This window comes from Gobio gobio (assembly GCF_949357685.1).
Source record: "Gobio gobio genome assembly, chromosome: 11".
Lineage (NCBI taxonomy): Eukaryota > Metazoa > Chordata > Actinopteri > Cypriniformes > Gobionidae > Gobio > Gobio gobio.
In genome coordinates this window covers 9,677,981-9,822,159 of record NC_137104.1, presented here as the reverse complement: position 1 = coordinate 9,822,159, position 144,179 = coordinate 9,677,981, and the positions used below count along the sequence as shown (strand labels likewise).

Below are 144,179 nucleotides of genomic sequence, written 5' to 3'. Positions count from 1 at the left end.
ATAAACCACAGAGACAATATCCGATAAACAAATTGGGTAAAGATGAATTGGATCAGACAATAAAAGAATTAGTGGAGCAGGGAGTTATTAGGGAAGTAACTTCAGCTATCACAAACAGTCCCGTCCAATTAGTGGTGAAACCTGGAAATCAAGGATTTCGTATGGTGACAAATTTCAGGGCCCTTAACAAACTGACCCGTCCAGACCGTCGATACCTGATTAATGCAAGAGACACAATTGAGAAAATGAAAGATGGCAAATTTCTAACGAAATTGGATCTGATTAATGGATTCTGGGCTGTCCCAATATCAGAGAATAGTCAAGAGAAAACTGCCTTCACTGTTGGAAATAAACATTATCTATACCAGCGTTTGCCACAAGGGTATGTGAACTCATCAGTTGTGTTTCAGGCAGTAATGATGGAAATATTAAAAGATCTGCCCGTGGAAGTGTACATAGATGACATTTTGATTACGAATGAAAACGAAGAAGAACACGTGAAAACCGTGAAAGAAGTGCTGAAAAGAATAGCAGAGGCAGGACTAAAAATCAACATAAAGAAAAGTGAAGTCATGACAGACCTAGTTGAATTTCTAGGATTCTGGGTGTCTGCAGGGAATCGAGGCATTACACAAACGATGAAGGAAAAAATAGCTGAGATAAAGACACCAGAGAATGTCAAAAACGTACAACAAATGATGGGGCTAATGAATTATGTCAGAGACGTAATTCCTAAATTTAGTCAAATGGCAAAACCAATCTACGCAACGATTAAAGGGGACAGATTGAGCTGGACTGAGGAGGCAGAAAATGCACTGTGTGCTTTAAAGGAAGCAATCTTATGTTCAGGACAGTTGGAAGGCAGAGAAGATGACAAAAATCTCGAGATTGATCTGGACATAGATGAGGCAGGCTACCAACTGATAATGCGAAATGAAAAGAGCTGCATACCAATACGCATTATGACAGGAAACTGGGAAAATCCTGAGAAAAAATTTCTGCCAGTTGAAAAGAAATTAGCAGCAATCAGCAAGAGATATGCAGAGATAAAAGGTCTGGCTAGAGGAAGGCAAATACTGATTAATACAGATGAAATGGTAATGGCTCATCTGAACAAAAACAAGATCAAGGATGCTAAGGCCCAAAATACCAGATGGCAGAGATGGCAAAACATAGTGTTGGATCCCAGTATAACTGTAATAAACAAAGAACGCAAGAAGTGTCAAAAGAAAAGTTTACCATTGTTTAAAGGAATAATGGTATATACTGATGGATCTAAAACTTTGGCAGACAACGAAGCCCATTGGGCGTATATAATCAAAAAGAAAAAAGGTAACGAAGTAACAGACAAGGGATCTTGTCCTGGTACAGCCCAAACAGCGGAAGTAATGGCAGTGCTTAAGGCACTAGAAAAATTGAAAGAAATGAATGCCAAACAAGTTGTTATAGTCACTGACAGTAAATATGTAGAGGCAAGTCTGAATGAAAACTTGGAAGTTTGGGAACAGAATGGTTTCTGTAAGTACAATAAAAAGCCCATTGAACATGAACAGCTGTGGAAGGACATAAATTCTTTAGTGAAAGATTTAGACTTGGTCGTAATCCACCAGAAGGGTCACTCGAAGGAGAAGACAGAATTATCACAAGGGAATGAAGCAGTTGACAAATTAGCCAGGCTAAGGAGAGTGGTTATAATCGAAGATAAGGGAACAGGTGCGCTTCAAAAGCTGCATGACTGTTTAAAACACCCCGGTGTAAATCTAATGGGGAAAATACTGTCAGACAATAACATAAATATTCCTAATTGGAGGAAGAAATATAGAGATATCAAGCTGAAATGCGAGAGCTGCATGAGAAAGGGATATCACAGAACAATCAGGAAAGATTATGGCAGGATACTCCCAGACAAGGCAAATGTAGAGTGGGACTTAGACATAGCTGGTCCACTCAACCCACGCACTAAAAAGGGTAATAAATTCTTTTTAATAGTAGTGGAGGCATATCTGAATAAGATTTGGGCTAAGCCATTAAAAGACCCTAGTGCTAAAAATATAATCAAAGCACTTAGTGAATTAATGTCCGCGTGGAATAGACCAGAATTCATCAGAGTAGATAATGGATCGTACTTTGTAGGAAATCAGCTTGAAAACTGGCTAGCGGAGAAACATATCAAATTGATTAAGTCCGTGCGTTATCGTCCAGAAAGCAATGGATTGAGTGAACGATCAATCGGCAGCTTGAAAAGCTTTTTTCGGGCAAACTATAACAATACGGAATGGGATGAACATATGGAAGAGGCTTTGTACTTCGTTAATATGAATACGGGGATTAGAGAAGCCAAAACAGACATCGAACAACCTGAGGATAGATGTCAGGTGGGAGATTCTGTGTGGATAAAATTAACAAATAAACATCCAACTAAACCATTCAAAGATTTAATTACTAAGAAAGACAGAGTAATGAAAATCATAGATAAACACACGGTCCAGCTGGAGCAGCATGGCGTGTGGAGCAAAAATAACCTCATTTTAACTAAATGATAGTGAGTAACCATGAGATTTCAGTGTGTGAGCTGTAAATTTTCTGGATGGAAGGTGAAGGTTATTAGAATCAAAGAACAAAAGGATATAGCTAAAAGACAGCTATGTAACCAAAGTGTAAAATGAAAGCTATGAAAGAGACTGTGGCTGGCAGAAAAGCCAAAATAGAGAAATACAATTGCAATAGTAATATACTGAAGAGTGGGCAGTAAGAAATGGCTCGGATCATCAAGCAATGTAAGTATGGAACTATATTTTTTATTAACCTTGCAACTGCAATGAAGGGGAATGGATATTGAAGGATTTTTAAGAAGGGGAAATAAGCCCAATTGAAGTATTAAAAATCTCTTCAATACTCCATACACAAGACTTGTAAGGAAGACTAGAGTGGATGAATTTGTGAACCACTTGAGAATTAAAACACCAAGGGAAGCTTGATGTATTACAGGAATGGAGGCAGAAAGCCAGAGTGGGCCTTCAAGGTCAAGAGATCCCAGGAGACAACGAAGGTGGAATCAGCCGTGTGTACAAAGACCTGCTGTGGCGGGATTGGTAATAACCATTGCGATAGCCCTAATTATATTATGGACTAAGACTAAACTAAATGATAAAGACACAGATGAAATAGACACAGTACACATTGATCCAGATTATGAGGTGGACACTACCTTTCTGATAAACGAAGGGCAGAGTGAGAAAGGGAGAGAGCTAGAACAGGCGAAGTCGCCTGAGACAAACGGGAAAAAGATGAAAAGAGTAAAGGACAGAAATATCATAAACGAATGTAAAGAAGAATTCACAGACAAAAAATACACGATGTATGAAACAAGAGAGAAATTAAGCAATCCAATTCCTGGGTTGAAGTGGTATAGCGAAAGTACAAGAATGGCTGAAATAGCATTAGGACGAAATAAATTCGGAGAAAACGAGGAGAAGCTTTATCAGATAAGCATTAATACAAATAAATCCTGGGAAGAGTGTAGTGATAGTGACTTAAAGAAATGCACTGAAACAAGCTATAATTGGAAATTGCACAATATATGGAGAAGAAAAGTAATAGAAAAATTGATTGAACAATTTAATGGTAAAAATTGTAAAGAACATGAGATGAGTTGGATCGGATGTGCATGCATGCAGAAATGGAAATGTGAGGCAGACGAAGACGGAGCAGAAAATAATTACGATGACAGAGAACATTGGTTGTTGTTTAGTAATGCAAATGGAATCATAAGTCAAGGTGTAAAATTAATGACTATGTTGGAGCACTCTCAAAAATGGATAGATATAATCACGGAAGATAGCACAATGACAGATCAGATGATACTTCAGTTTAGATTATTTGACATATTGGAAGATGTAGCCACAAGAGAGAATGAAAAAGTAATTCCGATCAAAATAACAGATATGGAGAAAGGAGAAGGGGTAGTTATCAGTTATGACAACAACCTATTAAGAAAATATTATCCAATTCCAATTGTAAGGGTGAGAGCGAAAAGAGATAAAGAAGTTATGTTGTGGAAAATTCCTAAAGAAATAAAGGAGTACCATGGAAAAGAGAATATCCCTGAGCCCGCATTTATGATGACATGGGGTGATAGGGGAAAACTGTCAAAAGAGGAAAAAATGGTTGACTTCAAAAGATTTTGGACAGTAGTGTGGAGTGCAAGTATCTACCGATGGATGTACACGGGATGGACGTGTAACAATGAAAAGGTAGATGGGAATTGGAGGAGAAATGAGATAAATCAAGGAATATGCAGAATGGTTTCAGAACCAGTAGCAACTGAAAAAACAATTTATGCTGACACCCTAGGAACCTTCAGTTCACAAGAGAATGGTAGATGTATGCCACCATTTCCTTTCTATTTTATGTTGGCTAAAAAACTATTCTTCAACAAACAACTACATGACATAGAGCCCAGAAGAGCAACATTGAGAGAGGGAATTCAAAATATAAATGATAAGGTGAAAAAGAAATTTTTAAAAATGTCCGGAATCGGAGAGAATACCTATGAATCAATAAAGTGGCTGATGAATAACTTTAAACTGATATTGACCATGATGACAGTAGTATTTGTACTGATTCTAATCGAGTGTACAGGATTAGGAAAGGTATTACGATTATGTATGGTAGCTGCGTGGAGATTGGGCAAATATATTAAGTGCTGTGAGCAGGACAGACCGAGATCAAACAGTTTGGCTCAAGGGCCCCGGGACTCCCCTCGGGGAATAGTCAAACCTATAAGGAGTGTGAGCAGAGTATAAGACTGGACTATTGTGAGTATATATGAGTATATATGAACTATTGTGGCCGGAGACAGAAGTTATTCTGTGCATGGGTAGCCTGTGCAACAAATGCTTTGCTAAAAACCAATAATGTAATATGGTACAATGAACGAGATGTGATGGAATACTGTGTTGATGTGTTTAAGATGTTAGAGGTGATTAATGTACAAATGATGGAGAAACTGAAATATATGTTCATGGAGCTCCACCCAGTGGAGAAAGAAGTGTATAGCGACCTATTGGCTCATAGACTGTGGAGTAAGGAAGAGCAATTATTTGTACATAAATTGTATGCAGAAGGAAGGGGCCGTGATTTGAAAGTGATTAAACATAATGGGATATTTTATCTTATAGCTAAAAGAGATGCGGGACTTCCAATTGAGAGAGAGGCCGAATGTCAATCCCCAATTGACCTATTGGAACCCCAGGAAAGTGACGACGGCCCAGAGCGAGGTAGTAATACCGGAGACTTTTATCCCGAAATTCAGCCAGTGTCAAGCTTGTCTGAGTAATGGGAGGGGCCGCACCTTTATCTGTGAAGCTCCTGATGGGCAGTTAATTGGGGCATGTCCGCATGAAATAACTAATGGTAAATGGATGCGTAAGAGATTTGGAGCATACCTGACGATTATTAAGCAGAGTACAAAAAATTGGCCTTCCACAACCAGAATTAACGGAAAAATAATAGGTGGTGAATTAATCAGACCAATGAACAGGAGACCCTGGGTGGCGAGATACATGAACATATCTCAAAGAAATGTTTATACTGAAACTGGACAGGTTTATGCTCAATTAACCAAGTATGATAAGAAAAGGAAGTGTTATGTGAATTATCTTGATTTGGAAATAAAAGACTAAAATTTGCATAAGGGGCATGTTAGAATAATGATGAAATTGATTCTTTTATTCCCAATGTATGTACAGGGAGACGGCCTAATGTATGGAGGTCTTGCCCCCAATGTGTAACCAAGGGTGATGCCAAATGTAAAGAGGCATATGTTAACCACACAGATATGTTATGCATGGTTTTATGATGTTGGAAATATATAGAAAATGTAGTGGAGGTTTTATAGAGAACCTTTATACTGGACTTTATAAGAGCCACATGTAGAACAGAAGCAGCAAAGTGAAATAAAGAAGTTGTTTATATGGCCAAGAGACTTTTATAAAAAGTTTTTATTTTACAACTTTTATGTATTAGCTGTTGATAAGGCCGAGGAGCCTAAAGGAGGTTTTTTTTATATACAACTTTCATGAATGATTTTGTAAGCATGGGAAAACATGACAACATGATATTGTAAAAATGTTTTACTTTGATTCATAGCAAGAATGCAGACACATGATTTGGTAAAAATGTTTTATTTGGTTTGATAGTAAAGACATGGAGACAAAGACTTTGTAAAAGTATTTGATTGAATAATTGAAATGAACACGCTGAGATATGTTTTAGGCAATCTGCTTTATTAAAAAGATGAAGAAAAACACTAAGTCATATGTATAAAAGTCATTTATAAATGTAACCAAGTATTGAATGAAGAAACAGGTTTTACCCAGGATGATGTCTTGCAGACGAGACGAAGGAGGAGATTAAGGAAACAAGCCAGAAGAAGAAGAATGAAAGAATACAGAGCGTTATATACTAAAATGTTGAAGGAATTGAGGGAGTGGACAATCGTTCAAAATCTAGGATTGGATGAACTGTGCCTGTGTAATTGAATATGTGATGAAGAGGTGTGATAATGAAATGGTATATAAGGTATTGATCTCTGTATGAACACCAGAAGCTGAGAGCGTTATGCTGCTTCTCCATTGCTTGATGATCCGAGCCTGACATCTGCTGGTGACACTTGTGAACTGCCGCTTTTGTTACTTAAGACTTTTTCTTTTTGTAAACTTTTATTTGATTGTATGTAAAACTTTTTGTTATTGGAAAAATAAATCTACTTATAATTGATTTATAAAAAGAAATCGTTTGCCACGTCTCTGCTTTCTAAACGAGTTGATCTGAACCAGACACGGAGGGGGTCTGTTCTTCTAGAAAGTGAGTATGAATATATATTTATGATCTAGTTAAGGATTTGACCTGCTTTACCTAGCCTGAGGTTGTAAACTAAAAATAGGTAGAAGGTGTGTGGGATCTAGGCAGATTGTACACCGAATAACACCCTTTAGTTTCCTTTGCCCTGTGTTTTGCGCTCTCATTGAGTTGCAGACAGGTCCAGATAGTTAGCATCAGTGACGCATCGGTGCATACACACTACATGATTTTCACTAACGTGAACGAGCACCGATTTGCCTCCGATTTCGGGCATTTGTTGGTGTTTTCATAAATTTGTTGGTGAGAGCGAAAATCTGGGCTAATATTGTTCAGTTGTTCAACCATGTTTTTTTTTACATTAAATAATGTAAACATATAGTAGACCATATAAATTATGTAAATTAGCTTAATTGGTCATCTTTAAGCTTCATAAGCATTTTGCTCCAATGCCATAATCATCTTTTTATGTTCAATGCTTACCGAAACAATACATATTGTGCACAGTATAGGTACTATATGCTACAACAACAGTAAGTTGTACAGTATGGAAGTAGGCTGTTCTATTCTGAATGTAGCTCAGGAGACTTTAGTAAAGAAAAATATGAGCCATTATAAGTCAGTGCGTGAAGTGAAGGAGACATTTCCCTTAAAAGATTCAATCATAACCATTTATTCATTCATGAACAAAAAATGTATGAATGGATGATTAAAAATACAAACACTTGTTCAAAGCAATCGTTTATTATATAGCAGATCAATTTGACTTTAATTCTGTCTTTTTTTTTTATTTCACATGAATTCAGTTCAGATGTGGGGTTAATCTATTCCCTCGAGAGTTCGATAAGAGGTTCACAGAGGTCATGGGAGTTGTTTACTTACAATACCAACCCTATAAAAGATAGAAATACAACTTTTAATATAAGCAAACACAACATTTTACATTGCATGAGTTTTTATTATAATTAGGTTATATTAAATCTATAATTAATCTACATTTATTTCAGTTTGATGATTAGGCATGATTAATACAGCCCCATGAAGTGTGTTTTACCGCTGCAGCACCCCCACTGGCCAGACGCTGTCTTGCAGCAGAACTTCTCAGATGGGCAGTAGACATTTCCTTCACAATGAACGGTCTCAGTCTCGGTCTGCCTTTCAAGAGCCTGTTCATTTCCATTCACAGGAATCATGTTATTAAACACATAACCAGAAGTTCAACTGCTAGAAACATCTCTAAATGGACCATTTACATTTTTACAGCTCAAATGTATATAGCATAATATAGTATAATTGAATGAACTAAAGCATATTTCTGCTTTTAAACCACCTAGAATTCATTGCCCCATTGTTTATTTTAACAAATGGATGGATAAACTCAAATGACTATTTATGATAATCGAGACAATAGAATGTGTTGGAACCCTCAAAATGTATATAATTGTTCCAAAAGTCATATCATATTCCTTTTTCATTGTTTGCAGCAAATGATGATTAGAAGTCATATGACATTGTCTGTAAAGATTGTCCAGGTCATTGTTACACGATAGGTTGGTTTACTACTAAAGTCATACACAGACTGACATACACTGTAAAAAAAAAATCAGGTCTCCAATTGAAAATTTCAATGTGATCAGTCACTAGAAAATGTTCAATTGGAGACCTGATTTTTTTTTACAGTGTACACTTCATATGACGCTCCATAAGGACTAAGACAGCACGTTGTTCCATCAGGACACACAGTAGCAGCATCACAGTAGAGCTGTCATGAGTAACATCACCACTGGAACCATCTGAACATATGACACGAAAATATGATGTGAAATAATATAATATGTCACTGCATTAAAAAAAAAAAAAATTAATGAACATTTTTTTGGAACATTTACCTTGTTCATAGGCTGGTCTCTTCTTTGTGGATCGTGTTTTGCTGCTGTCTGAGCTGTCCTGTGATGTTCTGACTGCATCTCTTATATACAGTACATACACACGGCTCTTCCCACTGTAAAAAAAAATATATAATAATTTCAATTCCTCCCTCCATTTGTTAAAATAAACAATGGGCCTGTCACGGGATCTATCAGAAATCATTCTAATATGCAGATTTTAGCCTCAAACAGCTCCTTGTATTTTTTCTCATCCGTTTTAAATAAAAATTTAAATTATAATTTAATTTTAATATTTTATTTACAAGTATAATGTTTGAGTTTTATTCAGCATGCTTCTGACCAAAACATGTTATATGATAATAGGAAATTTAGTGCTGCTAGTCCCAGACTAAAATGCATGTCTGAGCTGCATTGAAAGCAACTTGCACTGACATATCTTAAAATATATCAGCACCATTGTTTTGTCTCAAGATGAACACCAGTAGTGTTTTTTTTCTAAGGCACATTTGAAAAAAGTTACTTGAATGTCCTAATTTAACCAAGGCCTAATACTGGCTTAATCTAAGTCCTGTCTGTGAAACCAGGCCTTAAAGGGATAGTTCACCCAAAAATGAAAATTCTGTCATCACACTGTAAAAAAATATGTTTTGGAAAAATTGTGACAATTGATCATTACATATTGGCCCAATAAATGACTTCCAAATAATTATCCCCATGCAAAAAGATGCATTGTACTAATCATAGCTTAAGGTCTTAACTCAAAATTAAAATTGTATATTCACCGAACATATTTAATTGTACTCCGTCAATCTATGAAGTCGAAGTGAAAAATCTATGTTGGCTGAACAAGTCCTACATCCGAAAAACGGTATACGCATGCGCAAAATGCGCTTGAAAAAAACTTTTCGTGTGGAGATTTCAAATGCGGAGCGCGCGAACGGCAGCGGCAGCGTGAGCGGAGCCGAACCAGCCGGTGCTGAAGACCGAAACAGACATTCCCAAGAGAATAGAGAGATATTCATCTCACAAAGACGTTGGTGAGTATTTAGCACTGAAATTATTCTCCAGAGTTTTGCTTTATGACCCGGTATGAAGTTTAAAAGACATTTTGTAGAATCACGAGTTCATGCATTCATTGGTTTCATGCGTGTGTTCTCGTTTACTCTAAGGCTAGCCAATAGTTTTATTTTCCTCATGTCTTATATGTCTTAAATGATAGGTAATAAGTAAATTAAGTAATTTGTGTGATATATGCAGCATGCGACCGTTGAACACGGTGCCGGAGATTGCATTTGGCGTCGACCTCTTTCAGGGCTTAAGTTATTGCCTTTTAATATCAAACACGTCAAGCTCGATTTTCTTATTCATCCATTAATTCGTCTCATCCTCATTATATAATGAAGTAACTTCTGTTCTGTCATTTGCCAGATGTGATGCAGGGAAACTTTGCCATTAATGTTAGTTTTTATTTGCAGGTTTTTAGCTTGCAGTGCCGTGTTTCCTTCACCACTTTAAGACATCCTGTTATGCAGAAGACTTCTTGAATATTCAGAGTTTTCCTTATTGAAAATAAGGTATTTTCACCAAATATCCTGTGTTGGAATTTACTTGTTAATAAAGTAATGTGATAAAATGTCAACCCTGTTGTCTGTGTTCTGTATTTTGCCTAATATATTTATGTTTTTAGTCATTTTTGTCTTTTGGGACAGTGAGAAATAAACAATTGTTACTACAATTTAAAATATTCAATTGGACCAACCACAAAGTTTCACTGTAAAACATTTATCCAATTCAAAATTTTCTAGTGAGCGATCACATCTAAATTTTTTAGTTGGCCAAATTGAAAAATTTAGATGTGATCGGTCACTAGAAAATTTTAAATTGGAGAGGCCTGACATTTTTTACAGTGTTGGTAAATTTAATTTTTCCATTGGCTCAACATATTATTTCTAATTGAGCCCATGTTAACAGGCTGTTGCCACAATTGATCAAATTCAATTCACAGAAATTCAATTTGGCCAATTGAAAAATTTAGATGTGACCAGTCACTAGAAAATTTTGAGTTGGGAAGATTATACATTTTTTACAGTGCATGTACTCACCCTCAAGTTGTTCCAAACCTGTATGAGTTTCTTTGTTTTGCTGAACACAAAAGAAGATATTTGGAAGAATGTTTGTAACCAAGCAGATTATTAGATTACTAAGCAATTATTGACTACCATATAATTTTTTTCCCTACTATCCCACATGGAAAGAACCTATATAAACATATATGTTTTAATATAGGTTTTGATATAGGTTTTTAATATATGTGCCATATAAAAAATTGGCCGTTTTCCTATATTATATGTACATATATGCACATATATGTTCACCTATATGTGCACTTATATGTTCACCTATATGTTCACTTATATGTTCACGTATATGTTCACCTATATGTGCACTTATATGTTCACCTATATGTACACTTATATGTTCACCTATATGTGCACTTATATGTTCACCTATATGTGCACTTATATGTTCACTTATATGTGCACCTATATGTTCACTTATATGTGCACCTATATGTTCATCTATATGTTAGTAAAATTATTAAAATCTATAGCTGCTAGGCAACATAAATAAAAGCCCAAAATGTAGAAATTTACATTATTTATTTACTTAAGAACAATCAAATAGTACAAGAGCAAAAATATAGTACAGGAACAAAAATATAGTACAAGAACAAAAATAAGACAAAAAACTGAACAGAAAACAAAAACAAAAAAATGTCTCTTGTTGATCTTCTCAGCTCTGTGAGCTTCGAATTGCTAGATGTGCCTATCTGCCCTCGGCTGGCTGCCAGCCACTTCTTCAATGTAGCATCTAGAGGAGACAAAAATAATAAGACAATATAATAATAATAATAATAATAATATAGTGCCTTATCAGGAACCCTAAGTGCTTACAGTAAAGCTGCGATTGGACACATATTTTGGATAAAGGGCTGATCATAATAAAAAATGCGTCATGTAAACACGTCAATTGGACGATTCTGATTGGATTCTGCTAAATCTGAAATAAATTCTGATTGGAAACATCACCCCCTTTTCTGTTTTTTTTAGCGGCATCGTTCTTTCATATGCACATGTCCATCAGCCCTTGGAAGACTAGGTGGAGGTGTCGTAGATGTTAATGTAGTTGTTGACATAGATGGTTGTATCGCTGTAGATGTTGATGCAGATGGTAGCTCAAAGGGTGTCTCAAAGGTCCCAGTCAGCAGGTCATCCTCCTAAGACAATGCAATGCAAGTGTTAAACACTGAAACACGGTTAAACACAGCAGTCATTTTGACATGTCATCACATTATTTACTCTGACCACATCACCCTAGGCTCCTAAACTTACAACCTCACACCTACCTCAACTTGCGACAGGAGAGATTCAACTGTACAGTCCTGACTAGGGATGCGCGGTATACCGGTACTGGGAAAATACCGGTATATGTTTTATTTCAAACGGTACGATATCATGATTTTGCTCATTTCGGTATATGCTGCTGTTCCGAAGTTTACCGCTAGGTGGCAGCGCGCTACCCAAAATGACGTGAAACCGGCAAATGTGGCAACAGAACAAGTTGAATACAGCAGTTGAATCTCACTCAACACGCACAAAACTCATTAATAAAGACAGGAGTAGACGTGAAATTTGGAATTACTTTGCTTATAAAACTGCTGAAGAACCATCAAACCTTGCCAAGCATCTGCCACTTAATTCCTGACTTGTAAGAGATCGACAGGTGAGTGCATAAATCAAACGATCTAATTCAGACATTTATTTTCTTTCAACACTGATCAACACTCATAGATAAGATCGTATCGTTTAAATATAAAGAAATCTCCACCGTTCGTTTCAACCAGTGACGTTTAGACCTCATAATATTTGCACGCATACTATTGCACTATTTACATCCGCGAAATACATAACCAACTGTGTTTATGTGACTACTCACTAAAGGTTGAAATTTTTGACATAATTTTGTGTGTATTTGACTAAGGAAAAACAACTTAATTTGGAATGCGCGAGCTCTTTAGGCTTGTCTGTTTGTTGTTGGTATGAGCGCAAAGAAAACTCTCTCTTAGCTCCCATACCATGTATTACGAAATGATATAAAATCGCTCGCATGTTCAAATCAAGCCTGTAGTGCTCCAGTCAGAAATTGAAGCTTCTGCGCCTCGATCGCCCCCCGGTGGCCGGTCCCAGTATAGCTCCTAAACCCCACCCCTCCATGTATTTGAATGGGCGCGAGACACACTAAACAATTTAATTAAATTTCAAATAATTGTTTCCTAAAGATGGTTTCTGTCATTTTAGGCAGTTTTTATTACAATAATTTCATTTCAAGTGTTCGTTTTTTAAATAAGTTTAGTTTTAGTGAGTTATTTGATGCTATAAAAACGGGGGTTGTGACGTCATGATTGACAGCTGAGATTGACGGCTTCTCTGAGTGAAGTTGTCACTGAAGCACTAACGGACTTTTTCGGGATTTTTGGGAGGAGATTGGAGCTTTAGCTTTAATTTCTACACTTCCATAACTGTTTATTTCACACCAACATAATGAATTGTTCTGCATCTGCGAGAGTGTGGGCGGGCTTTTGATAATCGCGCCTCTACTTCCTGTTCTCTACTGCGCAACTCCGGTCCCGAGATCGCTACTGCGCAGACTCGGTCCCAAGATGTCAACGCCGTGAGCGGGCCTATGAAAGCTTCAACTTTGGCCAGCGGAAGTCAATGAAGTCGCGTCGTCCATATTTTTTTACGGTCTATGGTTCAAATTGGCGAGGTTTAAAAAGACGTGGGCAGTGATTTCCGTCAGCTGTCCTGAAACAAAAGCGAAAGTGTTGAATCTGAGCACGCAGATTGCTTTTATAGTAGAGGTGCGATGTCTTTTGAAGCCAGAAGCAGTTTGCTCATTTTGAGAGAATGGAGACGCGCAGTAATGCTGAAATTACTTACAAGAAAGTTTCCAAATGACTGATTTGATAATCTTTGTTGATTCATTTAATAATAAACATTTGCGTTAATTTCCCGCTTCATAAACCCAAAACCTGCGAGAGTGAGTAAATTATGCGCAATACCCGCATCAAAATTCAGACCCTGTGTGGTATCGATTTAATATCGGTACTTCGGTATTATATTGTGGTACCGTACCGTAGCCAAAATTGTGGTATCGAGCCATCCCTAGTCCTGACTGTCTATATGCCTATCAAAATTACAATTGGAAGTCGTTGGTCTCTCCTTCACGTGAGGCTCAAGAAAGGACATAACGGTCATAAACTTCCCAAACTTCCATCTCTTTTGACTGCCTCCTTCAGCACCACTCCTTTTCTCCTTCTTTGTCCTCCTCCTTTCTTTTAAATATTTGTCTCTCAGATATTTCCATTTTCGTCTGCATTCCTCCTCAACCAACACAGGGTAAAAATAACAAATGAGCTAATAACTAATACCTAATATTGATCCACATGAAAGCAATTTAGAGCCCGCAAACTATTGCTACTGCTGTTAACGTTAGTACAGTTTAAATGAATGAAGGCAACTTACCTGACAAATCCACTGCCCCACTAACGTGCCTCCATGCCTGCTGTTTTTTGTTTAAATAATGGTAGTTACGGTTGGTGAAGTCATAGAGCTCCGGGTAGCCCGCGACAGCCACAACAAGTTTCTTCTCCATCATTGCAGGCTCTGCGGCCGATCCGAGTAACTGTAAACTTCTGTCATCACAACGGAAGGCCCCGCCTCTCCATTCATTCCATTGGACAATAGAAAAAAACGCGATGACGTCAGGCGCTTTTCCATTCAGAGTTGATTTTTTTTCAACTTCAGGCGCTCAGAGCACTCCTTCTAAAACGCGAGGCGCCCGGGGCGCATAAGCAGCGCGCATAACGCTCTCTGCCAACCGAAATCATTTCAAAAGAAGCGCCTCTCGCTGAAAAAACGCGTTCTGTGTGATCGGGGCCTAAGTTGCTAAAAATGGCTAAAATGTTCAATTTAGGTGTTTTTTGTTTTTTTCATGCATGTGCATGCTCACTAGTTACTGTAAATAATCATAAGATAATTCCACAACCCAAACTTCCACCTGATGTTACTTAAAGTGGAGCACAAATTGGAAATACCATATTACTTTGTCTTTTCCATATTGCAGCGATACCCATGTTTTTATCTTGTTAGAAAAAAAACAGTTAAGTTTTGATTCAGGTGCAAATGCAGCATCTCTCTCAGCTGGCCACATACAAAATGACAGAACCTGTCTCTCACTGTGTTTGGCCAGATGAAAATGGTGGTCAGGGCCTGATGTCACTCTGAAGTCAACACAGGATAGTGTCAGAAAAATATACATGTGGACAAAAGGGGGCACAGTTATTTATTTATTTATTTTTTCATTTATGATAAAATGACAAAAAAAAATCAATGGAAAGGACTGTTAAAAAAATAAACAAATACATTTGAGCCTGACTTCAAATGCAGGTGAGCTACAAAATGACCAGATCCTGCCATGAGCTATATAGGAGACATATCTTGTATGTATAGGGCTTAAATGTGGATATAAAGAAGCAATACAGGAGACCTATATGGCCTGTATATGCACTAGAGATGCTACGATCAGCATTTTTGGGGCCGATCACCGATTACCGATCACCAAGATCATGATCTGCCGATTGCCGATCACAGAATGGCAGGGGAATGGCAATCTTTTATCTATAATCTTGCAGAGTTTGCACCATTTGTAGAAATGAAACTAACTCTAAATTAACTGAGTCAAGATCTTGAAGAACCACCAAGTGTTTATTTTAGAAAATGAGATAACTTAGGGCTACTGTAGGCCATCTTTCCCAAATAAATGTATATAATAAATGTATATAATTATCTCACCTAAATATTTGATCATGCAGTGCATTTTTGTTTTTAAAAACAATTTTTCAGGTAGATCTAACATTAGTATTGAGGTAAGAAATACTAAAGACATTTAATAAGAAATCAAATGTAAATTAATATTGGTCTTCCCTGAATAAATTAAATTAGATTAATCCTTACACTTAAGGTTGCAAAAGTTAGTCATTCAAGAGCAGTGAGGGTCATAAAGGTTCATCAAACAACACGAGACAAAGAGAAACTCAGAGACAGCAGCAGTTTATTCGACGGCTGTCACTTTAAGAGCGAACACGGATACGGTTACATGCAGTTGCACAAACGTTCACTCGCGAGTCACGACGGGGTTTACGTGAATACATTTGTGTGTATCTGACCATTTCAGCGCAATTTGTACTCGCAAGCTTTTTGTGAGACGGCCTGTGTGTGTGTGTGTGTGTGTGTGTGTGTGTGTGTGTGTGTGTGTGTGTGTGTGTGTGTGTGTGTGTGTGTGTGTGTGTGTGTGTGTGTGTGTGTGTGTGTGTGTGTGTGTGTGTGTGTGTGTGTGTGTGTGTGTGTGTGTGTCTCTCCAGACCGTGCGCGCGCGTGCTGAGCGGTTTGAACACTGGTAAGACTTAAAAATAAATGCAAATGATAAACTTTAGTGACGATGTGACACTGCCTCGATTGTGCAAAGTGGCAAATCCTGTGTCAACTGTGCAGCTCGATTTTAGTGCACATGTGATGCGCTGATGTGAAGCCATTTGATCATTTTGAAGGGAGAGAGAGAGCGCGCGCATGCGGTGATTCACACGCGCTGTTTGTGAATTTACGTCCCACCGAACGTTTTCAAATGACTGCGTAAGTTATTTAATATAGAAATATGAATTGTACATCACCTTCAGCATTATAATTATTTGACCCGCGCTGGAAAGAGAATGAGACGGTGTCGCTGCATATCATGCCCTAGCTCTCACGGCAGGTGCGAGTTTTATGTGTCGTCAGCATGCGATCGGTTCATGAGATCTGCCTTTTTGGAGACCGCCGATCAATCATCCCAAAGCGATTATCGACCGATCGAGATCGGTTGCCGACAGTGATGCGCGGGTCAATGTATAAACAACCCGCACCCGACCGACGTTTTCAACTAACCCGCCCGCAACTCGGACCGCAAAAAAAAAGAAGAAAATATTGTACCCGACCCGCTTCCTGACCCGCATTTTTTAAAAGTAGTAAATGCTCATCGTAGCTCATTGGGCCATTGAGAAAATGTTTCAGGCCCTGGCGTGGTGCGCTCAGAGGTGCAGCAGCGAGAGCAGGAAGTTCTTGAGGCGGCCCATCATTTTCCATTTCAGCTCCAGATGCATATTATTGATGAACGCGATGTTTATGTTTCGACCCGGCTTGAAGAATTCATCAGCCCACATTTGGAAAACATTTGGAAAAGTGTGAAAGCCCTTAGGAGCGCAAACTGTTATTTTTCTGAATGCTGTATGATATAGCCTAGTGTTATGTAATACAGGCTTGATTTATTCATTTATTTCGTTTAATTTTCTTAACAATTAAGATGCTGCATGTGTTTATCCAGTCTAATCGAAGTGTGCGTCTCTCCCCCGACTTTCCCAACAAAAATCCCGCCCCCTCTCAGAAAATACATAAAACTGACTTTAAATGCGTTTAAAAGTAGCCTATTAAAATGGTACAATGGCATTGCTCAGTTCAACGTTTTGGGAAATCGGGCATTTTGTCCCGCGTCAGCATTTATTCAAAAGTTAATAACGCTCAACATTCAAAAGGTAAATAAGGATTTATTGACGATCCGACCGACCGTGACCCGAATATCATTAAAAATATTTTTGGATGACTCGTAACCGCGGGTAACCGCGGGTGGCCGCGGGCACCCGCTCATTTTGGATCAACCCGCGCATCACTGGTTGCCGATCGATCGGAGCACCCCTAATATGCACCTCAATTTTGCCTATATGTGGCATAAATACGCATATATCCAGCATATATATTATCATATATGTGCATATAAACTGCATATAGATTTCATATATGCAGCATATATATTATCATATATGTGCATAAATGCTGTATATATGCAGCATAAATGTGCATATAAACTGCATATAGGTTTCATATATGTGCATATATCCTCATATAGGTTCTTTCCATGTGGGATGGTAGTCAATGGTTGCTCTATCTGCTTGGTTACAAACATTTAAGGGACATACAAACATTTAAGGGAAATGTCTCCTTCACTTCACGCACTGACTTATAATGGCTCATATTTTTCTTTACTAAAGTCTCCTGAGCTACATTCAGAATAGAACAGCCTACTTCCATACTGTACACAAGTGAGGGGACAATGGAGTGGGAGATTGGCCGGATTATCGGAGCAGCAGGGGCAGTACTTGTGAACCCCAAGGTACTTGCCAAGGTACTCCGCAGCCCTGGCTGAGGCCAACCCCCACCTGGAACGAGTCTGACTTGTTGCCGAGAACATAGACACAGCTCTCGCTTTGGGTGTACAGGGATTGGATAGCCCTGAGAAAGGACCCCCTCACCCCATACTCCCGCTGCACCTCCCACAGTATCTCCCGGGGGACCGGTCATACGCCTTTTCCACATCCACAAAGCACATGTTGATGGACATACTCCCAGGCCCCCTCCAGGATCCTTGCGAGAGTAAAAAGCTGGTCCGTTGTTCCACGACCAGGTCGGAATCCGAATTGTTCCTCTTCATTCTGAGGTTTGAATATCAGCCGAGAGGCTGAAGAGGCATGTCATCTAAGACATCCCCTCCACACCCATTGCTTTGCCACTGTGGAGTTGTTTAACACCCATTGCTTTGCCACGTGACTCCCCCCAGGGAAATTCCTGCTATTCCCCCATCAGCCTCCAGCTCTGCCTCTACCATAGAGGGCATGTTAGTCGGATTCAGGAGTTCCTCAAAGTGTTCCTTCCACTGCCCAATTACCTCCTCAATTGAGGTCAACAGCACCCATCCTTACTGTACACAGCTTGAATGGTTTCCCCCTCCTCTTTTCCAGAAGCACTTTAGGGGCGGCAGTGGCTCAGTGGTTCATGTAGGTTGTCTACAAACCGGAAGGTTGGTGGTTCAATCCCCGGTTCCACGTGATCAAGTGTCGAGGTGTCCATGAGCAAGACACCTAACCCCAGCTGCTCCTGACAAGCTGGATGGCGCCTTGCATGGCTGACATCGCCGTCGGTGTATGAATGAGTGAATGTGAGGCAATATGTACAGCGCTTTGGATGGCCATGGGTTTGTTGAAAGCGCTATATAAATGCAGTCCATTGACCATTTACTTTGGTATAGACCGAAAGTCCTTCTACATGTCTTCTCTGAACTTCTCCCACACCCGCTGCTTTGCCTCTCTCACTGTAGAAGCTGCAGCCCTTTGGGCCCATCAGTACCTTGCAACCGCCTCCGGTGGCCTCCTTCTTCAGTCGCTGACTACCGGTGTCCACCACAGTGTTCAAGGGTTACCGCCCCTTGAGGTACCTAAGACCTGAGACCACAACTCCCCGCAGGAGCTTCAGCAATTGAACCTTTGAACATTGCCAACTCGGGTTCAATGCCCCCAACCTCCAGGGATGTCAGAAAAACTGAGTCGGGAGTTGAAGATCTCACGGACAGAGGCCTCCTCCAGACGTTCCCAATTCACCTGTACTACCGGGCTTCCTCCGGGCAGGGTAACTCCTCCTCTTCTTTGTTGTTCCATGGGTTATTTGAACCATTCTTAGTCTGGTTCCTCACCTGAGACCACTTTGCCTTCGGAGGCCCTACCAGGAGCACCAGGCTCTGGACAACACAGCCCTCGGGTTCATTGGCCATAGCTGTCCTGTGCACAAAAAAAACCCAGCGTTCGCATCTCAGCCAAGCGGCAACCTCCCTCAGTTTCTCTTGAAGCCAATACAGAAGCGACTTAAACTGCAATTCATCGTCTGGCCACTAGGGCTCCAAAAGCAAGCAGAATCTCATTGAGCCCCATGTTAATAATAATGCTAATGCCCAACTTTACAGTGACGCTCTGCCAAGATGGTAACGACTGACTTTGAGGTTTCAAAAACTCTCTGCAGAATCCTATGGGTGACGTCACGGACGCTACATCCATATTTTTTCACAGTCTATGGTCTCAGCACAAGGTTCAGTCTTATTTGTTCATTAACCCTCTGGGTTACTTCATTTATGGGTCACACTCAGGACTTTCGGGTCAAAAATGACCCGGAGGGCGGGATTAAGATACATTTTTTGAGTAAAATCAATGAAATATATTTTTGTTCAATAATATTTTTTCTTTTCTTTTTTGGTGTTTTGAGATAATTTTATGATTTATAATTAATATTTATGCAATAATTATGACCCATTTTCCCATTGAATATAATAGAAAATGTATATATATATCACTCACCTGAGTATATATATATATTTTTTTTTTTATTATTAAAGCTGTATTTCATTTTAGAGTCATGGCTAGGCCTCATGAAAGCAATTTTTTAAATGAGATCGGTGCCATCCGGTGGGCACATTGAGCATTTTTATCACGCAATATTACATTTTTACCACTATAGTGGATTTACAGCTCTCTGTAGAAAGGCTTGTGAATTCTAGTGATTTTTGCACATATTTGCCAATTTTTTTCAGGTTGTTGATTTTATTATATAATAACAGATTCTCAAAGACTATTTTTGTCAAGTTTTTTGTTTGTTTGTTTGGTTTACCCAAAAATGACCCGAAGCGTTTTATAAAAATAAAAAATAAAAAACGTAGCTTCATCGGAATGGTCCGAAACTTGGTGACTTTATTGGTACTTGGTGTATGAATAAAATGCTTTCCATTTGTTCTCTTTCTAATGCAATGTTCAGGTTTGACTGTATTATAAAGCAAAACTGGCACTTACCATTAAAACAACCAAACAAACAAAAAACTTGACAAAAATAGTCTTTGAGAATCTGTATATATTAAATGGTAATTTGAAGTGCCAGTTTTACTTTGTAATACAGTCAAACCTGAACATTGCATTAGAAAGTGAACAAATGGAAAGCATTTTGTTACCCATTGTTTTATTTGATTCATTGATTTTATTTCACATATTTTCACATTTCTGTTAGTTTTACCAGTCTCATATTTCCGTGTGTGTGTGTGTGTGTGTGTGTGTGTGTGTGTGTGTGTGTGTGTGTGTGTGTGTGTGTGTGTGTGTGAGAGAGTGTCTATTTTGCAACCTTGATGGCTTACAGTCTCATGCTTTCATTGCTGTGCACTTTATTTCTTACATTGATGAATAATTGCTTTTATTTTACACATTTCCTGAAATTAGCTTTTGGAATGACACACGTTCATTTGTGTGTGCCCCTTCACTATTGAGTCCTTTTTTTCTGCATCCTGGCTGATTTGTAGATTGTATGCACAAGAAAACTCTGTATTTTCATATTTTTGCCAATTTCTCATTCATTTCCTATGGGGGTCATTTTTGACCCGAAGGTCCTGAGTGTGACAATTTCTTTTACGACCACTTAGACTTTTCAAATCCTGTCCCCAATTATTTTGGGTGTTCATATACCAAGTACCAATAAAGTCACCAAGTGTCGGACCATTCCGATGAAGATACGATTTTTAAATTTTTTTTTATAAAACGCTTCGGGTAATTTTTGACCCGAAGTACCCCAGAGTCATCAATGACACAATGTATCAGTGTACAATGACGTCATCAGTGACTAGTCAACATCGACTCGACTTTCATCACACAAATGTTGACTTTAAAAATTCTGAAGTCATTCAACCCCTAGTCTGTAGCACACCTCTTGAGGCCAGGGCAGTGAGGTTTACACGCAAAGCTCTTACTGGCCTACGTTCGTTACACTCACCCCTCTAAACCTCACTCCCATCCGGGAGTTGTACACCATTGTTGTACACCAACAATGGATATTTATTACAGATAGTTATACTATATACTGTGTTAAACGTATTCTGCATCGTGTCAAAATCAGCATTGGAGAAGATATACAATTTCATTCAGAAAGTAATAAAGTTTGTTTTATTCTAATATGGGTTCCAAACTGGGGTGTGAAATGGGGTGATTTTTAAGACAAACCTATGCAAACTATACAAATTCACAGAAGTGAGATTCAGTACATTTAAGGCACTTCTGCTTTTGTGTGAAGAGAAAACTGCATAAGTCATGAGACAATGCATTGTTTTTGTTTGCTCTTGACCTTGAAAAAATGATCATCACATAATTTTCTTGTGATTTCCACATCGTAAAAAGTTTGTTTCTTGTGATTGTGGTTACATTTTCTTGTTTACTCAACATAACGAAAGTCCTCGTGATCTTGACATAAACACCTGACCTGTTAACAAACACACTCAAAAAAATATATGACATTATATTATAAATTCTATTCACTTTACTTAAACATATCTAATTTTGTCACAACTTAATTTAATTGTGTTCAATCAACCTAATTGATTTAAAACGGAGGGATCTGTAGTTCCCGGCATGCTTTGCAAGGGACTGCATTAGGAGAGTAAATTTAGGGATTATTTTATGTTTTTCTGTAAAAGGAAATATGTTGTTAGTTAATGTTAGTGTTTAATGTTTAGTTATGTTGGACATTTAGAGGAGTTTCTGTAATGTTTTTGAATGTTATTGTGGTTATCATTATACTCAGTGATCTATGCTACACTCTAAAAAAAAAAATATGGCACCAAAAATGGTTCTTGGTTCGTAATCATAGGGGAACCTTTTTTAAGTGCTTTTCAGAGGTTCTTCACCGGTTCTTTGACTAAGGTGCTATATAGCACCGCTACCATATACAGAACATGTTAAGATATGGTGCTATATAGCACCAAAAGTGGTTGATGATTACGAAGAAGAAGCATTTTTGGTGCCATATAGAACCTTTTTTTTCTTTAGAGTGTAATGTCAAGAGTGGCACCAGTCTTTTCCTATATTTTCATTGTATACATTGTGTATGATGATGAATGAAACTGCTTATAATTGATTTTTCAATTAATTGTTTTAATTTAAGTTCGACAAGTATATAAATATCATTTAAACTGTATTTGATCAAATTGAGTTGGACCGACTCAATTAGAATTTCATTGCATGAATAAATTTTTTATGAGTTGGGGCTACACATATTTATTGGATTGAAAACCTGCCCTCAATTAAATTAAGTTTGTCCAATGAGTTATTTTTTGCCTTTGGGCTAATTTGGGTACATTTACAATCATGAATGTTGATTAATGTACACTGTCTCGTTTTGGAATAAATGTATAAATAAATAAATAAAATTGCCTATTATCATATAACATGTTTTGGTCAGAAGCTGTACATGACGAATAAAACTCAAAAACATTATACTTGTAAATATAATATTAAAATTAAATTATATTTTTTTATTTAAATGGATGAGAAAAAATACAAGGAGCTGTTTGCGGCTAAAATCTGCATATTAGAATGATTTCTGATAGATCCCGTGACAGGCCCATTGTTTATGTTAACAAATGGAGGGAGGAATTGAAATGATAGTAATTTTTGGTGGGAGGAGCCGTGTGTATGTACTGTATATAAGAGATGCAGTCAGAACATCACAGGACAGCTCAGACAGCAGCAAAACACGATCCACAAAGAAGAGACCAGCCTATGAACAAGGTAAATGTTCCAAAAAATTATTTCAATAATTTCTTTTTTTTTTAAATGCAGTGATATATATATATTTTTTTTTCCCAATAATTTCTAACAAAAAAATGCAGTAACATATTATTTCACATAATTGGCTATGTTAATGTCATATTTACAGATGGTTCCAGTGTTGATGTTACTCATGGCAGCTCTTGCAGCTGCAGACGAGCCACTGATGGATCTCTCAGACCCAGTAGAGTCTAATAGTGTCTCTGTGGTGCGCTGTGATGCTTCTGCTGCGTGTCCTGATGGAACAACATGCTGTCTGGGTCCTGGAGGGTGGGCCTGCTGTCCGTACGCCTATGTAAGTGAATGGAAATGCATAATTGTTTTATACTTTATTCATATTAAGGTGTAACATTTGTTTTTTCTGCCCACTACTTTAGGGTCATTGCTGCAGAGATGGACGTCACTGCTGTCCGGCTAGTTCTCTCTGTGATTCGACATCAACCTATTGTGTGAGTGGATGGTTGAGACTGCGATCTTCTCCTCGACTGGCCTCCAAAGCGATCCAGAAAACTCAGGTATGTCAGTACTCTGTGTATGACTTTAGTAGTAAACCATCCTATCATGTAACAATGACCTGGACAATCTTTACAGACAATGTCATAAGATTTTGAATCATCATTTGCTGCAAACAATGAAACAGGAATATGATATGACTTTTGGAACAATTAAATACATTTTGAGGGTTCAAACACATTCTATTGTCTCGATTATCATAAATATTAATTTGAGTTTATCCATCCATTTGTTAAAATAAACAATGGGGCAATGAATTCTGGGTGGTTTAAAAGCAGAAATATGCTTTAGTCAATTAAATATACTATATTATGCTATATACATTTGAGCTGTAAAAATGTAAATGGTCCATTTAGAGATGTTTCTAGCAGTTGAACTTCTGGTTATGTGTTTAATAACATGATTCCTGTGAATGGAAATGAACAGGCTCTTGAAAGGCAGACCGAGACTGAGACTGTTCATTGTGAAGGAAATGTCTACTGCCCATCTGAGAAGTTCTGCTGCAAGACAGCGTCTGGCCAGTGGGGGTGCTGCAGCGGTAAAACACACTTCATGGGGCTGTATTAATCATGCCTAATCATCAAACTGAAATAAATGTAGATGAATTATAGATTTAATATAACCTAATTATAATAAAAACTCATGCAAAGGAAAATGTTGTGTTTGCTTATATTAAAAGTTGTATTTCTATCTTTTATAGGGTTGGTGTTGTAAGTAAACAACTCCCATGACCTCTGTTAACCTCTTATCAAAGCCTGGAAAAGTGCAAGAGGCTTTTTTGAACTCTCGAGGGAATAGATTAACCCCACATCTGAACTGAATTTAATGTGAAATAAAAAAAAAGACAGAATTAAAGTCAAATTGATCTGTTATTTAATAGATGATTTCTTTGAACAAGTGTTTGTATTTTTAATCATCCATTCATAAATTTTTTGTTCATGAATGAATAAATGTTTATGATTGAATCTTTTGAGGGAAATGTCTTCTTCACTTCATGCACTGACTTATAATGGCTCATATTTTTCTTTACTAAAGTCTCCTCAGTTACATTCAGAATAGAACAGCCTACTTCCATACTGTACAACTTACTGTTGTTGTAGCATATAGTACCTACACTGTGCATAATATGTATTGTTTCGGTAAGCATTGAACATAAAAAGATGATTATGCCAAAATTACCTCATGTTACAAAATGCTTATGAAGCTTAAAGACGACCAATTATGCTAATTTGCAGTTTTGTTTGGTCTACTATAATATGTTTACATTATTTAATGTAAAAACTTGGTAACACTTTATAATAAGGTTGTATTAGTTAAAATTAGCTAATGCATTAGTTAACTTGAACTAACCAATTACTATAACAATTGTTGCGTATACCGAGCTGCAGTGGACACATTTGCAAACGGCTTTACTTGGACCCATTGTGCGAGCTGTCTCTTTAATACCGCATGGTTTATTTACATGTTGCTACTGATTGGGCTGACATTTTTGACACATCCACCACCAAACCATTGTTAATTTTGACAGCAAATTTTGATTTCATTTTAGTCATAGTCTTTTGACTAAAAGGCCATTTAGTTTTAGTCATATTTTAGTCACCTGAATTGTTTTTAGTTTTAGTCTAGTTTTAGTCGACTAAATATCATAAGATTTTAGTCGACTAAATCTACTGTAGATTTAGTCTCCTAAAATCTAATGAGTTTAGTTAAGTTGAAATAAAATTCAAGCTCCCTTTAATTTTGACATCATTTTGTTTTTGACATTAAAAATACACGTAAGAGAGCTCAATTCACTTTTTTGTTTGTTTTTTTAAAAACATCTATATAGTTTTATAACTTTATTTCTTTTAGTTATTAGGCCATATCAGGTAAAGCTAAAGCTTCAAATAAGTTTGTTTATTTATTTATTTATTTTTAATTTTAGTTAACATTTATTTGATTTCAAGTAATGATTTCTTTTTAATGGTTTTAGTGAACTATTATAACCCTGATACTTTATTGAATATGTGTCAAATACTGGTCTTTCCTCCTGACTAAGAATTAAATGGGAATTAAATGAAATACAGTTTATTGTGTAACCAAATACGAATATACTGTATAAGGAGTGACTTTTAAATTATAAACAAGCTCGAAATACACCGGGACTCTTATTTTGAAATGTCTGCTGCGCCTCTGTTGCAGTTGCAGCTGTTCATTAAAGTTCAGGAGATCAAATATGCATTGTTACAACCGTCTAAAACATATTACTATATAATCATCATAAAGTAAACATTGTCATTATTCATCAACATTAGTTAATATACAATTGCGTGGCATAAATGTGAGCTATTCATTGATTGTGAACCGCTCTGGATGCGTGAGCCTGGAGAAGCACAACAGCAGCGTGTTTTCCAGCGGTTAGATCAGTTCAGATCAAATGTGTGCATCTGTTACACAGGACATCAGTTCTGACTGGATCTCTTCCCTAATCGTCCCTCCATAACATTTTCGTCTTGTTTTTATTTGTTGACGAAAATTACAGTAAGTTTTCGTCATAGTTTTAGTCATCGAACACTACTATAGTTTTTATTTAGTTATCGTCTCGTTTTCGTTAGTGAAAAAAGATCGTTGACGAAAATTATGACGAAAATTATTCGTCAACGAAATTAACACTGCCACCAAACAAGAGAAAACGTATCTCAAACCCAGCTGTTTTCCCACATAGTCTAATGCTCTTTTCACCTAATGTTCTCTAATCCAACCTGTTACATTTGTGAATTAGGGTGATGAATTGAACATACTACTAATTTAACATAACTACTTGCAAAACACCAGCACCACTGACAGATGAAGAGGATATTAAAATAAATAAGAATAACTGTTGCTTTTGTATTTGTTGGAAATAAAGATGACCAAATAAATTGTGAATAATTTGTTTATTTAACAGCTGTGGTGGTGGTTATGGCATATATATATCGGACTACCCTTCCATCTGCCATCCTTGCATTCCATACGGTAATCCGTTTCATTTTCTGAAGGTGCAATGATGGGAATATGCGTGTCATCAATAGCCTAGAAATCTAGACGCACCCTAGCGGCAGCAAATATAATTTGCAGCCAGGGCGTCTAGCAACTCTCTGTTGGCTTGTGAGCTGGAAAAACCAAACTCTGGTCAGGACAGGTCGATCTTTCTCACTGTCCCGGTAGCTCCCGATAAATAACCGAAAATGAAATAATATGTAACAAGTAGAATTAGGTACTGCTCCTTTAAGGCAGAACGCACTCACTCACTCGCTGATGAGTGGGCAGTTCGTGGATGGAGCGCAAGCTGTGAACATCGCATGTATGCATGTATTTCTGTTGCTCTTTGCACTGTTTATTTTCTGTTCAGTAGCGCGGTTGTTAGAGTGTTTTGCAAACTGCCTCGTGTGCGTGGGATCGACGACGTTGATAATAAACCCCTGTGAATGCGGAGATGGCGCGACCGCCTTTCTCCAAAGCGTAGATGGTGTGACCGCAGTGTGAAATATTAGATACATGAGTTTTGTTTACACTTGGCTACAACCATTCAGGACAGCTATCCGGCCTCTCTGTGTAAAGCGTTACAAACACATAATCAAGGCTCGAAATCGCTCCATATGCTCCCAAAATGTATTCTCTGCAACCTCAAAATTCACACAGCACAAATCGACCGATGTTATAGTTAGGTATGACAGCACTACTGCAGCACGCATCGCCACAGACGATCAGCTGAATATCTCTTCAGCAAAACGCTGCAAAGGAAAGTAAAAGTCGCAGATGCTCAATACACAATCATCATAATTAAAAGTAAAGAAACTAAATGATCAGTGCTTATGCCACTCTCTCCTATTGCGGTCCTTGATTTTGAAATTAGCTGTTGATCAATAAAATGCAGCTCATATTTGTTGATTTCGGTGACGTGAACTCCATTAAAAATGCACATAGCGTGGGAATTGAAGATCGGTAAATGGAATCGTTCTGATAAATCAGATAGATATCTGATCTGTAAAAACACATGAAGTGGACCAGGTATAAATAGTCCCAGCAAGATCACCGTTCGGGATGCTGAAATATAGGAAGAAAAATATTAATATTGAATTGTGGAGGGGGGTTACATGAATGTATTTCTGAACGAAACTCACTGTCTTCAGTATAGTTTCAATGGCATTTTTACAGCGGAAACGCTTCTTTTCCATAAGCACCTTCTACTGTGAAAGAGTGAATTTGCATTTTTATTCAGTCCATCTGTTTTTGTTTTGTTCAGGTGTGTCTTATGTAACAATTTCACAAAGCTAAAGTTAGACCATTCTGTATTTGCTCTAAGTCTTGAAATTATGCAATCTAATTTGAATCAAAAACAACTGTTCATGCTACATGTGTGTACCTTTGTTTGGATCATGATTAAAATGCAGTGGTTGCCTCACATTTCAAATGGCCTGTTATAGAGCAAATAAACAACAAATACATTTGCTTAAACAAAGGGAAAAAATCGACAGATGGTCTTTTTAAAAACTCTGAATCGGCCATGAAAAATCTATAGGTAGATCTTGCCTTTCATCAAGGCTGAGGTCAGGGATCTTTGGCTTGAAAAGGTTGGTGACCACTGGTGTATAGAGTCGGTGGGCGGGCTTAACATAATGACGGCAGAGTTGCGGCGGTTCTGCGTGCTACTTGAAAACAAAGAAGCTGGCGAACAGCGACCTTTCGAATCGGCTTTGGCCACGACTCTGAAAGACGAAGCTTTTCTTTGAGAAAAGAACAAAGAACGGCACTGAAGTAAATCTTAAAAAAGGAAGATGTGTTCAGAGTTTTACCGACCGGATACGGTGAAAGTTTAATCTATCAACTAGCTCCGCTTGGGGCTGTACGGTTAATCGAAAAATAATCGAAACCGACATTCAGAACCTCTAACCGACCTATTTTTCCCATGTCGGTTATTTCGGTCTTCACGTTACTCCGCCCCGTCAGTCACATCAAGTGCAGTTTTTCAAGGCACACAGAGAGATGCAGGAGCAGTTATCTGTGTATATAGATGCCCAGAATCACTATAGTAGCTGCATGTTTTACACAGTTTATACAGGTCAGTTAATTGCTGTTCTTATAGCCTACGCGCTGACACACACACACACACACAGTCGGCGCGCACTTTCGTGCTCATAAAGTTTGTCAAGTACATGCGTTTAAAGGCTTGCCAGTTTCATCATTTAAAGCGATTGTGCACTATTCAAAAACAACAATACGGAAAACTTATCCGTTCAGTGCTCAGCTTTTTTCTGTGACACAGAGAGCCGAGCCGTGTCGCGTCTCTGACTGCACGCGCGCGCCCTGAAGGCAGACCTCTTTCACCTGCGTCCTCACAAAGCTTTGTCATTTGTATGCGTTTTAAGCCCTGCCAGTTTGAACATTAAAGCGAGTATAGACCATCAGATGTGTATTATGTTGAGCTAATGCCTGATATATTGTGACAAACGAACACTCAGACAGAAGCTTGCACATCACGTGAATATTGCGCGCAGAGAGGAGCGCAGAAACGCCGTCCTGTGACTAAAGGAAAGTCACTAAAGTAGCTTAGAAACTCAACCGTTATAGGCATGCATTTTAATACCTTTGAAGTACAAACCACAGCTTCATAATGAATAGAGACGTATGAGTAATTCACAAACACCATCACTCTCTCATTAATGCATTCAAATAAATGTAATGTAGGCCTACTGTGCTAATTTATTTGTATCTGATGTACAACAAGCAGAATCCCATAGACAATAACTGCTGAAAGTCAACCATTTCCTAAGTTCACAAAGAAATGCACTTTTTCATTAGAAAAAAATTTCCACCTTTAATAGTAGAAAATATTTACAGTACAAACCTTATCAGTGAACTTACTCAAAAACCTTATGAGGGCAAAAAAAAAAAGAAAGCAAAAAAAGCAAAATAATCGTTCATTAATCGTAATCGAGGTAAAATGTTCAATTAATCGAGGTTTTTATTTTTGGTCAAATCGTTACAGCCCTAGCTCCGCTTCACCTTCTTATTTTTTCTGGTTGGTTGTAGCACTATCCTATTGCGTGCAGAGGGAATTTGAAAGACAACCGTTTATCCCGCCCCTCGGATTGAGCCCTGCCAGTGGTGTGTTCCCAGACCCAACATCTTGATGTGGGTCTGGCTTGTCAGGCAAGGAAATCCTAATTATTAGGTTACTTCCAGATATTATCAAGTGAACGTCATTTATCAGATTAGCCCGATTTCTACACCATTGACCTGCAATCCTGTGAAACTCCCAGGAAACAACACAAAAACTCTCAGAAAGAGAGAGCGAGGCACACTTTACTCACCGCTCTGCATACAGCGGCCTTACTAATGTGCTCTGATGTTATATAGAAAACTACCATTTAAAAATGGTACCGCTTAAATAAATATCCATATGGATATGGGGGGAAAAATCCTCTACTGACATGAATGTAACTCCCTACAAATTAATGCATCCTCCTCATCTACAGGATCCACGGTATTATTGTCACTTTGACGGTTGTCTGCATGATGAAAAAAAACTTGTCGTAGCCAGTCAAAATATCTAAAGATTATCTATTGAATTTAAGTGCGTTTTTTATATTTTGCAAATTATCTGCCAATGAGGTAAGAAAAATACTCAGCATTTTTGCAACGTGAATGATTGAATGAAATATTTAAACACTGCTTACGCTTTAAGAGCCGGGAGGAGACCAAAAGAAACTGAAGAAACCGAAGAAAATCTGCTCCTGACCAGGTTATGCTCACAGAGTACGTTATCATGGTAACTGACTCTGAGTAAGTTACCTCTCTTTCAGAAACGAGCTTGACTTACCCTGCTTTATTGGGTTTGACATACCTCCCATCCTGAAACTGAAAGCCCAGAGTTTCCCTCATGTCAGGGTTAACATACAGGGTTTTCACTTAAGCTCCTTTCTGAAACAGGCCCCAGTATTCATACCGTTTAGCCATATATCTTTTAAACGTGTGTAACACGGTAACAGTTGTCAGTATAACACTAAGTATGTTATATTACTCTGGAGATAGGGCTAGGTTCGACTCTTGGGAGGATAAAAAAATTAACCTTGGGCCAAATGGTATGAAACGGCTAACAGCCAGCACATTTATTGCACATACAACAAAAAAAAATTAAAAGAAACAGTTGTCAGAATCCAATGGGTTAATACTTTGAAGTTTCGTCCCAACACAACACTTCCAAAATGGAAAAAATCAATATTTAGTCCAGGTTGTGCACAAGAGGTCCAAGAAAACAAAATAAACAAAATAAAGTGTCCAAAAGTCCTTCACAAATTGGTGTGTAGTGTGAAATGTATGTATATGTAAAAGGCCTTTTTTTCTACTACCCGGGTAGTGTATGTATAAAATGACAGCTTAGCTGAAGTGTAATGAATCCCGCGATGCAAACAGGTCTGTGTTGAACGTCAGCTGTGGGTCCTTCAACGATCACAGGGTCTGGCTCGCCATAGCTTGCATAAGCTCACAGTGGATCATGTCACAACGGTGGAATCAGGCAATAAAAAAAAAAACAGTCAGAGTTCGCAGAAACAAGGTCTCTCAATCAACATCAATGGAATTCCTTTTGAAACCCATGAACATACTGCAACAGTTATATGAAAAGTTCAAAATCTCATATTAGAAAGTACTTTTATACAATTACAACGTTTCAAAAACACCGCTTGATTACCTCGTGCGTACCAGCTAAGAACGATCTTCTTCTCTTAATTTCTACGTCTCAGTTTACCAGTTCATATAGCGGCCCCTTCAGGGAAACTATGGTACTGCATAGAACTTAGTGTAAAACTTTAGAGGGTTACATCCTCCCCTCCTAAATCTGCATGCGTCTCTGCATGTAGTGTATTTATAAGAGTTCAGATGTATCAGGCGCTAGTACTCTAACTTGAGGGAAAGCATCAGCTTCAAGGGCTCGTGTGAAAGCTTGGTTTAGACCTTCTAATAGGGAGTGCATAACTAATGCCAAAGGATTTCCTAAAGACTTATAGTTTAGTCTATCAGGTTGTTCCCTATGTCGTGCAGAACGTCTGAGCTCTGGAATCTCTTGAACAGGTATGTCTTTATTCTCTAGTTCATCCACACTCACAGTTTCACCATTGTTGTGGTTGTCTTCTCTTGCTTCACTCTCTTTTTGCTCAGCAGGTTCAGCATCATTAACGATCAACTCCTGATTGGACTCATCATTTCCATCAATTGACTTTTCCAGTTCCTTGTCAGATTTCATAATCTTTTCCAGGGTTTCCCCAGGTAAGTTATCCTCTGTCAGGGTTTCTCCAGGTAAATGCACATCTTCCTTACTTCCTGGAGGTTCGAATGGCCTTGCATTAGGATTCAACGTAGTCACACTTTTATCCTCATTCATGACTTTGTTGTAAGGCACTTCTCGAATAACAGTTATGGTAGGATATGATGCGTCTTGTGTGGTTTTAGGGAAATAATAATCTACCTCAGCATCAGGGTCCTGGACTGGTTCTTGGACAACTTCATCTGGGCAATGAAATTCATTCACTAACAATGTTTCCCTAGGACAAGGAATCTTTTCCTCTTTGTCACTTTCATCAGTGGGATTGGTGGAAGCCAAGAATCCGCAGGGCAAAAGCAAATCTCTATGAAGTGTTTTCTCTGGACCATTCGTCGTAAGAGGCTTCACTACATAAACAGGAGACTCATTTATCTGTTTGACCACTTGATAAATTGTGTTGCTCCATCGATCAGCGATCTTATGTTTACCTCTTAGTCCCACATTTTTGACAAGAACACGGTCCCCAACATGCAAGGTAGACTCCCTCACTCTCAGATCGTACCTTTGTTTGTTACGAAGAGCTGTCTTCTCACTGTGTTCAACAGCAATTTGGTAACTCTCTCGCAAACTCTCCTGCAGCTTTTTGACGTACTCTGTGTGAGTGACTTTCTTCCCTCCTTCTGGTGTGATGCCAAAAGCCACATCTATGGGAAGGCTTGGCTGTCTCCCAAACATTAACTGATAAGGAGAGAAACCAGTTGTATCATTCTTGGTACAGTTATAGGCATGTACCAGCGGTTGAACATGATCACGCCATCTCACTTTGTCTTCTTCTTGGAGGGTACCAAGCATTTGAAGAAGTGTGCGGTTAAATCGTTCTACGGGATTCCCACGCGGGTGGTAAGGAGTTGTTCGAGTCTTCTTTATCCCCAACAAGAGGCAAAGATCCTTAATCACCACAGACTCAAAATCACGACCTTGGTCGCTGTGCAAACGTTCTGGAATCCCGTAATGCACAAAGAAGTTATTCCACAGAGTTTTGGCAACTGTTTTTGCTCTCTGATCAGCCGTAGGGACTGCCACTGCATATTTAGTAAAATGGTCCGTGATAACTAGGATGTTCTTCGTACCACGACCATCTGGTTCGAGAGAGAGATAGTCCATACAGACTAGTTCTAGAGGCCTGCTGGTTTCTATGTTGACTAATGGGAATGATCTTTCGGCCTTGGCCTTCCTCCTGATGCACCTCTCGCAAGTATTGACTTTGCGTTCAACGTCTAAGAACATCCTTGGCCAGTAAAAGCGTGTGCGGACCAGATCTAAAGTTCGCTCTCCTCCCATATGACCTACTGAGTCATGCAGGGCTTCCAGTGCAATCTCCCGGAACTTCTGAGGAAGAACAAGTTGATAGGACAAATTCCCTCGGTTCATACGCTTTCGGTATAGTACTCCGTCTATGAATATGAGCTGATCCATCACTCGGAGCATCAGCTGAACTTCTCGGGTTTCATGACGTCTGACACGGTATGAGAGTCGTTTACCAGTATTCAAGAGCTCAATCACTCTACTTGTTGTGGGGTCCCTGGACTGTTCTGCAATCCACTCTTGCGGTGACATTCTGGGGAGAGTGCTTGACCCAGGGAGTAAATCTGCCTGCAAGAACTCTGCTGGAATGGCATCAACATTCATGGCCAAACATTCCAAAGCAGCAGGTAAAGAATTTTCCTCTTCTGCCTCAAGCTCACACAACTGATGTTTCTGGCAAATGGCTTTCACTGCCTCATTAGTGAATGAGGTTCCATTTCCTTCTTTCATGAACTGAGAGATGAATTGATGGATACGGTCATCCTCAGCCTTAGAACTGAAATCCATGTCTGGTTGAGCGTGCGGTCGCCGGGACAGACCATCTGCATCTTGATTTTTCTTTCCAGCCCTGTACTGAAGGCTGAAATTGAAATTTGATAAGGATGCAAGCCAACGGTGTCCAGCAGCGTCAAGCTTGGCCGATGTTAATATATATGTCAGTGGGTTATTGTCTGTCATGACGACGAACTCTGCTCCATACAGATAGTCATAGAATTTATCTGTTATGGCCCACTTCAAGGCCAAAAATTCCAGCTTGTGGGTGGGGTAACGTCTTTCACAATTGGATAACCCTCTGCTGGCGAATGCAATTACCCGGAGATGGCCATCTTGCTCTTGGTATAATGCAGCACCCAGGCCATGCAGGCTGGCATCTGTGTGGAGGATATACTGCAACTTCGGGTTTGCAAACCCCAACACTGGGGCAGTGGTGAGTTTTTCAATTAATGTCCGAAAGGAAACATCACACTCGGGCGTCCATCTACTGCCAAAAGGCTTCCTAAAGTCAGCATTGGATAGAGGTTTAGACTCCTTTTTCTTTCGGGGTGGACAGTAACCAGCTGTTAGTGCATTTAAGGGCTTTGCGATCTTTGAGTAGTCCCTGACAAACCTCCGATAATACCCAGTGAATCCTAAGAAGGATTTTAGCTCACTAATGTTAGTGGGTTTTGGCCAGGTGGTAAGTGCTGAGATCTTATCGGGGTCAGTCTCTACACCATTCTCTGAAACAATGTGTCCAAGGTACTTTACGGACTTCATGAAGAAACGACATTTGTCTGGGGACAGCTTAAGACCAAACTCCTTCAATTTGTTTAAGACCTTCATGAGGCGTTCCTCGTGTTCCTCTAGAGTACTTGAAAAAACAATTAAATCATCAAGAAAAACGAGGACTTCTTTCAGATGCAGGCTGCCCACACATTTCTCCATAACACGTTGGAAGGTGCTGGGTGCATTTGTCACCCCCTGTGGCATCCTGTTAAACTCCCAGAATCCCATGGGTGTCACAAACGCGGTCTTATATTTGTCCTCTTCTTCAACCTCAACTTGATAATACCCTGATTTCAAGTCCATAACAGAAAACCATTTAGATCCGGTTAAGGCAGAGAATGTCTCTTCAATGTTTGGCAGTGCATAGGCGTCCTTTATTGTTTGATTGTTCAACTTCCTGTAGTCTATGCAAAGTCGAATAGAACCATTTTTCTTCTTCACGACAACTATGGGCGAAGCGAATGGACTTTCAGACTCCCGAATGATGTTTGCGTCCTTGAGTTCCTGAAGGTGAAGTCTGACAGCCTCATAATCAGCAGGATGGATGGGCCTTACCCTTTGTTTAAAAGGGGTTGGGTCAGAGAGGCGAATCCTGTGCTTAACTGCCCTGGTGTGTCCGTAATCAAGATCGTTCATAGCAAAAACCTCAGGAATGGAATTGAGCTTTTCTGCAAATCTTTTTCTCCATTCTTCGGAGAGAGGTGAGTCAGTGAAATCAAAAGTGATCTTATCACAGCTGGTAGAACACATGGCGTTGCAGCGAACTACAGTGGAGGGAGGGAGAATGTTTTGCTCCTTCTCCTCAACCAAGGTATCCTTCAGCAAAGACAGGGCAGATGGAACATAAAGCTCAGCTAAGCAACATTTTCTTGGAAGGGTGATTTCGTGAGCAGTCCCATTTTGAAGAAGGATAGGAACTTTGAATGATGTTCTTCTGGGACTTGTGAGGACATAACTGCAAAGAAGCAAACCACCAGGAAGACTGGAGTGAGTGCAGGGCTCTACCACAAGGGGAGAATTTCCGACTGTAGACACACCTCTAACATATCCATCTAGGACGATCTTTTGACCAGCGGGTATTTTGACTTTCTGTTTCCCTTTCAATTTGACTAGGCCCACTTTACCATTTTGTTGCTCAATGGTGTATCTGCGCAACAGGTTCTGGACTAGAGGGGAGTGTGGACATCGATCGTCGAGAACAGCATGGCCCTTACTGTTTGTGACACAAGACTTGAACAAAGTATCTAAGGTGTTAGTGCCAATAAGTACTGGAATTTCAAGATTGAACTTGTAGTCAGGAACAACAAGTGCTAGAGTGGTGATCGTTTCAGCTTTTCCAGTGATATATTCAGGGAAATGCATGCTCACTTCGATGTAGCCCAAATAGGGCACAGACTGTCCTCCAGCTCCTTCGACTTCAATGAGATTGTCCAGGGAGAGAATTGGATGGGTTGACAAGTGAGTATCATAGAATGACTTGGACACAGTTGTCACCTGTGACCCTGAATCAAGAAGAGAGACACAGGGATTCCCTTCGATGACAATTTCAGCAGTGATTCTTGGACCTATAATGCTAGGTTTTAACTCAATGTCATTGGCTGAAACAATGGAATGGGCTTGATTCTCTACTCTTTTTTCTTTCAATCCATTGGGACACTTCTTTCTGCAAAGGGCCCCAGTATGTCCCATTACTGAAACCCGACCCGGTTTAACGGCATTCCGTTTCTCTTCGTCCAATCATCCTGTTTGGCTTTTAGCTCTTTGTACTTCTGGTCTACTAGGGCTTTGTTAATGGAGCCTTCGCATAGTCTGGCAACATGGCCATCTTCTCCGCATCTAAAGCAGAACCATGGCTTTGGAGGTTTACTTGTAACTTGCTGCACATTTATCTCTGCTTTAGCTGGCATGACTTTTGGGCTTTCTGTTAACTCGGGCTCACGTCCTTCTTTCTTTTTAGACTTGGAGGACTTTAACTGCATTTGCAAATCGGCCACTTGCTTTCTCAATGCCTCGGTCTCAGACAGGCAAGCTTGCAACACGCCAGGGTCGCCATAAGCAGAGACATCAGTAACAAACTGTGTGTGACTCGTAACCTTATGCTTTGAACCGCCTATGTGTCTCTGCATCCTGTCAAGTTTTGCAGCTCTTCTGTCCTCTTCAGTTCTGAGCAATAACAGCAGATCAGCAAAGTCAGGTGGTGTGTTTTTCTTTGACTCAAGCTGAAGGGTAAGTATCAGGGAATGATCCCAGCACCCACGCTGAAACTGTTTCAGTAAGTGGCGATTTGCAGAGGACTGTTTTACTCCATCACGCCTGACAGCAGTGCTAAGGATGGTCTGCAGTCTCTGTAAGTAGTCAGAAGCTTTTTCACCTGTGTCCTGATGAGTGTTTAGGAACCTGGCAAAGATCTCATCGCCGTCCTCGACCAGCCCATAAGCAGAATCAAGAAGTTTTACATAATCTTGTGGAGGTGCAGTGGAACCAAGTTGCTTGACCACATCCGAGGCTGGTGGTAAGAGACTTTCAAGGATCCTCCTCCGCTGAACATCTGGAGGGAGAGAATCTTGTAGCAAAAGGTCAACATGTAGGCACCATGTATCAAAATCAGCTTCACCCGGGGGTTTGGGAACTCGGCCAGAGAAAGAACGCAGCCATTTTGAATGTGACTGTACTGCGGAAGCGTCATTTTTAATGACATGTTCGACAACTATGCGCTGTACCTCAGGTGGGTTCAATTCATCAGGAGCAAGTGCATTCAATGCAGACGTTGGAGTGATAGACTTCTGTTTTGATCTTTTAGACTGTGATTTCTTTTTGTGTCTTTGCAGGATGGAAGTGCTCTGGTCATCACTACTGGTCTCACTTGAATCCAGTGAAGAATGTTCAGCTTGGGCATGTGACTGTTTAGTGAGTGGGGCTAACACTTTGACACTATCTACATGCCAGATAACTGTGGGGTTTCGCACATTTTTAATCTCTAGGGGGAAATCAGGCTCCATGAGTGCAACAGGAGCATGTGTATCGAACTCTACTAATACAGTAGACTGCCCTGACTGTACAGTACTTGGGGCTACTCTCACTACTTTCACCACAACTCCATATTTTTCAAGAGTCTCAGCAATTTCATCATCAGCATCTGTATCGGTAATGCCTAAGACACACACGGCACATTTTGCTTTGACATTGTAGCTTCTCTCAATATCCGAAAAACTCATTTTGCTTGAATCACTTTGCAAAAATTTTTTTTTTTTTACAGAAAATAAATTGAAAATGTAACTGTTCAATCAAATAACTTGTGCTCAGGCTGTAATTATCCTCCTGGCTGGCTCGCCACAAAAAGTGATGTAACACGGTAACAGTTGTCAGTATAACACTAAGTATGTTATATTACTCTGGAGATAGGGCTAGGTTCGACTCTTGGGAGGATAAAAAAATTAACCTTGGGCCAAATGGTATGAAACGGCTAACAGCCAGCACATTTATTGCACATACAACAAAAAAAAATTAAAAGAAACAGTTGTCAGAATCCAATGGGTTAATACTTTGAAGTTTCGTCCCAACACAACACTTCCAAAATGGAAAAAATCAATATTTAGTCCAGGTTGTGCACAAGAGGTCCAAGAAAACAAAATAAACAAAATAAAGTGTCCAAAAGTCCTTCACAAATTGGTGTGTAGTGTGAAATGTATGTATATGTAAAAGGCCTTTTTTTCTACTACCCGGGTAGTGTATGTATAAAATGACAGCTTAGCTGAAGTGTAATGAATCCCGCGATGCAAACAGGTCTGTGTTGAACGTCAGCTGTGGGTCCTTCAACGATCACAGGGTCTGGCTCGCCATAGCTTGCATAAGCTCACAGTGGATCATGTCACAACGGTGGAATCAGGCAATAAAAAAAAAAACAGTCAGAGTTCGCAGAAACAAGGTCTCTCAATCAACATCAATGGAATTCCTTTTGAAACCCATGAACATACTGCAACAGTTATATGAAAAGTTCAAAATCTCATATTAGAAAGTACTTTTATACAATTACAACGTTTCAAAAACACCGCTTGATTACCTCGTGCGTACCAGCTAAGAACGATCTTCTTCTCTTAATTTCTACGTCTCAGTTTACCAGTTCATATAGCGGCCCCTTCAGGGAAACTATGGTACTGCATAGAACTTAGTGTAAAACTTTAGAGGGTTACATCTGCATCTGATGTTTCAGCGTCTCTGTGCAGCGCACAACCTCACGTGTCAATATAAACAACACGAGGCGTCCGTGATAGTTATTATTTCGCCTCTAGAGGCCGCTCTCATGCTATATAATATCAGCAGACCCTTCTTAGCGCTCTCGTACTGTATAATGCCAGCATACCCTTCTCAGCCGCTCCAGTAATGGACGCAACCCGGAAAAACCATCGGTATGGGATTTTTTTTTTCAGATAACCAATTGTTCCACCAATCAGCTATCGGTGCCGATGAATCGGTCGACCTCTAGTTGCAGCAATGTTTCACCCTCTGTCTGAATGCTGTTTTAAGCAGGGTACACACTGAATGATATCAGCCCTGGTTTTCACTCACCAACAGATTTGTGAAAATCACCAACAAATGCCTGAAATCGGAGGCAAAATGGTGCTCGTTCACGTTAGTGACAATCATGTAGTGTGTATGCACCGATGCGTCACTGATGCTAACTATCTGGACCTGTCTGCAGCTCAATGAGAGCGCAAAACACAGGGCAAAGGAAACTAAAGGGGAAAGACTCAATGACCTGCAACAGAATATCATCAAGCAACCGTTCTCTCCTTCATCTTTTCCCTGCAAATCGCGCACAGACAACTTGGATCACAAGCTTCTAATGTGCATAATTTCAACAAGAAGAAATACAATCTTGTGCAATAACTCAATTGTTTCATGCGTGATCTTGTTATTTCCTACATCAATTCTATATATCAATTCTATATAATTATCAGAGCCTGCCGAGCTCCCAGCTGTGCTCACTCAAGCAGTTAATAGTATCTATTTAACGAGCATTCCATAGCTGGCGCGGAAGCTAATGCCCCTCCATCTTTTTCTGTGGGCCTATGGAATTGTCAGTCAGCGGTCAATAAAGCTGACTTCATTCCAGCCTTTGCCACTCAATCCGCTCTCAAAATCTTGGCCTTGACTGAGACTTGGGTCCAACTATTGAACGAGTTGTTTTCAACCAGGTTTCATCCTTCCTATCACAGAATAATCAAATGGACGTCTACCATTCAGGTTTCAAAAGGGGGCACTCCACAGAGACTGCACTATTGTCGGTCACTAAAGCCCTGCGGATAGCTAAAGCTGATTCCAAATCATCAGTCCTCGTCCTGCTCGTTCTATCTGTGGCCTTTGACACGGTCAATCATCAGATTCTTCTGTCCACCCTCTCATCACTGGGCATCACAGGGACTCCACTCCTTTGGTTTGAGTCTTATCTCACAGGTAGGTCTTTCAAGGTTGCCTGGAGAGGAGAGGAATCCCAAGCACATCAACTGACCACGGGGGTTCCTCAGGGCTCAGTGCTTGGTCCTCTCCTCTTCTCCATCTACACTACTTCATTGGGACCCATCATTCAGGCATATGGCTTCTCATACCACTGCTATGCTGATGACTCTCAGCTCTACCTTTCATTTCAACAAGACGACCCCACAGTAGCTGCACGAATCTCCAGCTGTCTGGCTGACATCTCTGCATGGATGAGAAAACATCACCTGCAGCTCAACCTGGCAAAGACTGAGTTTCTCATCTTCCCCGCCAGTCCCACTATACAACATGACTTCACCATCCAGTTAGGTACATCCTTGATTTCCCCATCAAAGTCAGTCAGTCAGTCTTAGAGTAACATTTGATGATCAGTTGTCCTTCAGAGAACACATTTCTAAGACAGCTCGCTCATGCAGGTTTGCGCTCCACAGCATCAGGAAGATTAGACCGTTCCTAACATGGCACGCAACACAGCTTGTTGTCCAGGCCCTGGTTATTTCTAGACTTGACTACTGCAATGCGCTTCTGGCTGGACTCCCCTCTTGTGCGATCCAAACACTTAGAATGATCCAGAATGCAGCAGCACGTCTGGTCTTCAACGAGCCCAAAAGGATCCACGTCACACCACTCTTCATCTCCCTGCACTGGCTACCACTCGCTGCTCGCATCAAGTTTAAGGCGCTGACGCTTGCCTACAGAGCCACCACGCGCTCAGCTCCTGCATACTTTGACTCCATTCTGCAAATCCACACCCCCACCAGAAGCCTTCGCTCAGCTAAGGAGCGACGGCTTGTGGTACCATCACAGAGAGGCAAAAAATCCCTTTCCAGAATATTTTAATTCAACGTTCCCAGCTGGTGGAACGATCTTCCCAACGCCATCCGAAACGCAAAATCATTGACAACATTCAAAAGTCAACTAAAAACTCAGCTCTTCCGTGACTACTTAACCTCATAAATAAAATAAAAACTTTCCTTTCCTCTTTCTCCTCCTTTTTCCCTCCCTACTCTAGCCTGTGCTACACTGAGCAATGTACACGGTCTCAGTATTTCAGGCACTTGTTGCGCTCACTCGACTCTTCATGACCAATTGCTTCGTGTACCCCCAAGTTGTAAGTCGCTTTGGATAAAAGTGTCTGCTAAATGCATAAATGTAAATGTAATTCTCCCATGTGTGTGGTTGTAAAACGTAGTTTGTTTGCAATTCATCCTAATGAAATGCAGTGTTATAATTAATGCCTTACAATATTGCCTTACTCCTTAAATAAGTAACTGCATTACTTTGTTATGGACAGTAATGTGTTGCGTTACTTTTTCTCATCTGGGCTGGGCTTGCTTGTTTGTTTTTTTAATAACAAAAAAACCCCAAAAGTTCTATTTCTGGCAAATGTAAAGGCCCGTTCACAACAAAAGTGCAAAAGGAATTGCTAATTCACACTTGTACAGTAGAGGACGCAGCTCAAACAAACCTTTCAAACAAATGCAGTGAAAGAAAGTTTCTAGAACTACAATAACCATCATGTTTACAAAAGCTCACACAACGACTCTGCACTTATTCCCGATTTCTCTCAACATGGGGACAGGAGGGGTGTCAGTCAATAAATGGGAAAAATCCAAGTTTACCATGCATCTCAGAGCAACAGTTTACATGCTTGGAAATAAAGCTTCATGTATTTAAATCCATGTGCAGTCAGGATCCTGTCATGAAACCCTAAATAGAGGACCAGGTGACAGGACCTTGCAAGTCCGTGCATGGTTTTCCCACAGAATTGGGCTACTTTTAAGTTGTTGCAGAGGGTAATTTTTTCTTCTTCTGCGGGTTGATTTCCACCCCTGTTACGATTCCGGCGCTCCAACACCCACAAAACACCCCCCAGAAGTAGGCAAATTCTGTGGAGAATTTGACCGTCCTGAAGAGAAAATTGCACTGGGCAATTTTTTGTTCTACTTTTGACTGGCCATTGGGCTGCTTTTGTTGCACAGACCTGTCGACCCTGCCTGACACTTTTGACTTTCTATTCATCAAAGAATCCTGAAAAAAAAGTATAATGGTTTCCATAAAAAATATTAAGCAACACAACTTTTTTCAACATTGATATTTAAATGTTTCTTGAGCAACAAATCAGCATATTACAATGATTTCTGAAGGATCATGTGACAATGAAGACTGGAGTAATGATGCTGAAAATGTTTGTATTATAGGAATACATTTTAAATATATTCAAAAAGAAAACAGTTCTTTGAAATTGTAATAATATTACACAATATCATCGTTTTTACTGTTTTTTCAAGCAAGAAAATGCATCCTTGTTGAGCACAAGAGACATATTTTAAAAACATTTAAAAACGTATCGACCCCAAATTTTTAAATGGTAGTGTACCATATATATATATATGTGTGTGTGTGTGTGTGTGTTTATATACCTAATTCGAATACCCTTACTCATGGTTTAAAGTCCTGTGTAGGAGAATCTTCTAAAACCTCTCCTCCTGTGCCCTGCCATTTATCAGTCTGTGTGTACCACAATCAACCTCAAGATGGCGCCATTGAATCACTGTGTGTGTCTACTGATCACTGAGCTGCAGGGCATTGAGCCTCACAGGAAAACAGTCAGGAAGGTCATCTCCTGTACAGTGACAAAGGCAGATGTTAAGATATGTGAGTGTTTGTATCTAAATGAGTACGTCTGCACACGTTTCTTTTTGCAATGGCTTTCACACTTTGACACTTGCTTGGATAGATGTGTTGAGCATTGATCCTCTGCACTGACACTGTGCAGGATGGAAAGACACGGCCTGAGCCAAGAGAGACTGGAGGGAGGCCACTGCGTCACGCTCTGAGCCCACCTCAATGAAGGTGAGCTATTGCTTACTCGTATTTTTTGAGAAGGGTTACACTTTATTTCGATGGTCCACTTTAGACATTCTATAAACTACCTAAAGTAACTTTGCAACTACATGTCAGCTAACTCTCATTAGATTATTAGTTGACTGTAGCAGACTCTTAGGTTAGGGTTCGGGTTGGTAGAAAAAGTTAACATGTAGTTGGAAAGACACTTTTTATACTTATATATAAGATACTTATAGTTATTTCTGTTGGGGACCATGTTAGCAGATATTAAACAGACAGCCTAATACTCTAATGAGAGTTAGGCCGCATTTACATTACATTGTTCAAGTGACACTATTCTGATTTTGTCCTCCCATATGACACAGATCGGACATAACCCGCCAACGTGTAAGCAGGAAAAAAGCATATGGATTCTGATATTATCATATCGGTTTCAGACCTCATTCAAATGTGGATATAAATCGGATACATGCATTTGCATCTGCCATATAAACAGACAGATCAGATATTCCCCTGTCCATGCGTATACGCCATTGAAAAAGCGACGTGGCGAATGATGTCGGACACCAACCGTGATCACATGACTCTTTTCAATGGTGCAATGGAGGGTGACGGCTCAATAAATATGGTGTGTAAAGCAAAAGCTTGTATTATCATTTCATTTGTCTTCATTGCAAATCGAGCAGATTTTACTTCCTTTTCGGCCTAAGGCCCCGTCCACACGAAGCCAGAGCTTTCCCTATCCAATCTTTTTTTTTCCTAGTTTCAAGAAATATCTGCGTACACACGAGAGCACTGAAACCGACTCAAAACGATGTAGTATCCATGCCAGGCCAGTATGTGGTGCTGTAATTCTGCCACAGAAATACACAAAAAATTGAGAAGAAGAGTTGTGACTAGAAGGGGTACAAGCAATGGTAGGAAGTGAGGCAAAATCTCACAATAAAATGACAATAAATAAATGTGCTACTTACCAGATTGTGTATTATTAACGCCTACACCTACCCCAACCCTACCCTTACAATAATGCAAATACAGTAATTAAATGACTCAATATTGATGTGCGCATGCCCAGTGCCCGTAGTTGCATTGCTTTCTAGTCTTTCCCGTGCAGGACGTGGTGTGATGACATCACCGTTTCACAAAATATACGGATTGTCTGTACACATGAAAAACGCAAGGGTGCCGTTTTCAGATTTATCCACTTCAGACTCCCAAAACGCCAGATCCGTGTGGACGAAACGCTGATACGGTACAAAATGTTTACGTATACAGCGTCTCCGTGTGGACGGGGCCTAAGTTTTTATGGGTCAGTACGTCTACCTTGAGTTTTTTTCGCCAAGTGTAGATATCGGATATGGGTCACTTTTAAAAGATGAACTGGTCATCAAAAATGTTTTTATATAATCAAAAAATCGGAATTAGCCATCAAGACCTGCAGTCAGTGTAAATGCGGCCTTAGGTGACATATAGTCGTAGTTCAGTGGTGGCCAGTAACTTTGTTTTATGAATATTTTTATTTTTTAGAAACTTTTACTTTCACTTCACTATATTCCAAACGCATAATATCATAGTCAAATTTGTCAATGAGTAGATTCTTTCCAAAGAACCTGCTTAATTGGTTAACAGATCACATCTGAATGATTCATTTGTGAATCGATCTGTTCCGATTACAGCTGTTTTTGAGTCAACGACTCACTGATTCAATGATCCAGTCAAAATGAGCCAAGAACAAGGATATTGTCACAGCTTGAAGGTGCATATGTGACTTATGGCACAAAAAGTACATTACTAATGTTTAATGTTAGCGCTCCTTTTAAAATGTTAATGCATTTTGCCCCATGTGCATTTGTGTATTGTGTTTGTAGACACATAGCCTGACATCGTCATAATCAGTTCTAGTCAGAATATGAGTCTGATGCTGCTCCATTGGGCTGTGATTATGGGGCGTGTTCCAACCGAACCAGGAAAGAAAATGCCTCTGCACTCAATTGGATAGATCTACAACCAATCAGAGCAATGGGGCGAAGCATAGATGTCAACAGAACTCAACTGCACACACACTGGAAGAAGTAGTAGAAGAAGATGAGTGTAAACGATCTTTGCCGGTGTTGTAAAAAAGAACTTAAGGATACACAGAGTACTTACCAACACGATCATCATTTTTGAGAGAAATAGTAATGAGGTGAATGCATATATGAACAAGTTCTCCGTTTAGGATTAGAACGAATTCAACCCAAGCGCTCTTTGGTGACCGTACAAATCACCGTATAAAGCCCACCCTGAAAATTTGATTGGTCCGAAAAGCTCTGGTTCGAGCATAGTCGCTCCACAACGGATCAAGTCCAGACCGAACTTCCTGACCTCAAATGTTGTGGGTGGGGCTAAGTTTGGCTGGCATCCAGGCTAAGAGACAAATATTTAGTTAAACAAATGTAGTTTCTCAGAATCCTCATTTTTAAAATAGGCATATATGGTGTATTATTACACTTGTTTTTGCACTCAACCATTCTTAAATACTTTAGGTAATAAAAAAAAAATACTTACCACAAAGAACACACATACAGATAATGCAGGTCATATGTCGGGTCAGTTTTGCAGGTGAGGTGTTGTATATCACTGACCTACACTAGCAATAAGACCCTGTTCTTCCAACAGAAACACATCGAAGTCCTCCCTGTCAGACGCCCTCCGCTCTGAGGCCAAAAGCTCCAGCTGCAGACTCTCAGCACTAACTCACACTAGGAGCCAACATCAAGACTTGAGCCCCTACAGTGCCTCACACTTGCGGCTGGGAAAAGGCTCCGCTTCTCTTGATTATCATTGCAGTCAGGCAATCTGGTTGGCACTTTCACTGGTCAGTTATTCTCCCCACAACGGCAGGATTTTATCCCACAACATGTGAGACCCTGAGATAATCATCCGGCACGTCCAATCTTAATGACATGACTGTACATGCGGCCCTGCACCGATGCACTCTAGAGGTTTTAGCCATACAGACGTCATATTCTGCTGTAGTTTTCCTCCCACGTTTCTTTAGTAATGCCGTGTTTGACTGATGGTCTTTGGCGTAAGAATGCTTGAATGTACTTAGTCATGCCTGAAGCTGCATGTTTTTACATTGTCACACTGTGTTGTTGAACTCAAGGCATGATCCTAACCGAGATCCAATCTCATAAGTGATAGCATATTTTGGAACGCTTTATATAGAAATAGCAAATACAAATACAGCCACTCCCCATGCAAAGCACACAGGAGACTAGACTATCCGCTTGTTAAGGCTTGACCACGTCCAAGTTTCTACTCGTTTCACTTGAGAATACTCAATAATGATCTATCTTATTATTTATTCATATTACACATTTAAGGTAAACTTTTAAAAACTTAAGGTGAACAGTACAGTCTCCGTGCTCTCAGCAGTGGCAGCTGGTCAATAGAGGGCACTGGGGCGCCGCCCCCATCAACATTCCAGAAATATACATGTGTACAAAAATTATATAAAAATTAAATAAAAATAAAATAGTTTACTCATACGATGTGCCAGCTGTTAGTAAGAGCCTCAGCATTTAATAAAAACTGGCTTTGATCGGTTAACTATTTTATATGTTCTTCAATATGTTTCATGCGCTGGACAAATGGATGTCCAAAAATATACGGGCAGCATGTGACCTGAAGCTGGTCTCTAATTGGTTTCTTAAAGATCCTCCTCCGCGTCCCTGGCGAATCAGAATTGGATGCGTGTTATTTTATCCAATCTGATTGGTTCTCGTCACCTGTCATTCAACTTTACGCTCTTGGCCACTAAAACGAAAGTGCGCGGGCGACACAGTCACTCCGACTCCGCCAAAACCTTGTTATGATGATCACTTTCGTAGAGATGGCAGCAGTTAAACCAAATTATTTCACAAGGCGTCCGCTGGAAGAAAAAAAGGATAAAGGATCCCGAACTGGACCAACGCGATTTACAAATCCAGCAGCAGCAGGCCAGTGACAGAGGACGAAGCTGCACTCGGAGTTTCACACGCTTGTTATGAGAAACGTAGGTGGCTGGCTGGATGTGTTGTTAGCAATGCCCTTTATTGCTTTCCCTGTCTTTTATTTCAAAGTGTCGGTACTGAAGTTTTGTGGACAACAACGGGGGTAAGAGACCTCAAATATCTGACTGAACAATGCAAACGTCATGACACTACTGAGATGACTGACTTTAATCAGAGAGTCATTGAGAAATTTGCTGGCCAGAAAGAAAGGAGAGCAAAATTTATGTTCAAGTAGTCAACATGCTAGTCTGTTGTTGCTGTTTTCTTTTGTTTTTCCTTTCCTCATTAACGTGTATGTGGGAAATGAATGTGTAAAAAGATAAAAGTGAAGACACTGTTTTCTCTTTAATGCTTGAATTTAGTCAACATGCATCTTGATACTGCCCCTCCGACCCCCCCACCGAAGAAAAAAAAAAAGCCAGCCGTTAATTATCACCAACCGCCACTGGCTCTCAGAGATAAAGTTAGGATCATGATTTTATGGTAGTTTTACAGCACACAATGAATGTATATTAGCACCGTTTGTTGATTGCTTTTGGTGTAACGGAGGCCAGCTAGTAGTTTCTGTGCGAGTAAACCTCACTCCTCTGATCTCAAGAGACGCTCTAGCAACTGACACTAGGGGTTGCAGCCTTTAGCCTCCTTGTTAGAGTGTCTGACTCTCATGCCGGCGGACCCGGGTTCGAGTCTCACTTGGAAAGGGTGGTTCGAACAGGAGGGGTTACATTGGCATCTAATATAGCGTTTGGACCCGTAAAGCATTGGCATGTGACGTCATACCTAACAATCGGATTGATGTTAACCCCTTAACTGTCACCCCCCTTTTTGAGAATACACATGAAAAGGCACTATCCAAACTTAAAGGGCTGTAATTCAAGAATGCTTTGGAATATTCACCTAAGTTTGGTCTTGTTTTAAAGCAGACACTCGACAGATTATTGCTAAAGTGAAGGCAATTCAAAATATGAAAGTATGAAAAAGTTATGGAAGTTTAGATTTACTGTAAATAAAAAATACTGTACTAAATAATTTTTATTTCATATAAAATATATATTTTACAAAAATGTTTTAATCTAAAATTACTATAAAATCAAAGCCATATGTCTAACCAAGTTGTGTTCCAAATTTGAAGTTGATATCACAAAAAGGTTTTGTTTAGGCGCTATACCAAAAATAGCCACCGGGTGTCATTGAAATTCTATTGATTGTTTTTTTGATGCATTTTCCTGTAAATTTCTGTCCAAATGTCACTTCCATCACTAAACGGTCACCAAATATGGAACCTTGAGACTCAGACCTTTCCGACGATATGGGTTTTGTCAAGATTAGAAAAGATTTTGATTATAAAGTAGCTAAATTAAATGTTGTAATATGAAACATGACACCGCCCAGTAGGGGTGGAGCCTGCTAGAAGAATTTAAAGTACCATTTCTATGGTAACGCAACGTCCAATTTCAAAACGGTTTTCACAGGATGAATTTTGAGTTATTAAGCTTTTGAATGATACCTAATTTATGATAATTACTCAAATATATGATACGAAAAAAGGCAATCCAAAAAAGAGTGCCAGGTGTCCCGCCAGCGGCACTGTGACAGACCTTTAATAGGACAGGATACTAATAAGCATAAATATACATAACAATCACACATAATTATGGGGCAAATATTAAGCTTTCAATTATTATTTTTTTATTGTTTTACTTTTCACTATTGTTATATTATTGTTATATTATATTATCACTATTGTTATATTATAATGATATTATTTAATTAAATTGTGTGCGCCATCTTGGGTTCATTTTCTTTTCACTGAGCTTTTTGCAGTGCATTCTCTGCTAAGGATACCTTTCAGAATAGCCATTGTTTAGTGAGTCTATTATGCCTTCAAATGTTGTCTAATGAGGAAAAATACAAGGTTTTGGTACAGTGCTTGTGCATTATCTCTTTTTTCAGGTTGAGATAAATATGTGCAATCAAACCTACTCGACCCGCTCCGAGCGGGATTCGAACTGGCATCTCCGGCATACAAGGATGCTAATGCAGTTGCATTTTCTGGCGTGCCTCTTGAGGCCAGGGGAGTGAGGTTTACACACCCAGCTCTTACGAGCTTGCTTCTATTACACTTAGCCCCTTAAACCTCACTCCCATCCGGGTTACCGCACCAATGTAACCGGTCCTACTCGGCCCGCTCTGAGCAGGATTTAAGCGTCTCCGGCATGGGAGACAAGCGTGCTAACAAGGACACTAAAGACCGCAGTCTTGAAGCGAATTGAGTGAGGTTCACCACTGTTTATTCCTTGGACCACTTTTGATAGATACTGACCACTGCAGACCGGGAACACCCCACAAGAGCTGCAGTTTTGGAGATGCTCTGACCCAGTCGTCTAGCCATCACAATTTGGCCCTTGTCAAACTCACTCAAATCCTTAAGCTTCCCCATTTTTCCTGCTTCAGGAACACATCAACTTTGAGGACAAAATGTTCACTTGCTGCCTAATATATCCCACACACTAACAGGTGCCGTGTTGAAGAGATAATCAGTGTTATTCACTTCACTTGTCATAATGTTATGTCTGATCGGTGTGTATAGGTGTTAAAGGTTCTCATTGTCAGAAACCTCTTGAAAAACATTTTGGGAGGTTTTGGTCTTTCCCAATTCAAGTAGACATCGAATGCCTATAAATGCAGCTTGGAGACTCCATTCATAAATACAGATAAAAAACTAAATATACAGAAAGGAGGAAGGTGTATTGTAACTACAGTCTCTAGATGGGATGTCAGGGGGCGGAGCCATCCTAGCAAATCAATCTTGGGATTTTTAGCTTTATCTCACTAATAACATACACACACACACACACACACACACACACACACACACACACACACACACATATATATATATATATATATATATATATATATATATATATATATATATATATATATATATATATAATTTGTGTTCTGTATTTATTTATTTGCGCATTTTGGGCAACAGTATACACAGTACAGATGAATTATTCAAGTATGAATGTGTGTGCATAAGTGATTTTTTTTTTCACATCAAGCACATTTCCCTCATTCTCCAAGTACTTGGCCTCAGCCTGCCCGCCCTGATGACTTGTTGCACAGCTCTGCCTGAAAATGTCTTCACATTCTTTACTTCGTAGCGGCTCACACAGTCAGAACAGTAGTGTCTATGTGTGTGAAAGTGAGAGAGACGGCGACGTCTGCACTTCTGCCTCGCCTCTTTAACGCATTCCACTTTCACTCAGCTATCTCGCCCACACAGTCGGCATGTGACTGCCAGTGACAGGAAATCAAGGATGTCAAATCCAGCACTCAGCTATGCAGCGCACCATGCTCTCCAAGAAGGCCTTCTTCAAAGCTCGCCGAGCATCACCATGTTGTCCAATTCCAGCTGTTTTGCCTTTATAGATCTAGAATTCCTAAATTAAAAGTTGGGATAAATGCAGGATTTTTCCATAGCTTTCAGTTTTGCGCCGATCCCCCACATGCATAGCTTTGTAACCTTAAAGGTGCAGTAAGCGATTTCTGTGAAACGCTGTTGAAAGTGGATCGGACTGAGCACCACAACACACTTGTAGCCAATCAGCAGTAAGGGGCGTGTCCACTCGTGATGGGGGAGGAGAGAGTGAGCAAGAGGGAGATTCGAAGAAAGACTGTAGAAAGAGAGATGAGTGAGAGACATTACAAAACAGAAAAGCTCAGAGGAATATCACTGGAAAAAGAAGAGTTATGATCAGCTTTACGGCTGATTAATATTAGAAGAGCTTTCTTGCACAGGAGAGACCTAAGTGTAACTCCTCCTGTTTGAACCGCCCCACTCCAAGCGGGACTCGAACTAGGGTCCGCCGGCATGTGAGTCAGACACTCTAACAAGGAGGCTAAAGGCTGCAACCTCTAGTGTCAGTCGCTAGAGCGTCTCTTGAGATCAGAGGAGTGAGGTTTACTCGCACAACGACTACTAGCTGGCTTGAGTTACACTCACCCCCCTAAACCTCACTCCCACCCGGGTTACGGCACCAATGTAACCCCTCCTGTTCGAACTGCCCCACTCCAAGCAGGACTCGAACCCGGGTCCACCGGCATGAGAGTCGGACGCTCTAACAAGGAGGCTCAAGGCTGCAACCTCTAGCATCATTCGTCAAATGTCAACAGTGTTCAAAAATGATTCTCAGAAATTGCTTACTGCACAATTAAAGTCACCATGAAATCAAATTTTTTGGAATATTGTAGTATTTATTATAAATGAGTTATCTGTTCACAGCATTATTTTTTTAAAGGGTAACTAAACCCCTGCTCAGAGCTTAACTCCACCCATTGGCAATTTTTGAAAAATGCTGGAAAAGTGGGCAGAGACCAGTGGAGACAGGGGACGAACCGAGGGCGGCGCTGAGCGGAGGGCGTGCACTTGAGACCCGCAGTGACGAATTGATTGACAGCTGTCTGACTCGCGAATCGCAAAGATGGAGAATGACTGGAGTGACGCCAGCTTTGCAACAGAGCGGTCATTCTCCTACCTTCACATGAAGTGGACAAGGGTGAATTGTCTGTAGACACAGACCCAGAGCCTTATCAAACTGCGTTAACTCCCGATGCCGACGATGCTAGCGAAGCAGTAGCGCAAGAGAACTGACCTAATCTATGAACAGTCAAATCCTTACACTGAATGCCACTAAAAATAGATCAGATATCTGATATACATAAGATGTATTTTCATTCAAATGAACTGAATCAATAAGGAGCGCAGGACCAATAAGTTCAGACCTAAAAGCCTATTATAAACGGATTTCCTCAAATAAGTTAGGCTATATACGCCAGCACGTTACGGTATTGTTGTCCGTTACCGCGGCAACCACTTGCGTGTCAGGGTTTGAAAGCGCTTCTCATGTATGAAAATGATCTGTACACATGACGGGCGGCAATAATATCGCAAGAAAAGCCTGACGTGTACTGACAACTGCATTATTTAACCGTATTTTATTCATTATAATGTTAAAGCAAGTGTCAAGTCAGTTTCATTCATAATGTTTCTACTTCATGTAACATGACAGTTCATACTGGAGTGAAGCCGTTCTCATCGTGTGATTGGGGGAAACATTTCTGAGGGCGTGGGGAGCTCGTGCCAGGGGCGCGGATAGTGAGCCGTTGGAAGTACCATCCTACGTCATGATGTACCACAACGTCCAATAGGAAAATTCAACTGGAGTAGCCACCGTTCAACCTTAAGAGGGCAGCACTTTGGCGGTTTTACACCATATTTTATAGAATTAAAACACTTTATACTCAAATGTCAAAACATTTACTCGAATCAATGAACAGCATCAATAAAGCCCCAGTATTACAGATCATTAACTAAAAAAAGTTGGTTTAAGGTTTAGTTACCCTTTAATTCACGTGCCCTCATAAACATTAATCAAAATAACTTCCCTTCCCTCTTGCAGCGACATCTCTTCTGGCCTCTGATGACATTGTTTACTGGCACGAGGGTGGGACAACCTGTCTCTCACATGACATCACAGCAATAGCAAACCACAACCATCCAATCAATTCCCAGTAGACAAAATCAAGTCCTGTCCTACATTTTTTTCTTGTTTGAAAAGCTGTTTTACTCGGATATCACAATAGGGGAGAAAAATCTATCCCAATGTCCATTTAATGAAAAATGCTATCGCTATATATATATAAAAGTGTTTAGTGCTGACATTTCTGGGCTGTATTTCTGTAGAGCTGAGTTTTAAAGTGCCACATTATGATCTCAAATGATGTCATTGTTGTTTGGTCTGCTCCGCTTTCCCTTCAGAGACACAGACGGGAGAAGACTGGTGTGAACACTGGTCAGCTTGACAGCATGAAGACTGGCCAGCTTTCCACACCACCTTTCTATAGCTAGATCACAGAGCCCATAGATTTTTACATCAAAAAGTGTCATAATTTAGAAATAAATGGCATTTTTCCTACCCCCATTTTAGCCCTCTGATCTGAACGCTCCGTTTAAAGGGGCGTGTCTGCCGTGAGATTTCTGTGTAAACGCCCACTGCTGTGATTGGCTGACATCTTTGTAAATAACAGATGTGTTGATTATTACGGGAGTTTTGGCGAGAGTCCAGAGCTCAGTCACTGATAAACTTGCGCTGTGTGATTGACAGCTCCAGCGATTGTAAGGGGAGCGCTCTTTGGGCCTCATTCATGAAACACGAGAAGAACGAATTTGTGAGTAAATCCTTCGTAAAGCCGCTCTGGCGTCAATTTTCGGATTCACGAAAATGTTCGTATTTTCAAAATGTTAGTTGGTACGAAAGAAATTTACATCTGCTCCCTACCACGTGTAAATGGTGCGTAAAACATTACAATTTTCTCATTTAGGCAAACTGATGACATTGCATTTTGACAGCTCGTCACTGTCACTTTTTACCTGGCAGTCCAATCACAGTGGAGGAGGGGCGGGACAAAAACTACACCGACCAATCATCCCACTTGTACACTGACTGAACAACAATGGAGAAGTTAATAGGTACTGCTTTTTATATTCAGTAATATTCTTCAAAATGAGACACTAGTAACACATTACTGCCATGGATATTCTGTATCATAGCAACCAAAGTATCTCAGCTGGAAAAACGCTACCCTTGCAAAGGGCTTTCAAGTGCCACCAGCTGGCCGTTTTCAGAAGCACACCCAGACATTTTTTAGCTGGCTAAAATGCTTTGGTGGACAGACACACGATAATTGAATATTTATTGCTAGGCATATGGCCAGTTAGTCTCTTTAGCATTTATGCAAAAAACTGGATCCAAACCTGAGAAAGAATTCCAGAAGATTCCACAGGCGTTCCTGGCCACGTCATTTGCAGTTGTGGGCGGGGATTATGCTAATTATGAAGGAGAGTTTTCGTAAAGGTCCATTTTACATGCAAATTACATTTTACAAATTAAATTAATTAATTTGCTCATATTTACGAAAGTTTCATGAATTAGGCCCATTGATCGCTTTCGGTATCACAGTTTAAATAACCGATTATTTTTGTCCTACTAAGAGAAACAGAACCGTTTAGTCACTGGTTTGATTTATAGAATAGACAAAGAACATCTGACTGTACATGAATCATTACATATCCGAAATCACTGGTCACAGATCAGGCATTAGAATGAACACGGACACGGTTACTTACATGTTGTCACATTACTGTCGAGTCCATATCGTAAAAGTCTGTTTGCAAAGCCTGAGCTGAAATTGCGACTGATTTACCAAAGAATCCACACTGAAATGTACCAAACAAACAAATAATGCTCAACTGAGACATTAACATAGTTGAAAATAATCACATTCCTAGCATTAGGATCCTTTGGAAGGTGATGTTATTTTTAGTCTGTTCGTCTCTCCTTGTCATCTCACTAACACACCAGCAGGCAGGGCCAAAGTTGCAATGATAAAGTAGGCATTGATCTTCTTCTGCAGAGGCGGTCTTTCACTTATAAACGAGTCGTTCGCTGGGCTTTGGTTACAATAAAAGCGGTTTTTGGACCAATGAGGAAGTTTTCAGTTCTGAAACTTACAGGATATTCTTATAGTATGATGACCTCTTATATCAAAAGCTCAAGTAAAATCTGATTTCTCAATTCATGATCCCTTTAACATTTATAAAAATGGGGTGAACCCGACTTTATTACAATTTACCAGAGGTGCAAGACAAGGCCGTTGTTTATTTGAAAGAGTGGGACATGTGGGAGTCCCTCCAAACACCCACAATATGATGTCATATTCAAGAGATTGGAGGTAAAACAGCTCATGTCTTTATGAGGTAGCTGAGATTTGAGAACTGCGGCTGCTATAAATCATTCTGTCAGGTCAAGTAATTTTGCTCAGCTGTGGCAAATGCAACGCAACTACCCACCTGACCTCCCACATGCCCTCACACAACTCACGTGTTGTTCTCCTCCCTCACAGACTGAGTGGATCAAGATATGATGAAAACACTCAGAGGGAAGCCAGGGCAAGTTTGCACTCATGTGATGTAATCAAAAGACATGGTTTTCCAAATATGCAGCATGCATGCGTTAGCTGCCAGACAGAAAGAGCCAGAGGTATTTTGGCTCATGCGTTTACTCTGTCACCAAATTATTTAAAAAGACATGCCAGATGGGATTTATTCACCGGCGCACACACACAAATTACTTCACCAAAAGGTTCAATGTTACACTGTGGTTAACACAACCGTTATTCATGTAAATGTGATAGATCTCTAAACATGTGGTTTTATTATTTTGAAAAAAAAAAAGAGCTCTTTAATCTTACTCAGGTAAATCATTCAAGTCTCATAGGACGATTGGAGAAAAACTTACACGGCATAATGCTTTGTATGATTATGCAAATTTAAATCAAAGTACTGGTAGCGGCACATTCAAAGGCCCAATCAAAGTCTTTAAGATAAAACCATCCTTTATTTCCCTTTATGACATATATAAAAGACCGAACTATAAAGAACTATATGAATTTATGACTACAATATTTATACAGTGTGGTTACTTAGCATATTGCACAATACGGGTAGTGACAAAGCAATAACGCAAAGTAAGAGAGAACATGTGAACCGCAGTTTCCACTGGAATGTCATTGTTGACAAAGCAAGCAAAAGCTAAAGCTGTTGCTAAGCGACAACATTGGATATCTTGCACTCATCTTACACAAAGAAAATGACACTAACACACTTCCTTCACTATGTTGGTTGCTTCTAAGTAAATATTTGCTGTTGCACTCTGCAAAACTGATGTAACAAGTGGCATACAAATGCCTACAGTAGATATTCACCTTAAAATAAACAAAACACTGAACTGAATAAAGATATGAAAGCATACAAGCAAATTGTTCAAACTAAGGAAGAGCTGTGTATTCAGTCACGCTGTTTCGATTTCTGTTTCATCTGTGGAAATTCTCTCAGCTTATAACAATTTATATAAGGAAAATTCTAACGATGCATTATAAAATATTAATAAAAGAATTAAAACAGACTATGCCGTTCAATTGCTATTTAGCAGGTGAATTCACGAGTCTTTTTGAACGATTCATTAAAATGTATTTGTGAATCGATTCAAACTATTCACTCCGTGTATTGTCGCGTCTAGCCGCGATGTAAACTCAACAGAAGAACGTGTATTCTTGCCATTATTTCGTGACACGTGTCTTTTTACCTCAGATAAATAAAGCTGCTTTTAGCGCTGTAGATTCGCACCCCAATGTAAAGAGGACGCTGAGGAAAAAAGGTCCCCAGCTAACAATTTTTGTTTCCCAGAATGTTCTTTTCTAAGATTTGTTTTTGTTTAGCCAGGAAAGTTTTCTTGTCGGAAATGGAACGGTAGTTTTTGGTTTGTTGAACGATATTCTAAAGGCCTGTGCACACCGGGACGATTATCGCGTGTGCTTATTGCCAGCGTTTTTCGGCGTGTCTTTGTGTTCACATCCAAGCAATTTTCACTGGCAATGCGCAGAGAATTAAGTAAATGCTGCTCCCGGTACACAAGGTGGGGCTGCGCCACTTTATGGTTCTCCAGATGAGATGGTGGTCCAGTGGGTTAAACCATGGAACTGACACACAGAAGGTTGAAGCGGTCACCACCAGTGTGTCCTTGAGCAAGGCACTTTACTCCATGTTGCTCCAGGGGGATTGTCCCTGTAATAAGGGCACTGTAAGTCGCTTTGGATAAAAGCGTCTGCCAAATGCATAAATGTAAATGTAAATGTAAATGGTTCTGACACTCGCTTGTCACACAGAAGAAGAAGAGAGACTGTCCCAAATGGCACACTTCATGTGCACTTTCGATCTTGTGGACTTACAATGGCCGCTGCGTGCGCATGTCCGTTAAGTCCACGAGACCGCAGGGTGTCCCATTTGTCATTTTAGGGCTCAGAAGGGTGCTCGCGGGCGCCCCCCCTTGAGGTCGATATGCGCTCTCGATGCGCACTTCTGCCGAGCCCGCACTAACCCTTACGCAGCGGACTTCTTCCCGGCAGTCAAATCGGTGTTACGCCGTTGGGACAAATGGGACCCTAAACCCTCACGGTCTTCCTCTGAGTCCGCACTTTCACGACATAATGCCGCTTTGACTGCCGGGAAGAAGTCGGCTGCGTAACCAACACAAATGCGGGCTCGGCAGAAGTGTGCATTGAGGGCGCATATCAGCCTCAAAGGGGGGGCTCGCGAGCACCCTTCTGAGACCTTAAAATGACAAATGGGACACACTGCGGTCTCTTGGACTTAACGGACACGCGCACATGACCGAAAGTGCACATGAAGTGTGCCCTTCTTTGTCATATCAATTTGTGGTCAGCAAGACCGTTTTGTGCTAGAGCGCCACCAAGTCGTGTTTTACTGTAACTTCAGCAGCTCCAGGCACGTGAACAAAAGCGGCAATCTCATTGGTCGGCCAATTTTTAAGGCGCCACATCAAAACAAAAAACTAACCCAAGGCGATTTTTTTAAATGACACTTTTACGCCTTCTGTTTTGCGCGTCGGTATGCACACTCACATTGGAGCCCTTTGTTTAGTAACGAGGCGTTAAACATCAGCGATAAACGCGCGCAAATATCGTCCTGGTGTGAACAGGCCTTAACGTTACTGTAACATTCCCCTAATGTTAATTTAACATTGCTCTATCATTATTCTAGCCCCTAAACTCTTTACTCCGATATCATTACCCCGCTGTACATCAGTAATCATCCAGCGTTATTTTTGCATTTTTAGGTTATTTAAAAATAACCACCCTGCAACGTTCTGTGAACGTTATTGTTGCAAAATAATAACCTAAAAAGAACCATTAGGGAACGTTCAGTATAAGTTATTTTTAGGTTATTTATAAATAACCTCCCGGCTACATTCTGAGAACGTTATTTAATGGTTGCAAAAAATAAATCCTAAAAAGAACGTTATTTGGTTCTCACAAAAATTACCAAACGGGAACCAAATACAAACGTTAGGGGAACATTCTGTGTGTGCTGGGTCAGTCTTAGGATTTTAACAATTACTTTCAAGGGCGTTCATTACCGATATATAATGATATAGCATATTACCCAACTCTACTTATTATTCAGTTCAAATAAAGCAAATTAATATTCACTTCTCTCAGCTGAAGAGTTTGAGTCACCCTAACTGACCCCAAATGAACTCTCTCGCAGTAATTCACAGCCTATGAAATGATGTACAGTATACGTCTGAATTTCTCCAAATGTACCCTGGTTTTGGAACGGTGCTTCATTTTCACATGAATGTGAGGAGCAGCTGTCAGTTTAGAAAGTTAAAGGGGCAGCTCTTTGTGAGCTTTGCTAACCCACGAATAAACAGTAGACAGCTGGCCTGGGACAATGGCACCTCAGTTAATGATTAATGCTGTTAATGAACAAATCAAGAAAGCTCTTGATACTTTCCAGAACTCTTCACTCACAGCCAGCGATGTGTTGACCCCTTAAGGCCCCTCGTCACGGGTCTGTGGTAGAAGTGCTTTGGGAAGGAGAGGCAGAAAATTTCAGTCACTATTTGTATCATTACAGCCCCCCCTGAAAAACACCAGATACGCATGAGTCAGCACGGTATGGACTGGCTGTCTTTTTCATGTTTAAACAGCACTAATGCAACATTGTTACTGTGTTTAGCCCCAAATGCTGATGTAATCATCACAATATACGCAATTTCCTGTGCTGAGAAAGCTTCTGCTTAGAACATAAATTCAGATCTGCTGCAAAACACAGCGTTAGCATTGATTCTCCGCTGCGACAGTGAAAGCTTTGAGATCTATGGGATATCCTTACCATGTTTATTCCGCTAGCGCACAGTCCCCTCACAAATCACTGATAAATGGCTATTCATGTAAGTGATAACAGATGTGAGGGTCTCATTGAGAGCCAGTGAAAGTGCGTTCTGTATGATGTGTAAAAGCGCTGTGTGTTCGGCCCGCCATTTGCAGAGGTGGCAGGTGTTCCTCCGTTCTCCAAAAAAGCAAGTTTTTATGTTCCTCCTCAAGTTAGTTACTTGGTTTCCATGGAAATGCTCAACAGAAAGAGTCTTGTCTTAAGGGGCCTGTGCCGGGGAAGGCTTTACTAGCCGCCTGGACCGGACTTTAGTGAAGAGGGGGAGAAAAAAAAGGGGGAAAAAAAGATGAAAAATCAATCCAACATGGAAAAACAACTGAGCATTGTCTCTGTGCCTGATGCTGAGATTGAATGGAGATGTTCAGAGCAGATGTTTCATATGAGAGAGTACTGGGCTTTCACATGATTGAATCGCCTTAAAATGCCCTATTTCTAAGTACATTTAAAGGGGTCCTACGCTTTTTTACATTTTCAACTTTCTTTAGTGTGTAATGTTGCAAAGCACAAAGTCGCTCCAAAAGGAATTATTCTCTATATCAGTGCGCACTGTTTCTGAACTCCTTGAAACGCCTCAAGTTTTCTTCCGGGAACGAACACATCACAATATTCCTCATTTAAATAATTCCAGCCCAAGGCATCCGCAAAAAAAAAGGGGCGGGACCTGGTTGAGTCACGTTAGTAGTGTGTTAAAACCAAGCGGCAACCTCCCGCAGTTTCTCTTGAAGCCAATACGGAAGTGACATATGCTGCAATTCATCGACTGGCCGCTAGGTCACGCATAATCTCATTGAGCCCCTTGTTAAAATGCCCAACTTTACAGCAGATTAAAACATGTTTACAGCCTGGTACAAATTGCGGTTTTGGTCTATACGGCTAATTTTGCCCTTCATGACAACTGTGAGGGGGTTGAATTTTTTTATAACTCATTCGTTTACATTATATAAAGTATTAAAGTTCTGCATAATTAAGGGCGTGGCCACTTCGAGTGACAGGTGGATAGCCATTTATCTGCAGTTTATCTGCTGCCTGTCGGTCTACGCGTCACTTCAGCTCCGCCCACGTCCCGCCTTTTTGCCCATTTTCTGTTATCCGGGAGTGACGCGCTGCCAAGATGGCAACGGCCATCTCGTCCCTACTTTGCGCTTCAGAACGGCTCATCAGAATCCTATGGGTGACGTCACAGACACTATGTCCATATTTTTTTACAGTCTATGGTTAAAACTCACAGTTATGGTAAGGGGAGTGACATTTCTGAAACACGCTTGAAGCGATTGACCAATCACAGCACACTGGTCCAGCTGACCAATCAGAGTACATTGTGCTTTTCAGAAGGAGGGGCTTCATAGAGACAGGAACTAAATAGAGCGTGACTGACAGACTAGAAAGAGAGGAGCTGCAAGCATTTCAAATATGTAAAAAAAGTGTTTTTGAACATACAAGCGTGAAAACCTATTCTAGACCTCAAAACATAACTTTCAAAAAGGGCATAATAGGTCCCCTTTAATAATAATAGAACAGCCTTAAAGTTGATCTATACTGACAAAGACAAAACCTCCCGCGGACACATCATGTAGAGTAGCTCCTAACTTGCTGATTTAGGAGAAACTCTTAAAAATAATGGCCGTGTCAGTCTTAATTTTAGGAGTTTTAAGAGTATTTCACAAAGCATTTTAGCAGTAAAACTAGCTCCTAAATCGGTGAAACGTTAGGAGTAGTCAAGAGGATTCCTAAGTCACAAAGACCTTGTCTTTGTTGAGGAACTTTTTCCCTTTTTTCTTAGTAAGCGGTGCTATATAGAACCTCTGAAGAACCACTGTAGCACCAAAATTGGTCCTATATAGCACTTAAAAAGGTTCCCCTATGATTATGAGCCAAGAACCATTTTTGGTGCCATATAGAACCTTTTTGTTTTAGAGTGTAATAAAAACACAAAAATGCCCAAAATAATAAATATTAATTATTTTATAAAGAAATTATAAAATAATGTCTGATTACCTGTGCCAGTTATTTCACGAGTTCACACTTACAAATGATCGGATAGAGTAAAAGAGTAAAATAAGCCTATTTGCCATATTGTCCGAGAGGATCGAGGTCTCCGAGCCCAAACCCAGAGTAGGCCTACTCCCCTGAATCCCCGACTGGGCAGAGAGTGAGGAGTCGAGGTGGTGGAGGGATGCAGAAAAACGTTGAGGTAACTAGGTGATGTGGCTGTGTATACTGTATAAATAGGCTGATAATTAGCTGAACATATACTTGTTTAATTAGAGACACGTAGCCTACTTTTTAAAATCTTTATTTGAATATGGCAACATTTTTATTTTAACAATTTTATTCGAATATGGCAACATGACACGTTCTACAATATTTCTATTACTGACTGAGACGCCTCCCCCATCAGCCAATCACTGTGGGCATAGTTAGTAAGAGTGATGACATAATCCATAGCAACAAGGTCAACGCCGCCCTTACTCTTAGCTTAAGACTTCTTTCTGTTCCTTAGTAAAAGTTGCTCTCAGCAGCTTTGTGATAAGAGAAAACTCTTAGCTAAGAACTTTTACTGCTATTTAGGAGAACTTTTAGTGCTAAGATAAAATGTTTTGTGAATACGGCCCCTGTTCTCATATCTTTTCCATTATTATGGGTCTCTAATAAGAAGAAATGTTTCTTGAGCAGCAAATCAGCATATTCAAATGATTTATGAAGGATCATGTGACACTTAAGAATGGAGTAATGATGCTGAAAATTCAGCTTTGCATCACAGGGAGTATATTAAAATAGAAAACAGTTATTTTTGAATGGTATGAATATTTCTTATAATTTTATTTTTGATCAAATAAATGTAGCCTTGATGAGCACCTGTATGGCTCTGTTTACACCTGAGTTTTGGCGATCCGATCACAAGTAGACAAGGGAGACACATACCCGTTTACACCAGGGCCCGTATTCATAAAGATTCTAAGAGTCCTCTCAGAAAACTCCTAATTTAGCTTAAAAACTTTTACGTAGGAGTCTTAGCTTAAGAGCTATTCGGGACCGATCTGAGAGCAACTCTGAGCAAGGAAAATGCAAAAACTTTTATCTTAGCGAAGAGGCGGGGCTGACCCTGTTGCTACGTATGACACAGTCTTTTGAAGACTGTGATTGGTTGGTTGTCCGAAAAGGGGAAAAAAGGAGCGCTTTTAAGTATAGGGTCTATTCTAAGCCTTCACTTTGAAATTACAAGCGCAAATTGTCCTATTTTACCGTTCTCTCTCACTCACACATACACACACACACACATTATACAGTATATATGTATATAAATCCTTTTATAATTTACCATGCTGTTAATTTCCTATAAGGTATTTGATTGGCTTAGAATTATACACATTGTTCCACTCTTTCCTCTTTCCACTGATTGCTGGCATGTCCATTTAATTGGTGGTTTGAAAGTTGGATTTAATGTAACAAACATGATCCCTGCACGATCTAATCTATAGCGTCTTATTAAGTCACTGTCATCCATTGTCTGCAACACATTTCTTCTCCCTCTTCGTCTTTCTGCCATTTTCTCTGCTGCTAAAGCAACTCTTAAGCCTCTTAAAAGTCCTTGTCCGTGCACCTAACAAATTTGATCTTAAGACCTCTTTTAAGGGCTAAGATGCTTTCTGAATTACTTTTTTTCTTTACTAGGATTTTCCTAGTTAATTTTAAAGGGTTACCCAAAAATGAATATTCTGTCATTAATTACTCACCCTCATGTCGTTCGACACCCGTAAGACCTCCATTCATCTTCGGAACACAAATGAAGATATTTTAGTTGAAAGCTGATGGCTGAGAAAGGCTTCAGATAGGCCTCCATTGGCATTCAGTACATTTACACTCCCAAGACCCATAAAAGGCACTTAAAACGTTGTTACAAAGTCCATCTCACCACAGTGACTCTACAATAATTTTACGATGCGACAACAATAGTTTTTGTGCGCAAAAAAAAAATCAAAATAACACCTTTATCCAACTTGTTCTTGTCTTGCGCACAAAAACTATTGTCGTCGCATCGTAAAATTATTGTAGAGTCACTGTGGTGAGATGGACTTTGTAACGATGTTTTAAGTGCCTTTTATGGGTCTTGGGAGTGTAAATGTACTGAATGCCAATGGAGGCCTATCTGAAGCCTTTCTCAGCCATCAGCTTTCAACAAAAATATCTTCATTTGTGTTCCGAAGATGAACGGAGGTCTTACGGGTGTCGAACGACATGAAGGTGAGTAATTAATGACAGAATTTTCATTTTTGGGTGAACTAACCCTTTAAGGGCTAAGATGCTTTCTTGAATTACTTTTTTCTTTACTAGGATTTTTTTTTGTTAATTTTAAGAGTAAACACCTACATTTTTAAGAATTTTCTTAGAATTTTGTCACTAGGAGCTACTCTTTGGATTAAGATTCTTTATGAACACAGGCCCAGGTGTTTAAGTGATGTTTTATTAACAAATTTCGGGAGGAGCACGTTCAGATAATTAAGCCTAATTAAACACGAGTGGAGCACATTAAGATAATCAATTTAATCAACGATAAGAGGTGTATATATACTGCAGATTTACCTTCTTTCGTTGACCGTTTTTATTTTAGCATCTCTCCACCACCCCATCTCCTCACTTTGATTTTAATAAACTCTTATTAGACGTCAACACAATCCATAATACAATACAGTCTAGTTCTATCTCTATCATGGGTGGGATACTCTGGGTTCGGGCCAAAATTCAGAGCCCGGAGCCCTCCCCCGGACAGCACGCCAAATACGCATAATCTATAATTTAATTTGATGCAAGTGTGAACTTGTGAAATCTGCGTCTTTTGTCCACTTTCGACCACTTCTGTCCAAGATTTCTTTGAAGGGAGAGTCTATGGGCGGGTAAACGTATGGACTTCTTAGATCTCTATATACCCTATTCATTAACAACATGTATTCTTATTTCTGTGCCTTAGTTATTATATTGATTAATAATAGATAGTTAGCTAATCTGTGTGCTTTGTAAATGTGCATTTCTGAAATGCATAACATGTACAAATCAATTTAAATTGTAATATAGATGCATTTTCTGTGAAGCTGCTTTGAAACTATATGTATCGTGAAAAGCGCTATACAAATAAATTTGAATTGAATTGAATCTTTAGATCTAGTGGACGAAATAAGCTAACGCAGTTTACATATGAACGTGCACAAAGACGACGGAAAAACATACGGAGAGTATCTGCTCTGACAGCCGCAAGACAACCAAACTTGGGTCTCCAGCCAAAGTTTAAATCCCATAATGTTTCCGCATTAGGTCAGTAGATTCTTTGAGTAGATGTAGGGATGTTTCACCAGGTCCGCCTGCTGGATAGAGACAAGCCCTTGTTGAGGTTCCTTTGGAGAGATCTAAAGACGGACGAACAACCATCAGTTTACCAGTGGGAGGTCCTGCCATTCGGGACGTCAATGAGATGAGTCAACCAGGGGAAAATGTCCACCACAGTGTAGAACAGTGTTTCTATGTCGATAATTGCCTGCAGAGTCTACCCACCGTAGTAGAAGCCAGGAACCTTGTGACGAGACTTAGAACCCTTCTAGCTGCAGGTGGCTTCGATATTCGTCAGTGGGCCAGTAACCAGCCAGAGGTGATTCGCAACCTTCCTAAGGAGGCCAAGTCTGACAGCAGCGAAAGATGGGTTTCTCAGACGCATGGTGAAGCTCAAGAGATGACTCTAGGACTCAGTTGGCACTTTATGCAGGACACACTCCATTATAGGCATCGCCCGGTTGCCCCAAGCAAGACGACCATGCGAAATATCTATAAGATATTAGCGAGCCAGTATGATCCCCTAGGTCATATCCTGCCCTTCACCACAAGGGCCAAAGTTTTGGTCCAGAGACTGTGGACCAAAGACCGCGACTGGGATGACCCAAACTTACCGGTCGACCTCCTGCAAGCTTGGACTACATGGGAAGAAGAGCTCCCTCAGCTCCCGATGGTCAGTCTCTCCCGGAGTTACTTCCCACTGGCCGTGGATGTAAGTGCCATCACCCTCGAGCTTCACGTCTTTTGTGATGCATCAGAGTCTGCTTATGGGTCAGTTGCTTACCTACGAGGTGAGGATCCTCATGGCCAAGTCCAAGTAGCCTTTGTGCTGGCACGCTCAAGAGTGGCACCGAAGAAACAGCAGTCAATACCACGCCTTGAGCTCTGTGCTGCCCTTACCGGAGCTCAGCTTGCCCAGATGATCCAGAGAGAGCTCACCCTTCAGTTGAGAGACACAGTGTTGTGGTCTGACTCCACCACAGTACTTACCTGGATACAGTCAGAGTCCTGCAGATACAAGGTGTTTGTAGGGACTCGGGTATCTGAGATTCAGGAGCTGACGGATCACCGATCATGGAGGTATGTGGACACACAGAATAACCCTGCCGACGCTATCACCAGAGGGATGACACTCTCCAACCTAGCCAAGCCGAACCAATTCAGCCAAGGTCCTGCCTTCCTTCGGTTACCATGTGAGAGTTGGCCAGCCACAACTTCTTTCGTGGAGGTTCAAGATGAGACAGAAGTTAAGAGGTCTGCGTTCTGTGGCATTATGTCAGTCATTACTGCTTCAGAGATCCCAGCCGCTGAAGACCACTCTACCTTTGAAGATCTCCTTGAAGCAACGAGTAGGTCACTGCATGGGGCGGCCTCCCAGTCAAGCGCCCTCAGTGCAGATGACTATGCAGAAGCAGAACTCCGAATCCTTCAGAGAGCACAGTATGATAGCTTTCCAGACGAAGTCAAGTGCTTAAAAACAGGGAAAGCACTTCCATCCAGCAGTCGGCTCTTGTCACTTGCTCCAGAGTACGACATCTCTAGGGGCCTTATACGAGTAGGTGGTAGATTGCGCCGTTCTACCAGTCTGGAAGAAGATGTTGTACACCCAATTGTGCTAGAACCTAAGCACCATATTACCAAACTTATCATACGACAGTATGACAACAAGTTACTCCATTCTGGATCTGAGAGGGTCTTTGCAGAGCTCAGACGCAAGTTTTGGATCCTCCAAGGCCGCGAAGCTGTGCGTCGTCATCAGAGATCCTGCCCGGAGTGCCAGAAATGGAGAGCAAAGCCTGTTATTCCCAAGATGGCAGATCTGCCCCCTTGTCGCCTCCGCCTCCTGAAGCCTCCATTTTATTCAACAGGAGTAGATTGCTTTGGCCCGTTCCAGGTCAAGCGAGGTCGGAGTACCGAAAAGAGATGGGGAATAGTTTTTAAGTGTATGACCACCAGGTGCATTCACTTGGATGTGCTGCCCAACATGGATACCGACTCGTTCCTTATGTCACTCAGAAGGTTCATAGCTAGACGGGGAACTCCCTTCGAGCTTCTCTCTGACTGTGGGACCAACTTCCGTGGAGGGGAGCGTGAGCTCAAAGCAAGTTTTGAGGTCATGTGCAAAGAGCTGCAGACCAAGTTGTCTAAGCACCAGATCCGTTTCCAGTTCAACCCACCAAATGCATCTCACTTTGGTGGAGCCTGGGAGCGGGAAGTCAGATCCATTAAGGCTGCACTCTACGTTACTCTTGGAGCACAGACAGTGACCGAAGAAGTCTTGCAGACAGTTCTGATTGAGGTAGAGGGAATCCTCAACTCCAAGCCACTGGGCTATGTGTCAACAGATGTAGCCGATGCGGATCCCGTAACCCCTAACTACCTCCTCATGGGGCGGCCCGACTCTTCACTTCCTCAAGTGGTGTACCCTGAGTCTGAGATTCTCAGTCGGAGAAGATGGCGGCACAGTCAGGTGTTAGCTGACCAGTTTTGGACCCATTTCATACGGAACTACTTACCTTTCTTGCAGTCAAGGCAGAAATGGGTAAAGGATACAGAGAACCTCACTGTTGGTACAGTGGTGATGGTAATTGACCAAAGGTTACCTCGTGCGTTGTGGCCCGTGGGACGGGTCACCAAGACCATTAGGAGTGTTGATGGTAAAGTTAGGACTGCTGAGGTGCAGGTGGACAAGAGGACCTACACCAGACCAGTGGCCAAGCTCATTGAGCTGCCGGCCATCCCGGATGATGCCTCGACAACAGTTCCGGTGGATAGTTGAGCCTTTCTAGAAGATAATTCACATCGTGAATTATGGGGCGGCTGTGCAAAAGGCTCAAGTGATGTGAATCGGTACGGAGCATGTACAGCGAGTGTTCGCCCAGACCACGCCCCCTTTCCGACATGTTGCGACATGTCCTGGCTTGCAGAGAACGGCCGTCAGTTTAGTTTCACTTTATAAGTTAAGCTTCAGGTTGTGTTCGTGTGCGTCAGTGACCACAAGTAAGTTATAATTATATCACATATATAGATAAGTTAATATAAGTAATTTATGGTTGAGTTTACAGTCAGTGACAGCCTTTATCTCTGTTGTACTGTATGTGTAGCTTGTATGCTATTCTTATTGTAGTTTACATTTCAGGACATGTTTAGCACTGTTTATTTAAGTAGCTAAGGAGAGTTATTAGCCTCAATTGTGCTTGTGATAGTTAATATCTATGTTTATTCCTTTCCTTTAGAACCATACTTACACTGTAAAGCACCAAAGAGAATAGTGCCTGTGCATCTGTATTTCAAATGATATATATTAAACCCTTCAATGAATATCCCTGCCTTCCGTGTCCTGACTAGACACCCCATATTGGTGACTAATTTTCATAACCAGTAGATCCCCATTACAATGGTCTTCTTGAGCGTTTACACTATGAAAGCAATCCGGTCGAATGCGTTTTCGACTACCTCTGGAAGAGGTCGAAAGTGGACAAACTCAAAATGTTTTAGACCCCGTTTACACCTGTATTTAGTATTGTCCACTTATCCGATCGACCAAAACGCATCTTAATACCAGGTGTAAACAGGGCCTATGGTTTTCATTCTTCTGACACAAAAGATATTTTGAAGAACATTGTAACGAAAGTCAATGTGGTCCAAAACAACATCATTGGACCCTTTTACTTTAATTGTATCAGACAAAAACAAACCAAAACAAAACACAGCGACGTTTTCAAAATGTCTTCGCATCTATGTATGAAGAAGATTAGCCTGGTCTTACCAGACTCTCGTACATTTCATTTGTACAGAGAGTCTGGCCATCTCTCCATTGACAAGCGTTTACTTCCTTGAAGGCGGGTAACTCTGTTGAAGTTTAAAACTATTGGATCTGCCCAGAGCCACTCTGGATCTGCCATAACCAATCGCTAACGTTTGGTGACGTATGTCTTTTGCCGTTCGCCTCTGTTTCTCACATGGAAGTCCATAAAAATAACTGTGCAGATTGGGCGCGCCACCTCAGTGATAAAACCTAAAGCTTGAGCATCCGGATTGTGATTTATTCACAGTGGAGGGGAGAGTTTTGTGATCGGGAACGCGCTGCTAATGTGGTCCATAACATGATTGTATGTAAAATAAAAAGTAATATGCTTGGTTTGATAAGAATAAATGCTGCCGTAAATAACAGCCCAATTCAAATGTTAACGTGCTTTTCTTCTTTTATAAATCGCTCTTGTAAATACTTGCCAGCATTTAAAGAAATACAAGTCTAGAAATGCATCCAAATTACAGCAAAGCGCAACCGTACGAAGGATATAAACAGTGAATTTTGAAGTGATACATTCTTGAAAACTCAGAGATGTGGATTCGGACAGCAATTAAATTACCACACGACCTTTGGTGTTTGTCTAAAACAGTAGGTAATTCGGCCGGGAATTTTTATGCGGGTGGTGGGAGACGGACGGCAATAAAATCACTGACTAGCCCCTGTAAATGATGACAATACCTTCAGACCCCTCGAGAAACAATTACCGTCCGAATAGGGCTTCAGCCAACTCCTTCACCACTAACGGAGCGAGCTGGAAAATCTAACTTTTCCCGAACCCTGTGGGGAGGAGGGCCTCAACATTCTGACCACCAACAAAACTCAGCAAAGATTGTCCTTGCTCCGGGTTATAACTTCTGGATATTTGGCAGCGGTGCCACAACGGACCGAATGGCTTCCCTCGCATTTTTCTCCGCCGCCATTACTGAACTACAACTCAAACTAGTGCACAACATCAATGTCATCGTTATCACCCACTCCCTCTGTTCGCTGATTGGACCGGTAAAAATTTGTTCGGAGAAAACCTAAGAATATACCGCAGTCCCAGACGGAGAACTAATGGAAAATGAAAATTGAGCGTAAGTACATAGGAGGGCGAAGCCAGGCTCGAAGAAGATAGCATATCAAAAAGCATTACTCTCTGACCAATGACAGTATATGCTTTATCCTGTCATTGGTCAGAGAGTGATGCTTTTTGATATGCAAATCAAACATACGGTTGTTTTATCATTAACAAAGCACACAGACGCTGCGTTTCGGGTGTGGTCAGCATTTATTCTGTGCACAGAGGGGATAGTCAATCGACTAAGAGTAACATGAGGACAATCGGGATCACTTTCACAAATGCTGCCTCCATGTGTGGCTGAATCTGATTTGAGAAAGACGATCTGCAAGGCTGCTGTCGGGCCGACTGGTGTCTGGTCAGAAGTGTATGGGGTGGAAAGGTAATCTGGTAGAATGTCACCTGTTTTCCAATGGAGAGAGTCTCTCTTACATAGACAGACTGATCCCCATCTGCCACTCAAGCTTCTCAAATAACCGCAGAGATTGTCATTTAAAAAGCACTGATAGTGTATGATTGGACCCTTTCAGCCAGTCATTGTAACAATAAGCAAAGCATATGCAAAAAGACACATAAGACGATTGAACTGCTGCAACAAATGGCTAATCCAACAGTTTTATATATACTTCCTCTATTTAAAACCTCAAAAGCCTGAAAGCTTTAACATATCTCCCGATGCTTTTATGCAATACTGTGCGACCTTTATACCTGGTTCATAATACACATAAACATGAATTATTGTGAAAACTTGTCAAAAAAGTAAAAAACAAAACAGGAAATTCTCACCGCATTTACATATTCTGACTAAATGATTCACTTGTGATTTGAAGCATGTGTTTGTTTTCATAAACCATTAAAGCTTTTACTGGGAGACAATTAAAATGCCTTGGTAAGAGATAATTATCTCAACCACAAAATTCCTTTTCATCCTTCATCCACAAAAAGACAAATGTTAAAACAGCACACACACCACCATGCTGTATAAATCTCAGACATTCATCTCTGCGTTCTTGTCCCCAAGAATGATTTAGTGTTACATATTTTGAAACATTCTTGTTTTACGTGTCCATTCAGTGACTGATTTGAGTCTTGTTTTGTGACATCCGTCTCACACAGAATGTGCGACTGTTTCTCCTTTTTCAAAATGACTACTCAAAGGACAGTGAGCATGCCACACACAAACCAATATAATTGTTTTGTTTTTCACTGCCTAATAAGCATGTGTATGCATGGTAATGTATTCAATCTGGGAAATGGCTCTCGGAGCTCATTTAAAATGAACAATCCTGATGCATAAATGTACAGGGAAGCCTTTGCAGTTGTTGGTTTAGAGGCCATTGTGTGTAAAGTGTGCTTTGTGATGCAAAAAAGTTGAATTTTAAGTTGACAAGAGGGGGCACACATGGGGAAACTGTATTGGCAGACAAACCTACTTCAAACTCATCATCTGCCCCCATGCCGAAGCGCTCTCTCTCAAATCAATGAGCGTTCAGTTTCTCTGAATACCGAAGACGAGCAGATTCACTCACCTCACCGAACTACAAAGCCCCCCTGCCATACAATTCATTTAGGAAGATTCACCCATATTCTTCGCCTGATTATCAACTATTAACGTTTTTTTTTTTTTTTTTTTTTTTACAGTTTTTTAAAGTGCAATAGAGGAACAGGCTTACCCATGCTTTCATAAGGCTTTTAAATAAAATATAAAAAAGTGTTTAAAAACATTAATATTTAAATATTCATATTTACATGCACACTACCATTAAGCTTAATTCAACTTCATGGCAAAATATAACATTTAATTCATACATGAACAAGACGTATATATTGTCCGGCTAACAAAAAAAAAAGTTGTTTTTATTTTTTTATGTGATTATTACGTTTCTAGCATGTTATATGTTTGCAACAGTTCTTCTAACCTGAATTGATGGAGTGTGTAGCTTTTCATTTCTTAAACATCCATGTAGGAAAACACATCATGGCCATATTCCAGGAGGACAATGTCAAGATTCATCAGCTCAAAAAGAATGGTTGGGAGGGAGCATGAAGAATCATTTCCACACATGAATTGGACATAAATTCATTGAAAGTCTTTGGGATGTGCTGGAGGAGACTTTACAGAGTGCTGGACTCTTGCATTGTCAATACAAGATCTTGACCAAAAATGTATGCACTTCTTGATGGAAATAAATGTCGGGATGTTAATATCCGCGTTTGCCTTCAGAACTGCCTTCATTTTCCAAGGCATAGATTCAAAAAGGTGCTGGAAACATTCCTCAGAGATTTTGGTCCATATTGACATGATAGCGTCACACAGTTGCTGCACATCCATGATGATTTGGAGATGGTCAGCATCAATACTCAGGTAGGCTGTGGAGTTTAAACAATGTCCAATTGGTCCTAAGGTGTCCAAAGTATGTAAAGAAATAGGTGCCATACCATTACACCACCAGCCTGAACCATGCTTTCATGATGTTTTGCCAAATTATGTTAAAATCCCTACCATCTGAATGTCACAGAAGAAGTTTTTCCTAATCTCCTATTGTCCTTTTGGTGAGCTCTTGTGAATTGTATCCTCAGTTTGCTGTTCTTAGCTGATAGGAGTGTCACCGGTGTGTCTTCTGCTGCTGTAGCTCATCTGCTTCAAGGTTTGACGTGGTGTGTGTTCAGAGATGCTCTTCTGCAGACCTCGGTTGTAACGACTGGTTATTTGAGTTAGTGTTGCCTTTCTATCAGCTCAAACCAGTCTGGCCATTCTCCTCTGACCTCTGGCAAGGCATCAACAAGGCATTTTTCATCCACTATTTTCCCTTTTTTGGACCATTCTCTGTAAACCCTAGAGATGGTTGTGCTTGAAAATCCCAGTAGATCAGCAGTTTCTGAAATACTCAGACCAGCCCGTCTGGCATCAACAACCATTCATGTTAAAAGTCACTTAAATCACTTTTCTTCCCCATTCTGATGCTCAGTTTGAACTTCAGGGGATCATCTTGACCATGTCTAAATGCTTTGAGTTGATGCCTGTGATTGGCTGATCAGATATTTGCGTTAACAAGCAGTTGAACAGGTACCTAATAAAGTGGCCAGGGAGTGTATGAATAAGCCAGACATCACTTTTGGCAACGTTTGCATATATATAGACAGTAGTGGCCAAAAATTATGTCCGGCTGAGGGAAATTAACCTCTTCAACCAAATTTGCATATTATGTTGCTCTTGGAGTCAATTGTTTTATTAGTGAAAATGCAATGAAACATGCCAAATTGTGCAACATAATTTTTGGCCAGGCTGTCATACAAAGAATACATGAACACACGCAAAAACAAGAGAACCAACGAAATATGAATAACTTTTTCCTGTGAGCTTTTTGTTTTGCATTTTAAGTCAAATAAAACCTAGTTGTAGTTTGCCTTTATTTTGTCAGATAAATACCTGTCAAATTTAGTGTTTTGTTCTTCACTCAAATTTAGATTTTTAAAAATATAAAATATCTCTATAACCATTTTGATGGTTTAATCGAACTTGCAGGGTCATTAAATACAGGTGACAAAATGGGTCATGACACTAAAATAATGCATTAGACAACATAAACATGTAACACAAAACACAGCAAATGTACATATCTGCAAAAATAAATATTATTTACCTTAATTTGTCATTCCCTAAAGAAACAATGCTATTTATAACCCATAGTAAAATTGCATGCAATGTCCTGTTAAATTGCTGTACATTTTCACTGTATTTATATAGTGAAAGTATTAATAAACAATTTTACTGTAGCATTTTTGCATATAAACCGCACATTTTGCACAGCAAGAGTGAGATCTCACCTTACCAATCCGCAATGCAAAAGTTTTCTTTTCAACAACCTGTTGAAGAAAACCAAAGATTCAAGAAGTGCAAATGTACAGTATGCATTATTTAGAAGAGATAATCTGTTGCCCCACTAATGTGGATTTTTGCAGATCCACAAAGTTTCTATTAGATGCATCCAATAACCTTTCCGCGTCTCGGCTCTTTCCCCCGCGGTGATCCCGTTTTGACACCGAGACAAAAACAAAAAAGCAGTATGAATGGTGAAGGAGAGAGCAGGCAGGGAGAAAGCAAGAGGAGGCGGTTAGTCTTTGTAGTCGGTGAGGAATGCGGAAACGCTCCTGCTCTGTGTCAAACTGCTCTGAAGGGGGTCAAGGCACATTCAGCCAGCGTGGGAAAGCGAGGAGGAGACCGAGCACACACACACGCTGCATATTCCTGCATAGATGGGAAAAACATAAAGGGGGAAGGACGGCCGCGGCAGATCGATGAAAATCAGTCTCTTTTTGATCCGTTGTGCTTTCTCAAAGGAACTGATCAGACGTTCTTTCTCTTGATCTGCAGTTGCAGTGGTGTATGTGGTACTGCTGGGATGGGGCTTAGCGCGTGCACCATCCGACTACCTGTGTGGCCCTTTGCGCGGACACTGCACGAGCTGTGATGCGTGTGGAGACGCTGGGAAAGTTACTGAAGTTTATGAATGACGCGACTCTCCGGGCGGAATACAGGCTAACAAACGGGGTAACTATACTGGGCAAACTCTCATTCACTTGTGTTACTCGTATTTTTGTGGGTTCGTTGCGCGTTGGTACGTCTGGGGATCTGCATGCAAGCTAGATGCTTTATTAGGAAGCAAAAGTATGCGCTTTCAAGCGTTTATTGATATGCACAGCTAAACAATGCAATCAGTAGACAACCACGTGCTCGAGGCTGTGGCACAAAGAAGAGCAGGACTTGTCATTAGAAAACTTAAGTCGTTTATGTTTTATTGGCAATATGCGCACGTGCTAGATTCAAATCTTGAGTCAATCACTACTGTACAGAAACGGCAGTACAGTTGACTCAAAGGTTAACGAGTAATTCTGTTAGTGACGTGAAGTTATTAAAAAAAAAATTAAAAATGCAAATCGGGAATTGGATAGATTTTTCACCGTTTTCAACTTTTGAATTAAACGGTGTGGTGATTATTTAAAAATGTTTATTTATATACATGTGATTTGTATATTTTAAATGTTTTATATATAAATATATATATATATATTTGTATATATATATTTGTATTTATTTATTTTACAAATATGTATATTTGTGGGGCCTGAAATAAAAAGTCTGTCAGGGTGGTGTAACTGCTGGGACAAAATCTTATTAAAAGACAACAATTTAACTTTTTTTTTTTTTTTTTTTTTTTTTTCAACTATTTATTTATGTTATTTATATATTTGAAATTGTGATTTAAAGTAGATTTATTCATCAAAATTAAAATAAAAACTATGTCAATGTGGTCTAACCAGCATGCAGGAAGCCATTTTGTTGTCATGTGACATCAGAAACTATTAAACAGGAAATGATGTTACAGTGAGGTCTTCTGTAGACCCGCATAACTGTGTCAAGGTAATATCATATAAATATCAAATTGACTTTTTAATAAAAAAAGCAGGTTTTGTTCAAGTCATTGAGTAACCGTTACACATTCTTGACTCGAAAAACATTTGTGGGAAAAAAATAACACTTGAAAAATAGAACACTTTGAAAACAATGATTAAGTTGTATATAATCACATATATTCAAGCTGCAAATTGCCTTTATGTTTTTGCTTGATGGTTACACCACTTGACACGTGTGATTATCTTAAGATTCTTAGTAGCCTTTGGTATAAAATGTGTGAAACCAGTTCAAATTCCTTTTTTGTATTCACGTTAGACCCTTTTCTCTTTTATATCACTGGGCACATCAATATTCACCCATATTCTTTATTAGCCTACTGTGGACTCCAGATGTTGAGATATTAACTGGACTTTCCTTCACATTTGGCTATAAAAGCGGCTACGCTAGCTTTGTGTGTGTTGTATTTATGGTTTAAGATCCATATCTGTTATCTTCAGTGCGTAGATAAGATTTGATTTAACTCTGATCACATTGGTGTTTACCTCTGCCTCCTTTTGTGCTCGCGCTCTACAGGCAGTGCACGTGCCAGCGCCGCTCTCCCAATAATGCCTTTGTGAAATATCCGCGCGCTCGTCACATTTCGGGATTCCCCGCAGTACCTCGCCGTGTGAAAAAATGGACAAAGAGAGCTTAACCCAACAATATGAGCCGGTGGCTGAGATCGGCGAAGGTGCATACGGAAAGGTGTACAAAGCACGGGATTTGAAGAACGGGGGCCGCTTTGTAGCCCTGAAAAGAGTTCGGGTGCAGACCGAGGAAGAGGGAATGCCGCTGTCAACTATCCGCGAGGTGGCGGTGCTGAGGCAGCTGGAGTCCTTTGAGCATCCCAATGTGGTCAGGTAAGAAAAAAGGGGAGCAGGGGGGTCCAGCTTTGTTTTGTTTGTAGATGAAAACTTCACATACTTCCTCTTGTAATATGTGTTTCCTGCTAGGGTGTAGGTTTGTTTGAAAGTTGGACATATTGTTGCAAGGAGACAAACCCTGATATTATATACAGTATATGTTTTAAACAAACCGGGGATTAAAGAACTGAGGCAGAGGGCATCGAGCGCATCCATAATGTTGCTAAGCGTGGTGTTATAATGAAAAAACATCATTCCTCATATCAGAGGTTTCATTTCCTCCACCTTTTTCTGCCCCACAATATTAAATATGATTGCTGACTTATCCTTTTCATGATATCGGAGGTTATTTCACTCAATATCCTATTCCTGCCAGTTGCAGGTTTGTTTTATGAAATATTACAGTATTCATTATAAATTATTCATCTGTACACACACATCATTATTTCTTTAAAATTCCTGTGTCCTCATAATCTTTCATCAAAATAACGTCCCCTCCCACCTGGAATTACATCTCTGATGACGTGTTCATCGGCGTGAGGGCGGGACAACCTGTCACTCACATGACATCAGCAATAGAATTTAATCTGGCTAGCGCCATATTTAAGTTCTGACAGGAGTGAAAATAACACTACATTTAGTAGTGTTGTTTAGCAACATACATTTTTCAGCTGATGAAATGTCAAAACTCCAGTTTTGGAAGTTGTGAAAATTGTGATCTAGGACCTTTACCATTGTAAAGACGGCAAGTTCATCCCTCTCAGCCTCGTTTTCATCAAAATGGCATCTAACCAAACTACAACGATCCAATCAATCCCCAATGGACAAAATCAAATCCCGTCCTACATCTTTTCTTGTTCGTTTCCCTCAGATATACGTCACAGTAGGGAAGAAACGACTATTGCAACTTCCGTATTTTATGCCGACTTTAAATACTGTCACTCATGTCAACGGGAGATAGGGGAGATAGGGTGGCAGCTGTCACACGTTCCTATCCATAAAGCGCTTTGGCGGACTGATCTCTAGTGCGTGTATGCATTTCACACACACTATTTCCTGTCGCGTCATTTTGCCCTCATCGACCCATGTTCAAGGGAGATCCCCTAAGAACTTCAAGGTTTTTTCCAATTAAACTGCATAAATTTGGTGGATTCAACTATTTTGTTGTGGAGCAATACACCCACTGGGTTTTTTCAGGTACTGAAATAGCTCAAGTGTGGTTAACTTGTAATTAAATTAGTAATATATCGAATTATCAGCCCATTTGAGATTACTGGCATTGGATTATAGTCATGTTAACTCAGCCAATTAAGACCAATGAGTAGTTTTCAGAATTTTATATTGAATTTTGAGAAAATATGGCGCATGTTTCGTGTTACTTTAATTTGAGCGTTTCTGCAAGTATTTTGCAATAGTATCAGCATTGGCCCCTGATGTAACCATATCTTTCAATCACTAGCCATGATGATAAAATGAGTCAATGAGTAAACATCTCTGCAAATAAAGCAATAAGCCACAAGAAGTTTACAGTGAATTTATTTTATTGTTCACACCACCTTAGCTGTTATAAATTCACTGTAAACCACGGCTTCACAGGGCCTATTGCTTATATAAAACTGTTTCCACACAATACAAATATTAAAGCCCAAAATATGTATCAATGCAACTTTTATGAAGTAAAATCACTAGAAGCCTTCCTTCTGCTGGAAAAAAATAGTCCCTGACCATGCACGGCAACAAAAGTTACATTATTAGCCCATTAGATAATGGCAAAGATGGTCTTTGAGTTGATCGGTCAGTAGCGAAGACTTTTATATTAGACTGAAACTGGAGCAAATCACAACTGACAAAGTGTCAGTGTCAGGACACAGGAAAACCCCTTAACTGTTAAAAGGACAAGATATCGCAGTGCACATTCAAACTGATTTTTCTTTATGAACATAGGACTGACCTGAAGGAAAGTGCTATATATAAATGCAGGTAATACACCCGCTCACTCGATCTCTCTCTCTCACAATACTCTACATAATACAGTAAGTTTCAATGAACAATATCAATGAGAACAAACATTTGTTTACATTGCTAAGGGTGTTGTGTAGTGATACACGGAACCGTTGGGTGAAGCGGTCATAGCCGTGTTTTATCGGGAATAAAACACAGCTATTGACCAATCAGAATCAAGGACTGGAAGTAACCGTTTTATAAAAGATCATCTAGTCAACCAAAACATTTAGGTTGAGGATGTCTTCAAGGAACAGCTATGCGGGTCCCATTGTTTTGATAATTAGGTTGTCAAATGCAAATGGTACCATTGACGCATACACCTCTCTGACAATTCACCTTTCCTGGTCAACTGAAACGATATCCATTGTTGACCTTTATGTGCAGATGTGAAACCATTGATGCGCAAATATCTGTGAGCAGTCGGCCGTCTTTCTCAAAAGTGAATAGATGCATTTTAATTCCTCATTGTCTGTGTCTGGCATCAAGGTCGTTTTGTATTGTTTTGGTAATGTGTGTTGATTTTGTTTAGCCTGGTAGCTTATGAATGTCAAAATGTGTAGGTGGAAAATCACAGCCGTCTCTATCAGGGGAGCTCTTGCAGCTAATGGATTGATGGCTCGGTTTGAAGGGCTTATCTGCTTCATTCAATTGATGACAGAACTCACGTCATTGGCTGGCCTAACTCAAGGCCTTAACCTTGCCATGGAGCATTGCGCACTAAAAGCTGCTGAACATGTGCACTTCATTCTTTTGACTAGACCAGACAAGGTCTGGATCGCAAATGTACATTTTGGTGGTTTGTAATTTGTCCATAGATGCAGATGGATCTTTTTAATATTGTTTGTCAGTTTGTTTTCCCCCTTTGTACACTGTAAACCCTAATGCTCAAAATAATTAAAGGGGTGATCTAATGCTTTTTCATGCATTCTGACTTATTTACACTGTCTCATGGTAAACATGGCCTCAGTTTCAGTTGGTTGATGACGGCGTATTTCTGTGCCAAATACAGTCCTTCAGGATTCGAACAAGTTTCGGAAAGTTTTTATCGAGTATGATGTATGACATCATAAAGGGCAGAATTCCTTGAATGGGCACTTTTCCCGGATGAGCACATGTGCACGTCAACCAGAGCGAGAGCAAGAGCGCGTCCATCAACAAGCTTTGTTCTGGTTACAGAAGCCGTCGTCAGCGCAGTCATTTTGTGTTTAGACCACGAAATCAACAATGTGTCTTAAAGGTCCTGTTCTTCGTGATCCCATTTTTCAAACTTTAGTTAGTGTGTAATGTTGCTGTTAGAGCATAAATAATACCTGTAAAATTATAAAGCTCAAAGTTCAATGCCAAGCGAGATATTATATTTAACAGAAGTTCCCTTTCAAAGCCTACAGTGAACAGCCGGTTTGGACTACATCCTGGTACATCCCGCTTTAATTACGTCAGTAGAACAGTTTGTTGACTAACCTCCGCCCACAATAATACGCGAAAAAGGGGGCGTGGTCTTGTTGCTCCCTCGTGGAGAAGAGGAAGTGTTCGGTTCGGTTCGGTTGCGTTTGTCGCCATGTCGTTCAGATGCTGTTATTTTAATCCCGGAGTCAAATCACCTTTGTTTGGCCTTCAGGGGCTGTAGTTTGAGCGCGTTCATCTCCCCGTTATGGTAAGAGGCGTGACCTTTCCGGCAACGTGCCCTAAGCTGCTGTCGAATCACAACACGGGAACCGCTGGCACAATCAAAACTCGTTACGTATTTCTGAAGGAGGGACTTCATAGAACAGGGAAATCATCAAGCCGTTTTGAGGACAGTGAAAACAGCAGTATACAGATAAGTAAATTGTGTGAAAAATACTGTGTTTTTTTTACACATGAAACATGAACACATGTTATATTGCACACTGTAAACACAATCAAAGCTTAAAAAAAACAAGAAGTGTGTTTTTGGTTGTGAGGGAAAGATGACCTTTTTCAGCTTCCCAGCTAACCCAGTGTTAAGGGAACAGTGGATGCAGTTTGATTTTTCCGGAGCAGCAACAGAGTTCTGCAAGTGTGTTTGTTTGTTCCCGGTCACGAGTCGAAACCGCAAGCGGTGAGTGAAACCGCATCAAATGTCTGTGTTTTGTTGGCAATCGGTGTGAAAGTGCATAGAAATGTAAACAACACAAACGTATAGTGAAACGAAATTTATCCAGGGAGAATGCGATGATGTATTGTGTGTGTGTGTGTGTGCATATGCTTGTGACTCTTTAGCTCCGCCCACTGTACGCCTGCACAAGCGTGGCTGTTTTCAGAAAGAATTGGTACTGCACATCTGTCTTTTAGAAATATGATAAAATTAAAGACTCTTCTGAGATTTGAAGGATTCAATACTACTCTACAGGTACTCGAGATTAACATGAGATTGATTGAAACTGTGAGTACCTTTTAATTGGTTTGAGTAGAGCCAATTCAAATTAGTTAAAACTAATTCAATTTCATGAGTATTTAAAACTTTCTTTTTTGAGTTCACAAAACTGACACATTTTAAGTAATCTGTTTTGAGTTTTATGGAGTTGTTTCTTTTCATTTAGACAAACTTAAATTTGCTGAAACTGTGCTTGGATTTCTATTTCCCAGCATGCTTTGTCATGACACACAAAAGGGAGAATAAATGTTAAAATTGTGTTGTATTATGTTAACTGGGAGATTTAGTAGTGGCTCCACCTATTTTTATGCTCATTTTGGAATATCACATAAAAAACATTGGATGGAAACGCAAAGATGCATACGTTCTAAAAATGTGCATAAAATCGTATGCGTATTTTCTAATTCAATAAGACATGGGCATAAACTACGATGCCAATACCAACTTGTTCTTTTTAATTTAGACTAACTTAAATTTAACTGAAACTGGGCTGGGATTTCTATTTCCCAGCATGCTTTGTCATGACACTCAAAAGGGAGAGTAAATGCAAAAAGGATGTGTTATATAATGTTAACTGGGAGATTTAGTAGTGTTTAGTAAGTGTTATGCTAGTTTAGAAGCGTTTCTGTTATGTTGGGGTGTTTTGGGGGGAGGGGTGATGAGTGGAGCATAAACTTAGTTTGACAACTGATTAAGTGTTCTATATTGCTGTACTCATTCAACAAGTGCTAATGCTATCAAAAATTTGTATTGCCAATTAGCAAGGTAGCATTTATTCAATTCGCCACTTAAAGCTAACCAGGCTTCCACTACAAAAAATATTTAAGTTGATTATTTTAAGTTAAACGGGGTGATGAATTGAGAAATCAACTGTCCTTTGAGCCTTTGGTATATAAAAGTTCATCGTGATATAAGAATAACCTCTGAGTTTCAGAGCTGAAAACTTCCTTGTTAGTCAAAGAAAAGCTTTTATTGACACCAGGCCCAGAAAACAAGAGATATCAGAATATGTCGACCACTGACGTCATAGAATGCAGAAGCGCCGCCTCAAGCCCGCCCACCGACTCGTCGAGCTAAACGGGTCGCGCTACTGAGCAATAAACATACTGGTTCCAGCTCACGTGCGCAAAACATTGCATGTTTGTTCGCTTCATTTCACTGCAGAATCGATTGTAAACAAGATACAGGTCGACACTGGATTTGCAGACATATTGAGATTAAAACACAATGCTGTGCCTTCTATATTGGATCCGACAGGAATGGTGCAACACACACTTATGTGAGTAAAACATGTTTTTTTATATGTGTTAGTATTGCATTGTTACAGATCGTTTAATATCTATTGATTACATACCTTAGCACGCGGTCACAGGCTGGAGTTGTTGTTATTGGTTCATTCGTGATCAGATTCGAATTTGTAACGCCTGGGCTCGCAACAGCCCAACGTCCCGGGGCTATGTGTTTTTCAGACGGGCTTCCAAAACGTATCACCGGCCTGGCGACGGGCTATCCTAAATAGTGAAATAACATTCTGCGTGTGTGTTGTGTACACGGTTTGCGATTATATTCACTGATCGGGTCGGCCAAGTAATACAAAAATAACATTCCAATCAATCGCGGGTGGATGATAAATCATTGTGTTTGTTTGAAAAATACATTTTGCAAGCCCTGTGAGCGTTTCCCCAGACGTACTGAGGGGAGCTGAAGCTCATTAAATATGCAAATATTATCCAATCCTAGCCGTGGGCGTTTACTTCCAAGTCTTCAGTGCGGCACGACCATCAAATCCGAGCGTTTCTTTAGAGAAAGTAGCCTATTACTTATTCATTATGATGTTTTGAATGTAAAAACCACGCAAACGTCATAAGTTGACCTCAGACAACAGACAATATACATTTTTTTTAAAGCCAGTTCATGACCCCTTTAAATGTAGGAAGTTAAGAGCAATTAAAATGTATGAGTACAAAATAAAAATATGCAAGTTCTGCTTACTTAAACTTTAAACGTCTTAAAAAAAATTAACTGGTGACCTCTTTTTTTAATTTTATTTTCGTTTTGCCAACTTTTCGAGTTTACAGTGTATCAACAAGTGCATGAACTCCACAATTTTGTCAAAAACTTGATGAACATGTTCTCCAGGAGGATTCGAAATGATCCAAAGAGCATCTTGAGGTTCAGTGGAAGATTGATTATTGTCATAAATTAGTATATCTGATTAGTGGCCTCGAAAAAGTGCAGAATCTGAAGTGTTTCTCATCCACTTAAAACCGTTCTTTCAGTGGGGTTCCAGACTTTTGGACCCCAATGCATTTTTGAGTAGCGGAGAAGAGAATGCAAGAAACCTGTTTCAAATGAAATGCTAAACAGTATTAACGGATGTAGGGACTCCTATAGGGCCGTGTGTTTGGAACGCTGTGAAAGTGCAGGCAACCTCTCGATGCTTATAATGAGAATATTATTCATGCCATATGTTTTGTTGGTTAAGAGGCTTCATTGTGGAGGCACAATCTGGATTCCAGCAGAAGCTTTTCCTGGAGAACTTCAGTTTATGATGTCATGGGATCGGGTAACTTGCCATGAAAGAATCTTTTCGTGGATTATGGATATTTGACTTTGTCTTTCACTAAAAGTCAGGGATAATTCATTATCTTTGCGAATGATGTCAGGCAATTAGAGAACTCCTCCCCTTGTGTCAAATATCTTATCTTGTGATAAAGCATACATCCATGTCCTTGTTGTCATTTTTGGGTTTTGGCCCTGTTGCAATGAAATGAGGTCTTGCCAATGTCAGCTTGAGGACAGTGTCAGCTTGTCATTTTTAGAGGGTTTCGGCTCTGTTAAACTCTTCATTGCTGTAAAATGTACACACTTGTCACATCATTGACACAAGGAGTGAAAATCGTTTGTGCAAAGATCCTAGCAGCACTGCAGAACAAGGAATGTGACATTTAATTAACTACAATAATAGAAAAAAGAAATGCACTATACTTACAATAATTCATTCATATTTATCATATGACCTTGTCCAAATGTATACTTTAAACAGCTTTTAATGGAAGTGTTCTTGATTATGCCTTTCCTAGGTTGTTTGACGTATGCACAGTTTCCAGGACTGACCGGGAAACCAAACTAACTTTGGTCTTTGAACACGTGGACCAAGATTTAACCACATATTTGGAGAAAGCACCTGATCCAGGAGTGCCACCTGAAACCATAAAGGTACCTTCACACCAGCAGGCTCATCTCCGCACTTAGGATCAGGCAGAAAAACTGCTGTAACCTGATGCTTTTAGCCCAGAACTGTAATCAAAATCAACCATTTTCTTTTTAATGCACATATTTAAAATAAATCCTGGTTTTGTTGCACACGATTCATAATTATTTGAATCCCTCTTTTTAACTCCTCTCAACCACATTCTATATGTCAACTGTGATGGATTAAATCATGTCCTCTTACATTTTACTATTCCGTATTAAATAAGTCTGATTACGGAACTAAACACATTAGCTATTTTTCCATCCACCTATTTGTATGCACATTTTGGGATATCGCATAAAAAAAAATATTGGATGGAAACGCAAAGATATGCGTACATTCTTAAAATGTGCATAAAAACGTGTGCATTTTCTTTTCTTTTTTCGATAAGACATGGATGAAAATACATTTACGATCACTGAATGTGATTTGGATAATTGGACTAACCAGCGGACCAGTTTCATTGCACAGCATCTTAAATGTTGGTTTGATCATTCTGAAGTGCCTGAGCCAAAGTCTGTCATGAGAATGATTTGGTGTAGTGATCTCCCTGAAGTGTCTCTCATGATTGCATTCCCAAACACCAGGCATCCGAACGGAAGATAACATGACTGCGCTTATTGCATTTCGTCTGCTCGTTCTGAGGGGCATGTCATTTATGATAGAGGAAAAAAGAGCCACAGCGGCTTCCCCGATTACAGCAACTTCTATTTTTATTGCAGATATTTTACATCAATTTCCAAGGAAATGCTGGTTTTGTTCTCTTGAACACATGGGTGGAGACGCTGCTTTATTCGCAAACGTTTTATGCGATTTTCCAATTTTGCACAAAAGTTAAATTCACAACTTTAACATAGCTATTGACCTTAAAGTGATAGTTCACCCAAAAATGAAAATTCTGTCATTAATTACTCGCCCTCATGTCGTTCCAAACACGTAAGACTTTTCGTTCATCTCCAGGAACACAAATTAAGATATTTTTGGTGAAATTTCAGAGCTTTCTGTCCCTACATTGACAGCTACCTAACTACCAAGCAAACATGCTTGAGCTTCTGTACCCCGTAACTGATGTGTGGGCTGATGAATGTTTATATGTGAATAAAAGCCTAAACTAAATGTTCATAAAAATAGATATCGTGTCTCTTCAGAAAATTTAGACTAAACCGCTCAATTCGTATGGATTAGTTTTACGATCTATTTATGAACTTTTTGAAGCGTTAAAGTGGTAGTTGTGTAGCTGTCAATGGAGGGACCGAAAACTCTGATTTCATCAAAAAGAGCTTCATTTGTAGACTGTTTAAACCCAGCCCGATCTGCTGGCGATTTGATTTCGCCCTGCAGTTCAGGCTGGAATCCTGTAAATTTTTCTATCCTGCTTCTGTTACAAATCCGCTGGGATTAATCGCAAACTTCAAAATTGCAAAAGCTAATCCACCTGGCCCGCTATTGGCGGGTTTAACACAATGACGGATAGAGAAGTGTCGGCAAGCACATGTTTTTTTTTTTTGCACAACCTGCAGAAATCGCTCTAATCCATTGCTGCTTCTACAAACCGCTGATCAATTCTACAAACCAACACGTTTGACGCGTTTCCTGCCTGGAGTTTTCGTGTCGCGCTGCAAAGTTCGTCACCCGGATCGTTGGTCATTTGAACTATGCCCATTGATCACGCCTCTTGTTCAGTAAAAATACAGAGCAGACTCCCCAGACTAATGTTCAATCTTAACAGATTGAGCTTGGTCTGGTGATACCAGACAACTTCATTTGTGTTCCAAAGATGAACGAAAAGTCTTACGGGTTTGGAATAACATGATGAAAGTAATTAATGAAAGAATTATCATTTTTGGGCGAACGATCCCTTTAAGCTGTGAATAAAAAGAATGAGCTACAAAGTGAGGGCAACTTGAATTTAAAAGCTGCATTAATGAACTAGTGTTCCATTCTCTGTATCCTCTTCAAACAGTGGTTTTATAAAAAAATAATAATGAGGACATTTTTTTTTATTTGTACTTTTGAGGCCTGTGAGCAAAAAATTAGTGTTTTGGTCTTCTAAGTCAGCAGATGAAGGTTGGAGCTCCCTCAGATCACAGAGTCTTGTCCTTTTGATGGGCAGTGCATGTGGTGGATGGGCTTCTAATTAAAGGGCTGGGTGCCTGTGTGCCTCTATTTTCATTCAGCTCTGGCTTTCACCAAAGATTGGCCAGAGGAATGTTCCTTCAGTGCATGTGTGCATGCAAAGGTTTTGTGTAAGTATGTATGTCTTTCACTGGAATAAACCTGTGGACTGCAAGGGGCTTCCTTAAGTCATTCAGGCCAGATATCGTTTTCCTTGGTCTCGAAATAATCCTGCTGCGTGTCAGTGTCCTCTTACATTCATCCGGAAAGGTTTGAGCGGAAACGTTGGATTTTTTTTGTCCTGATCATCTACGCTCCTGCAATCTATTTAGACTTTTTCCCACATGGTAGTTTTACAAATCCATTCATCATATTTCGCTCCCTCTCCCCCTAGGACATCTTACATTGAGTGCTGGAACGAACCGTATCTCTCTCTTTGTCATTTGTGCCAAATTGAAATAGAAACAGAAGCTATGAAACATTTGAAAAGTTAAAAAGTGACACCTAAGGGGTTTCCTTTGCAAGTTTTGTGTATCGGTTAGGAAGGATCGTGTATCGAGAGGGACTTTTGAACATTTGAGTCTTGGTTTGAGTCTCTGGTTTGCATGCTAGAGATAAATGTGTGGTTTTTTTTTGTATTTTCCCCAGTGACTATCTGTTATATATGAATTTTTTATAGCGAAAAACGTTTGACTTTTTAAAAAAAATTATAACTTTATTTACATAAGTTTGGGGGCAGTACATTTTTTCTATTAATCAAAGAATCCAAAATAGTATAATCTCTGCAAAAATATTAGGCTTCACAACATTCATAAAAATAATAATAATAAAATATTTCTAGAGCAGCAAATCATCACATTAAAATAATTTCTGAAGGATCATGTGACACTGAAGACTGGAGTAATGATGCTGAAAATTCAGCTTTGACATCACTGGAATAAATTACTTTTATAATATATTAAAATAGAAAAGTTATTTTAAAATTGTAATAATACTTCACAATTTTACAGCTTTTACTGTTTTTATAAAATAAAATAAATGCAGCCTCTGTGAGACTTCTTTCAATTATATAAAACGTTTATTAAAAAGATGTTTTTCCTCTCTCATGAATTTAAAATGAAATGGAAATATGGATGTTTTTTTTCTTTTTTTTATAATTAAGTAACCATTTATAGTTAATTTATGCTATACACGGGCTTCCAGAGCCTGAATATTTTAACCTAAGAGCTTGTGAATATGCATTAGTGAGATTTCATTTTGTCGGGCCACACAGACATCAGATAACTGACATCAGTTGCAGACTGTGCGGCCCTCCCAAAGATGCCCGGCAACCTTATTCACCACCCTCCTCGGGACACCAGATTGCAGAGGTCCCAGCCTCCACCCCATTCCAGCCCCCGAACTGCCCACTCCTGCCCCATTTCAGACCCACCGCATGCTAATTGATGAGAGAGGCCCCGGGAATCAAATGAGCTGGAAGGAGATCAAGCGGCTGGCCCTGCGTTGGGGAGTGCGGCTAGGCTCTCCGGCCCCGCGCCTTCCCGAAGCCTGTCTCTGGCCAATAAAGGAGAGCCTAATGAAGCATGGGGAAGGAATTACACTAACGCTAACTGGCAGATGTCCTGCATTGTGCCGGGGTACAATAAACAATATGGCTGCCTCTCATGAATTAGCATGAGAAAGGGGAGTGCCTTCTGGAAGCTCTGTTTTGACTGCTGGTTTTGGGGAGGTTTTTTTCCCCAATCGTTCCTCCTCTGCTTTATTTCCTCCCTTTTTCCGAGAAGAGGTACTTTAGGACAGGTGCTATCAAATCTTTCCTTTGTTTTCGATTCTGAATGCCTCTCAGCAAAGCCTGGTTATTTCAGGTTGGTAGCGTTGCTTTTTTAATTTAAGGCAATAATGTTTTGATTGTAAATCATGTAGCATGTTACAACAAAGAACCGTCTCCTGAAGAATCATCCACGTTCCACCTGTTAGGTTACTCCTTATGAGATTATAACGAGAGATTGGGTGACAGGTAAATCAAGCTTGCTTTTCCACTTAACTAAAGTGCTTTTCAAAGCAGATCACTCTAATAATAATAACCCTTAAATGAGGAATGTGCACCCACAGAATTCTCCAGAATTCAAACGGCCTTCATTTGCAAATGAGGCTTGTTCATACAAAGGTTTATTTAATGTTTGTCTTATGCTCACCAAGGCTGCATTTATTTGATCATAATACAGTAATATTGCGGGGAAAAAAATACAACAATTTAAAATAGCTGCTGTCTATTTTATTTTCAAATGTAATTTATTCCTGAGATGTCATTACTCCGTCTTCAGTGTCACATGATCCTCCAGAAATCCTTCTAATATGCTGATTTGCTGCTCAAAACAGTTATTCTATGCTTAATATCACAGTCTCTCTGCATCCTTGCTGAATAAAAGTATAACATTATTTGACCCCAAACATTTGAATAATAGTGCCTATTATATAATATTCCATTCAGCCACCAATTTATGCACTTAAATGACATAATCTGCAGATTTCCCTCCAGAAACAGTGCCGAAAATGCACACAGAGAGTTTGTCACACGTCCATAAACGGTTACTTAAGTATTTGGAGGAGTCGATATCAGTGTTGATCCTCGGGTCACGCTTCCGAGGTGCTTGTGTGCTTTTCCTTTTTCTTTTCACTTTTGTCTCAAGCAAAAGTGGGCCATTTTAGGCCAAGACCGAGGGGCTGGTAGGGGGTGATGCCGTTTTAGGAGCTCCCAGAATAACTGCCTGTGCCTGAAGGTCTGCGAGGTCATGGCTGGATGGGCATTCAGAAAGGCTCCTTGTTTATGCTGGCCGCCTGACTCTAACACACGCGCGCTCCCTAGTGCAGGCCCCCAGCGCACACATTGTGAGGACCTCCGTCCCCTTCCCCTCGCCCGGTCTGACTCGCGCCGTTTGCAGTTTTCTGCTTGAGTGTGCACCCCATTGTTTCAGTGGTTTTAATCACTCACCAGCTGGTTGGGGAATGAACAGTGCTGTGGGCTCAGATCCATGTCACTTGTGAGGTCTTGGCAGCGGGTTTCTCAGGGGTAGGCTGCCACCGCTTGATACCTTTGCTTTGGAACAAGTCAAGCAGCAACTGTGAGCAAATGCTCCCCGCTCGGCACTCCAACCCCACTTCTTTTTCTTAGACACAGACCCTTTTTTTTCTTATCTATTTGTCAGTTAGACCTTTCATGGCCATTATTGACAAATTCTACCAAAGGAAATGGCAGTTAGGTTGCTGTCTTTCCCCCACCTTCTCTTCAGTTTCAGTATCATGGTCTGATTTCATATTGGCAGAACGAGGCCATTCACAATTAGCTGTGATCCCGGGACAGCTGCAGGGAAGCAGAGGCCTACAGGGATGGAGACTTACGGCAGCGTGTCTTTCCTGCTCTGCGTCATGTTTGTTATCAACATCTGCCAAACTTGAACTTTTAAAGGGACATGCTCACTTTTTTTCCCCTCCACATTCATATATTCTTTTGAGCCCGTTTTCTTGATAGTAGTACTGTTCCATCTGTTTTGTACTGTTTGTTTTTTATCCACTTCAGGTTATTAAAATATATTTTGGAAAAATATATTTGGAATGGCTCAGGTCTTCTGGTCGTGTTTTGGCAGGATATGATGTACCAGCTGCTGCAGGGTCTGGATTTCCTCCACTCTCACCGTGTGGTTCATCGAGATCTTAAGCCTCAAAACATTCTAGTCACCAGTGGAGGACAGATCAAGCTGGCTGACTTTGGTCTGGCGCGGATCTACAGCTTTCAGATGGCTCTTACTTCTGTGGTGAGTAACGGCGTTGCACAAGTGTCTGCTATAGTGAATAGAGTAGTACTATTTGTTAAAAATGCTACACACACACGTTAACTATATTAGTTAGGACATTGCATAGACTTCCATTGATTTTATATCATGTTAATGATATTAGGTGATTATATCTATCACCTAACTCAACCCCTACCCCTAAACCTTCCCATCACAGAAACATATGCATTTTAACATTAACTAGTGAGGACCAGTAAAATGTCCAAACTAGTTGGTTGTCATAATGTTTCACTATATAAGTGAGGACATTTGTCCCTCACAAGTACAGACAGACAGACACACAAACAAACACAAACACACACACACACACACACACACACTTACGTATTGTATCATTTACTACTTTAATTTTATTTTAGTATTTTTATATATTAAAAAAACAACAACAACAAAAAAAAAATATATATATACCTGTGTGTGTGTGTGTGTGTGTGTGTGTGTGTGTGTGTGTGTGTGTGTGTGTGTGTGTGTGTGTGTGTGTGTGTGTGTGTGTATATATGTGTATATATATACATAACCCTATAGTAAGTACATGTAGTTAATTAATATTACTCAGTACTTATGTATATAAATAATAAAATATAACAAAAACATTTTTTTAATTCAGTATATATGACATTTTCTATGCAAGTATGCAACTTTCATAGAAAACATACCCAAAGTGTAAGTGTCATCTTTTTCCACTGTTTCATCCCTCCATTTTCATCCTTAACTCCCCTTTCACGTATGCAGATGACAAACAGCAAAAAATTTTCATTGTAATCTCTAGTACATTATTGACATCTTCAATGTATTTGATGTCCTCTTGGTAGCTTTAGGAGTGTGACGTGCCATCATACAGACAAATAGATCCCTTGAGACAGATATGGGTGATGTCCAATCAGATGTGGTAGCACTGAAAGGCCACCCATCAGACATGTGCGTGAAAGCGAGAGTATAATGTGTAAAGCGATCCCTGCAGAGGCTGTCCCATGCCTTTGGCCTCACAAAGTGGCCTAAGCTGAGATGAAATTGAGTCCCATCAATTCCCTCCTGTCACCCTTTGAAGTCACATTATCTTGAGGACGGCTTTGATGTCAAAAGATACACATAGGCTTTGAACAGACATTTTTTGCTTGGAGATCTTTTTTGAATACATTTTACATGGCTGATTTATCACATTCTTTAGTTTTGTCAATATGTTTGCAGCGAATATTGAATTCCTCCTATCTAATTATAGTCGTTACCATGGCTATATCACATGCTCAACGGGGTGCAAGAGTTTGCTACATTAACCCATTTTTTTCACATCTCATTCAGTCTGCGGATTCTGAATGACTGCCAGCGCCTTCTGTCAGTTGTGTGGTTTCGGTGGTTTTAGTTTCTGTGCAAAATAATGTTGTTTCAGTTCTTTAATAAGAGCCTGCTGGCTGTTAGATTGTTGGGCGGGTGACTCTCAGTGAGTTCACCTGGGAATCTACCACTAGAAAATATCCCCTTGTTTCACCCCACCCCAAACATACTGAGAAAAACCCCCCCAAAAAAACGGGCGATAGATAAGATGGGGATGCTTACAGTGAGCATGGGCTCTCTGGCTCTCCTGATTAATGTTCCTGTGCCTGGAATCCCCCTATCACCCGCCCTTCAAGCAGCTAAAAAAATCCATTTCCTCTCTCTTGGCAGTTACAGGAATGTCGTTATTGTGTATGCAAAAGCAGACATGCTGTTATGGCTTTTGGCTCCTCGTTCTATGACAACACTCAATGTTAGCTACTAGTTTGCCATGCTGACATAAACTGTACATTAGAAGACGTGAGAAGTGCTGAATGGACCAAACATGGTTGGCTGAGTCATAACTGCCCACCAGAACTCTTACGGAATTATGATGATTCAAAACAGACTGCCGTTCTCAATGCGAAGATGTTGAATCAGGCAGTTTATATGAAGTAAATGATATCTGTTTTGCATAAAGCATAAAGGAATATCCCCTTTGGGGGTTTTTTTGTGCAGTTTGTCACTTCTTGGCTAATATTATACCACGTGTATATTTCACAGTGCTTTACAGAATATTATAATGTACTTTTTATCATTGTTGTTAAAGATGTTAACTCTTTCCCCGCAAGCATTTTTGAAAAAAGTTGCCAGCCACCGCCAGCATTTTTGATCATTTTCACAAAATGTTCATGTTGTATGAATATGTAATATATCAAAAGAAAGAACAGATCCTCTGCTTTAAAACAAAAACGTGTTTTATTCTAGGTTCATGCATTCTTTATCTTTTTTAACACTTGAATGTGGGTACGTTTCGTTAAAAAAAAAGCAACATTTTGAGTAAAAAGCTGAGAAAAACACGATCCAGATCGGATTCAGAGAGATGAACAAAACACAGATGGAGTAGATGGAGTCCATCAACACCCCCAAAGCTCCAATGTCCTATAGCTCGTCCTGGATCAACATTTTATTCAGTAACATTAGGGGGTTTTGATTTACATGCTGTTGATGATCGTGTTAATTTTATTTATGCATGTGCTTGCATATGCTATCGCTTGTTTTGCTACTTTTTCACCTGTGTTTTGATCTGGAGATTCTGTAGTCTTTCAGATGATGTCATTGCGCCCCCTACCATATAGCGAAAACACAAAAAGCAGAGTTAAGAGTAGAGAGTTAATATTAGGGACTATGAAACTCCGCTTTAGTGGCTTTACTCAGCTTTAGTACATCTGCTCCCGTGATGTAGATTAGAAACAGGTGGTAAAAGGATTTGAGTAATGTAATTTGTTTGTTTACTTAAGTATCTTTTTAGCTACTTTTTAGTTTTTCAAAGATATTAGTACATATACTTATTCAAAAATGTAGTTAAGCACAGAGTAAAAGTAGCTGTTTACTCCAATACATTTGTGATGAGTAGTGCAATTAGTCGTTACATTTTGCACCTAACTTTTTCTCAAGCAGTTTATTTCTGCTACAAAAGAAGCAATATTGGCATCTACAGGGTGTTGAAGGTACTATATCTTGTGTGTTTTGCTAGACTGGGTAAACCCAGCCTGATCTGCTGGCGATTTGATTTCGCTCTGCCGCTCAGGCTGGAAACCTGTACATATTTCTATCCTGCTTCTGTTACAAATTTGCGGGGACCAATCACAAACCAGCTTCTCCACCTGGAGCACTATTGGCGGGTTTAACACAATGACGGATAGAGAAGCGATGGATCGTTGGTCTGATTGGTTGAAGGACTATCCAATTTGCGTACAGAGTGATTTGAACTATACCAGTTGATCATGCCTGGTGATGGTGATAGGTCTCGTGATAGCTAGACAAGTGTTTTGCCCTTGTTTACCCAACTTGTCAACAAAGCTTTAGATGAATATGACTGCATTAGCAGGTAGTTGTGAATCGCATGTGCACCACATCCAATGCAAGTAGACTTTGACTATTTCAATTTACTTAACATTATTTTATTTATCTGTTATTGAAGAAATATTTTGAAGGATATTGGCTTACTTATGCTCATTTTGAGCACTTGAGTTTAACTGAGACTTGAGTGTTTTTTTGTCGACCTTGATTTATTGCGATTTTGAAGTGTTCAGTTTTGATTTTAGAAAATAGACACATTATTGGCATTTCTCTTGGGTGATGAGGACTAGTGCATCTTTGAGCCTACATTCAGTATGAGCAAAATACTTAAGTAGTTTTAAGTTAGAGATGCTCCGATCAGCATTTTTGGGGCCGATTACCGATCACCAAGATCATGATCTGCCGATTGCCGATCACAGAATGGCAGGGGAATGGCAATCTTTTATCTATAATCTTGCAGAGTTTGCACCATTTGTAGAAATGAAACTAACTCTAAATTAACTGAGTCAAGATCTTGAAGAACCACCAAGTGTTTATTTTAGAAAATTAGATAACTTAAGGCTACTGTAGGCCATATTTCCCAAATAAATGTATATAATTATCTCACCTAAATATTTGATCATGCAGTGCATTTTTGTTTTTAAAAACAATTTTTCAGGTAGGTCTAACATTAGTATTGAGGTAAGAAATACTAAAGACATTTAATAAGAAATCAAATGTAAATTAATATTGGTCTTCCCTGAATACATTAAATTAGATTAATCCTTACAACTTTTTTGACTAAAAAGTTAGTTATTCAAGAGCAGTGAGTGTCATAAAGGTTCATCAAACAACACAAGACAAAGAGAAACTCAGAGACAGCGGCAGTTTATTCGACTGCTGTCACTTTAAGAGCGAACACGGATACGGTTACATGCAGTTGCACAAACGTTCACGTGCGAGTCGGGGTTTACGTGCATACTCGTCAAGACGGTAATTTAGTACATACATTTGTGTGTATCTGAACATTTGAGCGCAATTTGTACTTGCAAGCTTTTTGTGAGATGGCCTGTGTGTGTGTGTGTGTCTCCAGACTGTGTGCGCGAGTGCTGAGTGGTTTGAACATTGGCAAGACTTAAAAATAAATGCAAATGATAAACTTTAGTGACGATGCGACACGATTGTGTAAGTGGCAAATCCTGTGTCAACTGTGCAGCTCGATTTTAGTGCACATGCGATGCGCGGCTGATGTGAAGCCATTTGAGCATTTTGAAAGGGAGAGAGAGAGCGCGCGCACGCGGTGATTCACGGGCGCTGTTTGTGAACTTACGTCCCACAGAAAGTTTTCAAATGACTGCGTAAGTAAGTTATTTAATATAGAAATATGAATTGTACCTCACCTTCAGCATTATAATTATTTTACCCGCGCTGGAAAGATATCATGCCCTAGCTCTCACGGCAGGCACGGGGTTTTATGTGTCGTCAGCATGAGATCGGTTCATGAGATCGGCCTTTTTGGAGACCACCGATCAATTATCCCAAAGCGATTATCGACCGATCAAGATCGGTTGCCGATCAATCGGAGCACCCCTATTTTAAATTAGATACTCTAAAACATTTACTCAATCGGAATTGCTGACTTGGAGTCATTTTCGCTGCAAGGTATCTGTACTTTTACTCAAGTATATTTTATCAGGTACTCTTTACAAAGAGCAACCGAGGGCTGGATGGACCACCCATCGGGTGCCCCGGGAGGTGGAGATTAGCCTGACCCTACAAATCTCATGGGTCCGTACCATTGTTGATTGTTAGAATGACTCTGGTTCTCGGCTTTTGTCCATCTCTGATTGACAGTCTAAAGCACAAACACAAAACATGGTAACTTTTATTTCCCCCTTTTGCCTTTGAGTGCATTAGGTGCCCTTTTTTCCCAACGCAGACTCATGTCTATTATATTGCTTTTGGCATGTTTTTGCAACACTTTTGAAGTGAAATGTCGAGTGTGTGCCACTAAAAGTGCAAAAGATAAACTTGAATCTGGCAACATTTATTACGTTGGTGGTTTTATGAAATGTCTAGTGAGTGGCTTTTAAAGATTAATTTTCTAGCGCGTTTGAAAATAACGTTGCACCTACACTAAACCCGACCCTGAACCTAACCAACAGTGTTGACAAAAGCAATGTAAGTGTAAAAAAGAGCATTTGCTGAAGCAACTATTCAATGTGCTTCTAGAAGTCTTGAGCTCTTTTATCATGACGCGTATTTCTGATGATTTGTACCTGAGCACTTCACATTGCAAGTGCAAGGTTGTGCCAGTTGAGCTTCTGAGCAAGTTTTGTACATCAGAAAAGCCATTCATATGGAGGTGGTTGTGATGCAAATGTCAAAATGTGTTTGTTTACAAATCATGCGCTATGGTGAAAGAGTTTGCAGGTCATACCATAGTATTGTGCAAGGAACTGTGTGAAAAATAAGTTTTTATTCATCGATGATCTTACTCTGAAATCATAATTTTTTGTGAAATGGAATTTTTTTTTACTGCCACTAATGTTCATGTTCATTTCAGCTGGAAACTGCAACGAATTGTATAAGTATTTTTTTGGAGTTTTCAAAAATATAGGTACAGATAGGCTATAAGGTGAATTGGGACACTTTTTCCATGTTATCTCAATGGCAAAAAGAGTCCCAATCAACCTGAATTCACCATAAATATAGGTTTTCTAATATAGGTTGCTTTTATTTCAGCTCATGTACAGTCAGAAGCTGTGCTTGACACTACGATGCATGCAAACTGTAATCTAGCGATACTGTATGGGGTTGAAACTTGAAATCAATTGCGACCTCTTCCTTTCTACCAAATGGAGTTATTGTAAAAATGGAGGCAGCTGGGATTGTCCCATGAAAGCGATTAGGATCCTGCTCAAGCAAACATCATGTGCACCGCATTGCTCATGAAATTGGATTTACAGAACAGCAGGCAAATGCCTCAGATCATTTATCCGACTGATTGTTGTACAATCTTTACATCTTTTAAGTGTTAATCAAGCATACTTGAATCTATTGCTATGCTTCTTCTGCAAGACCTCCAAACATTTTTGCATTAAACAAAGTGAACGGGCTTCTCTTGGCCTTTTATCATTTTATAAAACATATTTATATGCCCCTCTGAAATGGATGCCATCTGCAGAAGTGATCCAAAAGCACATTAGAATCCTGCAAGGCCAGGCTGCTTTCGGTGGGTTGTGTAGATTTGCTGTACAAGTGGCTGTCATGGCTTAAATTATGCTGAGATAAAAAAGAATCCCTCTTTTCCTGCAACCGTTTTTCTGCATACCGCAAACTTCATAACAGTCTGTGCTGTGGGAGTCCTGTGGGCCCTGTCACTTCCTTCCCCTCTGATGGTAGAATGAATCCCTTATGTTTGTATCACCTAGCGCCCATAGCTTGCTAGACTCTCTAACCAAAACCATCCCACAATTCAATGCTGATTGAGTTTCAGTGAACATATGTGGATAATGAATACATTGAAATATGACGCTGATTATGTCATTTGACATCTAATGAAGTTGGGGCTTCAATTTACAAATACTTGAATGAGACAATTCTTTTCAACGATTCAAAACTAATCAGTCTTTTTTTGTTTTTGTTTTTTGGAATCGTACAAGACTCTCAAACTCGAGCAACCATTTTGAATCAGACTGTTTGAAATAATTCACAAACAAATGACTCTGAGGCAGTTCTTAATTGTTTAAAAAGACAACTAACGTAACGATTCTGACTGAATTACACACACAGGTTTTATTCAGGAACAAATGACTCCATATGAGTCAGTTCTTTTAAAAAATCTTTTTCAAAGACTTGCAAAATCACGACTTCTGACTGCTTATATCATGTAAACAATATGTGGTCCAGTTCATGAACAAACAACACTTGTGTAATGATTATTTTAATGAATTGTTCAACAAGACTCGTAACTGACTGTTTAAAACATGCAATTGGTCGATTCAAAAACATATTTATGAGCCATTTTTTTTAATGAATTATTTTTGAAGATTCAAACTCATGACTAGCAAGTTTGAATAATTCAGTCTGATCAAATTATGCAAATAATGTAGGGCTGTCAAAAGATTAATCGCGATTAATCGCATCCAAAATAAAAGTTTGTGTTTACATAATATGTGTGTGTACTCTGTTAATTATTATTTATATATAAATACACACACAAGCATGTATATATTTAAGAATTTTATTTTTATTTTTATATATAAAACATTTATATATATTATAGATTATATAAATGTATTTACAGTATATACATGCAAATATTTCTTAAATATATACATGAATGTGTGTGTATTTATATATAAATGATAATTAACAGAGTACACACACATATATTATGTAAACACAAACTTTTATTTTGGATGCGATTTAATCGCGATTAATCTTTTGACAGCCCTAAAATAATGTGATTCAATTCACAAACAAATTATATTATGAACGAATTCCTTTAACATAGTGTGACCAGTGTATAGCCTGATTCACAAATAAATGTCTCTTATGAGGTGATTTTTAAGGAATCGTACAAGACTCAAGCAACCGTTTTGAATCAGACTGTTTGAACTGATTCACAAACAAATGACTCAGTTCTTTATTGTCAAAAAAAGATAGCCTGACGCCGTCATTCTCAGATTCTAGTCAGAATATGAGTCTGATACTGCTCCATTGGGCTGTGATTATGGGGAGTTTCAACCGAACCAGGAAAGAAAATACCACTGCGCTCAATTGGATAGACCTACAACCAATCAGAGCAACGGAGTAAGTGATGTGTGTTGAGCGATGCATAGTTGTCAACAGAACTCAACTGCACACACGCTGGAAGAAGTAGAAGAAGATGATGAGTTTAAATGATCTTTGCCGGTGTTGTAAAAATAATTTAGGGATACACGGAGCACTTACCTACACGATCATCATTTGAGAGGAATAGTAAAGGTGAATGTGAAAGTTCTCAGTTTAGGATTAGAACGAATTCAACCTAAGCGCTCTTTGGTGACGTGGATGATTACGTCACTGTTGATCATCTGTCCATCATCGTACAAAGCTCGCCCTGACAATTTGATTGGTCCGAACAGCTCTGGTTCGGGCATAGTTGCTCCTAAACAGATCAAGTCCAGACCGAACTTCCCGACCTCAAATGTTATGGGCAGGGCTTAGTTCGGCTGGCATCCAGGCAAAAAAAAAAAAAGACCCAAACTCATGATTCTGACTGAATCACACTAACAGATGGGTTTGATTTCAGGAACAAATTATTCTTATGAGCCAGTTCTTTTAAAGAATCATTCTCAAAGGCTTTCCAACTCATGACTTGCAGCTTCCTTCTGACTGATTATATCACACAAATGTATATGTGATCCGATTCATGAACAAACAATGATTATTTGAATGAATTGTTCAAAAAGACTCATAACTTGCTTGTTTAAATCAGCCTGACGCACAAACAGATTCATTTATGAGCCAGAATCGTTGACTTTGAGTCAAGTTTGAATCGTTCTGCCTGATTAAATCATGCAAATAAGGTGGTTCAATTCACAAACAAATGATCGTTTGAAACAATTCTTTTGTGAATCAAAAAGGTGTTTTGAAAACAAGTTCGAAAAGACTCTATGACTTAGAATTAGACTATGAATTAGTATGACTTGTGAATAAACTCACTGAATCCGTTGAGTCCGCTGCCTAAGCTTTCGTAAAAGTAAGCAAGTTTTGTGTACTTGAGTTTGCGAATATAATTTCTGACTGGTTGTTCATAGGACAATGGGTAAAGATATGCATTTACAACTTTGTTTATATTTTAATTTTGACCAACTTACACAAAAATTGACTGGCACTTAATCCTTTTATGACAACTGTAACAATTGTGGAGATGAGCAAGGCTTTTTTTGGCTATCCAAACAGCTTGACAGAGAATGGCCAAAGTCCAACAAACTGATAATGCAATTAACGGTCCACTCCATCTGTCCTCTCATTAAGCACGTCTGGTCAGATTTGCAGTCAGAGACTCACGCCTCTTCTAATCTGTCCTGGGTGCAGGCTGTTGCAGATGATATTCATTGTGATGTGAGCATGAATAGGAAGAGGCGCACAGACAACCTGTTGTGTTTAAAAGTCCCTGCTCTGACTGAAAATGAAGCTAGGCATCCTTAAATGAGCCTGTAGTTGTTTCAATACATGTGTGGGCAGAGGAAATGACTCATTGTTCGACAGAAGAAATTATTCAACCCCTTTTACGAAATGAATCTGCTTAATGGGATTTCCATTTTGAGCTCCGCTTCACTGTCCAGTGCAAACCAACTGTATCCAATCAGATCTTCCCCTTTAAACTAGTTTGAAGCTTGCTCATGGAAGTCAGAGAGAAAATTAATAGTTTAAACATGTTTAAACGGTGTACTTCTATTTTAGCTTTGTGTTTGGAACGTTTGTTGTGTGTCATGACAACGTAAGCTAGTGATACTCTATTAAATATTTCTTAAAGGGATAGTTCACCTAAATATAAAAATTCTGTCATTTACTCACCCCAATGTCACTCCAAACCTGTGTCATGTTCTTCTATGGAACACAAAAGAAGAAGGTTTTTACTGTTGCTGTCCACACAATGAAAGTCAGTGGGGTCCAAAATAGCATTGGTCTACATTGACTTTCATTTTAGGGACAATAAATAAATAAACAGACACATCCTCTTTTGTGTTCTACAGAAGAAGGTAAGTTATACAAGTTTGGAACGAGATCACATTCTCATCATTGCTTGGCAGCACCCCCGGTCCCATTCCTGCACTTCAAAAGAGGTCACACTTCTGCAGGAGATACACGGACACATGCACTTTAGTGTTTCTACTTGCCTGAAAGAGTTTTGTTTGTATTAAAGAGCTAGTTCACCCAAAAATTTAAATTCTGTCATCAATTACTCTCCCTCATGTTCACAAATACACATTCCATTCCCCGTAAGATCTTTGGAACTCAAATTAAGATCTTTTTGATGAAATCTGAGAGCTTTCTGTCCCTCCATTAACAGCTACACAACTACCACTTTGACGCTTTAAAAAGTTCATAAAGAGATTGTAAAACTAATCCAAATGAATTGAGCGGTTTAGTCCAAACGTTCTGCAGAGACATGATTGCTTTATATGATGAACAGATTAAATGTAGGCTTTTATGCACATATAAACATTGACCAGTGAACATTTAAACAAGCTCAACTGAACCTGCTTGACATGCGAGAACAAACCTAATTGGTTCTTTAGGAAGCTCAAACGTGATGCGTAACACAAGAATGATCCTCATTGGTTCTTGCTGAAGTTTAAACGTGATGCGTAACACGAGAAGGAACCTCATTGGTTCTTGTGGAAGCTCAAACGTGCTGCGTAACATGAGAATGAACCTCATTGGTTCTTGAGGAAGCTCAAACGTGCTGCGGAACACAAGAATGAACCTCATTGGTTCTTGAGGAAGCTCAAACATGATGCGTAACACGAGAATGATCCTCATTGGTTTTTGAGGAAGCTCAAACGTGCTGCATAACACGAGAATGAACCTCATTGGTTCTTGAGGAAGCTCAAACGTGATGCGTAACACGAGAATGAACCTCATTGGTTCTTGAGGAAGCTCAAACGTGATGCGTAACACGAGAATGAACCTCATTGGTTCTTGACGAAGCTCAAACGTGCTGCGTAACACGAGAATGAACCTCATTGGTTCTTGAAGCTCAAACGTGATGCGTAACATGAGAATGAACCTCATTGGTTCTTGAAGCTCAAACGTGATGCGTAACACGAGAATGAACCTCATTGGTTCTTGAAGCTCAAACGTGATGCGTAACATGAGAATGAACCTCATTGGTTCTTGCTGAAGCTCAAACGTGCTGCGTAACACGAGAATGAACCTCATTGGTTCTTGCTGAAGCTCAAACGTGCTGCGTAACACGAGAATAAACCTCATTGGTTCTTGAAGCTCAAACGTGATGCGTAACATGAGAATGAACCTCATTGGTTCTTGCTGAAGCTCAAACGTGCTGCGTAACACGAGAATAAACCTCATTGGTTCTTGACGAAGCTCAAACGTGCTGCGTAACACGAGAATAAACCTCATTGGTTCTTGAGGAAGCTCAAACGTGCTGCGTAACACGAGAATGATCCTCATTGGTTCTTGAGGAAGCTCAAACGTGATGCGTAACACGAGAATGAACCTCATTGGTTCTTGACGAAGCTCAAACGTGATGCGTAACACGAGAATGAACCTCATTGGTTCTTGACGAAGCTCAAACGTGCAGCGTAACACGAGAATAAACCTCATTGGTTCTTGAGGAAGCTCAAACGTGCTGCGTAACACGAGAATGATCCTCATTGGTTCTTGAGGAAGCTCAAACGTGATGCGTAACACGAGAATGAACCTCATTGGTTCTTGACGAAGCTCAAACGTGATGCGTAACACGAGAATGAACCTCATTGGTTCTCGCACATGAAACGAACATGCTTGAGCTTCCGTTTACCACAACTGATGTGAGTTGATGAATGTTTATATGTGAATAAAAGCCTAAATTCAATCTGTTTATCATATAAAGCGATTGTGTCTCTTCAGAAAATTTGTTTTATGATCTCTTTATTAACTTTTTGAAGTGTCAGTGGTAGTTGTGTAGCTGTCAACGGAGGGATAGAAAGCTCTCAAATTTCATCAAAAAGATCTTCATTTGTGTTCCAAAGATGAACGAAAAGTCTCACGGGTTTGGAACGACATGAGGGTGAGGAATGACAGAATTTTCATTTTTGGGTGAACGATCCCTTTGAACCTTTCATGTGACCATGACACTTAGATTTAGCAAAAATGCAGCCAGGCTGAAACAAGCTATGGGTGTTTGCTATTGAAACAAGTTTTGAAAAGCACAGAGGGGGGTTGGTACGTTGAGTTTTCCAAATAGTTGCGTTTCTTAGCAAGACATTCTGTTCAAATCATAAATCTTAATTATGAAAAATTGTTTAGGTTCAGATGAATCCATCCAAATTTTTTTTAGACCGGTCCTGGTTTGAGCTGAGCGCAGCAGCTTGTCCGTTGCCAGACAATGTGCTTCTGCTTTGGACAGACTCAGAGGCAGCGGCATGTCTGGAAAAAGGAAAACATGGCACGCAGGAGAGCACGTGCGGCACACTTTGGGAATGTTTAGATATCTCCCCCGGTATTCCAAAAAGGAGAAGGGAAGAAAAAAATAAATCCAGCGGAAAAAGCGGGGGGCTTCCAAACACCAACAGACACACAAAGAGTGCAGCAGCACAATGCACGGGGAGCGTCTTATTTGGTATTTCCTGTGTGACCTCGTTTGCTAGCGGTCCACAGAGAGCGCTGAACCCTTGCTCCCGGACCTTGTCAGGATTATTTGTTGACGGGCCGATGGCTGCAGGCCAACCGGGAAAAGAGAACTGATTTGGGGGTACGTTGCAGGATCCAATGGCATCTGGATATTAAAGCCTTGCCTGTACCAGAGCAAAAAAAAAAAAAATTACAGCATATATCAGGAATTTTCCAACTAATGATGTGCGGATGTGGTAGCGCTGGGGAAAAGGAGTCTGACTGTGCTTTCTTTGTTCGCTCAGAGAGGGCCCCATACAGCATTCCTGTAAGCTCTGCATACTTTGGCAACAGTTGTGGAGTTTTTTTTCTTTCTTTACTGTATACAGTTTATGAATGCTGCTTACTTGAGGCTTCATATATCTTTCTCCAATCTAGAATCCTGATAGTATTGTTGCCATTTTAAATGGATTTTTAGGGGAAAACCCTCGGGCTTCACAATAACCGTGTTTACAGCCCGTTTGACTGGGAGGGAAAGAATGGCTCGTCCTAAGACAAAACATGGCTGGAGGTGAGGAGGGAGGCTTGTTCAGTACGACTGCAATGTGCAAGCACAGCGAACACCAAAATAGCCTGTTCTCAGTCCAACCGTGAGTGTATAATTAAAATATTTTATTACTGAAAACTATTCTGCACCTAAAAACAGCTCATCTTAGCTATTTTCCATCATAACTACTAAATTATGATAAAAAGCATGCAAAAATGCACCTGTTCATGATACAAATACATGATATTTAAAGAGCGCCATATACAGTAGTGTACGGGAATGGGTCACCGATTTGTGAGATCAGCTACTTTATCTTGGCTTTATAATATAATATAATTAATATAATATAATATAATATAATATAATATAATATAATATAATATAATATAATATAATATAATATAATATAATATAATATAATATAATACATATAATATATAATATAATATAATATATAAAATACAATATAATCTATAATATAATTCATATAATATAATTCATATAATATCATTTTATATAATATATAATATAATATAATTAAATATAACTGATATAATATAAATTATTAATGAATAATTTCTAATAAATACTTTAATATAAATTATTATAAATAATTAATTTCTTATAAATTAATACATTATAAATAATTTCTTATTATTAATGTTATTATACATTTTTATAATTATTTATCATATTATATTTTTGTATAATTAATTTAATTTAATTTTACACACACACACACACACACACACACACACACACACACACACACACACACACACACACACACACACACACACACACACACACACTATAAATGATTATGAATATTATAAATAATTAATTTCTTATAAATGTATACATTATTATAAATAATTATTTGTTATTTATACATTATTATAAATTATTATAATTATTTATTCTATTATATTTTTGTATATATTATATTTACATTATTTAAATTTAATTAATTATAATAATTATATAATTAATTATTAATTATAATTAATTATATGTGTGTTTGTGTGTGTGTGTGTGTATGTTTAATTATTTATTATTAATACATTATTATAAATTATTATAATTATTTATTAAATTATATTTTTGTATATATTATATTTACATTATAAATAATTAATTTCTTATATATTTTTAGACATTATAAATAATTATTTATTATTAATACATTATTATAATTATTTATTCTATTATATTTTTGTATATATTATATTTACATAATTTAAATTTATAATTAATTAATTATAATATATACAAAACTATAATATAATAAATAATGTATATATGCCAGTAGGCCTAGCTGTTTTTGAATGTAATTAGAAATGCATAAATAGGCTGGTTAGTTGACTAGTCATGAATGCAATCAACCAACTAGTCAGTTTTGAAAATGTTGTTTTGCACATGTCTAGTGTTCAGGGGACTTTCAGGTGCTAGCTAATGATATCACTCACTGATCTATTACCCACTGAATAATGGGCTGTCATGGAGGCTCATTTTTAGCGAATGGCATTGTGCTCTGCCAAGTTGGTGGACTTACCCCTTTAAAAGTGTCCGGGGGCGGCCTGAAAGAATGCGGATGAACGTCTTGTGTTGAAGGGGCCTTTCATCCTTCGCTTCCTTTGAGAGAGACAATGTAAACAGAGGCTCCTAGCCAACTCCATCAGCCAGGCTTATTCTGAATCACATTGTGTCTCTATTGTTTTAAATCTATTGGGGTGAATCAAAAGGAGGGGTTTGGGGGCTAGAGTGCATTAGCTGGAGTGGGGTACGGAGAAGTGCAGGGTGGCCCAGTGCAAGAGTTGAGCCGCTGGGCCGTTGTGGATATGCTTGGTCAGTGGCGCTGAGAAGAGTTTCTTGGTTTCCCTCGTGCTGAGAGGGCCCGCACTGTCTCACCAGATAGGAATGCACAGAATGCTCTCTTTTAATCTGGAGTCAGCCAGAGCTGCTTTATCTGACCCTTTTATTAGCGGCTAGTTTCAGAAAAACCTCTGTAGGCTACCCTGTCGCACAACCACTGGCATGGTTCGAAACTTAGAGGAAGAAAGAGAGACTTTAAATGCTTGCAATGTATTCATGCGCAATCCAAAGGATACCAACTGGAATCTTTTCACTGAAATGACATTCTTTCAAAAGCAACTGCTATATGCGATCAAATAAAAAGCAACACGTATGTCCAAATAGGGCTGCACCATATATCAATTATCGAAATATCGCAAATGTACATATGGCGATATGCATATTGCAACGGCACACATTAATAGGCTACTTCAACATGGTGAAAAGTGTACGTTTTAGGTCGATGCATATAGCAGAGAATAGACTGGGCACACGACTGTTACTTATGTGACTTGCTTAATGTTAAAACGAGTTATTAAACGCAATAACTTGCGAAAAACAACTCCTTGCAGTCTCGTGCTGTCTGCAGTCTGACACTCACACCGAAACGTGCGCACAAGCCGCCTCTCTGAAAGCATGTGATCCCTTTAGTTCTGTTTCGTGCCTTGTTACTCACTCAAACTGTCAAGTACACACACAGTTATGTCAAAATAGCTGTCTTGACGAGTATTCATGTAAACACAGTCGGTTATGCTTTAAGTGAACGATATCAGTTGGGGAAAGAAACTGAATGCGTGTCAATATGATCAGTGCATTAGGTCTTAAAGTGACAGCCAGCTAATACAGTAAGCCTGCTAATACAGTAAACCTGGTAATATAGTAAACCTGCTAATACAGTAAGCCTGCTAATACAGAACCTGCTAATACAGTAAGCCTGCTAATACAGTAAACCTGGTAATACAGTAAACCTGCTAATACAGTAAGCCTGCTAATACAGAACCTGCTAATACAGTAAACATGCTAATACAGTAAGCCTGCTAATACAGTAAGCCTGCTAATACAGTAAACCTGCTAATACAGTAAGCCTGCTAATACAGAACCTGCTAATACAGTAAACCTGCTAATACAGTAAACCTGCTAATACAGTAAATCTGCTAATACAGTAAGCCTGCTAATACAGTAAACCTGCTAATACAGTAAGCCTGCTAATACAGTAAGCCTGCTAATACAGTAAGCCTGCTAATACAGTAAACCTGCTAATACAGTAAACCTGCTAATACAGTAAATCTGCTAAAACAGTAAGCCTGCTAATACAGTAAAAAACCTGCTAATACAGTAAGCCTGCTAATACAGTAAGCCTGCTAATACAGTAAACCTGCTAATACAGTAAGCCTGCTAATACAGTAAACCTGCTAATACAGTAAGCCAGCTAATATAGTAAACCTGCTAATACAGTAAGCCTGCTAATACAGTAAGCCTGCTAATACAGTAAACCTGCTAAAACAGTAAGCCTGCTAAAACAGTAAGCCTGCTAATACAGTAAGCCTGCTAATACAGTAAGCCTGCTAATACAGTAAGCCTGCTAATACAGTAAACCTGCTAATACAGTAAACCTGCTAAAACAGTAAGCCTGCTAATACAGTAAAAAACCTGCTAATACAGTAAGCCTGCTAATACAGTAAGCCTGCTAATACAGTAAACCTGCTAATACAGTAAACCTGCTAATACAGTAAGCCTGCTAATACAGTAAGCCTGCTAATACAGTAAGCCTGCCAATTCAGTAAACCTGCTAATACAGTAAGCCTGCTAATACAGTAAACCTGCTAATACAGTAAACCTGCTAATACAGTAAACCTGCTAATACAGTAAGCCTGCTAATACAGTAAACCTGCTAATACAGTAAGCCAGCTAATACAGTAAACCTGCTAATACAGTAAGCCAGCTAATACAGTAAACCTGCTAATACAGTAAGCCTGCTAATACAGTAAACCTGCTAATACAGTAAACCTGCTAATACAGTAAGCCTGCTAATACAGTAAGCCTGCTAATACAGTAAACCTGCCAATACAGTAAACCTGCCAATACAGTAAACCTGCCAATACAGTAAACCTGCTAATACAGTAAGCCTGCCAATTCAGTAAACCTGCCAATACAGTAAGCCTGCTAATACAGTAAGCCTGCTAATACAGTAAACCTGCTAATACAGTAAACCTGCTAATACAGTAAGCCTGCTAATACAGTAAGCCTGCTAATACAGTAAACCTGCTAATACAGTAAACCTGCTAATACAGTAAACCTGCTAATACAGTAAATCTGCTAATACAGTAAACCTGCCACTGTCAAACAACAAAAGAGAAAATCACTCAATGCTCTTGGCTGAATAACCTTTGTAGCTTTATTATGTATCAGTATATATTTAATTAATGTGAAGACTACTGTTTTTACTTCTTATTTTTAATAACAAAGATAAATTAAAATAACAAAAATTATCGTCCACCCCTAGTTCAGGTGTCTTTGTTTACCTGGATGTTCTTGATGTTAAGTTTTAGGTTGATATAACTATATATTACCAAGTCAAGCAAAGAGTTTTTGTTATTTTAAATATTGGCATTACATTTTTTTGTTTGTTTACATTGATGTTAAAATTATATTGTCAGATTTGTGACACACATCTTTGCTAAAACACTGCTGGTAACTTTCAGAAGTTGTAGCGATGCTTTCTTTTCCCAGAAAGAATGTGAAACACATAAATGGTATCATTCTCAGTTTTTAAATATTTAAAAAATATATAATTTAAATAGATTTTACACACTTAAAGCAATGTTAAATATTATTTAACAAGGTATTGCATATCGCATTTTTCTTCAATATCGCACAGCACTATATCCAAATATGAAATATTTTCAAAATGTTAACCTATTAATGTTCACACTCATGATGCCAACTATTTAACTAATTGTAAATCCGTTATGCTATATGCTATAAGTTTGGGGTACGATTTAGATTTTTGAATGCATTTATTTTTATCAAAAGTAACCACAGTAAAAATTGTAATATAGTGAAATATTGTTACAATTTAAAACAACTGTTTTCTATTTGAATATGTTTTGAAATGTAGTTTTATTCCGGTGATGACAACATACTGACCCAAACTTTTGAACGGTAGTACTTTCATTTATTTGTAATACATTTCTAATAACTATTCTGTTCCATTGTGCTCCATCTAGCTGTTTTTGAATGCATCTTGTCTTTATTAGAATTATGTGCAATCTTTCATATGAACATACTGTACAGTTCTCATGCAATTAAGATGATTTAAATTTGGCAACATTAGTAACCGATGGGCACATATTTCTATATAGGAACTCCCATTGGAAACTATGCAGAGATTGAGATAATTTGCCATTTTGCTCACTGGTCACTAAATATACCGGTTGTGACAGCAGAAAATTGCAGCATGAATTAAACACCACCACATTTTCCAGCAACAAAAGCGTTGTACAAAAGCTTTCAAAGGTTGTCTTCTTGAATGTAAGTTGACCTTTTAAAACGCCTATAGTCACCTAGTCTCGCGTAGCCAGACCTTCAGACTGATGGTAGAAGGTCTGGATTCCATAGCAGCTTTCATTGACCAAGGACCGCCCAATCTGACGGACATAAAGCAACCAATCACCTTTGTTTTGTTCAGCGTCACGTTTAAGGGTGTGAAAATGTAAAGTCACCGTCCCTACAATAACAGATCGGCATGTAAAACTCTTGGACATCTTTTAAAGAGTCTATGCCGTGTATTTCACATACTTTTGAAAATCCAGCATTCAGTTGTTCTTGATATGTCACAGTTGTGAACACAAGGGCTTTTGGCGTCATGCTGGCCAGGTGGACCATTAAAGAATGCGACATGCACGTCCCCCGGAATTCAACCAATCAGATGCTGACTTTGAAACTCCTGAAGTGTCATACCTGCGAAACAATGTAACAAATTTGTGTAATTCCAGCCCAGGGTCTTCATTGGCTGCCGTGAACAACATCTACTTTGACCCACAAACACTGTAGTTGTAGCTGAGGCCTGGAAGAGTTTGGTTCATGTTTTGAGACATGTCGAGAAGACGCTGTGGTGTGAATCCACTTTGCATGCTATTCAAAAGGATGAAGATTCGACCTCTAATTTATACGGTAAAACCGACACCATCATTAGTGTTTGTATCACTGTGTATCAAGTGCTGAGGAAGCCTCTGGAGCTGAAATTGAGATATAGTAATAGGCGTTTCATTTCCTAGATGTGCTGTGAGCGATAGACCAATCACAAAACACTGGGTCATATGACCAATCAGAGCAGAGTAGGCTCTCAGACAGGAGCGGTTTAGAGAGAATGAATCTTCGAACAAACCGTTTTCAGACTCTTTGAGAAAAGAGGTGATGTGCAATGTACACTCACCTAAAGGATTATTAGGAACACCATACTAATACTGTTTGACCCCCTTTCGCCTTCAGAACTGCCTTAATTCTACGTGGCATTGATTCAGCAAGGTGCTGAAAGCATTCTTTAGAAATGTTGGCCCATATTGATAGGATAGCATCTTGCAGTTGATGGAGATTTGTGGGATGCACATCCAGGGCACGAAGCTCCCGTTGCACCACATCCCAAAGATGCTCTATTGGGTTGAGATCTGGTGATTGTGGGGGCCATTTTAGTACAGTGAACTCATTGTCATGTTCAAGAAACCAATTTGAAATGATTCGAGCTTTGTGACATGGTGCATTATCCTGCTGGAAGTAGCCATCAGAGGATGGGTACATGGTGGTCATAAAGGGATGGACATGGTCAGAAACAATGCTCAGGTAGGCCGTGGCATTTAAACGATGCCCAATTGGCACTAAGGGGCCTTAAGTGTGCCAAGAAAACATCCCCCACACCATTACACCACCACCACCAGCCTGCACAGTGGTAACAAGGCATGATGGATCCATGTTCTCATTCTGTTTACGCCAAATTCTGCCTCTACCATCTGAATGTCTCAACAGAAATCGAGACTCATCAGACCAGGCCACATTTTTCTTGTCTTCAACTGTCCAATTTTGGTGAGCTCGTGCAAATTGTAGCCTCTTTTTCCTATTTGTAGTGGAGATGAGTGGTACCCGGTGGGGTCTTCTGCTGTTGTAGCCCATCCCCCTCAAGGTTGTGCGTGTTGTGGCTTCACAAATGCTTTGCTGCATACGTTGGTTGTAACGAGTGGTTATTTCCGGTTATTCTTCTATCAGCTTGAATCAGTCGACCCATTCTCCTCTGACCTCTAGCATCAACAAGGCATTTTCGCCCACAGGACTGCCACATACTGGATGTTTTTCCCTTTTCACAACATTCTTTGTAAACCCTAGAAATGGTTGTGTGTGAAAATCCCAGTAACTGAGCAGATTGTGAAATATTCAGACCGGCCCGTCTGGCACCAACAACCATGCCACGCTCAAAATTGCTTAAATCACCTTTCTTTCCCATTCTGACATTCAGTTTGGAGTTCAGGAGATTGTCTTGACCAGGACCGCACCCCTAAATGCATTGAAGCAACTGCCATGTGATTGGTTGATTAGATAATTGCATTAATGAGAAATTGAAAAGGTGTTCCTAAGAATCCTTTAGGTGAGTGTATATAATGATTCAAAGTAAAGTGTGTTTTGATCTTAATGTAGAAGACCTCTAAAACAAAATTAGGATCCTTTAAAATAGCATAATAGGGGCACTTTAAATGTAGTTGAGAGCAGGATTAAATGGGTTCATCTTGATTTTAAACTTCCCCAGAGACCTTTATTAACTTGCATTTATTACAGCTTGCTATCTTTCTTGTACAGTATAATGATCACGATAAAACCATGCTCGTCTTTGATCATTTACGTCAGAAGCTACACGCGGTTCATTGAGTTCATAGGGTACAACCGTCTTTCCAGTGTTTGACACAAGCTCGAATGACGTGAGGACACTGCAGTGTGCGAAGCTTCCATTGGTGTCGTGATGCAAACTGTGGCATGTGCAGTTTGACAGAGGAACTCTGTGGGTAAATGTCACAGTGGCTGTTGCCATCTTCGAGTGTCACCCATGAGAGAAACATCGAAGAAAACCACAGCTCTTGCGTGTAATCTGACATTTTCAGAGTGCATTGAGTTTTATTATGCCTCCTGCTACGATAATTCATCTGTAGTGCTGTCAGTTGGTTCATCTTGTACTTGTGAGGGTTTACAGTGTTTAATCACTGCAGTGTATCTTAACCTTTGCTAAGTAAGCTGCAAGCCTGCTAGCGAGATGCTGTGTGAACCAATGAGTGCGTGTCTATGTTTGCGGTGTGGCCTTTTATTAACACTGTCATACAAACGGATATACTTCAGCTTGAAACATCAGTTAGCAGTGGTATGTGGTTCTTCCTAGAAGTCAAGCAACGTACCCTCTTTTTTTCTACTTTTGGTAGAGTACATTTAGATAAGAAAACAGCTTTGGGTTTGTTTGATTGCAGTTAACAAACTCAGCTGAGCCCAAATTTTTGGATTGAAGATGATAGAGTCAGGTTGGCCCTGCAGACTTGTCTTCTGAAATGGTTGTTCACGTTTGACTCGATCAAAACCGGCTTTTAGAATAGTTTAATATTGAAGGAGGCATATAGATGAGCCAACATAAACTTTATACTGTCCTTATCATAGTTTTTTTTTTTTATATTAATAAACAAATTTGAGTCCAAGTCTGACTCAAATGGTTTGACTCCAAAAGTCATATAAATAATAAAAAAAGCGCTGCTTAATGAAGTGAAATTCGACAGAGGAATCTAATTTAAGAGAGTATGTTATGTGCTTTTGCTGTGGTCACATGGCAACAAAGAGGCCAAAATGTTTCATCCTTTTTTATTTCACCTTCAACTTCCTCCCCATTTCCACTTAACCAGGAAGACTCAAACAAGAAAGCGTCAACACAGCACATGCGGTCCCTCACTAAATATAGTCTGTTATACATAAGAAAAACGTGAGCGCTTTTCACACCGCGACCATTGTAACATGAATGAGTCATTTGCTGTTATAATAAGAATGATTTACAGACTGAATCAGAATGATTTGCATTCAATTCAAATGAATTGGAGCTGAGGATGTAGCCGTCATCTAGAATTTATTCACTGTCGTGTCAGTTGTTGGCCATTTTTCTTGTTGCCTAAAGACCCTAAGATATTATATTGAAATTACATTTTAATTCAGGATTAGGCTTAATATTAAACAATACAACTATTACATTTATGGTAAAAAAAAAAAAAAAGAAATTGCTAGAAATTCACCATTAAAAAATATGGTGACAATTTTTATCACGGGATGGCATATTGATGCCTGTATATTTTACAACTTATATACCATATATTTTTGTTAGGAAACACTCGTTTTGGGTCCAATTCTCACTGTTAAATGTCCCTTGATGTGGATTTTTTTAAATTAATTAATATATAGTGTTTCCTGAGGTGTACTTATATTGTTAGTATGATTTTTACGTCATAACATGTCATCATTTAGAAATAAAAGGCATTTCTCTATCCTGATTTTAGCCCTCTGGCTTGAACTCTCTGTTTCAAGGGGCGTGTCTTATGTGAGACTTCAGTGTCACTGCCCACTGCTGTGATTGGCTCACATCTTTGCATTTAAAATGCGTATTACACTTTTACTACGTTTTTTACTATTACAGCTGTCGAGATTAACAAATCCTGAAAGTGTTGATAATAGCATTATTTTTTAGATATTTTCCCATCATATGGAAGGCTGCAGTGATGAACATTGAGTAGACAGACAGTCTTTTGATCACGTGAATGCAGTGATCTCGTCATTGCAACGCTATTTTTCTCACGAAATGCTTTCACCACAACTAACAGCAATCAATATCGATATGAATACAGTAAGAGCTTCGTTGTGCAGCATAACAGCATCATTCATTGTAACAGGAGTTTGGGTGTATTCGCGATGTGTGATTCACAGCTCCTAACATTATAGAGTTCTTTGATCGCTCTCTGTAGTAGGGAACTCGTATTAATGTTAAAAAACCTCATAAAGTGACATTTTCATGTCATGGGACCTTTAAGTAATTGCTTATTAACATGCATATTACTAGGATACTGGTTGTTTATTAGTACTTATAATGCACATATTAATGCCTTATTCTGCATGACCATATTCTACATCCCTTATTCCTACCCAATACCTAAACTTAACTACCGCACTAACTATTAATAAGTAGTAATTATGAGACCAGTTGTAGTTAATAGTGAGAATTGGACCCTAATCTGAAGTGTGAGCTTTTATTAAGTGACAATGTTAATATGCCAATCTACTTGAAGCACTAAAACCTGATTTTCACTTTAAAATGTACTGATAACCACCAGAGTCTTTGCCATTCAGAACCAGGCACGTTTCAAAGAAACAGTTGGAGGCTCCCATTCGCTAATGAGAAAAATAGACAAAAACATTATATGCAATGCGACTCCGTTTACTTTATCTCTGTTAGGCCCATATTGAACAACAATATCTCATATTTCACCCTTACCACCATGATTGACCTTATTTTTTACATAAGACTGGATGCGGTCATTTCTAACTTGAATGTGCAGGGCTTCCGTTATCTTCCACTTCCAGTTATTTTAGCTGTACAAAAACAGTCCTTCATGCTGCTTGACATTGCCATAAAGTATTTGTTGTGATTATTTAAATCAGCGCAATCGTGAACAAACTGGATTGTAGCTCAAATAGTCACATTTACTGCACTTTGTTATTCTTCTATTTATTCACCTATAGCAGCTAATGAATCGGAAGTCTTGCACATACACAGAAAATAGCTTACTTCTGCATTGGCTAGAAAACCACATGATGAATCATTATTGTAAGTAGCGTGTCCGTAAAACGTGGCCAATACTCGTATAGAGACGATGCACAGTCACAAAACAGCATCGTGGTAACTCATGAATAAAGGATCACAAAAATAAATAAGAAGGAAAAAAACTATTTATATAAGATATAATTATATGTGATCTGTCAGGCAGGGATTTTTGGGAATGTCCTTTTACTGTTGCCAAAACAATAAATTTGACAGTGTTTTACAGTAAAATTACATATACCTCCCAGCCAAAATAAAATCTCTGCTTGGATTTAAATAGACAAATACTTACTTGACTTTGTCAATATCTTGACCAAAAATGTATGCACCTCTTCATGGAAATAACATCACAACATTTATTTCCATCAAGAGATGCATCAATTTTTGTCAAAGATCTTGTATTGACAATGCAAGAGTCCGGCACTCTGTAAAGTCTCCTCCAGCACATCCCAAAGACTTTCAATGAATTTAAGGTCTGGACTCAGAGGTGCCAATTCATGTGTGGAAATTATTCTTCATACTCCCTCACATCCATTCTTTCACAGTTTAAGCTGATGAATCTTGACATTGTCATCCTGGAATATGGCCATTATGTGTCTTCCTACATGGATGTTTAAGTAATGAAAAGCGTCAGTGTTAGAAGAACTGTTCCTAAATATATAACATGCTAGAAACACAGCAATAATGATCCAGTCATTGACTTTTAAGCATCTATTTAAATCTAAACAGCGACTTTTTTTGCCAGACAGTGTATAATAAAATGTTAAACCATTTACAGTTCTTCACCGTATATGGAAGGCAACTTAGTTGTCCAAGTTAATTCAATTAAACCAAACCGGTCCTTGATGCATCTTATATTTATGACCCAAGTGCATGTCAGTTTCAGTGCGTTTCGCTGTAAGGATGACCCTCGGTTTCTTTTTCCTTTAATTCCTCTGGCAGACCTCAAGCGCTGTGCGTTTTAGGATACAAGTCACTGATATTCGCTCCAGGCTTTGCTTACAAACACAGGCCTGACTGACTTGGCTGATAAGCCTGGGGGTTTCTGGGCCCAGAGCCTACTGGGAGGAGAGCGAGAGAGCGCTGAGGAGGGAAAGCACCTGGAAGCCGTCCACCCTGGAGCAGGGTCACTGAGTTTTGTCTAGAGGCTGGCTGTCCCTACTGTAGCTGTTAACAGCAGAATCCTGCATACTGATTATTCAGAGCTCCTGCAGCCTGTATAAGGCGTTCGATTAATCGCTGGGGTCTGTTTAGAGGTAGAGATACAATATAGCTTGAACAAACGCTTGTGTGTAGACTTTGCCAGCTGTTATTTCATTATTATGTGATTCAAATTGATTATACAGTACAATTAAGACATTGTAAAATGATGTAATTTTTAAAATATAAGGTAACATTTTATTTCGATGTTCCTCTTTAGACATTCTACTAACTATAAGTAACTTTGCAACTACATGTCAACTTATTCTGCTTACTCAAACCCTAACCTAACAGTCTACTAATACACTGAGAATTAGTTGACATGTAGTTGACAAGTTACTTAGTAGAATGTCTAATATGGACAATCAAAATAAAGTGTAACCAAATATAAAACCGTAAAATACGAAATAATTGTATATAATATAATTATTGGATTTTTTTTACTAATTTTTTATTTAAAAACAATGGGTAACACTTTTTGATAGTCCACTGTAGACTATTACACTTTATTTCGATGGTCCTCTTTAGACATTCTACTAACTATAAGTAACTTTGCAACTACTTATAAAAAGGTCCATTTATAATACTATTAGCGCTTCACCCAACGGTTCTGTGTATCACTACACAACACCCTTAGCAACCACTCTTAGCAACAAAAACATATGTTTGTTCTCATTGATATTGTTCATTTCAAGCTTACTGTAACTGTATTATGCAAGTGTATTTCCTGCATTTAGATATAGCACTTTCCTTCAGGTCAGTCCTTTGTCCATAATAAAAAATCAGTTTGTGAATGTGCGCTGCGATATCTTGCCCTTTTAACAGTTAAGGGGTTTTCCCGTGCCTGACAGCGGAAAGAATTTGTCATTTGCATTTTGTTCCGTGTTCACAAGTTTCAATCCTTTCAATACAAAAGTCTTCGCTATTGACCGACTCACTCATACTAAAGACAGTAGCAATGTTTCCATCCACCTATTTTATGCGCATTTTGGGATATTGCATCAAAAATGCTGAATGGAAACGCTAAGATCCACATAAAAAACGTATGCGCTCGTTTGAGTCGTATAAATGTTCTATCCGATACGAAAACATGTGCATAAACTACTATTGAAATGCATTTACCGAATAAATTCCTCAATGTGCATAAAAAAAACAATGTGACCTTTCGCGATGTAACAGCATAAGTGCACTAACCAGTGGAAAAATCGTGTTTGCAAAGCATCTGAAATGCTGTTTTGGTCATTCAGAAATCTGTTGTCAAAGATGCTCGGTATATTTCCCTCCTTGCCAGACAAGCCAGACCCACGTCAAAATTTTGGGTCTGGGAACACACCATTGGCAGGACTAAATCCGAGGGGCGGGATAAACGGTTGATTTTCAAATTCCCTCTGCACGTAATAGGATAGCGCTACAACCAACCAGAGCAACGAAGAAGGTGAAGCGGAGCTAGTTGATAGATTCAACTTTTTATAGATTAAACTCAGAACACGTCTTCCTTTTTTAAGAATGACTTCAGTGCCGTTCTTTGTTCTTTTCTCAAAGAAAAGCTTCGTCGAAGTCACGGCTAAAGCTGATTCGAAAGGCCGCTGTTCGCCTAGCTTCTTTGTCTACAAGTAGTAAGCGGAACTGCTGCAACTCTGCCGTCATTATGTTAAGCCCGCCCACCGACTCAATACAAGATGTGATTGGCCTGACTAGAGTTTGGTTTTTCCTGCTGGCAAGCCAACGGAGATTTGCTAGACGCCTTGGCTGCTAATTATATTTGCTGCCGCTAGGGTGCGTCTAGATTTCTATTTCCCTCCTAGAACTGTCTTACACGACTGCGTTCCCAAACAGCAGCATCTGCCTCTGAAAGAAAGACAACAAGTTTCTCTGAGATGCAAATAATTTATTTTATGCGAAAATTATTATATGGTGGCTTCTCCTGTGATTCTTTAGTGATTTTTTTTAGTGGTAGTTTATCAGGAAGTGACGATTATGTTCTCTTCGACTCACTGGATGGAAAAGTTTTATTTGCAAATGTTTTATGCTATAATGCAATTTTGCGCATAAGTTACATTCGCAACTTTGGATGGAAACATAGCCAGTGTTTGCCGTTATCTAATGGCATAACAATGTAACTTCGTTTGCTGTTCATAGTCATGAACTATTCTTTCCAGTGGAAGGAAGGCTTCTAGTGATTTTACTTTATGAAAGTTGCATTGATGCATATTTTTTGGCTTTAATATTTGTATTGTGTGGTAACCGTTTTATAAAAGCAATAAGGTACCTTTTATACTTTAAAATAAAGTACCTTATTTCTTACATGTCAACTGGCAGTCATTAGAGCATTAGTAGACTGTCTGCTTAATATCTGCTAACACTTTTTGATGCTCCCCAACAGACATTCGACTGACTATAAGTAACTACGTCAATTTATTCTACTAATGAATTACTAATTCTACTTGTTAGTTGACATGTTGTTGCAAAGTTACTTCTAGTTAGTAGAATGCCTAAAATCAAAATATAATATAATGTATAATTTTAAAATCAGATTTTATGTTTATGGTGTTATATTGTATTTGGGATGTTTTTATCTAAAAGATCACTGATTATATAGACAAGAGCGTATACTGCCATTTTAGACTTATAGTGGTTAGTGAGGTCATGTAAATAAGGAGATCTAATTTATTGTATGTTTTGTGTGTGTGTGTGCAGGTTGTGACGTTATGGTATCGAGCTCCCGAGGTGCTGCTTCAGTCCAGCTATGCTACTCCTGTGGATCTGTGGAGTGTCGGCTGCATCTTTGCTGAGATGTTCAGACGCCGGTAAGTTTGCACAGCATCATTGTCTAACTCGCCTACTAATAATCCTGACTAGTTGACTGTAAAATGAAGAAAGATGCTGGATTCAGGCGGGTGATTCTCAGTTAAACGAGTCAAGCATGGATGACCTGATTGCTTGCATGTGTCTGGCACACAGGGAGCAACAAGAGTTATGATTTCCCTTGAGTCTATAAATATTGCACAGGGTGTGTCTTGAATAATAATACTTAACATTAAAATATTTTAAATGCATATTTTAATGTGCACAATATTACTTTAATTAAAAATACAATTTAAATACCTTTTTTTGTTTATTTTTAGTGATAGGGCCCACTTTCCATTCACATAGTGTATATATATATATTAATTATAAATATATACTCACACTATATAATTTTTAAAAAAATTCATTTTATCATTCATTATATATTTTATCATTTAAAATTAGTCTTAGATTTTTTTTTTACAAGATAGAAATTAGATATTTTCCCCTTTTATAGTTTTATGAAATCCTGTTTTAATGTTGTATTTAATTGTATTATATTGTATTTTAACGAAATCCGAAAAAGAAAAGAAAAAAAAACGGAAATGCTAAAAGATAAAACAAAATTTTGAAAATAAATAAATAAAAAGGATTTTTTAGGGCCACACTGCTTCTGACCACATTTTCGCAGGAGGCTGAGGTTATTAAAACAGACATAAAAAACCGTCACTGTGGTTGTGACAGGCACTGCAGACCTGGAGTGATCCGTTCATCTGTGTGCGGTTTAACGAATCTTTCCAACTGCTCAACTCAACACTGGCACATTTATTAAAGCTGCTCAATCCAGTGACAGCAGGATTTAACGGTTCAACGGTTCTTTCTTTGTGGCTTCTAATGTACTTCATCAGAGTGTAGCACATTATAATTATTTATGGTTCTATTTTCTTTAGGCTCTAAAAAGAGAGAGAGATATTAAGATTAAGTTGTGATTAAAGATTAAGCAAATTATTTTTTGTAATTTCTTTCTTCATTGAAAGCACTGTACTTGAGATGCTAATATCTAGATGAGGTTCTTGAAGCAATTTCTCTCATTAAATTCAAACATTAGAAATCCCATCTTAAGTGACTGAAAGGCTAAATAGATAGAGTTGTGCATGAAACAGGTGTATATGCATTGCAGTGTTATTTTAGTTTTATTATAAATTTAAACTTGTGAATTTAATATTGTTTTGTATTAGCTTGGTAAATGTTTTAGTTTGATTTAGTAATTTTATGTGCTTTGTGTCATTTTATAATTCTTTTTAAAAATTATTGATTATTTAGGTTTAATTTCTTTGTTTTTAGTTTTTATTTATTATTTATTTAGTTTATACAAAGTTCTGTCATGAAATTCTAGATGGCGCAGGCTGATACGTCTTTATCTGCTTGCAGTCACATCGTTCTCACAGCACAGCTGATTGGTTCCTGCTGTATCAGTAACCAATGAGCTCGCTGCTCAATCTTCATATACTCGGTCAGCATTTGCTGTAGTAGTTGCAGCGCGCTTTCAGAAACCCTTCACCTTCCCCAGCTCCACCTGTATAGATCAGCTACAGGTAATTTATGGATGCTATTTGTACAGAGCAGTATGTCTTAAGGCCAGGATATTAGGGGTGCTGGAATATCGTAGCATTGGGATGCGAACGTGGACGATTCTGCGTTGATGCAGTAATAGACCATAATCAATTATAGCCTACTGTCGTTTCACTGACATTATTCGTTACATACGTGCTTCTCGCGCTAGCGAAACAAAAAAGCGAGTTAAAAATGCACCCACTATTTTAACATTTACAGTTGTGAGCGTGCAAGTGTGTGCGTGCATGTGTGCGCGAGGCTGCGTGCGTGTGTGAGCGTTATTGTAACTTAAGTACACTATTTAACAGTTTCATGCGCTTTTAGTATTTACTAGTGTTTGTTAGACCTAAATGGCCCTGTCGTCTGCTGTGTTCAGACTGTGTGTTTGATGTTTGCTACATTCAGGAAGTGTACTTTCCTGGAGTATATCAAATAAAAAAGGAGTTTATATATCTGACTGCTTGTATTCATTGACAAAAATGTAGCCATGTGCCACCGATTTGATTTCGCTCTGCAGTTCAGGCTGGAAACTTGTACATATTTCTATAATGTGCTTTCCTGTAACTCAAACAGTAGAGCATGGCGCTAGCAATGCCAAAGTCATGGGTTCGATTCCCAGGGAAAGCAAGATTTGACAAAATGTAAAATGTGTACCTTGAATGCAATGTAAGTCGCTTTGGATAAAAGCGTCTGCCAAATGCATAAATGTAAATGTATACTGCATCTGTTACAAATTTGCAGGGACCAATCACAAACCGGCTTATCCACCTGGCGTGCTATTGGCGGGTTTAACACAATGATGGGTAGAGAAGCGATGGATCGTTGGTCTGATTGGTTGAAGGACTATCCAATTGTGTACAGTCATTTGAACTATGCCCGTTGATCATGCCTCTTGTGCAGTAAAAAATACAGAGCAGACTCCCCAGACTAATGGTGATAGCCAGACAAGCCATGTGCAATAATATTGAAAATGCAATGCATCATGATATTGAATCGAATCGTTGATTTGAATCGTGAGACCAGTGACGATTCACACCCCTACCCGATATACTCACAGCAAAGTTCTTTTTTGTTCTTCACTTAGGGGTGAAAACGAAGTTTGAAATACATTACCAGCGATATACTGTTATCAAATATCTGACACCACCCACACTGCTGAGAGCGAAGTTTAGATGTAAATGTGCTCCGTGCTTTCCTCTCAATAACAAAATAAACATACAACAAAATTTGAGAAAAACAGCAAGCATTTTTATAATAAAGCATAAGAAATGCATCATGGCAACGTGGATATGTTTGCACGTGCTCTGCAGTTCGGCACTCTAGTAAAGTCACATCACGTTTATTTATATAGCTCTTTATACCGATTGCTTAAAATCAAACGGCTTTACCGTATTGAAAAACAGTGTCAGTATCTCGTTTCATCAGAAGTACAACTTCATTTTCTACAATTAAGCAGCTCTCCAGTGTGTTCATGTTTTCACTTGCGAACATCTGGGAAAGAGTTCTTTGTGAAAGAAGGCAGAGCCTCCGCGCACACCTACCTATTACATAATCACCACGGACCAATGGGAGTACAAAGGTGTTTACTAGCCTTTGTAAACTTTTCCAGAACTAAACTTTTCCAGAACGTTCGCTTGGCAAGCTGTTTCAAACTCCCAAAACAGACTCCAAACGAAGTTTGATTTTGTTCGAAATGACGTCACATCAGTTCGTTCTTCGTTCTTCGTCACAGCACACGAACGGACACATGCACACACAAATATGTCAAAATATTCTCGTAAACACAGTTGGTTATGTTTTAAGACCGTTGAAAAGAAAAGATGAAACGCATGTGTAACAGTTAAATTCACTCGCTGTTCTAGACAGAATAACTTTTCTAACTATATTACTTTATTAATACTATATGAATAAAATGAATGAATACATGTATAGTAATGTATAGCCTATATTTTATTAATGAACTGCAGTGTTATTTTACAGTTTCTGTACCTGAATACCTGAAAATGTTCATTTCAATTATTTGTGTAATTGCTCATTTGTTCTTTTATGATTACTGAGTGTTTACTTGTCTTCAATGATGCTTGAAATGTATATTACTTGGGCTTGTTTTTGCTATGGCATTTTTAAACCATAGGCGAAAGTTCCTAGCCTGTTGATTTTTGTTCATGGTATTTCAGCTACAATTAAATGTTTTGCAATTAGACTTGGAATAAATGTGCACGATATCTAAGGTTTTTTACATTATTGGAATCGAAATTAGGAATCGATAAGCAGAATCGGAATCGTTAAAATTCAAACAATACCCAACCCTAGTATTGTGCATTTTTTCATACCACAATTTTTTTATTTGTATCATTTTAATAGAACCGGAATCTGAAAATGTATTTAGATTCCCAGCCCTAAGCGTAGCAGATCTATTCCGCCAAGACCAAACATATCAACATTGTCATATCCATTACCATGCCAAACACGCAGAGTTGTCATGACAGAAATATTTTTAAAGCTTCAACTTTTAATATTTCAGTGTATTCGCCATGGCAACATTTCTAATTTTCATTGAATATTTCTGCTTTATTTCATTTCAATTATCAGAAAAGTTTTATTAGTATTAGTTAAAGATAATAATGCATTGTTGACCCATTTCATTCCAGCCTGTCGATGATGTTGAATTACCCATACCAATTACTGCCGCTGGGGGCGATTGCATGGGCTAATGTTTTCCTCTCCTGACACGCCATAACAAGTGCATAATCGGATGAACAGGGAGATTTCTAATGGAAAGCGCAGACACACACGAGCAGGGACACACTTTCACACACATCCTGTGTTTCACATTCTAACGGGCCCACCTGTCCGCCCCTTCCGGCATCCATTGATGGTGTTTGCTTTGCAGGAACGGTAGATAAACATTAGCTCAGTGCGTAATACAATAATCCTATAGTTCAGATAGGAAAGTTATGTTAAGTTTCGAGCACATAACTATCTGTTTAAATAGTGGCTTTGCGTTTGTTAATTGCTATAGAAACCTTAAAACATCAGTTAAATCCATTCAAGTGTTTGGTTTCCACTCTCTAAAGCCATGTGCCATAAAACGCCACTGTGCTGGGCTCCATTAGTGCCTGAGGGTGGGAGGAGGGTAAAGGGGGGCTTTCACTGCTGCTACCAGCACACCTTTTCTCCTCCTGCAGGTGATTAAGAATGCTTTTTAAAAGGCCACCTGTTGCAGATTAAAGGGCACCTGGGACCAGGTTTCTCCTCTGATGTCTGAGAAGTGCACCGCGCTGTACGTGCCAACCCCTGTAATGGATGTTTTCGATTCACCTGAGAGTTATAAAGATGTGGTGCAGCTCAGCCAGTAACGTTTTGTATGGCTTTGTTTAAGATGGAACTTTAACTGTTGAGGGGACGGCGTTTTCCTGGAGAGGATTGCGTGACGTGGGCCTTAGAGTCTGCTCTGCTTCAGTTGTGTTGTTGAGGGTTTTATAAAAGATCTTTTACTTTTCTAACGCTCACAATGTGCAAAGAGTCAGACATACTTCATGCAAGTCTGCATCTGTATCTCTTGGATGATGTAGGGATCAGTCAGGGTGTTTCTGAATGACATTCTGCTTTTCCAAGGGTTGAACATATTGCGTGACGAGTCAAAAACATGCAATGGCTTTCAGATCCTTCTTTACGCTCTCACAACCTAAAGCTGCTCTCTCCAAAAATAGAGGTACCGACTAGGCGTCATTTATTGTCATTTATTAATTTATTCAAAAATTAATTCAATATATACATTTATTCCAGCACACAGCTCCCTAAATGTTTAGTAGTTTTTAGTAGGATGCAGAATTGCAATAGTGTAGGAACATATATGTGATATAAATATATGAATATTAATTTTTGAATTAATGGTTAGACCACATGACTTTTATTTGAATTTTTTATTTTTATGGTATATTATCTGAAAACATTTTGTTCACCAAATCAGAAACCTAAAACAGGAAATGACATCATAGAGAGGAACCCTGCAGATGTGTATAGGAATATAAATATATGAATATTAATCAGTTACTTAATTGTTAGACCACATGACATTTTAGACTCATTTATTTGATTTTTTTTTTCTTTTTTTTAAATGGTATATTATCTGAAAACATTTTGTTCACCAAATCAGAAACTTAAAACAGGAAATGACATCATAGAGAGGACCCCTGCAGATGTGTATAGGAATATAAATATATGAATATTAATCAGTTACTTAATGGTTGGACCACATGACATTTTAGACTAATTTATTTGAATTATTTTTCTTTATTTTTTTTAAATGGTATATTATCTGAAAACATTTTGTTCACCAAATCAGAAACATAAAACAGGAAATGACATCATAGAGAGGACCCCTGCAGATGTGTATAGGAATATAAATATATGAATATTAATCAGTTACTTAATGGTTGGACCACATGACATTTTAGACTAATTTGTTTGATTTTTTATTTTTTTTATTTTTTTTATTTTTTATTTTTTTTAAATGGTATATTATCTGAAAACATTTTGTTCACCAAATCAGAAACATAAAACAGGAAATTACATCATAGAGAGGACCCCTGCAGATGTGTATAGGAATATAGATATATGAATATTAATCAGTTACTTAATGGTTGGACCACATGACATTTTAGACTCATTTATTTGATTTTTTTTTGTTTTGTTTTTTTTTTCTTTCTTTTTTTTAAATGGTATATTATCTGAAAACATTTTGTTCACCAAATCAGAAACATAAAACAGGAAATGACATCATAGAGAGGACCCCTACAGACGTGTATAGGAATATAAATATATGAATATTAATCAATACTTTAATGGTTAGACTACATTACTTTTTACATTACATTTATTTGATACTTTTCTTGAAATTGTATATAAAGGTTTTTCAAAACCAGCACTTTTCTAAGAAACTGGCACGTGTGCTTTAAACTAGATTTGCCTTTCCTGCATCGTGGACGCTCTTATTCGCAATTGGCTCGCACCTTTTCTGGCAAACCAGTTTTCACAGATTCAGATACACGGATGCATTCCAGAGGTCGCGCGGGTGGAATGTGGCTCGAGACTTGGAGCGTGACTCAACTGCGTGTACTGGCCTGGTGTGAGCGCCCTGTGTGCTGTGCCCACTCACTCAGGAAGCCTCTGCCCCGGCATAATGTCTGCCTTGTGCAAAAAGCCACTAATTCGTTCAAACTACCAAGTAGCCCAAGGGAAGGCAGAATGTGCTCAAGAGATATTCAACCATACTTGTTTTGGCATGACACTGCTTTAGGTGAGATCCCCCCCCCCCTTGACTGTTAGAAAATAGAACCGCTTTTGTCTGATTTAACTGCTCGAGACTCACTTTGCCTTTGAGGGTTTCAGCAGTTGATGCGGTATGTGAAAACACGGCACAAATAAAGGCAATTTTCTTTTTAACAAGCGAGTTCAAAGTGAAAAGGAACACAAGCATCTGACGTATCCGCCTCACCTGCGAAGAATATTCAGCATCTCAAAGGGTTACTTCAGTGATTTAGCATTAAGCTTTGTATTTAAACTAGGTCATTTATGCAGTAGAAATGTGAAATCATTTTTGAATTTGGTGCCTTCTAGACTGAGAAAAGACAAAAATGTATTTGTCTCATGTGGATGAAAGACAACTCCCAGAAAGCACTTGCTTCGCTGCCCTACGAGGCCACTCCGTACACCGTCGTTTTGATCTTCATAGTAATACAATCATTTCGTTCAGTTAGAGAATAAACACTACAGTTAAAAACTGAACGTGTCTTTTCAATAAAGTGTGAGTGAGCTGAACGAAAGTCACGGCACAGACGCAGCAGTGTCAGATTTCATTCATCGAAGAGCTGAGGTAACGTTAAGCGCCAGTCTGGCACGTTTTCTGATCGCATATGGAAGCTAAACTATCACAGGAATTCATTGAAAAGTTGAAACACTCACTTTACTCTGCACCGCGCTCCGTTATGATTGTCCGTGTGGCCGTCTGTGTCTTACATTCTGTGAGTGAGATCTCTGCCCTATGGGCGGGTTGATAACATGCGGAACAGCTCCATCTAGTGGCTGTAGTCTCTAGCCTCTGGCCAAAAAATCCTCCGATGACGCAAATATCGTCATTTTGCGTCATCATCGGAGGATTGTTTCCAAAATAAAATGCATAATTCTCTCGTCTCAGGGGGATTTGAGGGGGGAAAGTACCATAATTTGAATATACTACCGGGTTTCTACTGATATAAAGCCTAACGCTAAATCACTTAAGTTACCCTTTAACCCTATAGTAGTAGCTTTAAAAAAAAAAATCATAAGTTTAAAGGATAGCAGAGTCCACACCACAACTATAACAATAATCGTTGGGAGCACTTTCAGAATTTTTATTTTTTTCCCTGCTGATGAATGAATCTATCTTGCTTTAAAGGGACAGTTCACCCAAAAATGAAAAATCGGTCATTTACTCACCCTGAAGTTGTTTCAAACCTCTTTTGTTGAACACAAAAGAAGATATTTTGAAGAATGTTGGGAACCAGACAATCAGGCCCGGTTCCAGAATCAAATCACTGAGGGTGCTTCCAAAATTACTGAGGGTGCTCTAGTAAAGTGCAGGCTAAACAACGGCTCCACCATAGCAGTGTACAGTGAGAAAAGTCATCACTTTTACCAATAATTGCAAATTTCACCAATATTTTGCTACAAATGTTTGTCTATTAATCTGTTAATCTGCCTTTACATTGCTTTAATGCGTACATTTTATTTATTTTTTAAAATCCTGTTATATTCTATATCATCTGCTCTGTAGAGGACACCAGAACTATTTATTGAGAAAATTAAAAGACATGAATAGACAAAAACAATGGAATTTTTTTTCATTCACCAATCAATTTTTATGCTTCAATCTTTAAAAAAAAAAAAAATCCAAACTATGTATAAAGATGATTCTTTTATGTTTTACTTGATGCAGTGTGTGTGGAAACATGGCCATAAATGCCATTCCCAATCTATGCAATGCATCTATACCAGGGGTGTCCAGTCCTGCTCCTGGAGGGCCACTGTCCTGCAGAGTTTAGCCCCAACCCCAATTAAACTCACCTGTACCAGCTAATCAAGGTCTTATTAGGCATACTAGAAACTTCCAGACAGGTGTGTTGAGGCAAGTTGGAGCTAAACTCTGCAGGACAGTGGCCCTCCAGGACTGACTTTGGACACCCCTGATCTATACACTGTGTCTAAATTGCATATGAATGTGTTTTGGGACAATATGTCATGTTAAAAGACATGTACTAATATTTTAATTAAAATGTCTCATTTTTCATAAGAATATCCAGACTTAAAACTATGTATGTTGCCAGAGAAATTTGCTAAAATATAATGTCCTCTACAGAGGCAAGCCCTCTAATCTGGGTCTCAGGAGGATATTTCTGTCATGCAGAGTGGCATTTATATTTAGATGTCACTTCCGAAACTTTGCAGCATGCAATTGGCCTCTTAGCAACAATAGTTTTATTCAATGAATTTTATAGACTGTAGCCTCGAAAGTGAGCCAAGATCGCTGTACGATCACTAAAATGCTGTTGCTTTGTCAGTTCATCGCAATCTCACCAAGTTCCATTATAAAAATGTCAACAATAAATCTCTTGCTTACATCGTGTCTTGACTTTCTTTGTTAATGAGTGGTTTCACGAGCCTGCATTAACTCAGCACTGAATAAAAACTGACTAAACACCTCTGATCACATTGAAGAGATCAACTGTGATTGGCTACATTACTCACCGCTGCAAATACACGTTGTAAAATAGATTTGACGCTCTCCAGAGCTCGGACACAAATTTGCAAATCTACCAAAGCGCCAATATTCTTACAGTATCAAGTTATCAACTGAGGGTGCCTTTGCTTGTGTTTGAACCGTAGAACCGGGCCTGCAGACAATTGACGGTAACCATTGACTTCCATAGTATTTGTTTTTCTACCATGGAAGTCAATGGCAACCGTCAACTGTGGTTCCCAACATTCGTCAAAATACCTTCTTTTGTGTTCAACGGAAGTGATGCTATTGATGTGAATGGTTTGTTTGTATGGTATTTTTAATACTTTTAGGTGTACCAGGTGATATTGAAATGTTTCTTATTGAGTCCACAATAAAGTATTTGAGGGTGAGTAATGATGACAATTTGAGTGAACTATCCCTTTAAAGAGCTCGAGCATTTAAAACGGCAGATGACAAAACTGCAGCGCACGCTTAGAATAAACAGGACGTTATCATCCGCCTGTATTGTCGTTCTTGGTGTGAACTGGCCTGTAGTCACATTATTAATGAAAAATAAGCAGACTTTTGTCTGTCTTTTTCTCACTAATCTTTCAATAAAGTCTTGAGGGCTTTTGAAACTCATCACGCAAAAATGGAGGCCTAAGGAAACCGTGCACGTGCTCAGTTCTGGCCCTTTGTCTGATTACAGTTGCGATCAAGTTAACGCTCCGAGTGGCTGTGCAGTTTGGCGCTTGTCTTGCCGTAGGGCGACATCTGGTGGTGGCAGAGGGTATTGCAATATTTGTGTTTGCAGCTTATTCAAAGACTTGACTATAAAAATGATTTTGAGCTTAATTTAGTTGATAATTCACATATGTCTCCGTTTCTGTTCTTCGGTTTTGTTCTTTCACACGGTTCATTTTTGCTCTCTCACATAGAGGTTTGTGGAGAGCGAAAGCAGACGGCAGGGATAAATAGCTTTTTTCTCTCTCTTTTACTCGGTGTGGTGTGTTTTGGAGACTGAGCCCTGTGCTTGTGGCTCTTGGAATTTGTGCGCATGCCAAGGGAAGCATGCCCGCCCACGGGTGTCCTAACTGGCCTGAAGCCACAGGCACCAGTAGCAGTCCAGGCGGGTGGACTCCAGCGTGTGCTGAAAAAGCCCTCAGATCTTCTCAGCCTTGGGCTGGCCAGGAAACAACGCATACAGTGGACCAATGTCTGTTATGTGGCTTTAGGACCTTATTTATACAGTGCAGCCTATAAGGATTTTCTTTCTCTTTGCCGCCTTTGCCTCTAGCAGACAGGCAGGAGACATTCATGATTATAGCAGAATTAGGAGCGAACATCTAAACACTTAACCTTTGTTTTGTTTTATGACTGTCTCTGGCCTGCAGCCGTGAATATGATGATTTAATCTGTGCATTTGTTTATTTTAGTTTAGTTTAATTATTAATTTTTGGTTTTATATATAATTTGGTTTTAAGATCTTTTTTTTTTTTCAGTTTTACTTATTATTCTATTAATTTATTTGTTGTTCTTATAATTTTTTAATATTTTGAACTATTATTCTGTTTCATTTTAATTCTTGTTAGTTTTATTAATTTTGTTGTGTGTTTGGACATTGATATATTTTTTAAAAACTAAAATTTATATAGCTTTTATTATTTTTTATTTCAGTTTTAGTACATGTTTAGTACAAATTGAGAAAATGAGAAATGTTTCCTTAGCAACTAGCTGAAATAAAATAAGTTTGTTTATTATATTTAGTTGCCGTCTTTTATTTCAAGCAACAAAACTGTTTTGTTTTATGGCTTTAGTTTTAGTTTGTTAACTATAATAACCCTGTTTTTTGTTTTATTAATTTCAGTTTTCTTTATTTATTTAGTTTTATTTGTTCCAAATTATTTATTCTAATTTATTCATCATGAGTAAAAACTAAAGTGTCAATTTTTTTAAGTGTAGTTATTGCTGTAAAATCAATCATGATATTAATTGCAGTCTTTCCGCTCTCTTTCTTTAGCCCTCTTTTCCGTGGAAACTCTGATGTTGACCAGTTAGGCAAGATTTTTGAGTAAGTACTATTTAATGAAAATAATATAATGCTCTTATACTTGTTGGTCTTGTGTTTAAGATGACCGTGTTGAGATGTAATTGAGATTGCAGTAACTGATTGTTTGGACTCTGATATTCCAGTGTGGTAGGGGTCCCTTCTCCAGAGGACTGGCCACAGGAGGTGGGTTTGCCCCAGAGTGCCTTTTCCCCTCGCCCTCCCCAGCCCATAGAGGACCTGGTGCCTGACATGGATGAGCTAGGCAAATCACTTTTACTTGTAAGTAGTAGATATCAATGCTGAAGATATCTTAAATGCCAACCTGCTTGCACAGGGCATGCTGGGGACTATTTTCAGGCGCTGTGTAATATCATTGCGCCACTGACTTTTCCACGTGTTTTTGTAAAAGGAAAAAAGATTAAAGTAGTAGATGAATTCAAATACTTAGGGGTCATTTTAGAACCAACATTCGGTTTTAAAAAACATATAAAAAAATTGTCTAATATTATAAAATACAATATCTCAGTTTTTAAACATATTCGAAATATGCTCACTTATGATGCAGCAAAAATATATCTGGATGCAATGATTATTTCTCATGTTAACTATTGTATCTCCTGTTGGTCTCAAACAAGTCAAATAACATTAAAACCATTAAAATCACTTTATAATCAGGCTGTAAAAGTATTAGATAAAAAAACATTAAGACATCACCATTGCCAAATTTGTAGGCGGTTAAATATATTAAATTTTGAAAATCTAATTGTATACTCAAATGTTAGGTTAATTTTTAAGATTCTTAATAATAATGCACCTCCACCACTGAGGCGATTTGTACAGCTCTGCTCAGAACAGACTACCAGGACATCTAGGTCCACAAGTCGAAATGACTGTAGATTACCTAAAAGATGCTCTGCCTTTGCAGAGACAGCCTTCTCATTCAAAGCTGTTAAAGAATGGAACAAGCTTCCAGATAGTCGAAAATTAACCTCTGACCTGAGGGACTTCTCTCAAAAGGTTAAAAAGGTATTATTAGAAAACCAACTATGTCAGCACTGATTATGTTAATGTTTAGTAATAATTGACTATAGCAATTTTAAAAGGTTGATTGTAAACAGTATGTACAGGGTTAGCTTAGGCTGATGTGTAAATGTAAATGAGGTTGTAAATAGATAGTGAGTTATTGATGTTTAGATGTATATATTTTATTGTTTTATCTGCCCAGGGACTGCGGATGGAAATTAGCTGTGGCTAAATCTGGTGTAAAGCATCTTTTCTTTTGTAAGATTAATGTACTTGCACATGGTCCCTGTCAAATAAATAATAAACTTAAACTTAAAAACTGCACCCATGGGACAGCAGCAAAGTTCCTTGATTATTACGCAGGAATGAGAGTATAGTTCCTAGCCATATCGTCTAGAAAATCACAACTTTTAATTTTCCACCGGTCGTAGTACACGATGTAACTACAGAAGAGTCTTTAAATAAAAAATAGGAAAAGTATCAAAACGCTTTGGTAAATTTTTTGAGTGAGATGCTAACAGTCTAATCAGATTCCGACCCGGAGATCGTCTGAATGGATTCGAAAATGGTAAAACTCAACTGTTTAACTCTAGGGGAGTTGGAAAATGAGCCTATTTTCCAAAATATTGGCGTGTTCCTTTAAGCTAAATTAATGCAGTTAATGCTAAATGAAGAAAATATTGACTGTTATGTGGCGTTCACACCAGACGCGATTCGCGCGAATAATTCGCGCTAATCGCGCGAAGGTGGACGCGTGTACATTTTGAGTTTACTCGCGCGAATCGCGCGTGAAATTCGCGCGAATCGCGTGTGACATTCACTGCACAACAGATGCGAATTCGCGTCATGGGAGGGGCTTCCGCCAGCAGCTCGTCTCGTTGAGAAATGGCTGACATGGGCTGTGTTTACATGTCTTTTTTTTGTTCATATCTACTGTTAATGTGTGACAAAACGTAGTTTTAAGACTTTTTCAGTCGATAATGTAGTTGTTTAAAGCTCAAATCTGTGGTTTATTTACATAAACAGTGCCTATTTGAACATTTTATCTGCCGTTGTCGGAGCTGTGAGCTCCAGCGGACAGCGCGCTCAGCGCACGTGAAAGCCGGCGAGGGCAACCTTTCCTCGGCCAGTCCTTCTGCCGTCTCCCGCTGGCTCTGATGTCTCTGTGGTGTGTCTCGAGCTATAATTCGTCTTGTAACGGCCGATCTTTGGTCTCATGGATCTATAATTTGTTCCCTGGCAAATCGTTTAGGCTGAGGGCAAAGATAAGTTTCATTACTTTATATTTTTAGGCTATAACTGTACGTTGCAGTTGTAACGTTAGCCTACTAGCACTGACTTTGAATGTTTGACTGCATTGTTGCTTTGTTTCATGTATAGCTTGTTATACATTACTGATACTTTTGTATTATTGATCATACATAAACTTGCATTTAACAAAAAGAGACTGGGTTGTGTTTCATGTCATTTAATGTTATCACAGTGATAATCATATTGTCTGAACCAGATATCAATATACAGATTTTCTCTTCATTGTTGTCACTACTAGAGCAAGCTCCTGATTGGTTAACGCGGCGCGAAATATCCGCCAAAGTTCAGATTTTTCAACTTGAGCGTTTCGCGCGATTCACGCGATTCGCGCGAATCGCGCGTTCAAAACGCTCAAGTCGCGTCCTTCTCGCCGCCTCAATCGCGCGAATCGCGCGAATCTCGCCGCCTCATTCGCGCGAATCGCGCCGCAGAATGCCATTTCGCGTCTCTGCATTGACTTAACATGTAAATCACTCGCGCGAATCGCGCGAATCGCGTCCGGTGTGAACGCACCATTACAGTGTATATATTAATTATAATATACTATATTATAATAAATATATAATAAATATTATTATATATTTTAATACATATTTACATGGTAACAGTCAGTATTTTCTTTAAAGCATAATTGCACCCCCCCCCAAAAAAAAATACTGAAATATTCAAGAAGGTTATATTATATTTTATTTTATTATATTATATTAATTACATTATATTATATATTATATTATATTAATTATATTATATTATATTTATATATTAATTATATATTATATTATATTATATTATAATATTATTTTATATTATATTATATAATATATTATATTATATTTATTATATTATATTATATTATATTATATTATATTATATTATATTATATTATATTATATTATATTATATTAATTATATTATATTAATTATATTCTTGAATAGTTTCAGGGGGGGGGGGGGGGGTACTATTATGCTTTCAAGAAAATATTGACTGCTATTATCTTTTTTAATAATCTTCAGGCACCTGCTACAGGGTACAATCATTAAAATAAAAGAAAGTAAAAAAAGAAGACGACTTTTTAAAGTCCCCCTACAAGGTGCACAAAGTGACTTCCAAAAGAAAGAATAGTTTCTGAACTGCCTGAAATGAGTCTTCAGTAATTCCAGTCTTACTTCCTGCACAAACCTAACCTGCACAAATTTGCATAATGTCAGCCTATGGTCTTCATTGGCTGCCCATAAACAATGTCTGCTTTGACCCTCAAACACTGTAGTTGTAGCTGAGGAAGAGTTTGGGTCGTGTTGTCGACATGTTGAGAAGATGCTGTTTTCAGCCCTTCGAATGCAAATCCACTTTGCACTTCCAAAGGATGAGGATGTTAACATCTCATCTACAATTTCCAACAAACAAAATGAAAACTTACAGCTTAGAAACGGCCTGCTTGTTCTTGCAATGGTGGTTCGGGTTGATCAGCTGCTACTTTCATTGTTTTATGATTGGACTCAGGCTCGAATGCGGTAAAACCGATGCCATCGTTACTGCTCATATTACTGTCCTGAGGAAGCATCCGGATCTGAAATTCTGATATGAAAAGGGCCACTACGTTCCTAATGCACGCTGTAAGCGGTAGACCAATTACAACAGACTGGGCCGTTTGACCAATCAGAGCAGGGTAGGCTCTCGGAGAAAAGGGTTTTGAATCCTTTATCAAACCATTTCAGAGACACTGAGAAAAGAGCTGCAATGAATGTTATGAGAAAATGAAAGTGTTTTTTGACCTTGGATGCATGTTAACACATTGCAGGAGACCTAAAAAACAACTTTAACTTGTCATTGAAGAATTAAAGGAACACTCCACTTTTTTTGAAAATAGGCTAATTTTCCAACTCACCTAGAGTTAAAGGTGCACTATGTAACATTTTTTCAGTAAAATATCCAAAAACCACTAGGCCAGTGTTATATATTTTGTTCAGTTGAGTACTTACAATATCCCAAATGATTCCAACTATTTGTAAATCATGAGAAAATTGCTATTTTAACCAAGGAACCGGGACATGTGATAGAGTCGCCTGTCGATGGCATCATATCTGCGTTCCCCTCAGTTTGCGGTTTTATTTTGCAGAAACGCTTTACTCTCACTGCAGTGTGAACAAGTGTCATAGCAGCCGCAGAGCGAACCCTAACGTCATAACATCATTTTCAACACACTCAGATGTATCTAATATGATAATCAGAGCTGCGTTACCTCATATTCATGACCGGGAAAGCAGAAATGGCGCCGGCGACTGTGGCATAATAAAAGTCCCGCTGCTCGTGAGGCTTGTGTTGCGCTCTTCTTATTAACAATCGCTCCTACTTCTGCTTCATACTACAGTAACGTTAATAATCACATCCATGGACATGATTTCTGCCCGAGTCCTATCCCGATTCTTTTCCACCGGCTGTGAGGTGAAGACCACATGTCCCAAGATTCTGCGCTCAAACTTGGCATCATCAAACTACGCCTTTGTTTTGAATAGGCGAACTCTAGTGGACGGAAAAGCTACATAGTGCAGCTTTAAACAGTTGAGTTTTACCGTTTTCAAATCCATTCCTGGATCTGGCGGTAGCCCTTTTAGCATAGCTTAGCATAGATCATTGAATCTGATTAGACTGTTAGCATCTCGCTCAAAAATGACCAGAGTTCTGATATTTTTCCTATTTAAAACTTGACTCTTCTGTAGTTACATTGTGTACTAAGACCGACGGAAAATGAAAAGTAGTGATTTTCTAGACCGATATGGCTAGGAACTATACTCTCATTCCTGCGTAATAATCAAGGAACTTTGCTGCCGTACCATTGGTGCAGCGGCGTAATGATATTACACAGCTATGTAGACAGAAGTTAGCCTATTTTCAGGTGCTGAGTATGATGATGTTCATTTGACCCTTGCCATAGAGTGTGTTTACTTAATGTTTTCTCTTCTCGTTTCCCCCCCTGCACAGCGTTTCCTGTCATTCAACCCCTCCAGAAGGATATCAGCTTATGATGCACTGTCTCACCCATACTTCCAGAGTCTCGACAGCACCAGCAAGAGTCTGTACGCCCAACCCTTGCCCAGCAAAAAGCCCTCCCTGGAGGAGAGAGCTGCTTGAAAGACGTGGTGGAAAGACCCCCCATCCAGTCCCCCCTCCCTCCCTTTGAACTAGTCTTCCATAGCATAATGTCACTTGCTGCTTTTAGAAACATCACCGCAACTATTGGTCGATCGTATTTTTCTTTGCCCTCACTACTGCCAGCTAATACAGACCAACAACATGCTGCCTGGATTTACGTTTTTTACAATATCAGAAGCTGCTCTCGTCTCCCACCCACCTTCCTCAAAGGAAGTTCGTCTGCTCAGAGGAAAATGCGCTTCTCGATTCTGAAGCCGCATCTCAACACTGCCAGGGATCCGTCTGTTTGCTTGAATGCAATGCACAGTAACTGAGTCTTAGCTGCATATCACTGCCATGAACCAGCTAGGTCTTACATGGGACCGCGTCAGTCTCACTCGGATCGAGCAAACGTAGAACCGCAACTACTGCAAATTCAGGCCCGTTGAACGGAACCTCTTATTTTACACAATCGCTAATTCACATTGTTTTGAGCTCACTCTCGGAGGATTTCTGTGGCGTTTTCTGCCATGTTGTTACTCTGCAGTTCCTCGTGTGTGACTTTTTCCGATGACTGCATAACCACGGACACGCAGAATCATTTAGTGCTCTATTTAATACGGCATTTTGTCACAAGCATCCTGGTGTTGTCGCCAGGACAGAGCTACCAAACGCTTTGAAGCACTAGTTAACACCACATTTCCTTGACATTATAATGTAATTCTACTTGTATTTTTTTTTTCCCTTCAACATAAATTCCACATCCTGTTCACTTATTTTATTATGTCAGTGTTGATTGTTGACATTTTGTTTGGCATGTTATGTCTTAATTCTAGTGAACTTGAAGGTGTAGGTTGTTGTAGAAGACTCGTTGATGTATACCAAACAGTCTGCACCCTGTCATCAGGGATTTAGCGCCGAGACTTGCGTAGTCGAAGGATGACCCGCGCCGGGTTGCAAGTTGATTTTAGGGTTGGTTTAGAGCAGAAATAAGCCGAGATGGGTAACAGAAATACACGTTAGCGCGTAGTAATGAAAGTCTAGTTAAAGTAGCTGTAGAGTTGGTGAGTGTTATGTTCGAGGTCAGGTTGCGAGATTCGTTCGAGGCTCGGAGAGTGATGTATCATCCCAATAATTGAGGTCCTTTTTATATACACGCTATGCTACATCCTTCCGTTTCCCATTTGACTTAATTGTCTGGATAGATCATCACAAAACATGTACCAAGCCGCATAATAGATGGGTTTGCTGTAGCCCATTCGGTGCCTTTGTGTTTAGCATGTGACGAAAAAGTGGAGGGAAGGAAGGAAGGACGCTGCTTCAGATTTTAGCATTTAGCCTGGTGGGTCCAGGTGAAGCTGTTTGATGAGGGATGAGGAGCTATAGGCAGGCACTGTAGTACTACAAAACATTCACACGGTTAAAGGGATAGTTCACATGATTTACACGCTCTCATGTTGTTCAAAAACCTCGTGGAACACAAAAGAAGATATTCTGAAGAATGTTGGTAAGCAAACAGCATACATTTGACTTCCAATGTATGGACAAAAACAAACACTGAGACTTTTCTCCAATTATTGTTTTGTGTGTTCCGCAGAAGAAAGTCAGTCATGCAGGTTTGGAGCGAGTAAATAATGCAAGAATGATCTTTTGTGGGTGGACCATAGTCCACCTTAAAATGAAAATTAAGTCAACACTTACTCACCCTCAAGTTGTTCCAAACCCGAAAGAGTTTCTTCTATTGAACACAAACAAAGATATTTGAAAGAAAATGGCCATTGACTTCCATAGTTGGAAATAAATACTATGGAAGTCAATGAGTGCCGCCCAACTGTGTGGATCCCAACATCCGTTCAAATATCTTCCTTTGTGTTCAATAGAAGAAACTCATAGGGGTTTTGAGCGACATGAGAGCGAGTAAATGATGCTAGAATGATCATTTTTGGGTGGACTATCCCTTTTAAAGGGATAGTTCACCTTAAAATGAAAATTAAGTCATCACTTACGCACCCGTTCAATAGAAGAAACTCATACAGGTTTGGAGCCACATGAGGGCGAGTAAATGATGCCCGAATGATCATTTTTGGGTGGACTATGGGACCTTAAAATGAACATTAAGTCAGCACTTGCTCACCCTCAAGTTGTTTCAAACCTGCATGAGTTTCTTCTATTGAACACAAATAAAGAAATTAGAAAAATAAAAAAAATACTATGGTGCCGCCAACTGTGTGGTTCCCAACATTCTTCCAAATATCTTCTTTTGTGTTCAACCGAAGAAAGAAGCTCATACAGGTTTGGAACGGCTTGAGGGCGAGTGAATGATCATTTTCGGGTGAACTATCCCTTTAAGCACTGATGCTTGATTCATTCTCTCAGGATCAGTTTACTCATTCTGTCACATTCCATGCTCAGGTGTATTTATGACTAGTTTTAGATTCAACAAGGGTTCAGGTTTTCGCTTAACCATTAATCTCACAGTAGTACTAATCGATTATGGTCTCAAAGCTATCTGGATACAATAGTGTTGGGTTATTTATGTCATTAATTTACATTTCCATATATGAATTTTTGGAGCAGATAACAAAACATACAGGTGGTCATTTCAGCATTTATTTTTTATTTATATAATATTATTATTAATATTATATTTTATGTATTAGATCACTGTTGTGTGGCGACTTTTGTACTGTTGACTTTTTCCAATCTTCTGTGATCAGCTATTCGTCGTCTCAATCTAACAAATGATTTCAATTGATCATCGGTGTAAGACACCAGCATTTTTAAAAAATGTTACGCTGGCACAGCTTTACCCCTCCTCCAAATAAGTCTGTGATTGGATTTGGGGATTTAAGAGGGCATTAGATATCAAACGATGTAACTGTATGCCTTAATGTTTGTGGGTCTTGTATAGAACTAATCTGTTTTTATCTTGGTTGGTCTGGTGAATAACTCATAGTGTTTTAACAATTATAAATGTATTAAACGTTAGGCTTTCGAATGTACGACCCGTTCTTGTTAGTGATTTGAATTTTTGGCGTGAAGTCATGCTGAAAAAAAAATAGCACCTTTGATATTTACCCATCTCAGTGCTTTTCCCCGTTAAATATGCTTTTTTTTATTTTTAGTCAATCTGTTGTGGATCGTTTAAGAAAATGTCTTGTTGTTTGAAATGATTTTCTTTAGTTAGTCATTTGGTTTATGTAATCGGATATCATTTGAAGCAAATTCCTTTTGAAATTGCTGGACGTTTGGTACATAATGTTTTGCTCCCTATACATTTTGTTCTTATTTATTGATGAGATGACCGCAATGCTTAAAGGTACACGCCGACTTTTTGGGAGCTTGTTCACCGTATCCCCCAGCGTTAAATAAGTCCATACACACCATTCTCATCTCTGTGCGTGCCATAACTCTGTCTGACGCACCCACCGCTAGCTTAGCTTAGCACAAAGACTGGAGGTAAATGGCTCCAGCTAGCCTACAGCTCAATCAGAGACAAAATAACGCAACGTTTTCCTAATAATATGCGTAATAATTGAGGAACTTTGCTGCCGTACCGTGGGTGCAGCGGCGTAGTGATATTACGCAGCGCCTGAAAATAGTCCCCAGCACACTCTCTGTGCAAGCAGGTTGTCACGTTGGTTATGTTGACGGAAGTTAGCCTATTTTCAGGTGCTGCGTAATATCACTGCGCAGGAATGAGCCATATCGGCCTATAAAATCCGTCGGTCTTAGTACACGATGTAACTATAGACATCACAACATGTAAATAGGAAAATGTTGGCGTTATTTTGTCACTTATTGATCAGTAGGCTAGCTGGAGCCATTTACCTCCAGTCTTTGTGCTAAGCTAGGCTGGCGGTTATGGCACGCACAGAGATGAGAATGGTATGTATGGACTTATCTAACTCTGGGGGACACAGTGAATAAGTCCCAAAAAGTGGGCGTGTTCCTTTAATAAGGCTTATAAGATTTGTATCTGATTGGACGGTGATGAACCAATGGTGCTACACCAGACTTGAACAACTGTAATCAATTAGGCAAACTCGTTCTGAAGAGAAAAGCAACAATAAAAGTGTCTTTTTAAATATATTCTATTATTTTATGTTGGTTTCTTTTGATTGTATTTTATTTGTATTATATTTTACCATTTTTACATGATTTAGTTTGCGCTAGAATGTTCTCCAATTCTGACCGGAGTAATTTATAATGCGTCCCACACGGGGAATACTTTGAATTAAAAAATCATTAAGCTGGAAAATTCTATCATTAAATCACATTAATCTAATATTCTAAATTATCAACGATGAATACATATTCTAATCAATGTGCACAATTCAGTTTCGCTGCTGCACAGAAAATTGTTACCGTTATAATATGTTCTTTTATCAGCAGCTTCATTATTATATTTTATTAATGGATAATCAAGTGTTACTTTGATGGATAATCAATGGATAATCACTTTAGACTGCATCACATGTATTTGGTTCATTCTACTTGTTTTTTTGTTTTAACTGCGTGGAATGATTTCTGATGTATCTTTCATTTTATAATCATATGTATATCTTATAATTTCTCATATGTTGCTCTTTGTTTTATGGATTTATGTAATCATTTGAAAAAGTAAGTAGCCATCTTTTAACTGTGCACATTGATTAGAAGTGGGAAGTTTTGGTCAGGGTTTTCTTTTCTTTACATTGGCTGGAGAGTGTTTTCTTTTTTTTGTGAACAAAATTTGTTGTGTAAATTGTTAATTTTAGAATGTGTACATGGAAACCTTTGTAACTTTTCTTTATCTACACTTTGATTTTAAAGTCTTGTTCAACTATGTAATTCTATTTCTAAATCATTCTGCATTCTGCTTTTTGCAATTATTGTTTTTTTTTTTTTTGCGAGTGATGAAACCGCATATGGACGTACTGTAGATCACGTGCATGTGACACATCTTTAATTTTGTCTGGTTATCTAGTCATGATTAGTCCAGTGATGATGGTTAATCAAACAATAAGTAGAATGTATCGCCTTTAATGATGAAATACTGAAATTCTGTTTCAATTGAATCTCTCTTAAGCTTTGTTCCTTTGTTAAAACAGCACATTCTTAAATGTTTTGTTTGCTAAATTCATTCGTTGAGCTACTCTTGTCTGTAAAGTGCAAACAATTGTACGATTTTGCAAGAACCAAATTGAAATGAGTGTTGGTCATTGTGCCCTTATAGAACTAGTTTTTGTCTTTTTGAAAAAGGGTGAATGAGATATGGTAGTATTTTGTATCTTTGTTTTTCTGGACTGGTTTTGCTGCTAATGTTCGTCTTAGGCTCTGGCTCCTTTTATTAAACTGGCCCACCTAAAGATTCCGATTTGCTGCCATTGAGAGAAAAAAAAAGCTGCTTTTGCATTTGTTTTATATCTGTATCTGCCTGACGTTTTCATATTTTTGTAAAATAAATATTCCAGTGTGTATAACTGGGTGGTAAAATTGACTTCTGTGATGAGAGCGAACAAAATGCTTCACTGAATCTCCCACAATTCCTTGTTTTACTTCAGCTCTTTGAGGCAGTTTGGTCAATCACAGCCAGGACAAGTCAATTAAGGCGAGACACTACAGTTGAATAAGGAATTTTTTTTTTAATTACAAGATATCATTGTGAAACTTCCAGAGGTGGACAGTAACTAAGTACATTTACTTGAGTACTATACTTAATTACACTTTTTGAGTATCTGTACTTTCCTTGAGTAGTATTTTTTCTGGAAACTTATACTTTACTTCACTACATTTGAAAGACAAATATCGTACTTTTTACTCCACTACATTTCTATCAAGGCCCTCGAAGTAGAAAGTCGTAGCCGCTTTGAAAGACAGTGGATGATTTGTTTTCTTTTTTAAAACGTGATTAGTTTTTTTTTTTTTTTTTGCAGACAGCCTATCAGTAATCACTCTTGTAGGATCACGTGAAGTTCAATGATTTCCAAGTATTTTTTGAACACTAATCAATTGATGGCAAAATAGAAGGTGGCAGTTCCCAGATGCAGTGCGCGCAACCAAGGTCATACTTAAAAGTTAAAATTCAGAAGAGCAGACGTGGAAAAGTCTGAAAAAGTGCAACGAAACGAAAGTGCACACAGAAAGCTGCCTCTCAGACGCCAGATCACAAGTACTGAATTTTAGTCTATTTAAAGTACTAAAATCTTATTATAGTCAATTAAAACTAGACTAAAACTAAAACAATTCAGATGCCTAAAATTTTATAGTCAAAAGTCTATGACTAAAACTAAATAAAAATGTGCTGTCAAAATGAACACTGTTATGAAATATGGTTGGTCAAATGATTTTTATAGATTTACCCGCCAAGTTGCCATAGCCTTGTGGATACAGCGCTAACGCATAGGTAACGTTCGACAATGATGTTAGTTAGCATGCAAAAACGTAGCTGGGCTAATAATGTTAACTGAAGTCCTTTCAGAAATGTTTTTTACATAATCCTGTCAAATAAACACAATGTAGAAACCTTTCTTTTCTAGTATGATTTTGACTTTGATAAGAGCTTTGTAACTTTTAAACAAGTATTTAAATGAGTTAGCGTGTCAGATGGAGCATGACTGGCTTAACCCACCATGATGGAACCCTGTGCATTCATACAACAATGCAACAATAATAAAATAATGCGTATACTTTTACTTTTGATACTTAAGTACTTTTAAAAGCAAGTACTTCTGTACTTTTACTTAAGTCAAAATCTATCTTTACAACTTTCACTTGTAATGGAGTAATATTTAACCAATAGTACTTTTACTTTTACTCAAGTAATAGAGTTGTGTACTTTGTTCACCTCTGGAAACTTCTCCAGTTTATTACTGGCATAAACATAAGCAAAAAATGTATGATAAGTTTTGTGTAAATTAATGTTTTAATATGCAAATGAGGCATTATATACTTAAATAAATGCTCATTTGCATATTTTTCCAAAAACAAAATCTGGAAATTGGAAAGGACCATGTTTAAAATTCTTGGTTCTATTTGTTGACATATTAGATGAGAGGGCTTTTACTGAGGGGATTCTGGATATCTTATTTTGTGCTTTAGTAAATTAGAGAATACTGACAATAGCCTTAAAAAAATCAATTTCCACCATGTTTTTTGGAGTTAAAGGACCTATAACTCAGGATCGGAATTATACAACCCCAAATCAGAAAAAGTTGGGACAGTATGGAAAACGCAAAAAAAAAAGAAAAAGGAAGTGATTTCTAAATTTGACTTGTATTTCATTGCAGACAATATGAACACTAAATATTTCATGTTTTGTCTGGTCAACTTCATGTAATTTGTAAATATGCTTCCTTTCCTGTCATTCAGACCTGCAACACATTTCAAAAAAGGTTGGGGCAGTAAAGCATTTACCACTTTGTAATGTTGCCATTCCTTTTCACAACACTTAAAAGACGTTTAGGGACTGAAGACACCAAGTGATGAAGTGTTTCAGGTGTAATTTTGTCCCATTCTTCCTGCAAAAAACAAGTCTTAAGGTGGGCAACTGGAGACAGGTCGGGACTGCAGGCAGGCCAGTCAAGTACCCGTACCCTCTTCCTCCGCAGCCAGGACTTTGTAATGTGTGCAGAATGTGGTTTTGCATTGTCTTGTTGAAATATGCATGGATGTCCCTGAAAAAGATGTCTTCTTGAAGGCAGCATATTATGCTCCAAAATCTCTATGTACTTTTCAGCATTTAATGGTGCCTTCACGGAAGTGCAAGTTACCTTTGCCAAGGGCACTGACACAACCCCATACCATGACAGACCCTGGCTTTTGGACTTGTTGCTGGTAACAGTCTGGATGATCCTTTTCTTATTTGGTCCGGAGCACGCCTCCATTCCTACCAAAAATTTGCTGAAATACTGATTCATCTGACCACAGTACACATTTCCACTGTGTGATGGTCCATCCCAGATGCCTCCGAGCCCAGAGAAGTCGACGGCGCTTCTGGACACTGTTAACATAGGGCTTCCTTTTGGCACAGTGCAGTTTTAACTGGTATTTGTGGATGTAACTACGTATTGTGGTACTTGACAAAGGTTTGCCAAAGTAGTCCTGAGCCCATGTGGTGATATCGCTTATAGATGAATGACGATTCTTGATGCAGTGCCGCCTGAGGGATCGGAGATCACGGTTGTTCAGCTTAGGCTTGCGCCCTTGTCCTTTACGCACTGAAATTCCTCCAGATTCCTTGAATCTTTTAATTATGTTATGCACTGTTGAATGTGAAATATCCAAATCTTTTCCTATCTTTCTTTGAGGAACATTGTTTTTAAACATTTCAATCATTTTCTCACGTATTTGTTGGCAAACTGGCGATCCTCGGCCCATCTTTGCTCCTAAAGCATTAGACCTTTCTTGGATGCTGCTTTTGTACCAAATCATAATTACAATCACCTGTTGATATCACCTGTTTCAAATCACATCATTATTTAACCATTTTACCTCATTACTAGCCCTAAATTGCTCCTGTCCCAACGTTTTTTGAAATGTGTTGCAGGTCTGAATGACAGGAAAGGATGCATATTTACAAATGACATGAAGTTGACCAGACAAAACATGAAATATTTAGTGTTCATATTGTCTGCAATGAAATACAAGTCAAAGTAAATTTAGAAATCACTTCTCTTTTTTTTTCTCTTTTTTTGCGTTTTCCATACTGTCCCAACTTTTTCTGATTTGGGGTTGTATATATCAACAAATCCCTCTGTAAAAGCCTTCAGAATATAGTTCAGTATAAGACTGCAAAAGTTGGTGCTTGTAGGTGCAACTGAAGTGGATAGGCCTATATCTGACTCTGAGTGTGAGAAAAAACTCATTTTGAGAAAACGGCCTTTAAAGTTTTATACTGTATAAATGCCTACATTTCTATAAAACCCCCAACCTACAAACAAAATACATATTCAGTTCATTAATATCAGTAGTGTATAATATTTAAAACACGTGGAAATTGATAAATGAATACATTATTAATAGCAATAGCTATTAGAGAACTACCTTAAGAGAACTACCTTAACAAACACACATAACAACAGTCACAAAAACTGCAGACGAACTGTCCCTGTTTGTTGTATATGTCCATCTATAACTATTTTAATCTAATTCTGACGGGGTTTCGTCGTCTAATCTGTTGTTGTTTACTTTCTTTTTACTAGCTGTTTCTACTTGGTCTTTTCTGTGAACGTGTATGAGCTGATTTCGGCGTTGTCTGCACTTTCTCTCAGGTGGAGAATACACAAGGAAACGGCAGCGAGTAGTGAGAAATGCACATTGACAAATCAGATGTGGTTTTCGGCTGCAAACTTTCGCGGTTGTTCAGTTCTATACAAGAAATGGCCATATTTTGGATTAGACAGTGCTGTGTGTGAGACTGAGAGCTTTATAATGATACCAAGCATGACATGTTTCTGTGAATGGAGACGGCACGAGAGATCGCGCTAGAATAACTTTTGATGATTTCGGGTAGAAATGCGCACGGTGACAAAATATAATGAAATAACCACCTTAATGTGTAATGTTGAAATTTTTTTATTTTGACATGAAGGAGCAAACTGGCCCAAAATCTCAAAATTGACCACTGAAAAAACGATGTTTTCACCTGCCGTGTCTCGCCTTAATAATCTTAAAGGGTTAGTTCACCCAAAAGTCAAAATATGGTCATAATTTTCTCACCCTTAAGATGTTCTAAACCCGTATGAGGTTCTTTGTTTTGAACACAAAAGAAGATATTTTGAAGAAACTTAGTAGCCAGACAGTTGACAGCACCCATTGACTTGTATAGTTTTTTTTTTTGTCCTACTACGGAAGCAATACCGTCAACTGTTTGATTACCGACATTCTTCAAAATATCTTCTTTTTTGTTCAACAGAAGAAAGAAACTAGGTTTGGATCAACTTGAAGGTGAATAAATGATGACAGAATTTTCATTTTTGGGTGAACTGTCCCTTTAAATGATGATATAAACTCTGACAATCAGTATCAATTACAAAGTGAATATCACTTCATTAATAATTGTAAGAATTGTTTATCCAGCATGGGGCTTTCCGTGCGGTCAGGCCTTCTCTGTTTAGGGATGGCGTGTACCCTTTTGTGTTGTAATTTCTGTCCAGTCTTCAGTAGTTTTCCTTTTGTGGTTTCATACTTTGATTTTTTGCAAACGTATA

At 39.0% G+C, this 144,179-nt stretch overlaps 2 protein-coding genes across 2 annotated transcripts; both read left to right on the top strand.

Annotated features, from left to right (window-relative positions):
• Positions 1 to 23,269: 23,269 nt before the first annotated feature.
• LOC307133768 (progranulin-like) lies at positions 23,270 to 26,802 on the top strand. The gene is made up of 5 exons (XM_079829021.1): positions 23,270 to 23,322; positions 23,471 to 23,656; positions 23,739 to 23,876; positions 24,301 to 24,412; positions 24,575 to 26,802. The coding sequence occupies exons 1-5, from the start codon at positions 23,314 to 23,316 to the stop codon at positions 24,586 to 24,588; spliced, it is 459 nt and encodes a 152-aa protein (XP_079685147.1). The 5' UTR covers positions 23,270 to 23,313; the 3' UTR covers positions 24,589 to 26,802.
• A 46,652-nt stretch (positions 26,803 to 73,454) lies between these two features.
• Positions 73,455 to 135,990, top strand: cdk6 (cyclin dependent kinase 6). Its single transcript, XM_079828845.1, has 8 exons — positions 73,455 to 73,798; positions 75,236 to 75,561; positions 83,047 to 83,182; positions 88,979 to 89,146; positions 117,007 to 117,116; positions 128,493 to 128,543; positions 128,666 to 128,801; positions 133,837 to 135,990. Exons 2-8 carry the CDS (start codon positions 75,338 to 75,340, stop codon positions 133,984 to 133,986), a joined length of 975 nt encoding a protein of 324 aa, XP_079684971.1. The 5' UTR covers positions 73,455 to 73,798; positions 75,236 to 75,337; the 3' UTR covers positions 133,987 to 135,990.
• The last annotated feature ends 8,189 nt before the right edge of the window (positions 135,991 to 144,179 follow it).

Coding starts and splice junctions, on each gene's coding strand:
- LOC307133768 (XM_079829021.1), top strand. Junction 23,657..23,738: donor CCTGCTGTCCGTACGCCTAT/GTAAGTGAATGG, acceptor CCACTACTTTAG/GGTCATTGCTGCAGAGATGG. Junction 23,877..24,300: donor AAGCGATCCAGAAAACTCAG/GTATGTCAGTAC, acceptor GGAAATGAACAG/GCTCTTGAAAGGCAGACCGA.
- cdk6 (XM_079828845.1), top strand. CDS start 75,338: ATGGACAAAGAGAGCTTAACCCAACAATATGAGCCGGTGGCTGAGATC. Junction 128,544..128,665: donor CAGTTAGGCAAGATTTTTGA/GTAAGTACTATT, acceptor CTGATATTCCAG/TGTGGTAGGGGTCCCTTCTC. Junction 128,802..133,836: donor TAGGCAAATCACTTTTACTT/GTAAGTAGTAGA, acceptor CCCCCTGCACAG/CGTTTCCTGTCATTCAACCC.